Consider the following 102,382-nt stretch of genomic DNA (forward strand, 5'->3'; position numbering starts at 1 on the left):
CTTAAGATAACAATCCCGACGCCGTACTTAACACTGTTACAAAGCAGACACACGCACGGGCGCCGCGTCAATCTACCACGCACCCAACCCAACTAACACGCTTCGCAACCCAGCGAGTAAAAAAAAAACACCTAATCGCAACCCGGCGCACGCGAGATGGGTGAAGTGTGTTTTTAGGGCCGGGTGCATTGTGTCACGACTCGCCTGAGAGGCCGTGAGGAACGGTGGCTGCACTGTGGAACTTGAAGACTCTTGGATGGTGAGCACAGGATGCCACCAAGACGGCCCAAGATCTCCCTCCACAGGCGTTGAGAATGGCGGGAGCGGCGTTTTGGCGGGAACCGCGTCCCGACCGCCCGCCAAGATGGCGGCCGCGCGTGCACCATGCGCGCGCGAATTTCCCGCCCAGGCACCCGCAGCAGCAGCAGCGGCGGCGGCGTCCTCTCTCCTCCAGCTCCGTCGCTCTCTCTCTCGATGGCGGCGAAGCAGCGACGTGATGTGCGTGCTGCTGCCCCGCCTGCAGCGCCATCTCCCTCCTTCACCGAGGCTGCAGAACCCCGGGGCTGCCCCGAAGATGATCGTCTCGCCTCCTCGTCGTGTGAAAGTGAGCAGGTAAGTTGTAGTAATCGTGCACATATTATACTGACTAGGATAACACCTAACGTTATTTATTTTTCCGCAACTTCTGACACCAAATGTAGTGGGTTCGAATTAGGTGCAGAACCCCGGGGCTGCCCCGAAGATGATCGTCTCGCCTCCTCGTCGTGTGAAAGTGAGCAGGTAAGTTGTAGTAATCGTGCACATATTATACTGACTAGGATAACACCTAACGTTATTTATTTTTCCGCAACTTCTGACACCAAATGTAGTGGGTTCGAATTAGGTGCATACACGACTCCTTGGGAGGCAACGCTGATTTATTAGAACGGTAAGTAATATAACACTGCACATAAGGTGGTGACCACCAACCTACTCTAGCTAACACATACTTATCAAATACTCTAGCGTGACCCAGCCAGGTGGCTACTGCCAGGTCCGCTGACTTGAGGCTTGACTCTTCTTGGCGTCTTCACGATGCATCTTCGTTCTTGATACGGGCAGCCTCGAACCTCGTGAGGAGGCTGCTTATATGGGCATCGGTGTGCCCGGGCCCCACCCCGGTCACGCCTCCCTTCGAGAACCCTCTCGAAGCCCCCCTGCTGTCCACGTGCCCTCCGAGGTGCCCCCTAGGCCCCCAGTCACGTGTCCAGCCGGGGTCACAGAGAGTGCCACGGCCTCACACCACCCTCGTGGCCTCCCGGAGCCCAGAACCGGCCCAGACGTCATTCTCGCCTCCAGCCGGGATGACGTCATGCGTGTGTGTAGACCCGCGTGGTCATGACGCTCTCCCGCATAGTGACGTCACGCTTGTGCGTGTGTACACAGTAGTGATTTTACAATCACTACACATCGATAGACACCCCTGTATCTTGTTCAACTTTTCCATACCTTAATTTTGTAACCTAATTACGATCCAAACTTGATTTGAAGCTTTCGTGACTGCAGGAATTACTCTTTGGTTCTTTCGGTAAAGTCACGTAGAAAGAAAATAAATAAACAATAGAATGACATTTCGAGTCCTATTCGGCCGTCTGAAATGCTTTCTTTACGATATTAGGAAACCACTGGTGATATGCACTGTTAAATCTAGATTAAAAACCAACTTGTAAAAAAAATGTGTTTAGTTTGTCCTTCCCCCGCATCTCCGATTAGCACGGTTGAATGCAGACGGTGCGAAAGAAGTTCAACAACAACCTCCATTCGTCACTCCGTGGCGGTGACATCACCACGGTGATTATGCCAGGCGAAGTGCACTTTAAAGTGAGGCGACTGGCCGATGCACCACCTGTGCACCCAACTGTGCCCACCTACTATGTTTAGCCACCTGGTGCTTGCTCGGGTTTGTGAGCGTCGCTCCATAGCCCTCCGTTCATGCTGAAGGGCGACTGCCTCCAACTACCCAGTAGCGTCCTTCACAAGCCTCCTCCACAGAGGCCGATCTTGACACCGCTGGTACCAGTCATCGGAAAGCACACTTAGCTCTACATCCTCTTGTACCACATGATTACATCGCTTCTCGAGCCCCTGCCACGTCCATTTGGCCCCCTCTATCTGGCTGAACAAAAGCTATTTAGGCATGTGGTGGCTGTACATGCAGGCTCTATAACCCAGCCAACGCAGCCTTGCCTGCCGGAGCTCACCGATTAACTTTGTCGAGCTCTTTCAAGGATTTGTGAGGTCCTCACACAATCCAGCCTGGCTAAACCCAGGATGGATCGTAGGCATGCCAGCCTGAATGTGTCTTACTGGCGAAGATGTTCCATTGGGGGGGGGGGGGTCCGCTTTTCCGCAAGAATACAGGAGGGCATGACGGTGGCCGTGAATACCCGAGGCTTCATGTGGAGCAACAGACTAGGAAGCTTCCACACAGCTTTACCCAGCCGATGAACAGATGCCACTCGACTGATTCGGAGTGAGACTTCTGCTATCAAATCGGAGCTGGTCATAAGCACACTGCCCAGGTATGGAAAACTCTTCACTCTCTCGACAACTACCCCATCACCAATCGGGAGTTGAGTGTTTGATGGCACAAAATACCCAGCCAGTTGCTTAGTTTTGGTGGGGCTGATGGTAAGTTTGTAGCATGCTCCAGGTCTAGCAGCAGCGCTTCCAACTTCTTCTAAGTGAACAGCAATCACCAGATCATCAGCATATATAAATGGTTGACCAATAGGGAGCTATCCCTCGACCATATTGATCAGATTTCGATTTAAAGCTTTCGTGACTGCAATGATTCATCTTCTTTGGTTCTTTCGGTAAAGTCACGTAGAATGAGAATAAAATAATAAATTGATAAAATAAAATAACACAATAATATTCTCACGACGTTTCGGCCACAACACAAGCGGCCTTCATCAGGTGAAGGGAGCGAGACTGTCTGGTAGGACAGCGCTGGAGTGAGAGAGCCACGTTCTGATCACGGCTTTTAAGCTGTGTGAGAGGAACAAAGAGCCTTAGAGTCGCGGCATCTCTTCAGAAAGGTGAGAGACTCGATTAGTTGAGCCTTCTTATCCCGAAGTCTGTTGAATGATCTTAAGGATGTGTGGAATCCCTCCCCGTAGAGGTGGTTAAATTTCGATTTAAAGCTTTCGTGACTGCAATGATTCATCTTCTTTGGTTCTTTCGGTAAAGTCACGTAGAATGAGAATAAAATAATAAATTGATAAAATAAAATAACACAATAATATTCTCACGACGTTTCGGCCACAACACAAGCGGCCTTCATCAGGTGAAGGGAGCGAGACTGTCTGGTAGGACAGCGCTGGAGTGAGAGAGCCACGTTCAGATCACGGCTTTTAAGCTGTGTGAGAGGAACAAAGAGCCTTAGAGTCGCGGCATCTCTTCAGAAAGGTGAGAGACTCGATTAGTTGAGCCTTCTTATCCCGAAGTCTGTTGAATGATCTTAAGGATGTGTGGAATCCCTCCCCGTAGAGGTGGTTAAATTTCGATTTAAAGCTTTCGTGACTGCAATGATTCATCTTCTTTGGTTCTTTCGGTAAAGTCACGTAGAATGAGAATAAAATAATAAATTGATAAAATAAAATAACACAATAATATTCTCACGACGTTTCGGCCACAACACAAGCGGCCTTCATCAGGTGAAGGGAGCGAGACTGTCTGGTAGGACAGCGCTGGAGTGAGAGAGCCACGTTCAGATCACGGCTTTTAAGCTGTGTGAGAGGAACAAAGAGCCTTAGAGTCGCGGCATCTCTTCAGAAAGGTGAGAGACTCGATTAGTTGAGCCTTCTTATCCCGAAGTCTGTTGAATGATCTTAAGGATGTGTGGAATCCCTCCCCGTAGAGGTGGTTAAATTTCGATTTAAAGCTTTCGTGACTGCAATGATTCATCTTCTTTGGTTCTTTCGGTAAAGTCACGTAGAATGAGAATAAAATAATAAATTGATAAAATAAAATAACACAATAATATTCTCACGACGTTTCGGCCACAACACAAGCGGCCTTCATCAGGTGAAGGGAGCGAGACTGTCTGGTAGGACAGCGCTGGAGTGAGAGAGCCACGTTCAGATCACGGCTTTTAAGCTGTGTGAGAGGAACAAAGAGCCTTAGAGTCGCGGCATCTCTTCAGAAAGGTGAGAGACTCGATTAGTTGAGCCTTCTTATCCCGAAGTCTGTTGAATGATCTTAAGGATGTGTGGAATCCCTCCCCGTAGAGGTGGTTAAATTTCGATTTAAAGCTTTCGTGACTGCAATGATTCATCTTCTTTGGTTCTTTCGGTAAAGTCACGTAGAATGAGAATAAAATAATAAATTGATAAAATAAAATAACACAATAATATTCTCACGACGTTTCGGCCACAACACAAGCGGCCTTCATCAGGTGAAGGGAGCGAGACTGTCTGGTAGGACAGCGCTGGAGTGAGAGAGCCACGTTCAGATCACGGCTTTTAAGCTGTGTGAGAGGAACAAAGAGCCTTAGAGTCGCGGCATCTCTTCAGAAAGGTGAGAGACTCGATTAGTTGAGCCTTCTTATCCCGAAGTCTGTTGAATGATCTTAAGGATGTGTGGAATCCCTCCCCGTAGAGGTGGTTAAATTTCGATTTAAAGCTTTCGTGACTGCAATGATTCATCTTCTTTGGTTCTTTCGGTAAAGTCACGTAGAATGAGAATAAAATAATAAATTGATAAAATAAAATAACACAATAATATTCTCACGACGTTTCGGCCACAACACAAGCGGCCTTCATCAGGTGAAGGGAGCGAGACTGTCTGGTAGGACAGCGCTGGAGTGAGAGAGCCACGTTCAGATCACGGCTTTTAAGCTGTGTGAGAGGAACAAAGAGCCTTAGAGTCGCGGCATCTCTTCAGAAAGGTGAGAGACTCGATTAGTTGAGCCTTCTTATCCCGAAGTCTGTTGAATGATCTTAAGGATGTGTGGAATCCCTCCCCGTAGAGGTGGTTAAATTTCGATTTAAAGCTTTCGTGACTGCAATGATTCATCTTCTTTGGTTCTTTCGGTAAAGTCACGTAGAATGAGAATAAAATTATAAATTGATAAAATAAAATAACACAATAATATTCTCACGACGTTTCGGCCACAACACAAGCGGCCTTCATCAGGTGAAGGGAGCGAGACTGTCTGGTAGGACAGCGCTGGAGTGAGAGAGCCACGTTCAGATCACGGCTTTTAAGCTGTGTGAGAGGAACAAAGAGCCTTAGAGTCGCGGCATCTCTTCAGAAAGGTGAGAGACTCGATTAGTTGAGCCTTCTTATCCCGAAGTCTGTTGAATGATCTTAAGGATGTGTGGAATCCCTCCCCGTAGAGGTGGTTAAATTTCGATTTAAAGCTTTCGTGACTGCAATGATTCATCTTCTTTGGTTCTTTCGGTAAAGTCACGTAGAATGAGAATAAAATAATAAATTGATAAAAAAAAATAACACAATAATATTCTCACGACGTTTCGGCCACAACACAAGCGGCCTTCATCAGGTGAAGGGAGCGAGACTGTCTGGTAGGACAGCGCTGGAGTGAGAGAGCCACGTTCAGATCACGGCTTTTAAGCTGTGTGAGAGGAACAAAGAGCCTTAAGGCTTAAAAGCCGTGATCTGAACGTGGCTCTCTCACTCCAGCGCTGTCCTACCAGACAGTCTCGCTCCCTTCACCTGATGAAGGCCGCTTGTGTTGTGGCCGAAACGTCGTGAGAATATTATTGTGTTATTTTATTTTATCAATTTATTATTTTATTCTCATTCTACGTGACTTTACCGAAAGAACCAAAGAAGATGAATCATTGCAGTCACGAAAGCTTTAAATCGAAATTTAACCACCTCTACGGGGAGGGATTCCACACATCCTTAAGATCATTCAACAGACTTCGGGATAAGAAGGCTCAACTAATCGAGTCTCTCACCTTTCTGAAGAGATGCCGCGACTCTAAGGCTCTTTGTTCCTCTCACACAGCTTAAAAGCCGTGATCTGAACGTGGCTCTCTCACTCCAGCGCTGTCCTACCAGACAGTCTCGCTCCCTTCACCTGATGAAGGCCGCTTGTGTTGTGGCCGAAACGTCGTGAGAATATTATTGTGTTATTTTATTTTATCAATTTATTATTTTATTCTCATTCTACGTGACTTTACCGAAAGAACCAAAGAAGATGAATCATTGCAGTCACGAAAGCTTTAAATCGAAATTTAACCACCTCTACGGGGAGGGATTCCACACATCCTTAAGATCATTCAACAGACTTCGGGATAAGAAGGCTCAACTAATCGAGTCTCTCACCTTTCTGAAGAGATGCCGCGACTCTAAGGCTCTTTGTTCCTCTCACACAGCTTAAAAGCCGTGATCTGAACGTGGCTCTCTCACTCCAGCGCTGTCCTACCAGACAGTCTCGCTCCCTTCACCTGATGAAGGCCGCTTGTGTTGTGGCCGAAACGTCGTGAGAATATTATTGTGTTATTTTATTTTATCAATTTATTATTTTATTCTCATTCTACGTGACTTTACCGAAAGAACCAAAGAAGATGAATCATTGCAGTCACGAAAGCTTTAAATCGAAATTTAACCACCTCTACGGGGAGGGATTCCACACATCCTTAAGATCATTCAACAGACTTCGGGATAAGAAGGCTCAACTAATCGAGTCTCTCACCTTTCTGAAGAGATGCCGCGACTCTAAGGCTCTTTGTTCCTCTCACACAGCTTAAAAGCCGTGATCTGAACGTGGCTCTCTCACTCCAGCGCTGTCCTACCAGACAGTCTCGCTCCCTTCACCTGATGAAGGCCGCTTGTGTTGTGGCCGAAACGTCGTGAGAATATTATTGTGTTATTTTATTTTATCAATTTATTATTTTATTCTCATTCTACGTGACTTTACCGAAAGAACCAAAGAACATATTGATCAGCTTCCCACTGTATCTGTACCAGATGGAGATTCTGCCAGTACAGCCAAGGAAGGCTTCTCGAACTACGTTGTCGAAAAAGATGTTAAATAATGTTGGAGCCACAGCACATCCCTGTCGCACCCAAAGGTGAACAGGGAATGGCTCTGACTCCCAGCCACGTAGCTTTACTCGGGCCTACCCACCATCATCAAGGTCCTTAATGATTGTGAGCAGTCAGGGACTCCAAAAGCATGAAGAAAAAAGTTCAACATTCATTACCACTCCCCACCTTAAACACCTACACACACAGCGACAAAAGACACGTTTGACAAAGTCCCTCCTGCAGGAGAGAAGGCTTAAAAACGTGAAACCAAATTTATTTTTACATCATTTCTTTGCGGTCTACTTGTCAGCACCACAACATCCATGTGGGAACAAGTCATTAAACTGGTAATGCAGGGGGTGCAGGGTTATCAAAAAAGCTTGCGCTTATGTGTGCACATGTGAGTGCTAACATCTATGTTCATGTGATTCTGTTAGAGTGCATGGGCATTGCACGTGTGAAAACTTATTATTTACACGCGCAGGACATGAGTTTCTCATTATTTGATGGAAAGTATTAAAGCTGGTTTATCACTCATTTTGCTGGTGATGCTCAATGTAGCTGGCTGTAGCTGGTATCAGCTGTTAATGATAATGTGAGATGATGTTGGTGACACTGGGTGTGTTTTGGGGTGTTGCCATTGAGTCTGGGTGTTACTGGCCACACAGGGTACTTATATCCATGTGTTGTTAACGTCGCAGTTACAGGAGACCCTGTGTGACTCGAGCAGTTGGTATAAACTACGCATCTTATTTGTACTCTGGTAGACTTTACGAGTTGCTGTGAACTGTGTTGTTAGAATTTACTGGCCGAACAGATGTCGCTATTAACTCCCATGTATTGTTAGATACTCCGGTTGACTCGGTGTTGCTGTTAACTGCGTGTTGTTCGAATTCGCCAGTTGATCCTGGATGTTGCTGTTAATTGCGTTTGTTGTTGATGTCGCCTCGTATCCATGGGAGACGTTTGTTGTCTGCCCTGCACCAATGCCAGTTCACTCCCCTCCAGGACTCTCACCGCCTCTCTTCACATCTTCATTTTTTCGGCCACGCCTGCCGGGAGCCTCCCCTGCATCACGGAGAAGTGAGCAACCGCGGGTCGCACTGGGATGAAAAGTGGAACACTCCTGACCCACATGCCGGCCGCTCAATATAGGACCACAGAGCTTGACCAATTGTTGGCACTGGTTCTGGTTGTTTTCCCCGCGTGTCTGTGGATTATCATGCATCCACGCGAAAACTGCATGTGTTACAAATTCTACCACGTTTAGAGATGGAATGTTCATGCAAGATGCTAAATACATGCAGAATATTATTTTTAAGATGTGGAGGGACACACACACACGTGGAAATGCAAGCATCAGGATTTGAGGACACAGATAGTGACCAGTGAATAAATTAAGAGAACAGCCGCCATTGAGTGACGTGACCGTAGCAGCTGTGCCAGGCTAGGTGCATTTTGAGATTATGGAACACAAAGTCACCCACATGGAGATATGCAGACATGTGCTTGGCACAGAGGCACATGAAAACGAATGGTTCTTCAGAAATATTATCTGGCGGGCTACAAAAAGTTAGCGATGTAATATCAGGTGCCACGCGTATATGTTACATCACATGACGTATTTACGTCATAACGTCAGCTATGTGACAGCTAACCACCATAGTTTGTCTCCAACTCTCATCCCTATCTCTTGTATATCACTTTTCATCTCACTAACCTGTATCTACAGGTTTCCACAGTTGATTCAGGTTTGGTTTGTGCGATTTCACGTATATGCGGATTACCTATTTCTCACAAAATTCGCTACATGTCTTTTGAACTCACTCTATAAGCCACTTTACGGTCAGATGTGACACAACATTGCATGTGTACGTATATACTACTCGGCAGGACGCTGTCTTGTGCGGTTTCACTTTGTGTGCCATTTTTTTTGGAACGTATCCACCGCATAAAGTGAGGGAAACCTGTATTTATACCTCGGCAGGCCACTACAAAAGCCTTCACGGGCCAGATGTGCCAGTGGGAGAACCCTGTGTGATGACATGTGCTATAACGCATCGGTGACACACCGACACGCACGGTAACAATGCTACAGGGGGGCACGTGAAGACACAAGCAGACACGAAGTACCACTGACACAAAGCAACACTGTTGACACCGTTGACACTGAGACACACAAAGGCAAGCAGATGCATGTGCAGACACAAAGGCATACGTATACACAGGAACACACGTGAAAATGCACGGAACCGTGATCTATGATCTAAAGACGCAGCATGCGTAGTGACACGGAGGGACATGGGGACATGCGGGGAATTAACCGAGAGAAAGTGGGACATTACAGACGTGTGAGTACACATTTAGACATGCGGCGACCCACAGGGACACACAAGGTCACGTGGGGTAAACATTTAGATATGCAAGGTCCGACGCGGACACAAAAGACACGTGAATGCACGTGGGGCGACATAGGTGATGGGAGAGGGATCTCCTACCGGCCACTGTGTCCCTGCATGTACGTCATGCCCCGTGCCGATCCTCTGAAGACTGTACGACCACTTTGCCCCCGCCCGCGCAACTTATGCTGCACAAACACACAACGGATACACGCAAATGTGTACTCAACATCAAACACACACACCACACAATGCGCGTTTATGCGCACAACAGACACCACGCACACGACACAAAAAGCACGCGGAGCACAAAGATTTAACACACTGCGCAATGCACTACACGACGTGTATCGTGGTAATGGTGGTGGGAATGAAGATGATGTTGACAGTGGTACCAATGAATGTGGTTATGATGGTGGTGACGGCATTAATGATGGTGTTAATGACGTTAAAGGTGAAGGCAACACTGGTTACAAAGATGATGATAACGGTGATGGTGATGAATATGGTGGTTATGACAGTGATCATGGTAGCGGTGATGGTGTTAAAAGTAGTAGAGATAATACTTTAGTTGTAGGAGTGATGGTTGTGTTATTGATGGTGATGGTGGTGGTGATGACAATGATAGTGGTGATGATGGTGATGAATATGGGAGTTATGATAGTGATGTTGGTAGCAGTGATGGTCATGATGGTGATGATGGTAACTGTAATGGTGTTGATGGTAGTGGTGATGGTGATAAAACTGTAATATTAGGGGTGGTGATGGTGTGATGACAATGGTAGTGGTGGTTATGATGGCGACGATGATGATAGCGGTGATGTTAAGTACGTACGCACCTTGTCCTGCCGAGTCGTGTGTCTGTTCTGATCTCTTCCTCGAGAGCACCCGGCTGGAACAGAGAACAACTCGCTCACTCGCCCACTAAAACTCGCTCACATTGACCTTCACACACCAACCCTCACACTCACACATTGACCTTACCTGTGAAGATGTGTGTGTGTGTGTGTGCGTATCTGTGAAGATGTGCGTTTTTCCCATGATGATGTACATGTGCGCGTGTCTGTGTACCTGTGAAGATGTGGATGTGCACGTATGTACTTGTGAAGATGTGTGTGTACCTGTGAAGATGTGAGCGTCGGCCTCCGTGTACTCGTGGGGGGTGAAGTCATCTGGCACGAGTGGTGGCGCTGGCGATGAGTCCGAGTCCGCGCGCTGCCTTTTCCCTCCGACCTCCGTGACCTCGGCTGCCCCCGGTGCCTCTCTACGTATGGCACCCTGCCCATGGAAAGGGGTAAGGGAGAGGCCGAACGAGACAGAATGAAGGCAACACAGTGGGACGGGGTGGGGAGCGGAGAGCGGCAGTGGGGAGGTATTCTGGTTTGTGTCGGATTTTTGTCTTTTCCCCCAATGTTATCCCCACGATGCTACCAGCATCAAGTCACGAGTCACAGGATAGGGTACCGATTCGTTAACCCTCGTCGAGTTATCACCAGCGCACCAGGGAAAGAAAAAACAGTTTATTTCATTATTATTTACTTCTTACCTTTCTTATGCGATTCCCTGTGCACTTTATTTTTCATGCGGTTGCAATTTATTTTGCTCAGTCGGTGTAAGCCACCGAGTTCGCGACGGGTTTCTATTTACATTTTTATTGCTCTATGCCCATGTACCATTCCCATTCCGCTGTGATGCGCACCGATGCCTACTTTATTGACGGCAAAAATTTGCATGCCATGACGTAATTCGCTCAAACACATGCAGAATGTTCACAAGAATAACGCATCTGAATTTGTATGCAATTTTGTAAGCAATGTCTTACCCCAACACAGGCTGGTGTTCCGATGGAATGGGAAAGGGCAGCAGTGAGTGGGGAGGGGGTGGGTGGGTGGGGACTTAAGGGCACCAGGAGGGGCTGGGTCCCACGAAGCCCAGTCACAAACGCAAGGCCCGGGGGTGCAGGTCCTGCAACAGGTTCTCAGTTCATACTCTTTGGTTCTATTCGGTAAAGTCACGTAGGTAAAAAATAAAACAAAAATCACGACGTTTCGGCCACAACACAAGCGGCCGAAACGTCGTGATTTTGTTGTTTTATTTTTTACCTACGTGACTTTACCGAATAGAACCAAAGAGTATGGATCCTTGCAGTCACGAAAGCTTTAAATCTAGGTTCCCAGTTCCCCCATTGGCCGTGGAAACAGCGGAGCGCGAGTGAGCGGGGCGCACCTGTTTCTGCTCTCGCACAGTCGGTACGGCGACCGGCTCCTCTTGAGGGCGCTCCACCTTCATCTTCTTCTCCGCTGCAGACACGGGGATCCGTCACTCATGGCGCGTGCGTGCAGTAGTGTGCTGGTTAATGCACTGCAAACCCAGTGACCTGATTTCAATTCCCGCTTGCGATCAACAGCAATGGCAAATATTTGATCAAGTCCTGGGCCTCCCCGAGGTCGACGGAGCCTTAAATGAGTACCGGGCACGATGTGTAATCATCAGTGCTGGGGAAACAAAGGCAGCCGAGCCTGGTGTTGACTACCCACCCCTCGTGTAATCCTGGATCTTCAGAGATGCTTGCTAACAGCACTTGCCCCAAGTCTGTTAAAGGTGATACGATTTTCGTTTTTGTCGTGTGTGTGTGTGTGTGTGAGCAACCCCTCGAGTTTTGTACGTGTCTGCATGTGTGTGTGTGGGCACATGCACGTGCAAGTGTTTGCGACTGCTGCATTAGTGCATGTCTCTGTGTTCATGGTGTGTGTGTGTGTGCCTTCACCGTGTTTGGCTTTTGCAGGCTGTGCAGAGCTCTTCTTTGGTTTCTCTGGCGCTTTCATCAGTTTCCAGCGACTACAGATCTACAGAGACGGGTGAGATAGCACTCAACGGGTTCTCATCACTCACTCAGTTAACTACTTAAACACTCATTCACTTACTCAGCCACTCAGGTACTCGTTCAACGATCCAACCACTCATGCACTCAACTACACTCTCTCACCTACCCAAGCACTCACTCAACCATTCATTCACCCACTCATCTGCTCAAACATGCACTCAAATAACCACATTAATCACCAAACCACTAAAATTCCTCACTCAGCACCCATACGCACGTGTGCACAAGTGGTTTGTGAAATGGAATGATGGAGATAATGATGATGATGGAGATGATGATGTGAGCAAGATGTTAGAAAAGAACAATCACGTGTTACCTCAAACACTTTTGAGTTAGGATCCAATTTCTTTTCTTGAAATGGCAGAGATTTCCCGTCACTGGATGGTAGATACTGCAAGCACAAGCACATGAACAGATGCACAAGCGAACTTTTTATTTTCAATCACTTCCTCAAGTCCCCAAGTCTTCATGTTTCCAGGATTTCTGCCTCAATGAAGACCGTTTATCCAAATCCTAAGTGACCCCGTGTCACGTGTGACCCTGTGCTAATATTGTGTCTCTATGCCTCCTATCTGTCTCTCATTTACCATGCCTCCTGTGTGTTCCCCACGTCCCTAAGTCGCTTGTATCGCTGCATTGTCTTGGTGTCCTTGTAATTCCCGTGTCTCAAAGTCCATGTATCTCCTTGGCACTCAACTACCCCTGTGTCTCCCCATGTCTCACCATGCCAAAGGGGTTGACGAACGTCTGCAGGACACGCGCTGCCTTCATCTGGGACGTGGAGCTCTGAGCAGTGCGAGCCTCGTTCTGCTGCTCTTCGCTGTCCTGCACACCACAGCAGAGCGCAGAGCGCTACAGCACTACAGCAACATGACAGCAATTTCAGCACAGCTCAGAATGCGAGCGCATACAAGAGAACGCACAGAACGCTCCAGCACATGATGGCTAACACAGCAAACACAGCACGGTATAGAAAGCTACAGCACACGAGATCACACACACAGTGCTTTCGCCAGCGGTGTGGGAGATGAGACATGGGTTGGTTGTGGTCGTGTGAGGATGTTGGGCTCACGTCAAACAGGGTGAGGACCGGGCGCGTGGCAGGCACCGCCCTCCGTGCCCCCTCCACTGCACCACACAAAGACAAAAGTCAAAGATCCTCAATATAGCCTTGAAAAGACTTTTAGGGCAAGTGCTGTTAGCGAGCATCTACGAAGGTCAGCACAGAACATGAAGGGGATGGGAGGACCAACACTACACCCAGCCACCTTTGTCTCCCCAGTGCTGATGCTTTACACGCACTGAGTACTCATTTAAGGCTGAATTAATCTAAGGGAGCCCCAGGACCGGTTTAGATATTCGTCACCGGTGTTGGCCATAAGCAGCAATCGAACTTGGGTCACCAGGTTAATAGTGCAGCACGCTAACCAGCTAAACTACTGCTGTTCGTCGTGACCGGGAATGGAACTTAGGCCATCAGGATCGTGCCACTACACACTACCACTGCACAACCGCTCTCTAGTGACATACAGACATACGCTAGCACAGAAGATGCACAGAGATACAGACTGAAGAATACACACGTGAACACAAACACCCACACACACGCAATAATATACATGGCCACACACCTGTTGCAACCGCTGACACACAAGACATACGCATGCAGACAGGCAAATAAAGACACGTTAACAGAGACACAGGAATGAATACACACACATGTGAATGAAAATGCATGCAATTGAACAGACACTAAGATAGCGAAAGAAATAATATGCACATACACGCAGCAGCCAAAAAAGGGTCATTGCTTAAAACATCACCTATTATGTAAGTTTTACTTTTAGGACAATGTTACTGAAAAGTATTTTGTTATTTTTGCTTGTGCCCCACTGTAAATGCAGTCAGGACATTATTTGTTATATATTTCAATAAATTATGTTTAATTTTTACACAGAACATGGCAATTATTTGTATGATTACTACTCAAATTATGAGTGTGATATTAAAAAACAGCACAGTATTTTTTCATGTCAATAAAATGAAATCTACTCGTGACAGGCTAGGTGTACTCATCAACTGTCACGAATAAAAAAATATAATCCATATCATGAGCTTTGCCGATATAACCAGCACAACTAAGTGTGAGCTACCTTCAGTACCGTGCCTTGTGATTGGCTGCCTGTCGTCCAATGATAAGCCATCGTGAGGACAGAAGAGAGGGTTTTCCAATCGCTGTCAAAATACAGAAGAAAATTGATTGAACAATCAGTAACACACTAGGGTGGGCATACAAATGATACCATTAATGTCACCTTTGGGGGATTGAAACATCTAGATTGTACTGTCAGGGTCAGGCCATGAACCAACAAAATCACACAGGGGTGTCAACCTACTCAACAATCGGAACATTATTCACACTGTAAGGACGGACATGAACTGAGCTCCTCATTGTCACGACGGTTTGGGGACGTGGAATTAAAAAAAGAACCACAAATGAGAGTTCTGTGCCGGATGAGAAAATGAGATGTAGAGTTGATAATCGCAAGTAAAGAGGGCATTTGTGTGATGAGTTTTGGTCTCTGGTCACCTCTGTCCGGGTGATGAATGTTCTCGATGGAGCCTTGATGGGCGTTTCGCTCTGCAGGAACAGCAGCAAAGATTATTAAACAAAGGCAACCTTTACTGCAACGAGTCATTATTTTTGCAGTCACTTGTGCCTGGTTGTGACCATCAACTCGCTACATTTGTGAACGTCGTTTAACCACGGGTGGCTGAAACTCCCAAGATCCAAAACCTAGGATCTTAGCCGGGTGGTGTTGGTGGCGAAGTCCTGTAACCCAGCACTATGGAGGCAACAAGGGTGGGTGGATCACACAAATGTTATTAAACTCCCTTCCCGTTGCTTTTCAAGTGTCATAGCATGGCCTGCCAGAAGGGGGTACAGCAAAGGTTGACTTCATCTATTCGTTCTGTATGGGATCGACTGTTGCCTCCTCGCATGCGTGGGTTTTCTCCAGGAACTCCGGTTCCCTCCCATATGTAAACACTCATTAATTGGTTGATAACACCTTCATATATAGACGACCACAACGCTTGGGGGGAAATTTGGCACGGGCTCACCACCTGGTAGCCTTTGCCGCTCGTCTGTGGTTCCTCCTCACGCCTCTGAGTCATTCTCTCGCTTCGAGTGAGCGAATAATGTGCAGTGTGTCACAAGTTAAAAAATTATTATTGAAGCAGTGCCGGATCATTGTGTTTGATCCAGTATTGGCCCCAGGAGCCACCCAGTCACCACCTATATTAAATCCATACTCTTTGGTTCTTTCGGTAAAGTCAGGTAGGTAGAAAAACAATACATCATGACGTTTCGATCGCAACACAAGCAATCGTCATCAGGTGGGACAACCACACCAACTGCTGTCTTCAGCAGTTGGTGTGGTTGTCCCACTGCTGTCTTCAGCAGTTGGTGTGGTTGTCCCACCTGATGACGATTGCTTGTGTTGCGATCGAAACGTCGTGATCTAATATTTTTCTACCTACGTGACTTTACCGAAAGAACCAAAGAGTATGGATTCCTGCAGTCACGAAAGCTTCAAATCAAGATTATATAAAATGTTTTATTATATTTATTTATGAACATTCTGCCTCTGACCACTCGCTATCCCTCTCTCCCTATAACTTTCAGTCTCTGTCTCCCATTCTCTTTTGTCTCTGTTCTCGTTCTCTGACTCTCTTGCCCTATCTATCCTTCATCCGTATCTCAACCCTGGCCGTCCATTATGAACCCCTCGCTGCTCCACCGAGCCGCCTCCACTTCTGCGCTCACCTTGATGAGCGGGACGAGGCGTGCCTGCTTGACGAGCTGCCACAGCTCATTGGCGTTCTGCCTCACGAGGGGCGGCACCGGATTGCAGCACGCGAGCACGCCCTGCAGCTCCCTGCGTCAGCAACGACGATGTCAACATGTTAGAGCAGCGACACGCGTCACAACACAACGCCAGAGCAATGCAACATCACGGCAAAAACCACGTCACAGCAACAACACAATCTCACAGAAACAGCACAACAAGCCAGCACTCCCTCTCTGTCTTGCATCAAACAGCAATGGCGTGGACTAGGGTGCATATAGCCGTTGATACTGGCAAAAGCATATCCGTTCAAGATGGCGTACATATATCCTATTCATGCTGGTGTACATACGTATATTGTTCATTCTGGCGAACGTGCGTATAGGCAGCTCAGGAAAGTCTATGTATGTATAGCCTAATAAAGTATTAAAGCTTTTGTGACTGCATAAAATTACTCATTGGTTTTTTCGGTAAAGTCACGTATGTAGAAATACAATCAAATTATATTATTTATTGTATTTCTACATACGTGACTTTACCGAAAAAAACAATGAGTACGTATAGCCTGTTCATCCTGGCGTACGTATGTATATTGTGTTCAGGCTGGCATACGTACGTAAAGCCTGTCTTGTCTGGCGTACGTATATATAGCCTGGTCATTATCAGGATCATACAAACCAATGCTATTACCACAATGCAACCTTCATCATCACCATCATACTATCACCATATCCATATCATCACCAGCATCCAGATCACCATCCACATCAAAACATTATGAGTGGCACCACCATCAACACTATTGCTACCACTCTCACTACCAGCACAATCATCATCCACCACCACTATTACCAACAACAAGAACAGGCGCCACGGCGGTTGTCACCACGGCGGTTGTCCCAGGCCAGGTGCACTCCGAAGCCACGTGCAGTGTCGAAGGCTCGCTAACAGGAGCTCACGGAACAGAGCCAGGTGCCATGGGTTGACTGACTGCAATGACTGGGGCAGATGCACCAGCTGTGCACGCGACTGTGCCAACTTGCTGCATTTTAGCCGCCCGGCACTCCGCTCTTTATTGTGAGCATCGCTCCTCTGCCCTTTGTTGTTGTTGGAGGGCGAATATTACCACCACTGTCAATACCATCATGGGTATCACTCGCACCACCATCCCAACTGTCCCTGCCACCACCGGCCCCACCACCACCGTGCGCGGCTTACCGAGGCATCTCCTCTGCGATCTTCATGAGCATGTGGTTTGGGAGGACGTATCTGTGACAGCAGGAGCACAACACACACCGGTCAGGCCAGGGCACTATGCACGTCGCAGCAATAACAATAATCACACAGGCCGTACAAGCCCAACAACGCAACAGCGACAGTAATCGTACTACGCAACCATTGACCTACGGCATTGGAATGTGCAGTTTCTACAACTGGTTCAGGATCGCGATCAGGTAAATTAAAAAGTGCTGCGTCGTACACCCCAGTGTTTTACTGTGCTATATTATAAAACACCCGTGTATCGATATTTCCATTTTAATGTGCAATTTTATTGAGGGACTGTGTGTTGTTTTGGTGCGGTCTTGGATCGTTTTGTTGTTGTTTTGCTGCCTTGCCCTAGAGTGCATTGAGTGTTAAAAAATCTACAGTAATTAATGTAATTATGCAATTTGTACTTATGTACTTTATATTCATACATTTTTCGCTACTCTGGACATCTGCGATAAAGAGTTCATAGCTCATCGGATTCCTCCAGTCTAAATAAATATTCTGATAAATCAAGATAAAGATTTTGAACGCTGTGGTGTTGTTCTGTTTGCTGTGTTATTCTACGCTGTCGGAAAGTCCCGTGCTTTGCTGCACTATGCTATGCAGTGCAGTACACGGCTATTTCAGCGCCGCGGGCGCTCTCACCCCGTGCTCTCATCCTCGGCGCGTGCCGTGCGGTCGCGCCAGGCGTACAGGAGCCGGGCAGCGCTGCTCTGCTGCACATCCAGTGGCTGCTTGTGCTTGTGCAGCAGCTCCAGGTAGGAGTCCTCGGTGAACACCGGCTTGTGGTAGCGCTGAGACACACACACAGACACAGGGAGAGAGAGGGAGATGGAACAACGCAAGTAGTGACAGCGGCAGCAATAATTACCAGGGTTGTTAAAACGATCATCGGTTAATTGGTAATTGTTTTCAGCATCAATTACCAGTTCTGAAAGTCGGTAACCAATGTTTCCTGTGGGAATTTTTATCGTGAATGCACTAATTAAGATGCATGAACATTAAAACGGTACGGCAGGCCCGAGTCACCACATTGAACATAAATCGGCATTTTGCGACCCCCTCCACTGCCACTGTGTAGCATATTATTACATTCCAGGGACTCTATGAGATGATAGGACAATAGTCTACACATTACACCATGAACTATATCACTTCGTTGATCTAGTTAAAAAGATAAATATATTCTTTGTTTATTGCTCGAGGCCTTGTAACGGAATAAACAATAATTTTGGAGGGGTGGGAAAACTGTCCCGATCGAGAGTGACAGTGGTAGATTTGCTTACAAAGATAGGCTTGTAACTTGCTGACTGGCGGAGCCAGTGGGGGGTGGCGTGGCACGTGCCCCCCCAATGATCCGATCTAAATCCCTAATTGAGATCGGATCATTGGGGTTTATTGGTAATAAATCGGCATTTTACGACCCAAACTGCCACTGTGTAGCATGTTATTATGTGCCAGGGACTCTATGAGATGATAGGACAATAGTCCGAGTCCATAATTGGCAATAAGTAACGGCAAAGCAGTTCTAAGTGACTTACAGAATTGTGCGCAGTTGCGTATACAGGACACGACTTCCCTGAAGGCATCAACACCTTCAGCGAGTGCGATGCCGATCACACAACGCGGTTCGAATTCGACCCTCGATCGATGGCTGCGCCATCGCCGCACTACGCGTCAAATAAAAACCAAGGGACAAGTCCTTACTTACTGACACTACCTTTGTTCGTTGCTAGAGGGGTTGCCCCCCCCCACCTGAAAATCCTGGCTCAGCCATTGCCCACGCGCCACTCACCTTGAGTGCCACAGTTCGGCTCTGGTCCCACACAAGCTGCAGGAGGTTGGGTCGGCCCAGCGCCTTGGTGAGCAGGTCGGCGCGGACGCGGTCGTACACGTACAGCAGGTAGTGCGTGTCGGCACGCGCATAGTGCAGCATGTCTGGCAGGAGAGGCCTGTGTGTGTGTGCGTGCATACGTGGATGTGTGCAAGTGTTGGTGTGCGTGTGTATGCAATTGTGAGTGTGTGTGTGTGAGTGTGTGCATGCGAGTGTGTATGAGACGCAGATATTAAAGTACCGCAACATTTATCTGTTGACCCATGTTTCATTTCCGGTGAAGGCTAACATCATTTGGGAGTGATATAGTAACCAGTATTGGACCTCCCCCAAGACTGACTGGGCCTTAAATGAGTACCTAGTATAAGATATGAACATCAGCACTGGGGAAGCAAAGGAGGTCAGGCATGATGCTAACCACATTACCCTCTCAAACATTGTGCCAGCCTTAATAGGGGCTCGCTAAGATAACTTGAGTGAGGAGGGGGGGTGAAAGTGCTTCATATGTACTGTTCTATGAACCCAGTGATGGGACTTCAATTCCTCACCCTGGCCAACTAGATTCAGCAGTCTATTCAGGCGACACGGGGGATCTTTGTCCTTGTGTGTGAATGTGTAAGCAGTAGAGTAGCGGCTAGCACCCTGTGCTATGAACCTGATGAAATGAGTTCGATTTATACTCACGGCCAACACCTGTGACAATTATCTGAACCGGTCCCGGCTCTCCACTAGCTCGACTCAGCCTCAAATGAGTACCTGGTGTAGCGGTGTGTAAACATCACCACTGGGGAGACAAAGGCGGCCGTGCATGGTACTGGCCACCCACCCCCTCATTCACAGCACTTTCCCCAACAATTAGTTGAGGCTATACAGGGGATCTTTGCCTTTGTTTTTGTACGTGTGTACAAGTTAGCCCGTGCATGCGCGCGCGTATGCAGAGGTTCGAGCAAGTGCGGCGTGCGTACCGGATGCGCCAGTCAGCCAGCTGGTATTGCTTGTCGGTAGACAGGCTGCAGTAGTGCATGAGGAGGTGGGCGAGCGAGTTTCTGGCGAGGCCGAGGGAGCGCGCCGCTGGGTGCGTGTCGAACAGGCCCACCACGTACAGGCCCAGGTCACGTTGCAGCCACTCAATGTCCGAGTCCGCTCCGTGGAAAACCTGCGCCCCCGCCACACCGCAGCGTCAATCACCACGTCACCGTGGCAATCACTGCGCCACTGCGTCGCCGCGTCAAGCACCACGCCTCTCACGTGGCCGGTGCTCAAGATATGGTTACAACATCCCTAGTAACCATCGTCGCCGCCGCTGTCAACAAGGCATGGCTGCAGCCAGCCCCCCTTAATTGCTTCCTTTCTCTATTTCCCTTGCTCGCTCCGACCTGCTCCCTCCTATTCTTTGGTCCTTTCGGTAAAGTCACCACCACGTAGAAGGGAAGCAATAAAATAATAAAAATATAAAACAATAAAATTCTCACGACGTTTCGACTGCAATACAAGCAATCATCATCAGGTGTGAAAACCACAGCAAGAATTTTATCGTTTTATATTTTTATTATTTTATTGTTGCCCTTCTACGTGGTGACTTTACCGAAAGAACCAAGAATATCAATCCCTGCAGTCACGAAAGCTTTAAATAAATAAAAAATTCTGCTCCCTCCTGTTCTCCCCGTGTAATTCTGCGCCCCGAGATGTTTGTTACGCTTTAGGTGCAATACAAGTGCAATTTATTGTTGTAAACATTCACCCAATGGCATTCATATCAAGTGTGCAGGCAGTGCAATGATACATTGGCAGCAAGCTGGAGGGACCCAGGCGTCGTGCTACAAAGTCGGCGAGGGAGAGGGATGTCTCTCTCCTTGTTTTGCTGTCTCACTCGATAATTTTGTTTATGCATGTCTACGTGCACGCGTGCCTCTCACCTTGACAATTTTGGGGTTAGTGAAGGCCTCGTTGAGGATGTGCAGGTCGTCGCGCAGCATCAGTGTGTCGATAATGAAGTCCTCTTCGCGCGTCGAGATTTGCATGAGGCAGGTGATGCCCAGGAAGGAACGGTATGAGTGATGCTACGGGGCCACGCACAGGAATAGCCACTCAACGGTCGGCGGACAAACAACAGTAGAAGAGGCAGATAGGCGGTCGAGCGGGACGAAAGCACACAGACGGCACAACCCAACAAACCAACCGCACATCACAACTCGATATTATACGACCACACACGTCACACTCACCCAGACAACAAACACAGATCCCCCGTATAGCTTTAACAGACTGTTGGGACAAGTGCTGTTAGAGAGCACCTATGAAGGCCGAAACGGCACACGAGGGGTTGGGTGGCCAGCACCACGCCCGGCCGCCTTTGTCTCCCAAGCAGCAATGTTTTTAAACATCGCACCAGGTACTCAATTGAGGCCGAGTCAAACTAGGGGAGGCCCAGGACCGGTTCAGATAATTGTCACGGGTGTTGCCCATGAGTGGGTATCGAACTTGGGTGGCTGGGTTCATAGTGTAGCATGCTAACCACTACACTACAGCTTCCCACAAACTGACACTCACGCCGACACACACACACTCACACCCCCCTTACCTCAAGGTCCACAGCGAACTCCTTGCACTGGAGCAGCTTTTCGTTGACCTGCGCTAGTTCTTCCAAGGAGGTCACTAAGGTCAGTGGCGTCTCCTCCAGAGGCCGGAACTTCTGCTCAACGGCACCATCAAGACCATCAACATCACAAGCAGAACCAACAACATCAGCGGCACCATCAAGACCATCAACATCACAAGCAGAACCAACAACATCAGCACCATCAACAATAACACCAACAACCACTACCAGCTCCATGTTCATCATCTCCATCAACACTGTTAAAAGTAACATCACCAGCAGTAGCACCAGCACTTTGTTGTGTGTATACGTGTATGTGAGGAGTGGTAGCGAACTACGCTATGAACCCAGCGACCCAAGTTCGATTCCTGCTCAAAGCCAACACCAGTGACGATCATTTGAACCGGTTCTGGACCTCCCCTTGGTCGACTCAGCCTCAACTGAGTAAATGGTGCAGTGCGTAAACATTAGTACTTAAGAGATAAAGGTGGCCAGGTGTGGTATCGACCACCCAGCCCCTCGTTTGCCATGCCGGCCTTCGGAGGTCCTCGCTAACAGCACTTGCCGCAAAAAGTATGTTCATGTTATATGGGGGATCTTTGTCTTTGTATGTATATATACATTCGTGTGTGTGTACTTGTGTGTACGTGTGTGTTCACCTGTGGTTCTGGCTCTTGAAGGAGCTCCTCACTGGGAGTGAAACTCTCCAGCTCAAACTGGTATGGGTGGGCAAAGCTGCACGCACACATGGGCACACAACAGCAGCAACAATTCAGCACTGGCTGGTACCATCAGCACACCATCAGCACCAGGCAAGGTGCATTCCAAAGCCATGACGAGCAGTGAATGCTCACTGATGGGAAGTCACAGGACAGACACACTTGTATGAAACACAAACACACACTGGTGTGTACCAATGTTTATTTGTTTGTGTATCTGATTTGCGTTTGTGTGTCTGCATGTAACCATACCCATATTGTTTGGGTCTTTCGTTAAAGCCACGTAGGTAAAAAAAAGATAAAAAAATAACAATATCACGACGTTTTGATCACAACACAAGCTATCGTCATCAGGTGAGAAATATCGCAGGAGAGCTGCTGAGAATATATGGTGGGAGCGCTGCTAAGGAGTTATAAAGGTTTGGGATGGGTGTAGCGCAAGGGTCAGTGGGCGGGGCTAGAGATTAAATTTGTATGTAAATGTAAGATCGGGTAAATCTTGACAAACGAAGCTGTGGGGGTGGCCATTGTATTGTGAGAGATTAGCATGTCAATGTAAGAGATTAGCATGTCAATGTAAGAGATCTGCATGTCAATGTAAGCTCGGAGAGAGCTCGGCAAGAACATCGCCACATGGAGGTGGAAACGGATGGCAAGCCGCCATTTACTAACACAGCTAACAGTTGTTGTGTTAGTGAATGTAACGCAGAGAGTTGAAAATAACTGCTCACATAGGTAGGTAGAGAGGGAACATCACAGCCAGTTATGACCTAAACTGGTTAATAACGTCCTTCCAACGATTGCTCAGTTTGGACCCATCTTCTCGGTTGAAATCGTGTCTGTGTAATAAGATCAGGTAAATCTTGACAAATGAAGCTGTGGGGGTGGCCATTATATTGTGAGAGATTAGCATGTCAATGTTAGGAATTTGCTTGTAAATGTAAGCTCAACCGAGAAGATGGGTACAAACTGAACAATCATTGGAAGGACGTTATTAACCAGTTTAGGTCAAAACCGGCTGTGATGTTCCCTCCCTCCCTCCCTATGTTAGCAGTTATTTGACTATCTGAGTTACATTCACTAACACAACCACCGTTAGCCGTGTTAGTAAATGGCGGCCTGCCATCCTTTTCCACCTCCATGTGGCGATGCTCTTGCCGAGCTCTATCCGAGCTTACATAGACATGCAAATCTCTTATATTGACATTCTAATATCTTGCATTGACATGCTAATATCTTGCATTGACATGTTAATCTCTCACAATACAATGGCCACCCCCACAGCTTCGTTTGTCAAGATTTACCCGATCTTACATTTACATGCAAATTTCATCTCTAGCCCCTCCAACTGACCCTTGGGCTACACCCATCCCAAACTTTTATAATTCCTTACCTTAGCAGCGCTCCCACCATATATTCTCAGCTCTATCGCAATATTTCTCACCTGATGACGATTGCTTGTGTTGCGATCGAAACGTCGTGATATTGTTATTATTTTTATTATTTTTATCTTTATCATTTTTTGTTATTTGGTCTATCTACGTGGCTTTACCAAAATACCCAAATAATATGAATTCCTGCAGTCACGAAAGCTTTAAGTCAAGATTTAAGCGTACACATCTTTGCGCAACTTTTTACATCAGTGTATGAGTCGATATATTTGCGCCTCATATTACAATTGGAGAATTTCTGAACTGGTCTTGAGCCTTTGCTAGGTTAACTCCGCCTTGAATGAGTACCTAGTGCAGTGTATATACATCCGTAATGGGGAGATAAACAGCACCTGGGCATGGTGTTTCCCACACTACCCCCTTGTGTGCTGTGCCAATCTTCATAAGTGCTCACAAACAGCACAACAATCTATATTATCTCCTGCCAGTGAGCCTTCAACACTTCACGTGGCCTCAGAGTGCACCTAGCCTAGCACTAGTGGTAAATTGTGCTTGTTGTTGTTTTATATGTGCCTGCATTAGTACGTATATACATGCATCTTATTGTGTTGATGCATGCATGAGTACATATCTTTGTGCCTCCGATGGTATTGGTGTGTGCATCTGTGCGTGTGTCTGTATGTTTGTGTGTGTGTACGTACACGTCTTCCTGTGTATGCGTACGCTGCTGGTGCAGGAGGTCAGCGAGGGCGGGAGGTACGTCCAGGTCATCCGGGCGCATGTCCCGGCGTAAACGCAGTGCTGCAGTCACACAAACACACATTCACACCAACCTCATTAGCCGTCGTTAATCACTGCTGGGTAAAGGCCTCCCCATACTTCACTGTCGAGTGATTCAACAAATCATATCATGTCTGTGCATGAGCAAATCTCATCACCCAATCACCACGGTGGTCATATTAAAAGATTCACTCCTTTGGCTGTTATTTCATTACCTTTCTTGTCCATCCCTTTGAGTAAAGCTTCCTGCCAAAGGCAACTTGATTCCCCAAAACAATCAAGATTTTATTTCCATTTGTTTTCCAGTTTGTATTCGTCTTCTTCTTGTCAGTAATTCCCAGCATGCACCTCGATGGAATTATTTGCATACTATACAGCTTTTATGCAATATTCTAGATCTGAAGTTTTCGTGACTGCAATGATCCATACTCTTTGGTTCTTTAGGTAAAGTGATCCATGTCACAGCATGAGAAGATTTGAGATGCATTAGTCATTTATTACATATTAACATATGTGCTTATTTGTACGAGTGTGATGAATATTCAGCGAGAGATGAATATTCTTTGAGTGCCATTTCAAAATGCTCGGCCTCATGTGGTTACGGGATATATAAAGTGCAGTCGCACCTCTGATTAGCACAGGTTGGCTACGTAAGACGGTGTGAAAAAATTTCAACACACATCAAAGTCATGGGTTGTATGAAATGTGGTTGCATGCCATCTGGCCCCATGGGCCGTATTGTGCCCCTGATGTGTTTCCGTACCTGCTGGCAGCGGCTTGAGGGCATTGGGCTTCACACGCAGCTTGGGAAAGAAAGGCGCGTTTGAGTTGTCCACTCTCTGCGTGAAGCTGAGCTGTGGCCGTGCGATGTTCTTGGCCTGCAGCGCGTGGAATGTGCGGCCTCGTGCCGAGGCAGACTCCTGGTTCTGCGTGAGAGCCGAGATGCTGACTCAGCAGAGTACTGAAACGTTGAGTCAGCGGATCACTGTCGACGACAACTAGGCATGCAACGATACAGATTCATTAAAATTGATTTGTAAGTTTAAGACACACGCTTTGAATTGAGCGTGTCACGTTATTTATGTTTTATATTAATTAAAGTCATACAGCAGTGAACTGACAGAAGGTTGAAACGTGTTTTCAATCTTCTGGTGACTAGATGTAGACCATCTCTATACACCTGAAATTTCGGTGGCTGAAACCCAGATTCAAACCCAGGATCACAGTGGTACCAGCTCAAGTATCTCTGATCCAGTATTAATCGTAAGCCACCCAACCACTTCATACATATGTCTTGTATGTGTGGGGGTTCCAAATGCCTTTGTTGTGTGTATGTCACAGTTGGTGCATCTGCCAATCATCTAAGACCGTCTCCTGTGATCTTCAGGCAGCGAGGATCCAACACTTCACGTATAACGCGTGTGAATTTAGTGCATACTCGTCGTGTGTTGCGTCGTGAATGTCGTGTATTTGTGTACCCGACGATTCCACGAGGACACGATGGTCTTGGGGGGCAGGGTTCCCTGGGGGAGCACGGGGGCCTTATTTTTGTTCACCCCTGATACCTCGTCCAACAACGTGCCCTGCACCACACAGGGAAAAATTATTACACAACCACATACACAACAGACGACAATCACTACACGAAGCAAAACAATGACACAACCACATACACAACACAACTATGTAACTACACACAGCGACATAATTACACAATTGTATACACAAGGCATAAAAGCCATGTAAAAAAATTATACAATCACATACAACACTCAACAATCACATCACATCACATGACACCTACTACTCATGTCACAACAACCATACACCCTATTTACAACTCCATTTACAACTCACTCAATCAGCACTTCATCGATGAGGGCCTCCCCATGCAATTTGGGTTGAGGGGGTTAATTGACCATACTTCACATTTGTTCAGTGTGGGTTAGTGTGTTGGTGGGGAGCATCAATGTGGGAACGTAGAGTAGAGAATGAAATGAATTTTACGTGTTGAACTCATTTCACACCGTATGTAGCCAACCATGCTAATCGGAGGTGCAGGGAACATATAATAACGATTAGGAATTGTGATCATTCATGCAAGCAATATCCATGCACAATCCTGCTAATCATTGGAGATCTAGGGTGGTTTGGTCAATACATGCGTTTCCACACATCCGATGACTAATGCAACCATACATCCTACATATTACACATTAACACAACATGTAAACACAACCAGTAACATAGAAATGTACACCACATATTACCACACACATCGCCATACTCCCAACCAGACATGTACTTGAGAGTCAATACAAAGTGCAATAAGCAAGCACAGTCACACGTACAAACTACACACGTGTAAATTACACAACCACATCAGCATAACTAGTCTTCAATCCAAACGCCTTGCATTCCAGACTTCAGTGTCTCTGCTTAGCAACAGTAAGACCATACGGCCAGACAAGGGTTGCTGGGAACCGAGAGCTGGTCAATAAGAGGGGAGCGTGGAAATCACGGTGGAAAACCACTACAGTTCATGGAAATACAGATCAGCCCAGCACTAGCCCAGCTGCACTCGTACTAAAGTAAGATTCACTCACCACACGCTCCAGGATGGTGTCGGTGGCATCCACCAGCCCTTCGAATCGCTCCTCGGGGTCCATCGAGTCCGTCACGTGACCACGGCAGCCATAATAACGCGACAGATTGGAGATGCTGCACGGCATTTTGGGTAATGCAGAATCGCATGCAATCAACTGTTAACAATGGCTATTGTATGGAGAGGCTGCAAGAGGGTCTTGAGGCTGCCCATTACTAATTTTAGCAGTGAGACGCGGACTGAAAAGCCAATAGGCCAATGTGCTAAATAATACTTTTGTTTATACATAGAGACAGAGCAGAGTTCTGATATATTTCCTTTGGGCATGCCATTTTAGGTTTTAGAATGGTGTGCTGTTCAGCGCAAAACGAGAGCAACGTGACGTGCGGTGATGCAGTTTGGAGAAGTATAATTACTGGTGTTGTAGTGGCGTGTTCTTTAATGGTGTGATGTCTAGGAGTGCATTCAGGGCTATGTCGACAGTGTTAAAACATATACCCATTGAGCAGTCTTTGCGCTGAATTCTCGTAGACGTTCCGCACTGCCGGGAAAGTCTGGTAAAAATCCAGCTCCTCCCCGGGGCTCGGCATCCCCATAGATGCCCGTGTCGCCTTCACCACACTTCCCAGCACGTGCTGTACATGCAGAGACAAGAGATTCATTCCGCTTTAGACTTAGGGCCATCCATTTAGTACGTACGCATATAGGGGGGAGAGGGGGTTAACCCAAATGCGTACGCTTGCGTATGGGGTCATTCTATAGGATTCGGGGGGGGGGGGGGGTGGTGCGTCAAGCGTACGTACGTAGGTGAGGGGGTGGGGTGTGTTCAAAGTACGCGTGCGTACATGGAGGGGGGGGTCAAGTTTTCACAGATTTTTGCGAACGTACTAAATGGATGGCGCCCTTACCAAATGTGGGACCCAGTGCGGTTAATTGATGCCTATGAATCCCCGTAGAATACAAAACGGGGCGTGCTATGGCCAACACTGCGCCCAGTCGCCTTTATCTCCCCAGTGCTGATATTGATCACGAACACACTTCACCGGGTACTCATCATTTCAGACCCGAGACGATCTCGGGGAGGGCTCCGGACAAGTTAAGACAATATTTATCACAAATCATTGAAATGTGAACCACACATTGATGATGAATGCCTCCCTACACTGTCAGTAATTGGGGTTATTTGACCATACTACACCACATTGGTCAGTGCGGGCTGGTGAAGAGGAGGACCTTGGACCGATTCAGATAGCACCTAACGCTGATGTTAGCCGTGGCAGGAATTCGAACGCATTCCGCGCGGTTCATATCTCAGCGAGCAAACTGATGCGCCACCGCTCCATCCAGTCACATAACTACCTACGGTAGTCCCTTAACACGGACTAAATACACAAACGATACCTGTACATTACACACACAGATGCACGTGTATCTGTTAGAGAGCACTTCTTAAGGATGGCGACAGGACAAGGGGTGAGCTGTTGCAAACTACCGTAGTTGTGGCTCAGTGGACAGAGAAGACCATATGCAGGTTTGTTTGTTGCGGTTGCACCCGATTCAAGAGCCGAATGGCTCACAGGGCTATACCAAATAAATGAACTATGAGGTGCAGATACCCAAATGGCCTTCGTTGAGAATTCCCGCAAACCTCAACGTCCCTTTCAGACGCCGGCAGTGTAACTCACACATACTTTTACAGGCTCGAGACACGACACAATCGAATTGCCAACACTCACTTGTCTTGTTCTACGCGTTCAAACGATTACAAATGCAGAGCCGAACAACTTTTATTTTTATTTTTAAAAAAATCTACATCAACACGTGGAATTGAGGCCCGGCACGCCCCCGTGAAGCCTACGGCTTTTCCTAGTACCCCTCCCCCGCGTCTCTGGCTTCGTTCGCCCGCCGCAGAGGAAGGCGAGGAAAGGGGGGTCGCGACCTTAACACGCCTCCGCGTGAAATCCCTTTCGGAGGAACGCAGCCACGTTTTCACTTGCGCGTGAAGCGAGACGGGGATCGTCGGTTCGTTACCTGCACGTAGGCGTCAACATCGGCATAGCCCGGGATGGGCTCCCGGCCGAGCGGGTCTGGGTCCGGGCCTCCGACACCCCCATTGCTCACGGCGTCGGCCATGGTTGTTGTAAATGGGAATCCTTCCGGAAGCGGAAGTTGCCGGAGCGAACGAACGGGCGGTGGAGTTATTCCGGAAGATTGCTTCGCGGTAACTCCGAAAATCCGCGGAACACCGCGACGACGACAACAACAACAGAAAATATATAGCGGAAATGGAATTAATTTATTGAGTTTTTTTTTTAAACCACAGAACAATCCTCGAAACTGTATTTCACGTTGTTTTTTTGTAGTCTTGTTTTAGTGCCCTGATGTGAAGCCACTGAGGTGAGGTTGCAGGGTTGTTACAAAAGGTTCTTAATTCAGTTTAACACGTAGGCTTTAGCAAACCACTCGCAGACCAAGTTACTCGCAATCCAAGGTTTTACTATATAAATGTGTCGTTAAACCCGCCGCCACCCGACACAGCCAATTAGTAAGGTTTGTCACGTAAAGAGAACATGCCAATTCGTTACCAGTACAGCACACCGGTGTGTTGGAGAGCAAATCCACAACATTTACAATCTGAGTACGACGTTTCACCAGTAGTTACAACCAGCATCATCAGGCGACAGCCAGATTATGTAGTCATGCACAGCACTTTCTGCAGAAAGGAATCATAAAACCCCGAAGAAAATGGTGCCTAGTTATACTACCTTACAAAATCCGATACCTACTGCCTAAGTCTCGTTCACCCACTCTTGTTCACTCAATTCCAGCGTACATGAGCTCAACAGCGTTTATCCCCTTATCATAGAACTGACTGTCTTTAATCTTTATTTAGGCCGCAGCCCACCATCTCTCTTCAGCTCCCCCGTCCAGACTCGGCGATAGTCTCTCTTGCCCTTGTACTGCTAGGAACCTCCTGGTTACACCATCAGCCCACAGGGGATTATTGTGTCCGTCCGTCCGTCGTGCATCCAAAAATGGGCGGGGTGGGGCTGGGTGGAGAGGGGAGGGTGGGGAGGGGCTGGGTGGGGAGGAGCTGGGTGGGGAGGGTGGGGAGGGGTGGGGCTGGGTAGGGAGGGGCTGGTCACCCCGTGGTGCCCTTATAAAACTCAACGTTTCACCTACTCATGCCGGCTTGTGCCCGCCCTTACTGTCGGGCATATTTGTGGAATACACCACGTGGTACCGTTAACCCTGGCCATTGACCGAGCAACCCAACGTTCCTACCAGATCCCTCCGCACGAATGTGTTTATCCTAGCTCTCTCGCTGTCTGTGTTCCACCCTCGGGCTGTAAAGCTGGCTTTACTATTACTGTGCTGTACTTATATGTTACTGCAGCTACTTCAGCGGCCCACCCAACAGGCGCGGTTCGTCACCTTGCACCCAAATCAAGAGCCGAATGGCTCACAGGGTAAATCCTAATAACACATTCCTGCAGAGGGAGCTTGTAGGAACAATGGGTTGCTCGTCAATGGCCAGGGTCAACGGCGGAGATAGGTGAGCCACTGCTTAACCAATATATACTTCACTTGGAATGGAACTTTCTACAAACAGAGGGCACCCCAGTGGGCTCCCCCCTATCTCCAGTTGTAGCCAACATTTTCATGGAGAAATTTGAGACTGACGCCATCCAGACTGCCACTCTGCACCCAACCTTATGTACGTGGATGACACTTTTGTCATCTGGCCACATGGCCGGCCTGCTCTAGACCAATTCTTCGACCACATCAATTTCATACACCCAGCCATCAGATTTACCATGGAAGTCGAAAAAGATGGCAAGCTACCCGATGGTTCAATGAGCCACTCTGTCTACAGGAAAGCTACCCATACGGATGCTTACCTGAAACCGGATTCCCACCACCATCCATCCCAGAAGAATTCCCTCATCTAGACTCTGCACCATAGAGCCCAATGCATATCCGACCAGGAACACATAGCCAGTGAACTCAAGCACGTACACCAAGCTCTTAAGGCTAATGGTTATTCCGACTACACAATCCGCAAAGCTATCACTCCAACCATGAAGAAGGACCCTCTTGAGGAGCCTTTCAAAACCATCACTTTACCCTACATTGCGGGGATCACAAAAAATATCTCCAAAATCTTGAATAAACACAAGATCCAGGTCCGATTCAACACATTACATAAAATCCGTGATCTAGTTCCGTCTGTAATAGATGTGATTCCGGACATACAGTACCCTGGCGTCTACAAACTAAGTTGCCTCTGTGGTACTAGTTACATTGGAGAAACCAAACGACATGTCTCGGACCACATTCGTGAACACAAAGCAGACCTGAAACACGGTAGGACCAACACCTCGGCCGTGGCAGATCACTGTTATAATTCAGTAGGCTCACATGACATTGACTTCTTTGCAAGCCATCTGGCTACCATGAAAGATTCGTTCATGAGGCTATCCACATATACAAACACAGAGACAATTTCAACCGAGAAGATGGATTCTGGCTTAGCAATCGTTGGAAGGATTTTATAAACCATTTCGGATCTTAATTGATTGATCACGCTTAAGGTGACTTTCAGACAGCTTCCATTATTTTCATCTCCCCCCTCCTCTTTTCCGAACATAGATGGACTCGTCCATCTGAACAAACTGTCAAATCGCTCTCCGTGGTGCTAACGTTAAAATAAAACCCGCCACTTTTTTCAAATTTTCTTGCTGTGGTTTTCACACCTGATGATGATTGCTTGTGTTGCAGTCGAAACGTCGTGAGAATTTTATTGTTTTATATCTGTATTATTTTATTGCTTCCCTTCTACGTGAATTTACCGAAAGAACCAATGGGGTCGATATCTTCCGGCAGACGCAGACATCTTCCGGCAGACGGAGACATCTTCCGGAAGATGGAGAGGGACTTCCGGTCCCGTTGCACGATCGCCATCTTCACACGACGGGTCGGGAGCGTGCGGACGAATCGAGACCTGCGGCTCGCGTTCAGGATAAAGTAGAGACCATCTGACCCCCGGTAACGCAACACTCGCCTGCGAACCCGTTGTTAACTCGGCGTCTCCGCTACGCCTGCAGTGCAGTTACCGCCGCACGCGATTTCAGTTTAGATCGGAATCGCGCGCGCATGCTCCACGTGGGTGCACTGTACGCACTGTACAGCCACGTGTATCGTGCGGGCCGCATAATCGGGCTCGTCTATCGTAATTGTTTGACGATTGAGTGACCCCGTTGCTGGCTGATTGGCCTCCTGACGCCGTGTCGGTCACGGGGATTGGTTTGACCATACTTCACCGCGCTGGTCATTGCGTGTTGGTTGAGAAGGCCTGAGAGCGTTGTAATTTTGTGTTATAATTGTGTGTTGCCTGTTGTCAAGCTTGAGAGTACCTGTGCATTTGTTAACGATGTTTTGTCTCAAGTAACTTACAGTACAACGTCGCACTGTCCCTTTAGTTATCGGAGTCTATAAAGTACCACAGTACTAGTAGAGCGGTGGCGCAGTGGTTAGCGCAAAGCGGCGTGGAACCAGGCGATCTGAGTTGGAATATCGGCCGCGACTAACATCGGTGGCGAGTTATATTTGAACCAGTCCCTGAGCCTCCTTAAAACATTTCCATTGGTTCGATTTTGCGTTCGTAAGGGAGACGTGGATGCGGGGCGGATCGTGCCGATCCACTGCTGGATGCACCAGCGTGGTGCGGTATGGTCACAACCCTAATGGCAAGCAACTGCGTGGGAAAGACTTCATCCAACGGTGGAATGACAGCGGGTTGTTAATTATTTCTGTAATCGCATATCAACAGCTGCGGAACGTGTGACATTTCCACCACTGGTTCAGGGCGGACAACGGAGAAGGAAGAACCAGAGTGGTGTTTTTGGATTGGATCGCGTGAATATCAATGTCGTTAAACCCGCCACCACCACGCCAATTTAGTTACTAGCTTAGCACACCCGCTGTGTTGGGAGAGTAAACCCTCGACATTTACAATTCGAGTACGACGTTTCGTCGGTAATTACAACTAGCATCATCAGGCGACAACCAGCATTTTTTGGTGGCGGGTTGAACAACACATTTATATTTACGCGATCGAGCCAAAAAGAAAACCTCTTTGTGGATAGAATTGGTCGCGAAAGCCTGCGCGTTAAACGGAGATGCAAGATCTCGTGCACGCTCGCTTCTCCGGATATTACTTGGCGAGGCGCGTCTCGGATTTGTGTTCATAAGGGAGGCGTAACGCAGAAGCGAATCGTGTCATTCCACGGCTGGATGAGGTTCCTCTGAACGCCGTGGCACTGCGAATGCGGTTTGAAGGTGGGGAGCATCGATGTGGGTGGGAGCATGTACAAGTACGTTACGATAGATTTCATTACACTGCCCTCTGCTGCCCATAACGTGGCAACGCAGCGGCTTATAGCGCCTGGTGATTGCATAGTAGTCGCCCATTAAGTAAGGCACTGACCAGGTTCTAACCTGCCGAGCCATTGAGGTCTGTCGAAATTGAATACCGCACATTCTTGGTGATTTAGTGTAAATGTAACGCTAAAAAAATCAAATTGGCAGTGGCCCTGCAAAGAGCGGCCATAGCTCCAAACGCCCCCGCAAGAGTCTGAAGCCACCTTTGCAATTAAAGGATTTGTTATGAATACGTCACCTTTGACCTCTCACCTGCTTACCTCTTTCACTCTGCCCCCATTCCCCCCCCCCCAGCTCTTCGCCCCCCATGGCTCCCAAGAGCGGCCGGCGCAAGAGCCGCGCAAAGCCCAACTTGGCCACCCTGAGCGTCGACGAGTTCTTTGCATCAGCAGCTGTTGATGACGATGGCGACGACGATGGAGCCGCCATCGACGAGAAGGAGGCGATCCAGGATGAGCGGGTGGAGCCGGCGGTTCTCCGTGACGACGGTGGCGGTGCTGGCAGGCATGCTAGCCAGCACAAGCAGGACCTAGTGAAGCTGCGCCACAAAGATCCTGAGTTCTACAAGTTCCTCGAGGAGAACGACCGCTCGCTGCTCAACTTCAACGACTCGGACACGGAGTCCGACTCGGATGGCGATCCTCGCGTGCACCGCCCGCCCAAGCGCCTCAAGGAAGCGCCCAGCGGAAGCGACGACGATAGCGATTTGGACGACGACGACGAAGAGGAAGAGCGATCTAAACGCAAGCCTGGTCGCTCGACTTCATCAGCCGTGAAGGTGACAGCCGACATGGTGTCGCAGTGGCGCGAGGCGGTGCGCGGCGGAAACCTCTCCCCGGGGCTGCTGCGCGACGTCACGCTCGCCTTCAGCGCCGCCGTGGCGGCCACGCGGGGCGGCGCCGGCGGCCCCGACTCGGCCACGCCTGCTGCCGCGGCCGCGCGGTTCAAGGTGGAGGGTGGCACCGTGTTCAACGCGCTGGTGAGCTGCGCAGTGCGCGACCTCGCGCCCGCCCTCGACCGCCTGCTCCAACTCCGGCCCTCCGACGACGCCGGCAAGGTCGCGCTGCCGAACACGAGCCGCCTGTGGCGGCGCGTGCGGCGTGACGTGCGCACGTACCTGTGCGACGTGCTGCAGCTGGCGGCCGTGCTGGCGGAGCCCTCGGTGCTGCGCGCCACGCTGCGCCACGCCCACGCGCTCGTGCCGTACTACCTGAGCTTCCCCAAGCTGGCACGTCGCCTGCTGCGCTCCATGGTGCGGCAGTGGAGCGCTGGCAGCGACGACTCGTGCCGCGTGCTCGCCTTCCTGGCGCTGGCGCGCGTGACGCGCCACAACCTGTCGGCATACCATGGCACGGTGGTGCGCGCCATGTACCTGGCGTATGTGCGCAACGCGCGCTTCTCCTCGCCCGACTCCTTGCCCCTCGTCGGCTTCATGCAGCGCTGCCTGTGCGAGGTGCTCGCCATGGACCCCGCCGGCGCGCATGCCCACGCCTTCGCCTACGTGCGCCAGCTCGCTGTGCACCTGCGCGGGGCGCTGGCGACGCGCCGTCGCGACAGCTTCCGCACCGTTTACAACTGGCAGTTTGTGCGTTGCGTGGAGCTGTGGTGCCGCGCGCTGCCCGCTCTCAACGCCGCTGCGCCTGGCTCGGCCGCATCGCTTGTGTACCCCCTGGCACAGGTGGCGTGGGGCTGCGCACGTCTCGTGCCCTCGGAGCGCTTCTACCCGCTGCGCCTGCACGTGGCGCGTGCCCTCACGGAGCTGTCGGCCGGCACGGGCGCCTTCGTGCCGGTGCTGCCGCTGCTGGGCGAGGTGCTGGAGCGCACCGACTTCAACCGGCGGCCAGGCCGCTTGAGCACACGCCCCATCAACTTCGCGACGACGCTGCGGCTGAGCCGCGCCGAGCTCCAGGAGAAGTCGTTCTGCGACGGCCTCGTCGAGCAGCTCTGCGACGCGACACTGGAGCACCTGCGCACGCATGCGCACCGCGTCGCCTTTCCCGAGCTGGTACTGCCCTTCTCTCTGCAGCTGCGCGCCTTCCTCAAGCGCTGCAAAGTGGCCAATTACTGCCGGCAGGCACGCCAGCTGCTGGACAAGCTGACGGAGAACTCGACGTTCGTGTCGGGGCGACGCGGAGTGGCGGGGGCGCCGGCCGTGACTGACGTGGCGGCCGTGGAGGCGTGGGAGGAGCGGCTGCTCGCCGAGGGCACGCCGCTGAGCCGCTACTACGACGCGTGGAAGCGCCTGCGTGAGCACGAGCTGCGACTGGAAGTGAGCGGCAAGGAGAGGATGGAGGACGCGGGGCTCCCGGCCATCGTGAAGCGGAGGCGCGCACAGGCCGAACGGGACGTCGACAAGGACAGCGACCGGAAAGAGCTCACAGAGCTCTTCCCGTCCGACGACGAAGATGACGACGATGGTGAAGTCGACGACGATGGCGCAGGTGACGACGAGGAAGATCGTAGCGGGAGTTTGATCAAGGTTAAGAAGAAGAAGGGTGCGAAGAAAAGTGATGATGACGACGTTGATTTTGACATGGATGACTTTTCAGGGAGCGACCTGGAGGGCTTGTCCGACAGTGAAGACGAAGTCGATGTGAGAGGTAATAAAAAGGGGAATAAGGTCGAGAAGATGATAGAGAAGGAGAAGGAAGCGAAGGGGAAGAAGGGGAAAGAGCGAGCGAAACCCATCCCGGTCGCAGTGCTGAAGGACCTAGCTGAGGGAGGAGATGACGTTGTGGAAGACCTGGCGCTGTCGTCCGACGAGGGGTGATGACAACGACCTCCTCAGGGCACCAAGGTCCCACCCCCTCTCTCCTGCTCTCCATGACTCCTCGCCTGCTGCCCAACTTTCCCATTCTCTCCTCGAGTCTCCTGGACTCCCCCTAAATGTCCGCTCAAGTCCCCAGGACTTTAGACTCTCCCCAACTCTCCAATCCTCCCCATTCCAGACCTCTAGTCACAGTGAAACAATAACGTGAGGATTTCTCAACCAGTCGCGGTTGACCGTTTGTCAGCTGTCTTGTGGTTGTGCAGATGTAATGACGACAAATGTTGGCCAGCAGCAGTCGCGCACTCACAGCGAGAGGCCTGATGCTTCGTGTTGCTAACCAATACAATGGTTAGTCAAAAGGTTCTGAGCTGAACATAAATACACCAGAGTAGGTAAGCAAATTAAGAAACACGTTATTTATCAACCGATTTAACAGTACGTTTCTCGTGTTGCTGAAGCTTTTTCATTCCCTCCACCAATGTCTTTATTCCAGCCCAATAACCTTCAGCTCATCATCCTGATCTTCAAAGTGCTTTTCATTTGGATGATCCTTTAATTTTAGAAAACGGGTGGAAGTCATTGGGTGCCGGGTCTGAAGAAGAGGCGGTGATGTGGGAGTTTCTCCAAGTGGTTGATTGTTGACGTCGGTCTTGGACTGTGCTGGGGTATTGTCAGACAAATAAAAGTGGGTGTGCGATTCTCATTTTTCCACGATGCAGTCCATGGAGCCTGTCTAGTATTGAGCTGTGACCGTTTCCTTGTGTGGCATGAAGTCGAAGTGCGCCACAGCTCTAACATCCTACCACGCTGTGCACATGGACTTGTAGAAAACTCGAGACTTAAATTTATTTGGTCCTGGAGAAGTTGGACCTTTCCACTGCATGAACCGACTGGGCGGGGTCAATTGTGAATCCAAGTGACCTACAATGCTGTGCCCTGCCGGGTTGACGATACTTAACGTGGACTGCATTATCAATGGGCTCTGGTATTTCTTTTTCTGGAACAGAACTTTTTGTACCGCCCACGTAACACCCATTTTGTAACCGTTCGGGGAGGCTCGTTGAAGATGACACCAGTTCAAAGTTGCATTGCTTAAATGCAATCCAACAAGAGTCTCAAAAGGTGGTGGATGAAATGGTCCTTAAGGTGATTTAACAGATTCCTTTACCAACTTTGTACCAAGTTTTTCATTTAACTGCCACATGGACAAATATGTACTTTTCGACTGGATAAGATGTTTCAGTTGTGCTGTACAGTTCTCCGATGCTTTTTTGAGTTGTACCGCGTGTTGCTTGGCACAGTGTCCAACGTTTTACTCCATGTGCTAGGGAGCTCCTTTCTGTGATGTCCGACGTTTCATTCCACATGAGAACCTCCCAGGACATGGTACAACCCAGGAACACGTCGTAAGTTAGAACCTGGCTTTATTTCTTTTCGTATTAACAGAGTTTTTCATGCGTTTCACAGCCGGGGGTATGATTTCAATGTCACTTGACATCTGATCGACTTTGTTTTTGTCATTGTTTTGAGTAGTTATGCCTGTTATTATGGTGCCGTGTTTGTAACAAGACTACAATTCATTTGCAATAAACTCCCTTATCAATTTAAACGTTTCAGCCCTCATGAACAAGATGGAAATGATCCATACTCGCACGCGCAGTTCCCCCGTTTAGTCCCAATAAGAGACGATTAAACAAATTCTATTCTCGAGAGCCTATTAAGGCCAGAAACGAACGTCCACAAGGGTGGTAGGGTCAGCACCACATGCCCAGCCACCTTTGTCTCGCCGCATGCTACAACAGGCATATCCTTACAGGAACCCCCCCCCCCCCCCCCACTGCCCCAGCCGCATAGGAAGTCAGTGAAATTTAAGTACAGTATCACTCACGGGTAGGTTATTTAAATCCATGCTGACGTGCAACGAAACAACCCAGGTTTCCCTCTCCCAGCCCCCCCCCCTCCCCCTGTGTCCACCGTTCGAATACAAATTAATCTCCGTTCAAATACCAAGGAGATTGTTACATGCTGCACGTGTCTGATGATTGCTAAACAAGACCCACGTGATGATGACATAGCACCGATCCAAATTCAGAGCTCTCGCATTGTATTTACTCGTCCTGTCATGATGCTTCGACTTATCTATTAACATCGATTCGTAAGAATGCAATAGTTTCTCATCTTGTTTTGTACATGACTGGACGGTGACATGGCCCAGCAGTAGGATGGTTGCTCCTTTGTCGCAGAGGTTTGCAGTTTGAATCCGACAGGCCATCTTGGTTATTACTGTGGGTGTATTAACCACACAGATTCCGTCCGCTTGACAGTGGACGTTAAAGAGCCCTTGAGATTTGAAATGAGTAGGCCACCGTCCCAGTGTCATGGTCCAAATTTGCCAAATTCAAAATAATACCGAAAAATTACTCGATTGGGAAAGCAATCATCACCTCCTGACAGACTAATGCCCGCTTGCATTCCAGGTGCCGAGTCCCCCTGTACCACACAGAGAAAGCTGTCACTGGGGGTCCCCTTTATATGTTTGTAATGAGGTGCGGCTGAAGGGTAGCACAGTGGTAACACTTTAGGCCTCTTCTTTGGTTCTTTCGGTAAAGTCATGTAGAATGAGAATAAAATAATAAATTGATAAAATAAAAACAATAAAATTCTCACGACGTTTCGGCCACAACACAAGCAGCCTTCATCACCTGATGATTCAAAATAATATTTTATTCTCATTCTACGTGACTTTACCGAAAGAACCAAAGAAGATGAATCCTTGCAGTCACGAAAGCTTTAAATCGAAACTTTAGGCCTCATCAACTGGCCTGGGTTAAATTGCCAACTCGGGCACTTATCTCTGTGAGGCACTCCTATGTTCTCCCCCCCGATCTGCATGTATGTATGTTGAACTTTTCGCACCGTACGTAGCCAACTGTGCTCATCGGAGGTCCATGGGTTTTCCTCCAGGTTGTCCAGTTTCCTCCCATAGCGGGGGAATAAGTGTACAATTTGACCAAACATACCAGTGCTGAAACATTTTAAAATTGCTCAATTGGGATAACATGGCAACATCGCCCCCCCCCTCCCCAACTGCAAAAACTTGGCACCACTCCTGAAAAGAGTGTCTTGAGACCCGTTGAGGCTTTCTTGGGTAAACCAGCGTTATTTTACCAGTGAGTTGTGATGTAAGTCGCTCATCGTGTGTTAAGTGCCCTCGACGCCCCAGTGTAAAGAGTGCACGATCAAAATAGAATAATTATTAAACTACACTTACAAGAATTTTGATTTAAAGCTTTCGTGACTGCAGTAATTAATATTCTTAGCTCTTTCGGTAAAGTCACGTTGAAGGGAAACAATAAAATAATATTAATTTTATTATTTCCATTCAACGTGACTACCGAAAGAGCTAGGAATACATTTACAAGGGCAAAAATATATAGGGGATTCTTGGATCGCAACCGCCAAATGGTGACGATTCATCGCAAGCCAAGGAGGGTCAAGTCAAATGCCTCGTGCTTACCAATAATCGGGTGCGTGGAGCGTGTAAACACGTTGCATTCGATCGCAGTAAACACAGGTTTATTGTGGTGGGTCGCAAGGCCTGGAGTTGGACAACCGTGCCACCGCGTGTAGTTCATGCATACTGCGTGTGGTTTGTGGTGGTTTGGTTTGCGGTTGTTTGGTCTATGTGTGGTAGTTCACTGTGTAAGTGGGGTTTGTTGTTCACTGTGTGGTAGTTCACTGTATGAGTGGGGTTTGTAGTTCACTGTGGGGTTTGTAGTTCACTGAGTGGGGTTTGTAGTTCACTGTGTGGTAGTTCACTGTGTATGAGTGGGGTTTGTAGTTCACTGTGTGGTAGTTCACTGTGGTTGAGTGGGGTTTGTAGTTTACTGTGAGTGGGGTTTAGTTTACTGTGTGTGAGTGCGGTTTTTAGTTATTCTGTGGTAGTTTACTGTGTGTGAGTGGGGTTTGTAGTTTACTGCGTGTGAGTGGGGTTTGTAGTTAACTGTGTGGTAGTTCAGCCGGCATGTGGGTTGCGGTAGTTCCTCCCAGCGTATTTTGCCTCTGAGCCGAGCTCCTCTTCAATTCTGTTGAACAGATGCAGCTTTAGACACAGGCGCGTATACACTCGGGTTCATACAGGTGTGTGTGTACAAGAGCACAGGTACATACCAGGCGTGTGTGTAAACGTGTCTATGTGTCAGTGACTAATGTCTGAACCGATCTTCGGCCTCCCCCTAGGTCAACTGAACTTTAAATGAGAACCTCTGTGGTGTGTAAACATCAGCACTGGGGAGACAAAGGCGGTCGGGCGTGGTGCTGAGCACCCACCCCCTCGTGTGCCGTTGCCTCCCTTAATAAGTGCTCGCTAACAGCACTTGTCCCAGGAGCCTGTTAAAGACTTTATGGGGCATCTTTGTCATTGCTTTTGTGTGTGTGTGCGCGCGCCAGAAGAAGCGTGGTACCGGATGAGCTGGTTGTATTTTGCCAGCCTCTCTGAGCGACACGCAGCACCCGTCTTGATCTGGAACCGCACACAGGAGAGGGGGGTTGCGCACCAGTAGACAAAGTGTACACGTCCATAGACGTGTGTGTGTGTTATTGTGTGTGTATGCATGTGTAGTGAGTCTAACTGAGTCTCGGACGTTATCCTGGGAGCAACACTATTTATTACGCAACTTAAACACAACATCACACAATCTACGCTCGGGTCTCAAATGCCCATCTAACCACGCTATGGCAGAACTAGACACGGTTCGCTATCCCGGTCCGGACCACAAGCTGGGTCCCAGACCACGTGGTTCGAGGCTTCTTCTCCCCGACGTGGAACTTCTTCACACCAGCACACGAAGAACCCCGAGCTCCTCACGGGGCCCCCGTTTTTTCCCCTGGGCTGGGGCTGGCTCCGCCCTTCGCCCCGCCCACCTTCCAGATCTCTCGAGCTCTTTCTCGAAGGCTCCCGAGAGCTCCTTTAGACCACGTGACCGCCCCACGGCCCCCGTCCACCGGTGGCCCCCCTCCAATATCATCCGGTCACGTGTCAGCAGGTCAACCAGCGTATCATGCCCCAACGTAACCCTGGCTGGCTGACGCTCCCTCACCGGGAGCCCGCACTGCATACTGCTCGCGGTGCCTCCGCGCTGACCAGCGCTCACCCAAACCCCGCTAGGGCTGGTACTACGCCCCGTAAGCTGGCTACACATAATATCAGCACATCCGCCGTGGCTTTGTAAGCCCGGCACCACACAGTGACAATCACAGGCACTATACGTGTGTGTATGTGTGTCGACTAAACCTCAAATGAGTACCTGGTTGAGTGTGTAAAATCATTGCCACTGGGGAGACAAAGTCGGCCGGGAGTGGTGCTGGCCACCCACCCCCTCGTTTGCTATTCCGACCTTCATAGGTGCTCGCTAACAGCACTTGCCCAAACAGTCTGTTAGAGGCTATACGGGAGGGGGAGTGGTCTTTGTCTTCTTTAATATATGTGGTGTGGGACGCGGTAGCGCACTACGTTTTAAACCCGTCGACCCGTGCTCGAATTTTGTCTATGTTTACCTGTCCGGCTCCGAGGCCTACGGCAAGGTCTGCGATGAAGGGATCCTCAGTCTCCCCGGAGCGGTGACTCACCACCACTCCCCACCCGTGCCGGCGAGCAGCCCTCCACCTGCAGCACAACGCGGCACACGACTCAGTACGGCCTATGCTGGACTACTGACCACAGCATACACTATACAACACAGGTCACATAGCATACACCATACACTAAACATTACTCATACAATACACTATACACTACTCATAGCATACACGATACACTTCATAGTGTACACTATACACTACTAGCATACACGACGCTACACAGCATTCATAACTGCAGCATGCACAAAATGTATGTTCGTGAATATCTGTATGCGAGTATGTGCATATGCGGTGTATAAACATCGCCACAAGGGGGACAAAGACGGCCGGGCGTGGTGCTGGCCACCAACTAGGCCTCGGCAAGGTAAGGTAAAGGGTAAAAACAACGAGCCTACCTTTACCCTACCCTTTACCCTTACCCCATACAAATTACCCGAGTACAGGGAAATTACTGGGGTACTGCACATGAAAAAGGTTTATAACAGGTAAATGCGAGGTAGAGTGCTTTATTCATCTATATATATAAAAGGGAAATTTGTGAATGTGTGTCTGTTCGAAATGTTTAGCATACTTTCTGACATGCAACAAACTTGAAATTTGGCATGTGGGTAGCTTCCAGACTGTACACAATGCAAAAAGTATAAAAATAGACTTTTGTATTTTTTTTGGGGGGGGGCGGGGCGCAATAATGGATATATATTGCACGGCAAGTGAGCCGGTGACGTCACATCTGTGATGTCACCCGCATGCGGCAGCGTCACGCAGTGTGCATGCTGACATCACGCCCCCCCCCCCCCAACCCTCCGCGTAGGCCGTGTATTAATTCAAGACAAGAATCCAAGTCCCGGGCGAAGCCGGGGAGTAAAGCTAGTATAGAAGACTCGATTTCAATTTTAAATGGAGGTCACAGACTGCGCCACGGAGCTTTTGGCGAGCTGTAAACAAGGTATTTACCGGGTAATACTTCTGCGCTACCTTTACCATACCGGGTAATTCTTCCGCGCTACCTTTACCATACCCTTTACCTTACCCCTTGGCATGTCGACACCTTTACCCTTTTACCCGGTAAAAAGGGTAAATTACCTTACCTTGCCGAGGCCTACCACCAACCCCCTCATTTGCCGTGCCTGTTTTCATAGGTGCTACTCGATAAAAGTAATGACCCCAACAGTCTGCTAAAGCTATATAGGGGATATTTCTGTGTGAGTTACGTACCTGCGGATGGTCTGCATGAGTACGTATGTGATTGTGTGTTGTTTTGCGTGTGAGTGACGTACGCACGAATGCCCAGCGTGAGTATTTGTGTGTGGTTGTGTGTGTGTGAGTGACCTACGCGCGGATGGTCTGCGTGAGCGTCCCCGTGTGAGTAAGTGACAGCGTGAGGCTGTTGCATGCTTGCTGTCCAGCCGCCAGCTCCACGCGCGACTCACTGCTCACGGTCAGAGAGTCTCCCACCTACACACCCACACAATCGGCGTGTATACAAACAGGTATAATATACAGGTACAGATACACACTTATATACAACTGCCGTTTGCTACTCGGTGGCAGTGACGTCACCATGGCATCTGTGCCAGGCTAGGTGTACCTTGAGGCATACCTGTAAACTCCTTATCAGTGCCTACCTTATTACAGACCAATTCAGACCTTATTGGTCACTCCGTGCCCTTATAAATCTCAACGTTCATCCTTTGAAGTCCCATCACATGGGAGAAACACAAACAAATAGATAATTTTTTGCCCGTATTGAAACGGCTGCACGCCGTATGGACCTGAAAACTCAATTTGCCTGTACAAGAATACGGGTAAACCGTGTGGGTTGACACGGTATGTTGAGGCCACGTGAAGTGTTAAGGTGCAAGTAAACACAAAAACAAAGATTCCCCATATGACCATAACAGACTGTTGAAGGCCGGCACGGCACGAGGGGGTGGGTGGCCAGCACCACGCCCGGCCGCCTTTGTCTCCCCAGCGGCGATGTTTACTACACCGCACCAGGTACTCATTTGAGGCCGAGTCCATCTTGAGGAGGCCCAAAACTGGTTCAGATATTCATCACCATTATTAGCTGCGAGTGGGAATTGGACCCCATCGCCGGGTTCAAAGCGTGATGTGCTAACGTGTACACAGGTTCATAGTAAAGGTTTTTTGGGTTGGATCCCGTAAGTATAAATGTGTCGAAACCCTCCACAACCCGACACAGCCAATTAGTAAGGGATTTGTCACGTAAACAAAACGTGCCAATCAGTAGTTACTACTTCAGCACACCGGTGTGTTGGAGAGTAAATCCACAACATTTACAATTTGAGTACGACGTTTCGCTGGTAATTACATCCAGCATCATCGGGCGATTTGCCAGAATGGTGAAGCAATCCACCTGCTTCCGGTCGTAAATAGAGTAAGATGACGTCATCACTGAACCCATCAGGTGCACACAAATTTACATATACACGGGTATGCACACACGTTCACTAGCACATACAGCGACACATACAGGTAAACTATAGGTAAAGATGGTTCATGAATTTAATCGGGTATAGCAATGGTTAATTGCAGTGAATGTGTTAAATCTGACGTAATGCTGGTTACTGGCAGGAATGACGTTGAATCTTGCTTAATGGTGATGACAGCTAGTTAATGAGTTAATTTTGGTTCAGGAATGGTTACTGGCTGGTTTATGCATTACATCTCACCACTTGAAACGATCCAGACTCTGTGAATTTAGACCAGGCGGTCCAGTCATCTTGGTCGAACGGATCTTCAAACGACACCACTGCAACAACATTGTCATCGTGGAATCATGAGTACATTTGGTATGTGCGCCATTCTTATAGCGCCATGCTATCGCGAAAGGCACTGTGTTTCACAGTCTGCAGTAGTTTCGCACGAGGGGGGGGGGGGCGATGTTGCGACATGTTTCCCAACGAAGCAAGTTGCTGATGTATTTTCAAATTTGGACCATGACACTGGCGCACTGCCAGAAGGCCATGTGGCTGATGGGATGAGTAAAATGAATACAATTTTCATGCAGAGAGAGCTATTAGAGTACGAAACGTCGTACTCAAAATATAATGTGGGTTTACGCTCCAACACACCGGTGTGCTCAAGTCGTAACTGATTGGCACGTTTAGTTCACGTGACAATCCTTACTAATTGGCTGTGTCAGGTGGTGGTGGGTTTACGACGCATTTGTATTGACGCGATCTAACCCAAAAACCTCTGAATTATTATGAGGAGACATTGTCTGCTTATTTGTTTTGTTACATTGGTACAAATTATAAGTTTGCATTACTTTTTTCGTATGATGTCAAGGGATATTTAACATCCACTGCGATGATTTAGACACTGTATATTTCATGGTTAACACACCCGCAGTAGCGATATAAATCACCAGCGCCACCATCACCACGAACATCACCAACACCACCGTCGTCACAGCGAAACACGACCGATACCACCATAATTATCATCGTCATCATCACACCGATATTAAGTACCTTGGAAATCCTTGGCGAGGTCTCGGTAGCTCTGAGCCAAAGTGTCTGCTGAGATTAGGGAATCCTCCTGCCCTTCCTCCTGCCGAGTGGTAATGTCCGGGTCAATGTCAAGTTTCATCACAGTGTACAGTCATGCAAAGTCAACGTTGGTTACAAAGTTTATTTTTTATGCAGCCACTAGGCTACTAATTACAGTGCCTGGAAGATATAACGGTGTGTGAGCATACCCGCGTGTGTGTGTCTGTGTCTGTGCGTGGGCATCGGTAGTCTAGCAATTAGCGATTATCTGAAGTGATCCTGGGCCTCGCCTAGTTCGACTCAGCCTCAAATGAGTACCTGGTGCAGTGTGTAAACTGGGGAGACAAAGGCAGTTGGGCATGGTCCTGGCAACCTACCCCCTCGTGTGCCGTTGTTTGGCCTTCATAGGTGCTCGCTAACAGAACTCGCCCCAACAGTCTGTTAAGGCTATACGGTGGATCTTTTCGTGGTAAATCTCGTACTTACCTGTATCTGTATTTACATGTGTGGTACATCCCGTGCATACCCGTGTGTATGCATGCACCTGTGTATGTGGTACATCCCGTGTGTGTACCTGTGTGTGTACCTGTGTGTGTACCTGTGTGTGTGCGGTACATGTCGCCTGTGTACCTGTGTGCGTGTGTACCTGTGTGCGTGTGTACCTGTGTGTGTGTGGTACATGTCGCCTGTGTACCTGTGTGCGTTTGCGGTACATCCCATGCACGTGCAGGTCCGATGCTGCCGCGTCAATACCTAGCACCACCGCGTCCTGGTTTCCCGAGCGCTGCACAGCCTCACGCACCAGCTGTAGCGCTGCACACACACACATTACGCACGCATTAAACACATTACACACACACATATTACACACATATTACACACACATTACGCACGCATTAAACACATTACACACACACATTACACACACATTACGCACGCATTAAACACATTACACACACACATATTACATTCACATTACGCACGCATTAAACACATTACACACACATTACGCATGCATTAAACACATTACACACACACACATTACACACACATTACACACACACATTACACACACATTACGCATGCATTAAACACATTACACACACACACATTACACACACATTACGCACGCATTAAACACATTACACACACACATTACACACACATTACGCACGCAATAAACACATTACACACACACACATATTACATTCACATTACGCGTGCAATAAACACATTACACACACATTACACACACATTACGCACGCATTAAACACATTACACACACACACATTACACACACATTACACACATTGAATACAGACACAGACCCCGATACCCGTTGTCACTTCTGCAGCAGGTATACAACGTGGTGCATCCTGGGTTCACAGTGCAGAAGAGGTGTTTGCGTGTTTTGTCGCCACGAAAATTTTCACACTTCTCCTGCCCGCCAATCACGCCGCTGCCTGGTTGAGAACCGCCGCTCTAAGAGCTAAATGAATAGATCAATTAAGTAAAGACCACATTTTCTATCATATCTGCTTTGTGTGCAGGCATAGGCGGAGGTCATAGTGACTATACCTGAGAACCATGTTCAAAATCATGGGCGACTGAAACCTGAATTTAAACTTAGGACCTCAGTGGTGCCAGCTCAGTGCTCTGATACGGTATTAGCCCCTAGAAAGTAGGTAGGCGACGAGCCATCTGTGGAATGGGGGCCCCAGAGGCCTGTCCCGCTCAGCCATCTGGGCCACCGCTGTTCGGTGTCATTCTCCTCTACCCCCCGTAACGCGAAGTCGTCAGCTGCAAAGGTGGGTTCACACTGGACTGCTTAATGCAGTGATGTAATGGCCACTTTAAACCCCATTATTATTTTCATCAGCAGCATGAGCATCATAATTATATGAAGTATAACTGTCAGGTTTAACATTTTGAGGTTTGTAAGGACCATTGCGGATCATTTTTGGCTCTTCGGGTCATTTACATTATTGAATAACGTAACGTCTTCATGCTAAAAAAAGTAATGTCAGTCTATGCATGGGGACGCCACTTTTAGGAGCAAAGGCACAGAACTGATGTCATGTGTGACATTATTTAACATATAAATCGGAAAAAAAATGTTTGGCTCATCCCCAACCTTTAAACCTAGCATTGATATGTTAGTTTTTGAGAAGGATCTGAAAATTGGGAACACATCTCTACATCATATTATTATCATAAGCATCACTTAAGCGATTTTACAGGAGTGGTGGAGAGTTAGGGGCGCGGAGGAGTTTCCTTCGGACCGCACTATCGCACGGGAAGGGAGGGCTGGATTTGAACTTATTTCCTTTTTTTATTTAAGGGGCACCACGGTAGTGAGATATTATCTTCCTCGTCCAGTATGCAGGAGGTATATTTGGAGTTTGCAAGTTCTCACCGTGGTCGCGTGAATCTTTTGTCCATGCATTTAGGTTATTTTGCTGCTATACATTTCCACATGATAAGCCACTTTGTTGAGCTACCATTTGTGGCCAGGTTGCTTATGAACAATAAGCTAATAGAGTGGGCTTTACCTGGTAGGGATAAAAAAATAAGTTTAGTTTTATTCGCATATATTTTTATGTCAATTGTTTACCTTTTCTATACTTTGCACTCCTGTCGTGGTTTTGTAATTGTTTGTTGTTGCAACTTTCTGACCCACCCCTCCTGGACATCTGTGAAATGGAGCTTTAGAGCCCATCAGATTCTTCCAGTATAAATAAAGGTTCTGATCCCGATTCGGGGCTGGATTCGTGCGCCACCCATCAGACCGTACCATCGCGTGCGGAGGGCAGGCTGAGCGAGAACGCGCCCTGGTCGCCCACGTTGGTGGCGCCCACCCCTTGGCGCTCGCGAAGCAGCGCGTGCAGCGCGTGGTGCACCTCAGCGCCACGCCGCACCGCGTCGTGCAGCGAGCTCGCGCCCACGGGCAGCACCAGCACCTCCTGCAGGCCCTGCACGCCCCCGCCATCCGCGTGCACGCCCCCTGCCAGCACGTTCAGCACCTGCAACAGGGACGATGGGGGAGGGAGGGAAAGAGATGGGTCGCGCGGAAGGATGGAGACAGCGGTAGACGCAGTAGTAGCAGCAGTAGTAGCCATCGTTTACATCAGCTACAGCTGCACTTGTGTGTTTTTGTGGTATGTGTGGGGAGTGGTAGTTGTTGCAGGTTGTTGCACTACACTACGAACCTGGCAACCTGAGTTCGATTCCTGCTCACGACCAATATCAGTGACGAACATCCTGGGCCTCCCCTAAGTCGACTCAGCCTCAAATGAGTACCTGGTGCGGTGTGTAGTAAACATCGCCACTGGGTAGACAAATGCAGCTGGGTGTCGTGTTGGCCACCCACGCTCTCGTGTGCCATGCCGGTCTTCATAGGTGCTCGCTAACAGCACTTGTCACAACAGTCTGTTAAAGGCTACACGGGGGATATTTGTGTTTGTCTTCGTGTGTGCGTGGGGAACGGTAGTGCAGCAAATAGCACGCTTCGATATGAACGCGGTGGCCCAAGTTCGATTCCCGTTCACGGCCAACACCAGTGACAATGATCTGAACCAGTCTGGGCCTCCCCTAGCCTGGCTCAGCCTCAATTAAGTACCTGTAGGGTGCAGTTCATGAACATCGCCATTCAGGAGACAAAAGCGGCCAGGAAATAGTGCTGAACACCCACCTCCTCGTGTGCCGTGCCGGCTTTCATCGGCGCTCACAAACATCGCTTTCCCAAAAGGTCTGTTAAGGCTATACGGGGGATCTTTGTTGTTGTTATGTGTGTGTTACCGGTACTGGGAGCACTAAGTTGGTGTTCCCCGCCAGATGGGCAATGTGTTTGTAGAGCGGCACGTCGCTCTCCACCGCGCCAGCCTTGCACACGGCCACGCTGACCCCCAGCAGCCCGTTGCACCCAAACCGAGCTGCACACACCCACAACAACACCACCACCAACAATAACAACTACATAGTTAGCAACACCATCAATAACACCGCTAACACCATCAGCAACAGCGTTAACAACATCAATTTCCCAGACTTAACTGGTCAGGAGGCATTCATGATTGCACATGCCATTCTCTTCTGCATAGAAGTGCATCATGAAGATCTCCTGAGCAGTAAACCCCCGGAAACTGGTGCGTGGAGCAGCGGGATGTAATGGTCTCAGCATCATTGGATATCGAATCGTTCGGAGATGAAATCACTACGGTTGGAGAAGCATTTTTCTGGTAAGATCGTTCTTTATCCATAAATTGTTTAGATATTCAGTCTCAACCCCCAACCACCATAATGGATGTTACCAATAGCAACAACATCACCAGCAACTACCCCCAATAGCAATAAGGAAGTAACAACAACTTGAACAACACCATATTCTTTGGTTCTTTTGGTAAAGTTATGTAGATAGAAAAATAATAAAAATAAAGTGAATAAAAATAAAAAATAAACATTAATGTAGACTGTAGCCTGGTTATTAAGTTTGGTGAGTGTACTGGCAGTCTATAGCATAGACTGTAGTAATGTTTTTTAAGCTTAGTTTCCCCAATGTAACTGCTGCCGCAGATACAGCTTAGTTTGTAGACGCCGGCGGAATATTACATGTCAGGAATCTTGTCCTTCACAGATGGGATCAGATCACGCATTTTATGTACTGTTAAATCGGACCTGGATCATGTGTTTGTTCATGATTTTGGAAATCTTTTTGGTTACCCCTGCTATGTATGGCAGGGTGATGGTTTTGATTGGATCCTCAGATGGCTCCTTCCTCACGGTTGGGGTGATGGCTTTGCGGATTGTGTAGTCAGAATATCCATTTGCCTTGAGAGCTTGGTGTACGTGTTTGAGTTCACTGGTTAGGTGTTCATGGTCGGAGATACATTGAGCTCTATGGTGTAGTGTTTTGATGAGGGATTTCTTCTGGGATGGATGGTGGTGGGAATCAGGTTTTAGGTAGTCGTCAGTATGGGTTGCTTTCCTGTAGACAAAATGGCTCATTGAGCCATCTGGTCTCTTTTTGATTAGGACATCCAAGAAAGGTAGCATGCCATACTCTTCTACCTCCATGGTGAATTTGATCGCTGGTGTATGGAATTGATGTGGTTGAGGAATTGGTTCAGAGCTGGTCGGCCATGTGGCAAGATGACAAATGTGCCATCCACGTACCTCTTCCACAAGGACGGGCGTAGAGTGGATGCCTGGATTGCGTCCGTCTCGAAATTTTCCATGAAAATATTGGCTACAACCGGAGATAAGGGAGAACCCATTGGGGTGCCTTCAGCTTGTAGAATGTTCTATTCGAGATGAAATATGTATTGGTGAGGCAGTGTCTCACCAGGGCCGGTACATCAGCATTCAGTCCTTGTTGGACCAAATCTTTAATGATTGCAATGGTATCGGGCACAGGAACTTAGGTGAACAAAGAAACTACATCGAAACTAACGAGCAAATCACCTGGGGAAAGTGGGATGTCCTTAATTGATTATACTAGGTGAGATGAGTTAAGTACAGAAGAGGTGGTCTTACCAGTGAATGGCTGCAAGGTCTCAGACAGATATCGGGCCAGTTTGTAGGGGGGTGAGACAATGGTGGAGACGATGAGACAAAGGGGTGTACCTCCTTTATAGATTTTTGGAAAGCCATATAATCTGGCTGGTCTAGCAGCAGAAGGTTTTAAGGAAAACCGTTTGGTCTGTTCAATTAATGAAGCTGAATCAGTGATGATACTGTTCGTTTTTGTAACAAGGCTGCTGGTGGGATCTCTTTTGATTTTTGTGTAGCTACCATCATTAAGTAGGTCCTGAATTTTGTTATTGTACACGGTTTTGTCCATGATGACCGTGGCATTGCCCTTGTCGGCTGAGAGGATGACGATATCATCCCTCTGTTTCAATTGAGATAGCTCAAAACTCTCATCCTTACTGATGTTGCTGAACAACACCAGTCACAACAACGACATTAACAAAGACAAAGACCCCCCCATTTTGACTTTTATACACTGCTCAATCTAGTGCTGTTAGTGAGCACCTATTCAGGCTGGCACAGAGTGCTGATACTTTAGACACTTCGCCAGGTACTCATTTAAGGCTGAGTCGAAGTTGGGGGAGGGTCGGGACTGGTTGAGATATCACTCGCCACTGATGTTAGCAATGGTCGAACTTGGGACGGCCAGGTTCTTCTTCCAGTGCACAAACTACTGCGCCACCACGCCCCATAATAACAGGAAGAACATAGGGAATACCAGCTGACAGCCTCAGAATAATAATATCCTTTATCCGTGAAAGCCTTGCCGAGTCTTAAGACCCTTTTTTTCATGAGGCTGCTGCACTGGGATGTTTGGCCAATTCCATGAATGAGTGTTTCACTTTGCGTGTGTAGTGGTATAGTAGTGGCTGCTGGCAGAAAAGGGGAACTGCGGTGTATGGCAGTACTCGCATCAGCAGGCCACGATATATACGAGAGGGGGGTATCTAGGGGGAAAGGTCAGAGAAGGGGCCCATAGAGAACCCGCTAGTAGGTTCCAGAAAGGGGGCATGGCCGAGGTGGAGCAAGGCCACGCTGGGAGTATAAGAGGGGGCCCTGAGCGGGAGCTCAGGGCTGTTGCTGGAAATGGAATCTCCGTCGTGCTGTTCAAGACCATCGTCGTCACCATCTCGTCGTCGTCACCATTTCCTCATCGTCATCTCCGTCTTCACCATCCCGGGGTGCTATTAGTCAGACCGCCTACCAACTGTTCTAAGTAGTGCCGCTAGACGGTCTTAACTATAATAGTGTGCACCCACGTATGGTGTTGTGTATTATCCCGATGGTGCTTGTTAAAGAAGTGCCTCCAAGCATGACTGTCTCCGATCTGCGTCACTACACGTGGAAGGATAATAGTCGAGTACCCAGAGAAACCGACCACACATAAGAGGGGAAACTCAAAGCTCCACCACACAGATTTACTCAAGAATCTATTTTACTCGACAGTACTGCCATTTACTGGCCATCTCAGGACCTATGAGTATTCCGAATCTCTGCATGATCCACCTACCCTTGCTTCCAAAACGCTGGTTTACAGACATGCTCCACCGCACCGCAATGGTGGATATCACCACAGCACCTGTGCCAGGCTAGGTGCACTTTGAGGCCAGTTTTGAAGGTTACCAGTGTTATAGGCTCACTGAAATGACCGGAAGATGCACCACCTGTGCTCACGACTGTGTTTTATTTGCCCAGCGCTCCGCTCGTTGGTGTGAGCATCGCCCCAACATCTCTGTTGCTCAAGGGCGGCCGCCATCAGTCACCCTCCAGGAAATTTCAAGCGCGGCGAGGGGGAGGTGAGGTGAGAGCTCACACAGGTTAGCGGTTCCATCCATGGCCACGAGGAGGTCATCGATCTTCTCCTGATCCTTGACATTAACGTCCTGAAAACAAGAGGCATCAAGCACCACTCAACCACACGATGATGATGTTGGCAATGATGATGTTGGCGATGATGATGATGATGACGACGTCATGCATCATCGCAGTAAACATGCAACGCTGGCCTAACGTTGCATATCTACTCAGACACTTTACTGATAACCCAATTATCACACGATGTTGGCGATGATGATGATGATGATAACGTCATGCATCATCGCAGTAAACATGCAACGCTGGCCTAACGTTGCATATCTGCTCAGGCACTTTACTGATAACCCAATTATCACACAGCCGATAGCTTACAGGCCATTTGTAAGACAACGTGCAGTGATTGACACAATGGCTTTTCCTGTATTTTCAAAAGCTGCCATTCAGCTTTTCTTTCACAATGTATGTAGCCAACCGTGCTAATATATAGCACTGTACATACACAGAGTAATATACATACACATGTATACAGGATATAAACGTACACACTGTGTATATTGTTTATGTATGCTTATTTACCTCGGAGAGCTTCACTGAGTCTCAACTCCTTTTTATCACAGTAGGGGGCGATGTTGCTGCTCTGTGTGTGATCCCAACTGCATTGGGATGTTTGCAGCAATGGGATCACGCACAGTAGCAACATCGCACCGGTGTGCTGTACTAGTGACGAATTGGCATGTTCTATTTTCGTGACAACCCTTACTAGTTGGCCGTGTCGGGTGGTGGCGGGTTTAACGAGACATTTATACAGTAAAACCTTAGATTGCGGGTAACTTGGTCTGCGAGTGTTTTGCAAGACGAGCAATTTTTTTAAATAAATATTAATTTGATAAACGAGCGAGGTCTTGCAATACGAACAGTACGTATACGCTTTGTCTGCCGAGCGTCACGTGATCACAACTGATATACGAGTGCTTTGGATTACAAACACGTTTCCAGAACGAATTATGCTCGCAATCCAAGGTTTTACTGTATATTTACGTGATCTAACCCAAAAAACCGGTATTATTGGGATGTTTGGCCAAAATTGTATGGGTTTATTTTCGGCTTTGGGATGAAACCGGAGAAGCCAGAGGAAACCCATGCAGAACAAGGGGAGAGAATACAAACCCAGGCCCTTCTTGCTGCGAGGCACACTGTGCCACCCTGCCGCCCTCCCGTTCACACACGTGGTCAATACATGCACAGCAAAGACACATCCACGAGAGACACACATACTTGCCTGACTGCAGAGTGCAGGACCAATGTACTGATTGATGTACTTCACCACACGGGACACGCCTATACACACACAAACCAAGTTAATACTGGTAGGAACCTCCTGGTTACTACACCACCAGCCCACAGGGGATTATTGTGTCCGTCCGTCCGTCGTGCATCCAAAAATGGGAGGGGTGGGGCTGGGTGGAGAGGGGAGGGTGGGGAGGGGCTGGGTGGGGAGTGAGGGGCTGGGTGGGGAGAGTGGGGAGTGGCTGGGTGGGGAGGGTGGGGCTGGGTGGGGGGTGGGAGGGGTGGGGCTGGGTGGGGAGGGACTGGTCACCCCGTGGTGCCCTTATAAAACTCAACATTTAACCTACTCACGCCGGCTTGTGCCCGCCCTCACAGTCGGGCATATTTGCGGAATACACCACGTGGTGGTGCCGCCGTGTGACCCTGGCCATTGACCGAGCAACCCAACGTTCCTACCAGCTCCCTCCGCAGGAGAATGTGTTCCTTGCAGACTACTGAGGCGATTACTTTTAGTGAGCACCTATTAAGACCGGCACAACACATTAGGCAGAGACAGTAGGGTTGCCACCTATCCCGGGTTTGGTGGTATAGTGTTGAACTTTATGATGGTACACTGTGCATACTGCCCAGTTCTGATAAACCTAGACTGGCTGAGATATATGTCCAGGCTTGATGTATGGGAAAAGCTGGCAACCCTACCAACCCAATCGCCGACGAACTCACTCATCGACTCAATCATTCATTCACTCATTCATTTTCCAAGTCACCCACTCACTCACCCACTCGCTCTCTCACCCACTAGGGCTGCCACCGGTCCGGATATGATGCGGCCAGTCCAGAGTTGGCATCTGTGTTCGGGTGGCAAGGTTTGATTTGTACTGATATTTGGTACTGGTATTGTGTTGAACTTCATTCCAGTCGACTGCACAGTTTTGATAGACCTAGGCTGACTGAGAAATGTCTGGGTTTTGTCAATGTGAGAAGTGGCGCCCTAGGATGTGGTCATGCCAGTATCATGGACACAGCTGAGAACGTGATGACGAACTTTCTTTCTAAATTTGTAGATGCTCTGTCACCTTTGTCTCCCGACTGCTGATGGTTCATGACCACACCACGGCATCGGGTTCCTATTTAGACTGGGTGTACTGTGAGGGACCCTCATAGTTCATAGTTAATTTATTTGGTATAGCCCTGTGAGCCATTCGGCTCTTGAATTGGGTGCAACCGCAACAAACAAAAAACATGAACAAGAAAACATCATCTAGCAGCGCAGTGACAAAGGGCTGTACGTGTATCGTGGAACGTGTTACAGGGTATCTCCATATCCTCCCGTCTCTACTTGTCTCCATATGTCTCCCAATGACATCACCTGTCTCCCCGTATGTTCCCAATCCTTAACTAATTAGTATAGTTAGTTTTGTTTGTGTCTCCCTGTGGGTTTCTCTCCGTGCCCCCCCCCCCCCCCCCATGTCTGCTCAACCCTTCCCATGCCTTCCCAGTATATCCTCGTGTCACCTTGTCCGAGGAATCGCGTCTTGTCTCCGTCTCTCAGCTCCGTGGGCTCGTGAGCTCCGCGGGAGACGCCACTCGGCACAGACGCCCGGAAGAGCCCTGAGTGGAGACCAACGACACTCTGTTCACCTCACTCACCTGGCAGTTGTAGGGATAAGTATGGGAACGATTCATTGAATGTGTGGATGAATTTACAAAGCATTGGTTGGGTTGCTGTGAATGCTAATGGGAGGCCATTAAATAAACGTGATTCGCGATTGATGTGCACCTTCAATCAAATACCTGCATGTAGGTATCTGCTTAAGCACTCATTAATTGGTTTAAAATACCTTAACATATAGAGGACCATAAAGTTCGGGTAACTCTTGTTAGTGTCAGCTCTGTCTCGCTGCCTCCCTGTTGTGGTTCCTTGTGACTCTTCCATGTGTTACAAATTGTAAAGCATATTTTAGATGCAAGCTGCATGAATGACACTGTATAAAACTAAACCATCATTCATAGTGGTCCCCATATTACAGATTAATTGTTAAGTGCATTTCACTTATCTTGGAACCCTCAGAGGACAACAACTAATCGTAGCTTACTGCTCTGCTACTTACCGGTTGTGCAAGGGCACCACCATCTTTGATCACTGATGCATCTGAAATATGTTGACTAAATATAACTAAATATTGCACATGAATACCAGGGTTATGAATAATTCATCACACGATTAAAACTCTCTCACCGACACAAAGGGGCAGGGTGTCGCAGTGATAACACTTGTGCCTCACAGCAAAAAGATCCTGATTTTGATTCCCAACTCGATTTGACGACTTTCTGTGTGGAGTTTGCATGTTCTCTTCCCCTGTTCTGCATGGGTTCCCTCGGTATTCTCCAGTTTCCTCCCATAGCCATAATGTAAGTGGAATTGGCCAAACATCCCAATGCAGACAAAATAACCTAAAAATTACTCAATTGGGATCACACATAGCGACGTATGTGAACACTTAATAGGACCCTCCTTAAAGAGAGTCGTGAGGCTCGCGAGGAAGCTTTAATGGGTAAATAAGCAGAATAATAAATAGGCTACAGTGTGAGAAGTGTGTTATTGAAACACCTTTGTATATGTATGTGTGTGTCTATGATCCTCACCTTTGTGTGTGTAAAGATCCACCTCCACTGTGGGATTCCCTCTTGAGTCGAAAATTTGCCGAGCGTGAATCTTGAGCACAGACATGTCTGAGCACACAGACACACAAAGATACAGATACAAAGACAAAGATGCCCCACATAGCCTTAACAGGTTGTGGGGGCAAGTGCTGTTCGTGAGCACCTATGAAGACCGGCACAGCGTACAGTGAGGGAAACAAGTATTTGATCCCCTGCTGATTTTGTACGTTTGCCCACTGACAAAGAAATGATCAGTCTATAATTTTAATGGTAGGTTTAATTGAACAGTGAGAGACAGAATAACAACAACAAAATCCAGAAAAACGCATGTCAAAAATGTTATGAATTGATTTGCATTTTAATGAGGGAAACAAGTATTTGACCCCTCTGCAAAACATGACTTAGTACTTGGTGGCAAAACCCTTGTTGGCAATCACAGAGGTCAGACGTTTCTTGTATTTGGCCACCAGGTTTGCACACATCTCAGGAGGGATTTTGTCCCACTCCTCAGATCTTCTCCAAGTCATTAAGGTTTCGAGGCTGACGTTTGGCAACTCGAACCTTCAGCTCCCTCCACAGATTTCCTATGGGATTAAGGTCTGGAGACTGGCTAGGCCACTCCAGGACCTTAATGTGCTTCTTCTTGAGCCACTCCTTTGTTGCCTTGGCCGTGTGTTTTGGGTCATTGTCATGCTGGAATACCCATCCACGACCCATTTTCAATGCCCTGGCTGAGGGAAGGAGATTCTCACCCAAGATTTGATGGTACATGGCCCCGTCCATCGTCCCTTTGCGGTGAAGTTGTCCCGTCCTCTTAGCAGAAAAACACCCCCAAAGCATGTTTCCACCTCCATGTTTGATGGTGGGGATGGTGTTCTTGGGGTCATAGGCAGCATTCCTCCTCCTCCAAACACGGCGAGTTGCGTTGATGCCAAAGAGCTCCATTTTGGTCTCATCTGACCACAACACTTTCACCCAGTTGTCCTCTGAATCATTCAGATGTTCATTGGCAAACTTCAGACGGGCATGTATATGTGCTTTCTTAAGCAGGGGGACCTTGCGGGCGCTGCAGGATTTCAGTCCTTCACGGCGTAGTGTGTTACCAATTGTATTCTTGGTGACTATGATCCCAGCTGCCTTGAGATCATTGACAAGATCCTCCCGTGTAGTTCTGGGCTGATTCCTCACCGTTCTCATGATCATTGCAACTCCACGAGGTGAGATCTTGCATGGAGCCCCAGGCCGAGGGAGATTGACAGTTCTTTTGTGTTTCTTCCATTTGCGAACAATCGCACCAACTGTTGTCACCTTCTCACCAAGCTGCTTGGCAATGGTCTTGTAGCCCATGCCAGCCTTGTGTAGGTCTACAATCTTGTCGCTGACATCCTTGGAGAGCTCTTTCGTCTTGGCCATGGTGGATAGTTTGGAATCTGATTGATTGTTTGCTTCTGTGGACAGGTGTCTTTTATACAGGTATCAAGCTGAGAATAGGAGCACTCCCTTTAAGAGTGTGCTGCTAATCTCAGCTCGTTACCTGTATAAAAAACACCTGGGAGCCAGAAATCTTTCTGATTGAGAGGGGGTCAAATACTTATTTCCCTAATTAAAATTGAAATCAATTTATAACATTTTTGACATGTGTTTTTCTGGATTTTGTTGTTGTTATTCTGTATCTCACTGTACAAATTAACCTACCATTAAAATTAAAGACTGATCATTTCTCTGTCAGTGGACAAACCTACAAAATCAGCAGGGGATCAAATATTTTTTTCCCTCACTGTATGAGGGTGTGGGTAGCCCAGCCGAATTTGTCTCCTAAATGGCAATATTCCAACATCGTACCAGTTACTATTTTGAGACTAAGTCGACCTAGCTGAGGCCCAGGACATTATCGGGAATTGAACTCGGATCACCGGATTCGAAAACATAAGTAATAAAATACATTATCAGACAATACGCCTCCTTCACATATTCCTGAGAGTTGTTAAATTCGGGTTTTTTGCATTACCTTAACCATGCCGCACACAGATACAAGCTTACACACTCACGCATACAGCGACACAACAATGAGACGTACAAACACATTTATGAGATCTCACACAGATACAATAACGTGGACTCCGCCATTGAACAGAATATCTGGGGGGGGGGGGGGGTGGGGGTCATGTGTCATTAAATTACAGCAAATTTCAACGCGGTGATACGAGCAGAATCACGAAACTTAAAACGATGAAACATAGCAAAATCCACCTACAGTGAAATGTGACTTGGTCCGCAAAGGTATCGCAGCAATGACAAGTCCACACGTCCGGAGATGAAATCACGAAGCCTAGAAAAAGCACTTTCTCCGTAAGATATTTCCTTACCCACAATGGTTTAGAAAGCCAGTCAAAATCCCTAAATCCCAACCGCCGCAATGGATGTTTCTGGAAAGGGTGAGCGTGATGAATTCATTTCTGAAGCATATTTGAAGGTAACAAAACTTTTGGACTCACTGTTGTGCGTTCTAAAGTTTTAAGATTCGCCTTCAACTTCTCCACCAATGCATGGGCTTCTTGGCATGCACACGCAAGGTTATGGGGGTCACGTGGGCGGTTCCCACCCCCACCCACCCTTACAAGGCTGAAAATTGGACCTTAATCTTTATTGATATGTACCAGGAAAGATACATTAAATTTTTTGTTTGCATTAATGTAGGGCTCTATTTAAGAAGCTTGACATTTTAGGACTTCCCCCCCCCACCCTCCCCTTCCTTTATTAAACCAGGACATTCATTTAATAATTTGAGATGAATGAGACATTGCCTCTCTTGCAAGGGCGACCTGGGTTACATGAAGTACAAGCTTTGCCTGTAACTAATAAAAACATTTAAAATCTGTTCGAAAATATACCGACAACCAGTGTATTTTTTTATATTGGTACCACCTTTATATTTTCTCCATTTGGGAAATTACTCTTGGAGCTGCATCTTAAATGGATTGAAACCATTTCACTTGAGAAGCTGATTGGCCGAGAGAAGAGCTTTGCAATCTTTTGATTTAAAGCTTTCGTGACTGCAGGGATTCATATTTTTGGTGGTTCTTTCGGTAAAGTCACCACCACGTAGAAGGGAAACAATAAAATAATACAAATATAAAACAATAAAATTCTCACGACGTTTCGAACACAAGTAATCATCATCAGGTGTGAAAACCGCAGCGAGAACATTTTCTTCCAGGGAATGCTGTAATTTTCAAATTGTTCTTGCTGTGGTTTTCACACCTGATGATGATTGCTTGTGTTGCAGTCGAAACGTCGTGAGAATTTATTGTTTTATATATTTTTTATTTGATTGTTGCCCTTCTGCGTGACTTTACCGAAAGAACCAAGAATATAGCTTTGCAATCGTTCAGTCTGAAGAAGATAAATGTATAATCTGATTTTTTTTTAAGGGAAAACTCGACCCTGCTGGTAAAGAATTGAGACTCGGTGATGCTTTCCGACTACGTTCTACTCGTCATGATAAGAGCAGATGAGTGTGATGATATAGAAGAGCAATGCAAGTTTCCAGTCTAAGAAACATGAGCATTTCCACGTGCAAATGTGTGCACACAGATCGTGGAGCTACACAACTATTGTCACGCTTTTGGTTAAATGACTTGCAGCTAAATTTTGATTTAAAGCTTTCGTGAAACACGGTAGGACCAACACCTCGGCCGTGGCAGATCACTTATAATTCAGTAGGTTCACATGACATTGACTTCTCCAAGACAGAGGTTCTTTGCAAGCCATCTGGCTACCATGAGAGATTCGTTCATGAGGCTATCCACATATACATATACAAACACAGAGACAATTTCAACCGAGAAAATGGATTCTGGCTTAGCAATCAATGGAAGGATTCGATCAATCATTTCGGGTCTCAATTGATTGATCACGCTTATGGTGGCTTTCAGACCGCATCCATTATTTTTCGTCCTCCCCCTCCTCTTTTCCGAACATAGATGGCCTCAGATATAGGAATAGGTTTTACCCTTTTAACTGGCCAGTTAAAAGGGTAAAACCTATTCCTATATCTTGTTACTGGCAAAGGAGGTCTCATAATGTAAATGCTCACCCCGAGCCCTCAATACTCTGATAGTGTGCTGTTTTTGAGTTGTACGCCTTTTGGCGTCTTCTGGTTCAACACCAATGGAGACTAGGCTCTAAGAAAAGCCGTCTCGGGTGTGGACCAATCAAATTCAAGGACAGTGCATATTATCAGAGTTGTCTTTTTTGTTTGCATTTTGACTGCTTGTGTTGTGGTTATTGCAAACATGATGCCTTGAATAAAGGTGTCAGTTTTTGTGCCAGTTAAAAGGGTAAAACCTATTCCTATATCTTGTTACTGGCAAAGGAGGTCTCATAATGTAAATGCTCGCCCGGGCCCTCAATACTCTGATAGTGCGCTGTTTTTGAGTTGTACGCCTTTTGGCGTCTTCTGGTTCAACACCAATGGAGACTAGGCTCTAAGAAAAGCCGTCTCGGGTGTGGACCAATCAAATTCAAGGACAGTTCATATTATCAGAGTTGTCTTTTTTGTTTGCATTTTGACTGCTTGTGTTGTGGTTATTGCAAACATGATGCCTTGAATAAAGGTGTCAGTTTTTGTGCCAGTTAAAAGGGTAAAACCTATTCCTATATCTTGTTACTGGCAAAGGAGGTCTCATAATGTAAATGCTCACCCCGAGCCCTCAATACTCTGATAGTGCGCTGTTTTTGAGTTGTACGCCTTTTGGCGTCTTCTGGTTCAACATCAATGGAGACTAGGCTCTAAGAAAAGCCGTCTCGGGTGTGGACCAATCAAATTCAAGGACAGTGCATATTATCAGAGTTGTCTTTTTTGTTTGCATTTTGACTGCTTGTGTTGTGGTTATTGTAAAGGTGTCAGTTTTTGTGCCAGTTAAAAGGGTAAAACCTATTCCTATATCTTGTTACTGGCAAAGGAGGTCTCATAATATAGATGGCCTCGTCCATCTGAACAAACTGCCAAATCGCTCTCCGTGGTGCTAACGTTAAAATAACCGCCACTTTTTTCTAATTTTTTTGTTGTGGTTTTCACACCTGATGATGATTGCTTGTGTTGCAATTGAAACGTCGTGATAATTTTATTGTTTTATATTTTTATTATTTTATCGTTTCCTTTCTACGTGACTTTACCGAAAGAACCAAGAATGTGAATCCCTGCAGCTGTATAAATCACCACATGTCACACTACTGAAAGATGAACTAAAAATGTGAAACTAAACAATTTTTATTTTCCCAGGTAAGGCCCACTGAAGCTATATAGCTATCTTTCAGAAGCAACGTGGCCACAAATGATAGCTCAACAAAGTGGCTTATCACGTGGACATTTATAGCAGCAAAATACTCTAAACGCGTGACGTTGATTCTAAATTTGGAGGGAAAAACCGGAGGACCCGGAGAAAATTCCACGTGACCACGGAGAAGAAAATAAACAGCAGCAGGCATCAGGATCGGGATCGAACACACGACCTCCTGTATACCAGGCAAGTTAGTTAACATCTCGCCACGTCAACGACCACGGTGCGCCACCGTCGTTGAGACATCTTCTTCGCTGGAATCCAGGAAAGTAATGACGTAATTAAAGTCTCCGAGTGGAAGATAACGTTTTGGAAGTGTCTCATCTGGTAAGCAACCAGGTCACTCCTGACCACCTGATCTGGGCCTCTAGGAGTCCAGGCGCCCAACGCTTGACGCGTCTCCTCCACGCGGTCAGCGCCTCGGCGTCCTTCCTCGATGCCGTCCTGCCATTTGATCCGCGTCGGGCAACGCAGGGGGAATGTGCTTGGGTTGCCTAATGTGGCTATCGTGGTTCGTCCACGTTTCACGTGCGTTGCAGTCGACGTTATACCACAGTCGAAGATTCCCCTCTTTCCCCCCCACCATAGCTTTGAAACAGACTGTTGGCGGAAGATCTGTTAGCGAGCACCCATGACGGCCGGCACGACACACGAGAGAGTGGGTGGTCGCACACCACGGCCGGCCACCTTTGTCTTCAAAATGCTGATTTTACACACTGCACCAGGGTACTCATTTAAAGGCCGAGTTGACCTTGGGGAGGTCACGGACCAGTTCAGATATTCATCACCAATTTTTGGCTGAGGATGGTAATCCAACCTGCATCGCCAGGTTCATTGTGCAATGCGCTAACCACTGCGCCGCCAAGTACAAAGATCCCTCCCCCGCCACCACATGTGCTTAAACCATACACCCACACACCACATACATGACACACACGCAACCAGGTGTCTCAGCGGCAGAGTTGAGTGGCTCGCACTCCTGTTAGAGGATTAGCTCAGCTCATCATCCCTGCAGGGTCAATAAAATAACTGCCGCTGTGTGGGGAAGTCAACACTGGTTGTCTTATGGATAGACTCGCCGCCCCCCTCCCCCGCCATAAGGATGTGGAATTTTCATCATTATGGCTCAGGGCTATAAATAGGAGATGAACACTGCCTCGATGTTTGACACACGCACTCACTGTACGTGATGCGCATTGTGACAACACCAAGGCATCGTCACCCCAGCGAGCGGTGGAAATTCCACATTCCATCGACAGGGGCAACAAAATACAAACAAAAGTAAAACCACTGTTGAATTCCCACAAAGTCAGTGGCGTAGCTGCAACTGCACCGGGACCCATGTGCCAGAGGGCCCCACGAAGAGGAAGGGGGGTGGGGGGGTAAATTCAAAACCTTGCACCAGGGCCCATGCTAATCACGCTAAGCTACCTTCACAAAGTGGTAGTCCGTTTAACAACCCCCAGAGGGAAGATGATGATGATGAGCTGAGTGGACCCCGCTCCGGAATATGAATTCGCAACCTTTAAAAGTGCGAGTCGAATCCTCGGGTCATTGCAGCATCCTGCCTGACAGCCCTGGACACCGTAGAAAAGAAGCTGCCTCAATATAGTTCGGCTCGGCTTTTTTTCTTCTACAAAATGACCGAGCTGAAGTCTTATTAAACGTCGTTTTTACAATCTTCTGTAGACTAATTTTTGTTTTAAGACGAGAGAGAATGCGGCAGGGTTAGCGTACCCGCGAGGCTAAAAATACGTTAATAAATAAATAAGACCCCGTTTCCCAATAGACAAATTTGGCCTGGGAATATATTTAGCCCTCAGAGACACCGTTGGGGTCGTGGAATAAAAACACAGACTCTGGACTGTGCTTGCTGCGTGGTGGCAACATCCTCAAGCCATGGTCCTCGTGCAGCAGATCCAGTCAGCGTCCTTTATTTAAACAGACTTAGAGCCCACATCCTTTATTCTAACCACATCAGCATCCTTCAATTAACCAAGCGAGGACCCCAATAAACCACTTTTCTCTTTTTCACGACAGCCCAACCTGTTTCACGTGATACAGATGCACACTCTTATTGTGCTTTAAGAGTATGACTGCGGCTACATGTTTTTTTTTCCAAATTCTGTATGTCATAGGAGTGTAACATTTTTCACCTCTGCTGTGGGGCAGTGAAGTATCAAAGCAAGCATTGCCCCGTGCTCGTTTGAGCAGGAAGCGAATCTAATGTTTGACTAAAATAAACGGCGCCTCTGACCAAACCACCGAGAATGCGCCCCTGCGTAATCAGATCAGATCCTGCAAGCTAAGCAGATTTATAACCTGCAAGTGTTTGCATGGGCTGCCGACACGCATTAACTGGGCATGTCTTATAGGCTGCAGTGCAGTAAATCCACAATTGTACTCTACTAGACTCCAACATCTATGCTCCACGCCTTCCCCAACCGGCGTCGATCGGCACTGGTGAAGTATGGTCATATGACCCCCAAGATACGCATGATCTCGTCCAGCCGCAGATTGACTGTATTAATGTACATAAGTAACAATTATTATAGTGAGTAGTAATTGTTATATTACAGGCCTACGGGTACCTACGCGACTTTACCGAAAGAACCGGAGAGTATTGGGATTGCTGCAGTCACGAAAGCTTCAAATCTAAATTATTATAACGATACAAGGGGGTTGGGCTGGTGGAATAATTTCCACCCTTTATTAAAAACATGCAGGCATCAGCCCATTGAGAAGGGCATCTCTTACCCAAGGGCCACCTGGTTAATACAAATGCATAAATACAGGCCCATGGCGTAACAACACTGGGTACGGAAAATGTTACACAAATTATACCAAATTTCAATTTAAAGCTTTCGTGACTGCATGGATTCATCTTCTTGGTTCTTTCGGTAAAGTCACCACCACGTGGAAAGAACCAAGAAGGCAAATGATACCGTTAATATTTCTGGAAAGATACAAAAACAACACACTCGCATGCAAAGCTTAATTAGACGTGGCCAAAGCTTTCTGTTCGACAAAGGACTTTGTCTGCAGCATCCACGTGTTGCAGTCAGTCGGTCTTTACCACGCACATTGACGCGGGTGGACTATCCCTATACCACTAAAGCTCAGTAATTCAAGTCTGTAAATGACGAGAAGCCCCATGTCCACGCAACGTACAGATTCGCGTGTTGTTAAATCTACCACCGTTCGTCCCAACGCTGGCTTCTACATCTCTCGCTCTCTCGTACAAAGACAAAGATCCCGCGCGCAGCCTTCACAGACTGGCGGGGCGAGTGCTGTTAGCGAGCACCTATGAAAGACGGCACACGAGGGGGTGGTGTGTGGCCAGCATCGAGCCCGACCGCCTTTGTCTCCCTATAGTGACGATGTTTACACACCGCGCACCAAGGTACTCATTTGAGGCTGAGTCGACCTAGGAGGGGTTTGTGCCCAGGACCGGTTTCAGCTAAACGGGACACGAACTCTGGTCGCCCGGGTTCATAGCGCAGCACCCGCACCAAGCTACAGAGGCCGCAGTGAGACGATGAGAGCCTTGTAAACGTTACCTGCCCGGAGCCGTGTTCCCGTTGCGGAGAGGAGTTGGATCCAACAGGCGTGTGGTCGAGGAGAAGCGGCTGGGAGTGCGGAGAGCGGCGGGGGGGGGGGGGATCTGTGGAGGGAGAGACTGGCGGTGTGAGAGTGGTCACTGTGGAGGGAGAGGATGGCAATGAGTGGAGTCTGTGGAGGGGCACGCTGGCGGTGTGAGAGTGGGGTCACTGTGGAGGGGGAGGATGGCAATGAGTGGAGTCTGTGGAGGGGCACGCTGGCGGTGTGAGAGTGGGATCACTGTGGAGGGAGAGACTGGCGGTGTGAGAGTGGTCACTGTGGAGGGAGAGGATGGCAATGAGTGGTCTGTGGAGGGGCACGCTGGCGGTGTGAGAGTGGGGTCACTGTGGAGGGGGAGGCTGGTGGTGTGAGAGTGGGATCACTGTGGAGGGGGAGACTGGCGGTGTGAGAGTGGTCACTGTGGAGGGAGAGGATGGCAATGAGTGGTCTGTGGAGGGGCACGCTGGCGGTGTGAGAGTGGGGTCACTGTGGAGGGGGAGGTTGGTGGTGTGAGAGTGGTCACTGTGGAGGAGAGACTGGCGGTGTGAGAGTGGGGTCACTGTGGAGGGGGAGGCTGGCGGTGTGAGAGTGGGATCACTGTGGAGGGGGAGACTGGCGGTGTGAGAGTGGGATCACTGTGGAGGGGGAGGCTGGGGGTGTGAGAGTGGGATCACTGTGGAGGGGGAGACTGGCGGTGTGAGAGTGGGATCACTGTGGAGGGAGAGACTGGTGGTGTGAGAGTGGGATCACTGTGGAGGGGGAGACTGGCGGTGTGAGAGTGGGGTCACTGTGGAGGGGGAGGCTGGGGGTGTGAGAGTGGGATCACTGTGGAGGGGGAGGCTGGGGGTGTGAGAGTGGGATCACTGTGGAGGGGGAGGCTGGGGGTGTGAGAGTGGGATCACTGTGGAGGGGGAGGCTGGCGGTGTGAGAGTGATCACTGTGGAGGGGGAGACTGGTGGTGTGAGAGTGGGACCACTGTGGAGGGGGAGGCTGGGGGTGTGAGAGTGGGATCACTGTGGAGGGAGGCTGGGGGGGGGTATGCGAGGCATGTCTGTGTGGAGGGAGGCTCCTCTCCGGGTAGCGATGGGGGGGGGGGGAGGGGGGGAATGCTATAGATATTCTCGTCGCATCTTATGAGTGCTAAATATATTCTTGGTTCTTTCGGTAAAGTCACGTAGAAGGGAAACAATAAAATAATACAATTATTGTTTTATATTTTTATTATTTTATTGTTTCCCTTCTACGTGGTGACTTTACCGAAAGAACCAAGAATATGAATCCCTGCGGTCACGAAAGCTTTAAATCAAAAGTGCTAAATATGTTGTGCTTGTAGTAGCTGGTCGCTCATAATGTCTGTTTCTGTACAGCCACTGGGCCACTCTCACCGAGATTCTAGGTTTGAAGCCAGCTGGTTCAGTCACCTGTGATTAGACGCAGTTCTCAATTGTATCGAGTTGATGTTGTCAGTGTATCAGTATGCACTGTATGTTGGATTTCTTTCGCACCGTACCTAGCCATCCGTGCTAATCGGAGGTGCGGGGGAAGGACAACAAACAAAACACAAAAATCTGTTCTCAAGAAATGCGTTTTAAATCTTGATGACTTAAAAGTCCATTGCTCCAGTGGCTTCCTAATATCGTAAGGAAGAGCGTTCCAGACGGCCGCAGAAGCGCATCTGAGCGCGCGCGACGCAGTGCCCACCGTCTTTGTCCGATGGCTCAGCCTAGGATGACCACCGGAGTTCGCGTGGTGGTTTCTGCTCCTCGTCGAGGTCAGCAAGGTATTGTGGTTCATCTGTGGCAAGCACTTTGTGTGTAATAAGTGTGACCTTACAACAATGACACTTAATGAATGCGACTCTTAACATCAACACAGCATCATGGAACAACTCGCACAGCACTGACAACCCACAGTGCGCAAGACTGCACACGCACAGGCACAAAACTATTGCTTTATGTAAAATGTGTCTCCTTAACTTTGTTAACCACCAGCTCTTAGTAACAGGGCAAGTGAGAAAGTGTACCCCGATTGTATAAATATAAAATAGAATCACTGGATTCAGTGAATTCGGTGATATTTTTTCCACGGATCATTCTCTAAAATGGAGTATGCCCCAGTGAACATGGAACGTTGTTGAGTCAACAACATCCCAAAGTGGGCCCAACCGTGCATATTTACTGGGGCACTGCTTTTCAAAGTTTCCGAATGAACACATCGAAATTGGGAAAAACAAAATAAGTTATAACCGACCACGTAGGTAAGTACAGTTATATGATTCGTTATTTATATTTCGTTTGGGCATCAACATTATGTCACGTTCCCGAAAATAAATTTTGAATCAAAACTAAGTCTGTCACCTGCTAGTCTTGCTTGAACTCTGTTGGTGGCTGATTTGCATGAAACTTAACGCTATGGGTCCCCACTAAACAATTGTGATTGTATGTATGTGTAGAGACAGTGTGTGTGTGGAGACAGTGCAGGTGCAGGAACAGTACTTGGCCTAGTGGTCACGAGGGGGTAATTACAGGGTTGGACCTCAACAGAGAGCGAGTTGTGAGAAGGGGGGAACCAGATGGGAAGTTCGGGAACATGCGAGAGAGTTCTAGAAAGGGGGCGTGGCTGGGGGCGGAGCGAGGGCCATGCCGGGAATAAAAGGAGGCGAGAGGCAAGGTTCGAGGCTGCCGTGGGATCGGGGTTGACTGTCGTCGCTGTCTTCGCGTCGTTGCCACTTGCATGCCATCCCTGGCCCAAGTTATCTGCGTAAAAGCGCCCTTAATAAGAAATAAAGACACCACTAAAGTTGGTGTTGTCCGAGAGTCATTACATACGTACAACTACTTCGCGTCGTTGCCACTTGCATGCCATCCCTGGCCCAAGTTATCTGCGTAAAAGCGCCCTTAATAAGAAATAAAGACACCACTAAAGTTGGTGTTGTCCGAGAGTCATTACATACGTACTACTTTCGCAACGTTCGGAGCCAACCGTGCTAATCGCATCTTACGAGAGCCGTCTAATACCCGTCCACCGATCTGAATCAAATAAGGCGGCAATATGGACTGGCTTTGGATCTTTCTCCCACTTCTTTTGAGGATATTTGATAACTTGCTTTAGTTTGGCTGTTCAAGCCTTTGGCGTTTACATTGAAATGTCAAAACCCTGAACATCGTCTGACGTGTCTTGGGCAAATAACTGATTGCAGAGAACCCGTTGTTAAATAGGCTGGTTGCGAATAAGGGGGCCGTCCATAATGATGTCACCTAGGGGAGGGGGGGACAGTCAGACATTTGTGACGATGTGTGACGCGGGGAGGGGGGTGAGAAACGTGACGTCACATCAAAATGCGTAACTTTAAATAAATATAGACAACACGTTCTACTTAATTAAATATACTTTTTAATAAATGTTTTCTCCTACAACATCAGAGTGCAGCGCCACATTAAATACGCACTACACTGACAATAGGTTAAAGCGATTTGAAGCATGTTTTATTTGGGGGGGGGGGGGCAGAGCTTTCTGACGTCATATTTGAGGGGGGTCTGACTTTTTGTGACGTCTGTGACGAGGGGGGGGGGGTCAAAAATCGTCCAAAATCGCGCGACGTCATTTATGGACGGCCCCTTAGTTTATTTTTAAAATGTATATTCAGAGCAATAATGTAACCCTTGTAAATTGAACAAAGCCGTACAATCTCGACAGAATCAAATACAAGACAAGAGTGCAAAACGAGAAAAAAAAGATTTGACTAGAGTCGTGACTCTCAAACATGACAGATCAATACATTTGCTGGTGGGGTGGAATCATTGCAGGTCTCATTTATAATAAAGGTTTTTGGGTTCGATCGCGTAAATGTGTCGTGAAACCCAACCACCACCCGACATTGGGTCAAACTTAACATCTCTTAATGTTCGACGGCTTGTGCACCAGATCTTATTTATTCACGATGTACTTACAAAAAATTCCGCAGACTACCTACTGGATCTCCTCTGCTTCAAAGAACCAATTTGACCTCAGGTCTTCGCTCATTTACCAGCTTCACATTCCCTATTGCCGTACAAAAACTGGAGGAAGGGCCTTTGCTATTGATGCCCCCAGGGTCTGGAATGCTATTGCCAATAAACTGCAACTTGAATCACTACCTATGAGATCTTCACTCAAAACTGCTCTAGAGGAGTTGTACAACCCTAGCTGCCACTGCTATTCAGTGGCCTAAAATATGGCTCCAGATTTTGGTGTTATAATTTATTTATGTAGTTTATTGTTAAAAATTCGGTCACAGTCCCTATGATCACTGTTACATTGGATTTATGGCTTTTATTTTGGTGATTTCGAAAAGTTTTTTTTTGTTTTGGCCATGTTTTTGTTTATTGTAGTACGGAGTTAGACTGATGGCTATAATCTTAGTTGTCTTGTGGTTGTTGTTGTTGTTATTTGACTTGCATCCCACTGGGATTTTTGCACACAGCGTTGGTGTACGGTGCTATTTCAGGAATATTTTGATATTTTTTTCCTGTATTTTCTGTTTGCACAGTCACATAATCACTTTAAGATGTTTTCTTGTTCATGTTTTTTGTTTGTTGCGGTTGCACCCGATTCAAGAGCCGAATGGCTCACAGGGCTATACCAAACAAATGAACTATGAACTAAACTAACTAACTATGACACATCCCATCCGTTAGATTTATCACGTGAACAAAACGTGCCAAATTAGCTATTACGTTAGCACATCGATGCGATGGCGAGCAAATACACATTTACGAAAAGCCAACGTGTTAAATTCATTGCATGTTCTTGCTGTGAATAGCTTGCTGTTAACAAAGGGCTAGTGGGGTGATTGTTGGCCGACAGGCGCGAGGTTGGCGGCAGGGAGGTTGTGATGTGGCCAGCCATCCACAGGGTGTCACTGTGGCGCTCCATGAACAGACTTTCTCTTGACAGCACCCACAATTATTTTGCTTTTATTGAGTTTGGAAAATTCATTTCTGGATGTCATAACTAGACGTTAGAAGCTCCTATTTGACATAAGCCATATTTTTTAGATGACGTGTAGATTGAGACAAGTGATACCATCTGCCGAGGAAGTGCGCACGGATGCCATGGTGGCGAGATGTTAACTACCTCGCCTGGTGTACCGGAGGGTTGTGGGTTCGATCCCGATCCCGATCCCGATCCAGACCCTGACCTCTGTGTTTTTGGAGTTTGAATGTTCACCCTGTGCTCGCGTGGATTTTTCTCCGGGTCCTCCCGTTTTCCCCTCCACATTTAGAATCAACACCACGCGTTTAGAGTATCCGGCTGCTATAAATGTCCACAGAAGCCACTTCGTTGAGCCATCATTTGTGGCCAGATCGCTTCTGAAAAAGAGCGAATAGTTAAGTGGGCCTTATCTGCTAAAGTAAATTCGTAAATTTGAGTGATCCGAGAGCCTGAGACCAGATCATGTTGGGCAGAGAACCTCCCAAGTGAGTTGCTAATGGTGGCGATTGTGTGCAGGCTGCTTTACATTACATTGGGCCACTGGATGGGTTCCGCGGGACTCGATGGATGCCCTGGTTGCCCCCTTCATAATTGTGTTGGTAAGGATCCTTCCACATCAGGGGGAGGTCCTGCATGGTTGTTGTTGTTCTCTTTCCATTTGCTACAGCGGGTGTTGGGAATTTCAAAAGGTACTACACCATTGCTCTATTGACCTGGTCAAGGCCTAAAATTTGGGTGTTCATTCGCGCTTCCAGCATCCCCTAACATTCTATCCATTCACGATCATTACGGACCTTCGTGATGGTGAGCAAGGCCCCTGTAGAGCTGCGTTCCAGGCAGTCAAAAGCCATTTCCAATTCACCATTTGGTGTGATGGGGATGTCCTCTGCCCCCCCCCCCCCCCAAGCACTTATTTGACAGATGTTTTGCCATGGGCATCAGAAAGGTCAACTTAGCCGGAAACACGCTCCCAATTGAGCAATAAGCTCAATAACATCCGAAGCGCGCGAGACAAACGTGGGTACGTGTGGTACTTACCACACTACCCCACGGCATGTGTGCTCGGGAACAGCACTGCCATCTTTCATATGGCTAAATGGGTGGTCAGTGCCAATTGTACTCGAACACCCATTATGTACTAAAATAGCACCGATCATCTACTATAATGCTAAGATAATTCACTACTTTACAATAACTAATGTACAATGGTAATACTGTACGATAATGGTGACAATAATTATACACACTGAATGATGGCAATCCACTATAGTGCTGATACTGCAATACTGTCGTGACATCGCGGATGTCACTGTGTAGTGCCGGCTCTAGAGGCACGGCCAGGGATGTATTAACGTCGCGGGCACCACTCACACGTGGGTGCAGTACCGGCCCTAGAGGGGCTCGGTGAGCACTGACTGGCAGTGCTGGAGGACACCACGCTCTGCGTGCAGTGCCGACCCCTACAGGATAGGGTGTGAGAGTGCCGGCCATGGGAATGGGGTTACTAAGGGCCATGGCACTCTGGTTGACCCCGAAGGACGCGTGACCGGTACATTCTACACAGGGGCCCCAGGTGGGGGCTAGGGGTGGTCACGTGTCAGGGTCGAGAACCTGCTACCAACCCTCGGGCCGCAGAGCTATACCGGTCCGTGGCCTGTTAGGAACCGGGCCGCACAGCAGCAGGAGGTGAGGGCGGTGAGTCCGCACGTGAGTCCGCACGTGGCCCGCCCCCATTATTTTATTATTTACCACTTCCATCCGCGCCTCTTTCCCGCACTGCGCACTTGTCTCAGTCTCAGTGTTGGTAAGCCCACGAGCTCTAACCCCTAGTAGCCACAATGAGTAACAAACAAACGTCGCTGGAGAGCTTCTTTGAAAAGGGGGAAATACCCAATGATGAACCCTCCCCACCCCCCCGGTCCGTGAAAAAATTGTCTTCCACGAAACCGGTCCCTGGTGCCAAAAAGGTTGGGGACCGCTGTGTGTAGATGATTCTCGGTGGTCGTGGCTAAGGGCGGAGCCAGCCCCGCCACAGAGGATAAAAGCCGGGTCCCCGAGAGGGACCGGCTGCTGTTGTTCATCCTGAAGAATCTCCGTTCTACATCCGACAAGTCACCAACACGTGGACCGGGACCCAGGGTCCGGTCCGTCGTAGCTTACTCCAGTGTAATTAGAGTAGTTAGCCTGGTGGTCCACCACCATAGGTTGTTAATGTGTTAAGGGGTAGTACCCCTACTCTTTGGTTCTTTCGGTAAAGTCACGTAGGTATCAAATAATTCGCAACGTTTCGGGCGCAACAACAAGCGTCCGTCATCAACATTTGTGGCCTGATGACGAACGCTTGTGTTGTGCCCGAAACGTCGTGATTTATTTTATTTTATACCTGCGTGACTTTACCGAAAGAACCAAAGAGTATGGGATTCCTGCAGCCACGAACGCTTCAAGTCAAGGGTGGTACCCGGTGTGTTGGTTTTAATGCGTTGCCTCCCAAGAAGTGCGTCTGCGACTCAGTTTAACTCACGACACAATACAATGAACTACTGCGCAATAATAATAAACATGAACTACAATGGTCACAATGACCACTAGAATGATAATGAACTACTGAACAATAAGTGATGATGAACTACGATACACAATGATATACAAAAGCAACTGCGATGGTGAATATGATGGGCACCGCGATGGGGAGTTATCTGCCTCGCCTGGTATACAGGTCATATGGTCAATCCCGACCCGAATGCCTGTAAATTTGGAGTTTGCGTTTCTTTCCCCGTGGTTGTGGATTTTTCTCTGGGTCTTCCGGTTTTCCCCTCCACAATTATTAACACGCGTTTAGATTATTTGGCTGCTCTCAATTTCCACATAAGCCACATTATCATATTCTTGGTTCTTTCAGTAAAGTCACGTAGAAGGGAAATAATACAATAAAAATAAAACAAAATTATCACGACTTTGTTATCATTTGTGGCCTCTGAAAAAGAGCTGATAGATCAGTGGGCTTCACCTGGTAAAATAAAAATAGTTATGTTAGTTCGTACTTCAGTAGTGTACTGCATTTGTAACGACATTTATGTATTACATTGAGAAAGCTGTAGTAGAGCGGTAACAATGATGAACAAGCGAATGATTTTCTACATTGGTAGCGTTTATGACGAGCTACAATTATACATTTCGTTTTAGTGATGTGCCTGACACTGTACGCTGTCTGTAACGCTGGGTAGGCTGTGGATTTTCATGCAATTTTAAATATATTTTTTGTATTCATGAAAGACTTATTAAAATTGTAACTAATTATTAGTTTGTTTAAAAGAATAATTAATTCTCCAAAAACATACCAGCGTCGCTTTTGATAAAAGCCAAGTCCGCCCCTGTTTTTGTCTTTTCGTTTTACACACCATTATAACTATAGTTTTGGTGATCTGTGCCTAACGCCCGACAGTCAGTACACCGTGTGTAACTACAGTGATAATTCCGAGACCAGTCGCCCGAGAAAAACCGGATTCCGAACTCCACCCCACCTGGCCAGGCCCATGGGCCCTACCCTTCCCATAACCGGATTCCGAACTCCACCCCACCTGGCCAGGCCCATGGGCCCTACCCTTCCCATAGCCCGTGGGCCTACCAGGTGACGCCGCGGTCCAAGCCCAAAACCAGGCCTCACTCCCTGGGATCGATAACTGTTAAGAGATGCATGAGAAAACCAGCGCCACCGCCCCCCCCCCCACGCCCCAAAGAACAGAGCAGGTGCGATATTCACCAGAGAATGACTCCATGATGCTGACATGGTATATACTTTATTCACCCAAGACAGTGAAAGCGCTGAGTTACCTACATCTCAGCGAGCCAACATGAGATCCAATCGCCACAACAGCCAAGTACATCCCAACATCGTCAAGGGCATTGTTCCGCACGCACATAAGCAGCATCCAGGCAGGCAATACGCACAAAACTCCCCCGTATAGCCTTTAACATACTTTTGGGGCAAGTGCTGTTAGCGAGCATCTATGAAGGCCGGCACGGCATACGACGTGATGTGGCCAGTACCAAGCCTGACCGCCTTTGTCTCCCCAATGGCGATATTTATACACTGCACCAGGTACTCATTTGAGGCCGAGTCGACCTAGGGGAAAAATCCCAGGTTCAGCTAATCTGCCACTGGTGTTGGTGGCCATGAGCAGGAATCGAACTCGGGTCGATGGGTTCGTAAGTGCAGCGCACTAACCACTACGCCACCACTCCCCACATATATATACCACCACACACACCCAGAGCTTACGCCTTTCACTACTGAGACAACTTCTGTTTAAGGGCACCTATTCAGGCCGAGTGCCGCTTAGATGCTCGCTAACACATGGACACGCCCTCAAATAGATGTATGTGAACACATACACGCAGGTACACGTGCGCACACGCTTGCAGGCACACACGTTATAACAAGCTCACATTGATGCACGCACACGTTTACACACCACACAGGCGCTCACCAATACCATTAACGTCTTGTAAAAACAGATGCTCAGGTTTGAAATGTCTTCTCATTCAGTTTATCTCATTATATCCTTGTTCTACGAGTTTCTTTTTTTAACAGCGTACGAGTAATAGTTTATTTTTTAAAAAATATCACGTGACATTTTTCATGCACGGTAATCGCCATGCGATTAGCAATGGGTTTTAAAAACTCCAGCGTCATTCGAGCTCTAGAAGGGCCAAGTATTCCCACTCTCCCCGTTGCTTCTCATATCACCACAACTGCACAGATTTCGGCGTCGAGATCCAATTCTTTCGCTACCATAATTCACCGAACCGTTCATGATTCAGGTTAAGATTCAGTTCAAGAGCCAATTTTGTCTCATTCGTTTCATTAGCCTGGAGGTAACATGAGATAATTTACGCAAATGAGAAAAAAATTATTAGTGTGCCCGTGACCCTACGTCATATCAACAAATCATTACATGCCTAAGAGATAGATGTTTGTTTAGAGTTTGCAATGTAACAAAACTTTATTGAGAATTTAAGTTTTAAATAAAGGTATTTTTTTTGTTCTAATTTGATGTTTTATTCTGTAGAATTTTTCTTTCCATTAATTTGAATAATCCTGGTACCTAGACCACACACTCAAGACACACGCACATGCCTTTTAACAAGCACATGATGTTTGTGAACACAGTACATGCATTACACAGCCCTTGGCAAACGTAAAGTTTGAAAATGCACAGTACACACACACCATGTTAACGCACACACAGATGCGCACACACACAGATAGACGTGCCTTGTAAACAAACATCTTGCACACAATGTAAACACACACACACCTTAACAAATGCAATGTAAAAAACACGCACCTTGTACATGAACGGATTAAATACACACCTTGACAAATACGTAACACTCGGACGTAGTAGACGACATGCACAATCCTTGTACCCAGAAACAACAGACACAGATGCGCGCGCGCGCACACACACCTTGTACACATGATGTACACCCCTCACACGGTTCATAGACACCAGGTGCACACACTGAAACCAAGAGCAGCACAACCCAGCTCACCAGCGTCCTCGTAGGTCACTACAACCGGTTTAAAAAAATACTTAAAACATCATCGTGGTCATCATTGTCATCATCATCATGGTCATCATCATAGTCGCTACATCTTCAGTCCATTAACCCCAGTTCCTGGAAAACAAAATGAAAAAGGGAGAGGAACAGTGAATTTGTAAACAAGCATCACGCTGCTCAACATAGCCTCTTGTGAAACATTCATGCATCCGTGTCAGCTCTAGGTTCAGAGTTCAACGGCCAGATGTCACTCGTGTTGAAAATGTTGATTTTGTATGACGGAGATGAACAGTAATTAAAGCAACTAAAGACGTAGGTTTTTTGCTGCCAATTCTACAATTCATATTTGATTTTCAGTTAAGGCCACGTAATGATTTGGCCAAATTTCTGTCATAAGATCTTCTGACATTGTCAAACAAATAAAATTGTCACAGGTACAAGCACTTCACTTGAAAAGTTGTGGTTTCAGCTCATTGTAAATTTGGAAAAATAATTTTCAAGAACAAATTCAGCAATTATATACGACGTTTCACTTGAAACCGCACAAATCATTTTCAGGACAAGATCCAGGGAGTCAAAACAGTCTCCCACAGAAACACAAGCCAAACATCCTTCCTATAGCCTGAACAGACTGTTAGGGTAAGTGCTGTTAGCGAGCACCTATGAATGCTGGTATGGCACACGAGGGGGTGGGTGGCCAACACCATTCCCGGCCGCCTTTTTCTTCCTAGTGGCGACATTTACACATCGCACCAGGTACTAATTTCAGGGCGAGTTGACCAAGGGGAGGGTCCAGGACCTGTTCAGTTAATCATCAGATGTTGACCATAAGCGGGAATCAAACTCGGGTCGCCGGATTCGTAGCGCAGTGTGCTCACTGCTACACTACCGATCCCTAAACAAACAAAAAAACACCGCTGCATGCGCTCTGCCGTAAATACACACAAATACGCGCTTCTATATAGCATCTGTCAGGCACCTGTGCGCTGAACTGTGGTAGGACGAATGCAGCACGGTGCATCGTGGAGTTGTAGTAGCGTAGCTTCATAGCCACCACCTCCTCGTTCGTGAACTCCCGCAGTGGATTCCGGAAACATGTATCCTAGCAACCGCGCACCCATAGCGACAACATTACGCTTAGTGATGGGGGCAGTTATGGAGACAGGGCACAGGGTTAGAGGTAAGGGACAGTGTTAGAGATTTAAATAGCGTTAGAGAAAGGCGTCATTGTTAAGAGATAGCAGAAAGTGTTGGAGATAAGGACAGATGTAGTATTATTGCTATAAATAGCCAGTGTTTGGACAAGATTAGAGTTAGAGTCATAGGCAGCATTAGAGGTAAGGGACATTGTTGTAGATTGCAACAGCGTCAGTCTGGGGCTGTTATGAGATAGCATGAAGCTTGAAGAGATAAGGGACAGTCACAGATGATGAGCATTGTAAAAAATTGGGTCACAATGTTAGGACAACACCAGTGTTATAAATATGGGCAGTGTTGGAGACTGAGGTAATGAGAGGCAGTACTAGGGTCAAAGATACCACTATGATTATGGTAAAAAAACAGGGCTCGTATCAGTGCCCAATAATGATAATAAGCATTACGAGCGATTGTGCTAACATCAAAGATAAGGATAGCACAGTAACTGGCAGTAGTCAGAGCCATTTCAGAACTAGTGTATTGGGGTCACAAATAGGAGTAGCATTAAAGCCAGACAAATGTTATGGTAACATTCTCATGGTAATACATGTACAGCCCTATTTCTCAATCCACTGCTGGATGAAGGCTTTCTTACGCCACGTGGATCATGGGGGTTATGTGACCATACTTCACCAACGCTGGTCAGTGCAGGATAGCGAGGGTGATGGGGCATAATCATAGGTGCATAGCACATAACCGATTTTGGCGTACCACCCTCTGCTACCCACAAATTAACCTAGATGATTGACCAGCGGTGGGCTCATTGCAAAAGCAGTAGCTCCTAGTTGCACGGTTCCACGCAATGTGACAATAATAATAATGATGACGGTTCTCTCGTGTTTTAGATTGTGTACTGTGTATTTTTTGGCTTGATGTCCGATGTTTTGCTGTACATGTTGGGAGCTTCTTGAAGAAAGTAATGGAGCAACTCAAATTCTCCCTCGATTATGCAAAGTTCCTGGCTGCTGCCAATGTCCGATGTAAACCAGGCAATGTTATTTATGATGAACAGAAGCCGGTAATTTTATATAACTGAGAGAGAATACGAGCTGCCCCAAATCGTTTCCTGAAAAAGCTCGCAGCACGTGTAGTGAAGCGTCAGACACCGTGCAGCACAAAACGTAGTACAATCCATAAATACGTGAGGGAGCTATGTAGCACAACCGCGAAAAACCTACGCCGTGATAATAACAATAGTAATAACAGCCAGCGGATCGTGCACGTGTAAAAACTGACGAACCTTGTTCTTGGAGCAGAGCGTGAAACCGATCTGGCCGCACGGGTATGTAGGGATGGTGCAGTAGGCGTAGGCAACGGTGGGGAAGAGGGAGCGGCAGAACCCGGTCACTTTCTTGATCAGGGGCAGATGGATCCACTGGCACTCGCCTGCACACGAGCACACGCGCCCCCACCATGGTTAGCCTGCATAAACTAGGGTTGCTAAAAAAGCAACCTCTTGCTTAACTGATTACCGGTTTCCTAAATACAGGGACCGGTAATCGTTTTCAATAGAACGTTAATGTGGATGGCACCGAATGGCATTGCGGTTAGCGGCTATGCAAAATAAAGATGTTAACGACCCTCTCGCAAGTGGCAGGGGCACATGCCATTCGAGAGCAACTATCACTGCCGGGCCTGTATGCGTGTGCGTGGTGGGGTGGCGATGTGGCCTGCTCCACGCACGCACGCACCTCCGCTGTCCTTGTCTCCACTTTGCTTCTAGTGGCCCGTGATAAGGTCGCTCATCTGCATGCATGTATGTTAAACTTCTTTCGCACCGTGCATAGCCAGCCGTGCTAATCGGAGGTGCGGCGGCTGGAGCGGTTGTGAGTGGTATATGGGAAGGGGCCGCAGGAACACGTCGCCATGTGCCCTGCAGTCTCTGACCCTCGACCCTCAGCCCATGGCGTCTGCATTGGTTTGGGATTGACCGATAGGGTCAGCCAGTTGGGGACAGCTGCGATGGCTGGCAGGGAGCGCAGCGCGATGTGTTTGCATTGATTTAACAGACGCGTGCATTTGGCGTATATGTCAAACCATATGCATTTGGTGTGTCAAAGCATATGCTAAAAGCCAGCTGAAGGACATCACTCACAGTGTACCTGTACATATTGAGAATAACCCCCAACTGTCATTGTGAAAAGTAATGCGGATTACATGGGGAATTGTGTACGAAGGATAACATACGCGAGGGTTTTTCGGAGGGATCGTGCTGTACTGAATTTCTGCACGTGCCAGCTAAAATGAAGAACAGTTGATCAGGCAGGTACTGGACGTGTTAACCCAAATCAGTGCAACACTGTTGGGTGAAGTGTTCAAGCATGTGGCACACATCGTAGGATTGCAGCGAAAGGACCCCTAACATATCTAAAGCCAGAGGGGTGAGCCAGCAGTCAGGGGGGGCTTCAACTAAAGCTTAAACGGAAGCGGAGATGAAGGCTGCAGAGACACTGAACAAACCGGGGGGGGGGGGGGGAAATTGTCAACCACTGCCAACTTCAGCAGCAGCAATTCATCAAGCCTCACCTGAAGCGGTCACGCGCCTTTAAAACTTGGATACATTTTTTTTTACGTTGCTATACACAAAGCTATACGTAAGAAGAGTATCTGGCCAAGTAAGCAGTGTCTGGCTAGGATTGGAGTGATGGGCCAGTGGAAAGCTCAGAACTCAGGGGCAGGGCCAAGAAGCTCATGGTGGATAAATCTATATTCCGCTTTGCAGTTGGTTACAAAAAATTTGACGATGGCCCAACGAATATGCACCTTTGGGGATTGTAGCCTTGGACAGAAAAAGCGAGCCTAAGGCAAGCCTCAGGGGGATGCAGTTATGGAGTTTAGGACAATTTACAACTTGCCAATTGAGCTGCTGTTCTTTGTGGTAGCAAGTGTGAAGCCCTATTGTGATGTCGTTATGCATGAATAAACTTCAGTGGTGATCGGAAAACCCAGGACAATAGATCATGAATGTCTTATTTTCTTACAACTTGAATTTTGTCTACCGCAATATTTAAAATAGTGCATGTGTTTTTTGTGACAAGACCATGGGGTTGAGGGAAAGCCCCAGAACTCTGTACACACAAGACTGTATAAACTGTTCTGTTCCAGAACTCAACACTTATCCCCTAGTTAGCACATGCCGACCGTCTTGACCATGCACGCAGGGTGCGTAGGTCACAAGGGGGATCTTTGCCTTTGTGCGTTGCATGTGTATGAACGCGTGCACATGCGTGTGTGCGTGCGTATGCACCCTGTGTGCACAAGATGCCGCCCTCCTTTAGCGCCGTCTTCATCAGCTGGAAGTAGCTCTCCTGAAACAGTGACTCAGCTGGGCCTGAGTCAAAAGTGGGAAGGTGCACACAAAGAAACATTAAGATACACACACAAAGATCCCCCATATAGCCGTTAATAGACTGTTGGGGCACATGCTGTTAGTGAGCGCCTATGAAGGCTGGCAACAGCACACAAGGGGGTCCCCGGCTGCCTGTTTCCCCGATGCTGATGTTTACACTCTGTGTGACGTACTCATTTGAAGAGGAATCGACTTAGGAGAGGCCCAGGACCGGTTCTGATACTAGTTGCTACTGTTAGCTATGGCCGGGAATCACACTCAGGCCGCTGTGTTAATAGTAGATTGCATGAATCACTGTATTACACTCCCCATAGGTACGCACAAACTGACACACACACACTGTAAATGCGGAGACACATACAAAACAAACATGCACACACACATTTGCACCTCCTTCATATCCAATATCTTATCTATAACTGCACTTCTAACTCCAATCATTATCCCTCACCCGTTGCATACATTTCCTACTTTCTATCTGCCTGTGTCAGTGATGGGTCTGGTCATGTCAGTTGATGCGTCAATAACAGAGTTACTCCGTCGATAACTGCAAGTTACTGTGTCGGCGCTTACAGTGCCACAAGTGACCATACATTTTTTTTTATCGATGCATCTGCTGTCAGCGACTATCAGTGTTGGCAGGGGCATCAACGACCTTATCGATGACTGTCAGTGACTGACTGCGCCAGCGCTGTGGGTGGTGATGGTGTGTGCGTGCATAGGCACCGATGGGGTCACTGGAGTCGGTGATAATGACGTCAAATGAGTCCTTGTTCTCCTTCATGAACTTGAAGCCATCGCCCACGTGTAGCGATAGCTTGGGGCTCGCAAAGCCCAAGCTCATGCCCGGAAGGAAGCGCTTGCTCACTTCAATCACCTCCTGCACAAGCACAGGCATGCACATGCAACCACACACACACAAGTACATGAATAAAGATCTGCTTATGCACATGGATGTGCAATTCACACACACACACATGCGTCTGTGTGCTACTTGTGTCTACCTGGGTGAAGTGATAACGTCCCTAGATGGACTCATTTTGAAACGAATACCTGGTGCGATGTGTAATTACCACCACTGGGGAGATAAAGGCAGCTGGGCATGGTGGTGACCACCCATCCCCTCATGTGCCATGTTGGCCTTCATATGTGGTCACTAACAGCAATTGCCGCAACAGTCTGTGTAGGTTACACGAGGGATCCAAGTCTTTGATTATACGCGTGTTTATTGTGTGCGTGCATTACCTCGTCAATCTCGCACTGCACCACAGACTCAACAGCTGGGTGTTTGATGACCTCACGCAGAACTCCGCCATCGCCTCCTCCGATGATCAGCACCTGTCACGTCGTGCAAGAGGCTGTGTCAGAGAGGCTGCATGTTATAATAAGGGGGCACCACGGTGGCTAGAAGATGTTAACTACCTCGCCTGGTATACAGGAGGTCGTGGGTTCGATCTCGACCCTGACACCTGTATATTTGGAGTTTACATGTTCTCCCAGTGGTCGCGTGGATTTTTCTCCACGTCCTCCGGTTTTTCCCTCCACATTTAAAAACATGCGTATAGAGTGTTTGGCTGCTATACATTTTCACATAAGCCACTTCGTTGAGCTATAGTTTGTGGCCAGGTTACTTTAAAAAAATGGCTATATAGCTCAGTGTGCCTTACCTGGTAAAATAAAAACATTATTGAGTTTAGTTTTAGTTTAGAACACTCATAATGGCCATGTGAGAGAAATTAGATAGCACAGTTGAGATCCAGAGTTCCAGTCTCTTGGTATGACTGAGACTAGGCTAGTAACTCAAAGGTGTGTATGTACACGTATTGCGGGTAGCGGTGGCATAGTGGTTATCGTACTGCACTACGAACCCGGCGACCCGAGTTTGATTCCTAGCCTCAGATGATGTCAGTGGAAACAGATATAAATACAGGTTCTTAGGAAACCCACAATCGAATCAACCTTAAAATTGTACCTGGTGCAGTGTGAAAACAGCTCTGGGGAGACAGGCTGCCAGGCATGGTAGTGGCCACATTATCCTCTTGTACTTGGCAAGAGACTTAATTAGGTGTGCAATTAAGGCTGTACAGGTAATATTTGTCTTTGTGAATGCATGTGCATCATGTGCCGGTATGTGAATGAGTATGACTGGAAGCATGACGCTAGCCACACAACCCGTACATGGTGTTAGCTTTTATAGGTGCTCACTAACAGCACTTGCCAGAGCAACTGAAAGGCTCTTTGGCGGATCTGTGTTTGGCTGTGCACGCGCGTACATGTGTGTGCGAGGGGAGCGGTGGTGTAGCGGTTAACATGCTACGAACCCAGCGACCAGAGTTCGAATCCCGCTCACGGCCAACACCACTGACAATTATCTGAACCGGTCCTGGGCCTCCCCTACGTCGACTCAGCCTCAAATAAATACCTGGTGCGGTGTGTAAACAATGCTACGGAGGAGGCAAAGGCGGCTGGGCATGGTGTAGGCCACCCACTCCCTCGCGTACCGTGCCGGCCTTCGTAGGTGCTCGTGAACAGCACTCACTCTTGCAGTCTGTAAAGGCATCACGGGGGATGTGTCTCTGTGTGTAAACGTACCCGCTTGGGGTCAGGGTGCGAGTTGAGGGGCAGAAGAGCGATCATCTCCTGGTAGGCGAACTCATCGCGCTCCGTGCACTGGATGCAGCCGTCGAGAACCAGCACCGTCCCATACGACTTACTGAGGGCAACAACGCAAGATTGTTCCAGTCAACCGTCGCTACACGAAGTCAACCGTCACTACATTTTGTCGCCATAGGCAGTCACCCTCTTAATATCGGAGCACAGACAACCATCACTACCCAATTATCCACCACTCCACAAGCTCCACTATCAACACGACAATTAACTATAATTGTGTTGCTTATCGCTGTCAGGTCAAACATAATCACTGTTCCGCCAGAAAAGCCACACTCGCCTACGTCAACCAAAACATCTATTGTTTCTATATTAATCGTTTTAATTATACTGTATATATTTCATAAGTAAAAATGTAACACGACCATCCTTAACACAAGTTGACTATATGTTTTCTCTTTAGTCTGCAGGATAAGTTTGTTTTGAATGTTTTTGTCTGCTTCTTTTAAATAGTAAAGGAGGCACACACTCAATATTATGCATACTGTTCTGGACAAATGTATAGCCTGGTATCTGCCACAAGTACGTGGAATTTCCAAGACTGGCTTTAGGGCACCGAACATAAATTGGCACCTTCCACCCAGCACCCCACCCTAATTTGTTGACTCCTATTATTGTCAGCAATATACATTTTGAATGCACACACTTGGCATCGAGTCGTGTGCTTTTTTTAAAATGTAATGAACAGCAGGCAAGCCTGGCAGTTGCGTAATGCGGTGCATTTTAAGCACGCCATGTGCATAGCTGACAGTCCCACAGAACCGGTTGCTCACATTACTTATTAATAACACGACTGTGATTCAGATTAATTCCAGCAGTGAGTGAAAACTCGTATTGTGGCATTGACAACGCAGAGGAACCAGCCCCACCACCACTTAAGATTAATTATGCGTATTCCGTCCATAGACTCCAGTTAGACACTGTCCAAAGTCTCAAGTATCTACAGATTATATTGTTAGAGAGATTACAGTATATCCAGACTAGTATTAGACACCGTCTTAACACTCCAGTGTCTGCGGACTAAGTGTTAGCATTTGCCTGTCAGAGGAATATGGGATTTTAACTGTGCCATTGTGGCTACTTGGTGGGCAGCAGAGATCATTGATTGCAGCAATATCCAAAGTCTCTTATCTACAGACAATACTGTCAGACACCGTCTGCAGACTCTTTCTCTATACTCATGGTAGGGCAGCCTGTGATCCAGCACAGGCTAGGATTGGTCCCAAGAGTAGATTCGTTAAACTCTCAAACACGTTGGGCTGACATGGTCAGCAAGCACTGCAACTGGGTTCATAAACCTACTGGTGCAGACCTTCGAGCGTAATTCCCTCGTGTTCGTGGTTTTTTTTTCCCGGAATCTACGGTTCCTCCAGATGCTAAGCACTCATTAGCATACTTGATCCAAAAATTACTTTAATTATCCGGGCTTTCGTGGGTAATTTACAGCCAATTATCACTGATTATAGCAATACGATATACTGCGTTATCTCTGATATTCTTCAAGACAGTTCACATACCTGTTCTTTTTTCAACTCAAGTCTCTACTCACTGTAACGTCATACTAAATTTAGTTCAGTCTACAGATTAAATTCCACCAAACGCAGCGTATAGGATGCAACTATAAAACATTCTTAGTTGTGCAATATTCCTTAAGGCCCCGTACTCGTCCTTCTCTGCAGCAGAAACGCTTTTACTTTGCTTGCGGTGCTTTACGCAGCACGGACTCTCCCCCCCCCCCCCCCCTTGTAAAATAAGCCGGGCAACTGGTTAAACGGGATCACCCGCGTAGCAAACCAAAAGAATTCGGAGAGAAACAAAAACTTCTCTACAGCCAGTCCACACAGTGAGATATAAAAAAAAACAGGTTAAAGGAAGGCCGTAATTATAATATATATTGAGGGGGGACACCCCCCCCCCCCCCAATATTTAAATATGCTCAAAATGCCCCCCCCCCCAATATATTGCTATAAAATAGATTTCTGTTGATATGATTGTGGTTATGGTTGTACTTTATTAATCCCTAATCTCTACACATTACATACGATGAAACAATAAAAGGTAAAAAAACAGAGCAATGTAATACAATAACACTATTAGACATTACGGTAAAAATAAAAAACCCATCCCGTGTATTAGTGAATTCTCTAAATATTTTAGGCATGAAATGAGTTTTCAAATTTAGATTTATTTATTTTTCTGGGAGGGGGGGGGGTCCCCCAGACCCCCTGGAAGATTTGCCCCCCCACCCCACCCCAATGTTGACTCCATGGCTACGGCCTTGGGTTAAAGACAACTACAGTAGTTATACTAGTGTCCACGCTCTGGCTCCCAGCCCGGCTTGGCACGAGGCTTGGTGGCGAGAGGGGAGTGGGGACATGATGAAGACGCCACTGACAAACACGTGGCGACATGATGCTGAATGGGGCCAGGGCGGGGAGGGGGTGCCTAGATGGGTCTAGAATTAGTTATATGCGTAACATCGCCGAAATGTTTGATACTGCACCTTATATATACGTGGAAACAAGACGAGAGGAACTCCTACAGTCGCGTGTACGTTTGAAACGCAAATGGGTAACGAGGTTTTTTTTAATTAAATTGTACCGTTCAACACTTGTTACAAATCGGTAGCGTGTCTACTCTCACTGTGAGACTTCTACAGTATAAAAAACAACGGCATGTCGAGCTCTCAACCCAGCCTCCTCTTCTCCTCTCTCCCCCACGTTTAACTGAACTTTAATTTCCCTTCCACCTTTTTTAAAAAAAATTTCACGACCTTCACTGCCTTCACGGACAAGCCTCGCGCGTCCGTCCGCCGATCACAACTCCACATCGCACGACCGCGAGCAGACAAACATGATGCCTTGAATAAAGGCGTCAGTTTTTGTGCCACTTAAAAGGGGTAAAACCTATTTCCTATATCAATTGGTGCTGTTGGCATTCACATTCATCGCCACGTTTCGGGAGCCTCATCCCTGTGGCTCGCTGCTGCTGTAGCAGTGCCACGCATCCTTTGCCACGTAACCCCTCAAACCCCCTCTCCATTAGGTCGTAACTTTATTTTATTTTTTAAAAGGGGAGGGGGGAGTACGTTTCACTCCGTATGTACACGCACGTACTTGCTGGTCGTGGGGGTTATTTGACCATACTTCACCGAGCCGGTCGTGCGCGGGCTAAAGGCACAGGCATGGTATATAATAGGGCAGCATAGCGGGCACTTGACAACAATAGATTATCTTGTTTTGTTTTTTACTGCTGCTGCTGCTTCTGCACTGCCCTTTGCCGTCCACAACGGCCGCGCCTGACAGCCGCGCCTGGCGTGCGGGGCGTGCCGCTCACTCGTCAAAGTGCTAACCCGGGATAAAAACAAAACAACCCCGCTGAGCTTGCGAGATCGGGAGCATTGCGGGGTGATTTTACGATGGGGTCGAGTTAGTTTGGCAGGGCGGAGAGGAGAAAGTAACAACAGAGTTTTGTGGGGGGGGGGGGGGTGGGGGGGGCCGGTATCGCGCTCCGGCACGGCCGGCGTGGGAGGCCCCCTCGGCCGGCGGGAAATCTATCCGAGCACCGGCGAACCGCTAGGCCGCGCCGCGTTAAACCGGGGACACTCGCCACCACCCCCCTCTCCCGAGCCGGTCACGCATCCACGCACGCAACCCAGGGGCACGCACCTCCTGAAGACGAGGATGTCCTGGTACTTGGAGCGGGCGCTGTGCAGGACCTCCTCGACCTGTAGCGAGAGCGCCTGGCCCGGCCACAGGCTGCTCGTCTCCGTGAACCATCCGTCCCTGATCGCGTCCATCGCCGCCGCGGAGCCGCGAGGGGGCAGCAGCTCGCAACGCGATCGATTTTATCGGTCGAGCTTTTCGTTCTCTTAACACGCCTGCCTCTTCCTGAAGAGGAAGTGAGCGAGATGGAGAGATGGAGAGGGAGATGGAGAGAGATGAAGTCTCTCTTTACTTCGGTTCGCGTGCCTCCTCATCTTCCAGAGGACGTCTTTGTGTTTTTTAAGTTACCTCTACCTCTTCCGGAAGAAGAGCTCTGCTCTCTTTGGTGACCGTGCTTCTTTATCTTCCAGAAGACGTCTTTGGGTTTTTTTTTAAAGTTACCTCTTCCGGAAGAAGCGCTCTGCTCTCTTTGGTGACCGTGCTTCTTCATCTTCCAGAAGACGTCTTTGGGTTTTTTTTAAGTTACCTCTACCTCTTCCGGAAGAAGCACTCTGCTCTCTTTGGTGACCGTGCTTCTTCATCTTCCAGAAGACGTCTTTGTGTTTTTTTTAAGTTACCTCTACCACTTCTGGAAGAAGCGCTCTGCTCTTTGGTTACCTCTAGATTTGAAGTTTTCCTGACTGCAATGATCCACATACTCTTTGGTCCTTTCGGTAAAAATAATGTTAATCAAATCACGACGTTTCGGAGGCAACACAAGCTTCCGTCATCAGGTGTAACTAGCACAGCAAAATTACCGATGACGGAAGCTTGTGTTGCCTCCGAAACGTCGTGATTTGATTAACTTTATTGTTATTTGTACCTACGTGACTTTACCGAAAGAACCAAAGAGTATGTCTTTGGTTACCGGCCATCTTCATCTTCCAGAAGTCTTACATCTTGACTTAAAGCTTCCGTGACTGCAGGAATTCATATTATTTTGGTCTTTCGGTAAAGTCACGTAGATAGGTTCGAAATAATAAAATAAACAAAAAACTTTGACGTTTCGATCACAACACAAGCGATCGTCATCAGGAGGAAAAAGGGGGGAAGCTACTGATGACAAATTTCTTACATTGACATGCTAATCTCTCACAATACAATGGCCACCCCCACAGCTTCGTTTGTCAAGATTTACCCGATCTTACATTTACATACAAATTTAATCTCTAGCCCCGCCCACTGACCCTTGGGCTACGCCCATCTAAAATCTGTATAACTCCCGGCCTTTGCAGCACTCCCGACATATTCTTTCCTGCCTCAGCAGCTCTCCCTGCTATATTTTTCACCTGATGACGATTGCTTGTGTTGCAATCGAAATGTGATATGTTTTTTTAAAGGTTTAAAATGGGAATAGCCGAAGTGTCAGAATGAAGTGGGCGGGGTATTAAAAGGAGATGGTTATGTTAACGTGAGAAATTAACATGTTCATGCAAATTCGGAGAGCAGCAGCCACGGCGAGGCTGGTGAGCGGAGGTGGTTATGTTAATGTGATAAATTAACATGTTAATGTAAAGTCCTGGAGGACTTTTTGGTACGCCCAATGCAGGGGAGACACCGCAAGAATCGTATTGCATGTCCCATCATTAGTAAAAATATAACTAACATCGGCAGGTGACAAGATCGAAACCTCACAGCCAGTTATGACTTAAACTGGATGATGACATCCTTCCAATGATTGCTGAGTTTGTACCCATCCTCTCGGTTGAAATTGTGTCTGTATATATGGATGGCTTCATGAACGAATCTGTGTTGATAGCCAGTGGGCTTACAAAGTGTCTTCGTCTATGAGAAATCCATTTCGTGTAAGCCAACCGCATTACAACAATGATCAGCCATGGCTGAAGTGTTGGTCCTCCCGTATTTCAAATCTGCCTTATGCTCATGAACACGGTCCGAGACATGTCGCTTAGTTTCCCCAATTTAACTACTGCCGCAGACACAGCTTCATTTGTAAACGCAAGGATATTGCATGTCAGGGATCCTATCCTTCACAGATGGGATCAGATCACAAATGTTATGTACTGTGTTAAATCGAACCTGGATCTTGTGTTTGCTAATGATATTGGAAATCTTTTTGGTGACTCTTGCTATGTATGGCAAGGTGATGATCTTGATTGGGTCCTGTTGTATATGTAGGTTATAAAAATTTGATGTAAATAATGGAAATTTAATTAAATTTAAAATGTGCATAATTTATTCTAAATTAAGTTAATTAGTGTAATTATGCACATACATTATGCTAATTCGAGAGATAATCTTATTTAGTCTGTGCGAGTGGGTGTGGTTATGATAATGCAGGTCGTTATGATCATTAGGTCCAGCCTCGGTGACGAAGGTTGGTTATTAATTGGAATAACGCAATTAATCGTATGCAGTTCTGTAGGTGCTGTGAGCATGAACGAGAGAGAGTTAACTCGGCTCCGTTGTTTAACGTTTATTGATTATGTGTGTTAGTGTACTTATGATAGGTCCCCCAGAGTTCAGATCTCAATCGCAGAACAATTATTATGCAGAATCACGGAAAGAATAACACACAACCTTTCTGCTGTAATCAATTTATTTTCAAGCTAAACTTTAATTTTTGGATAATATGAGAACTCTCAATCTCAGAATTTCAACACAGCATTAACACGGTAACCATCACGATTGCGTTGTTTCACTTCGATAACGGCACCTGTGGTTAATTCCCGACGCGTAACGCAATTAATCGGTTGTTGAGAGAGATATTAAAACATGCATACTATTCTACCAAACCCTTAACTCTACCATATGCTAATTCGTATGGTTGAATTGTTACACAACACAGCACTCGGTCATTGATCATACGCGACCCTTAATGCACATTCTTGTCACGTTGTTAACCAGTAGGACGATTGATTATTATGCAACTCAATGACATATGAAAAGACACTCAAACCATTATTATTCCGAAAGGCACAAATATGCGTTCATATTTTCGTCATGTTCGTTCATGGATACCAGCAAGATTATGCAATAAAAAAACGAACGACTCAAATACTCCCAAGTGACCATATCCACGCAATGTTTTCCTTTGAGATTCTTATCTTTGACCAATCTTTTTATTAATTGTGTCCGGATCCCTGACAGGGAAACCGGTTGAACACGCTATTCACCCCCCCCCCCCCCCCCCCCCCCCGTGAGCGGCGCTCCGTGGTGAAGGTGCCAAGAATTAGTCCGTATTGATGGATCAGTTGGTAACTTATGCGATTAGAAATATAGCCCCAACAAAATATTAACGAGGAAAATTACGAACACTCTTATAAACGACGGATTGTTCACTCGGTCGTTGCGATGCTCTCACAGTCACGGATGGTTTACTGACTTGAGGTTCTAGGCTTTTGTTAATGACCCGTGTGTGTGTTGAGTGGTATGAATGATGAAAGAGTAGGGCAATGTTCGGAATCGATTCTTTGCGTCAAGCAGACGTCTGGTTTGTCGTGTAGTGCGGGGCAGTGTGCATCATAGGTATTAGTTAATTCTCCTTTCAATTGTTGGTTCGGACTCGGCTGACGTCGGTTGACGAGTTGACAGGTTGATACGTTGTTGTAGTTGCGATGACCCGTCCGGTAGATGGCGCTAGGAGCTCGTAGCTCGCAGCGGCGCGGTTATTGATGAAGTTGCTTGCCGTGGGCGCCCCCTCCGTCGGTAGATCATGCTCGCAGTACGTCTGCGACCAGCTGGCACGCTGGTGCGCCGTCGTCGGCGCGGTTGTAGATTGCAGGCTCACGATTCGCTCGCGGTGGCGCTGGCCGCCAACAGCGGGCAGCGTGTCGCCAATTTGGCGAGTTTGTAGAGGCGTCTCCGGCGTCGGTGGTGGCTGGTCTTCTGCTGAGATGAGTTGAGTTGGTCTTCTGCTGAGATGAGTTGAGCTGGTCTTATGCTGAGATGAGTTGAGCTGGTCTTCTGCTGAGATGAGTTGAGCTGGTCTTCTGCTGAGATGAGTTGAGCTGGTCTTCTGCTGAGATGAGTTGAGCTGGTCTTCTGCTGAGATGAGTTGAGCTGGTCTTCTGCTGAGATGAGTTGAGCTGGTCTTCTGCTGAGATGAGTTGAGCTGGTCTTCTGCTGAGATGAGTTGAGCTGGTCTTCTGCTGAGATGAGTTGAGTTGGCCTTCTGCTGAGATGAGTTGAGCTGGTCTTCTGCTGAGATGAGTTGAGCTGGTCTTCTGCTGAGATGAGTTGAGCTGGTCTTCTGCTGAGATGAGTTGAGCTGGTCTTCTGCTGAGATGAGTTGAGCTGGTCTTCTGCTGAGATGAGTTGAGTTGGTCTTCTGCTGAGATGAGTTGAGCTGGTCTTCTGCTCAGATGAGTTGAGCTGGTCTTCTGCTGAGATGAGTCTTCTGTTGAGCTGGCCCCGCGGGCTGATGAGTTGAATTCAATGATGGAGCGCTCTATTTTTATGCCAAAATCTCTCCTCTTAGCTCCTCCTCACGAGGCGGAGCTACCTTTGATCTGGTTGTGTGTCGGTGGTGGGGGTTCGTGTGTCAGTGTGTATGTTTGCGTGTGTCAGTTATGACATGGTTCTGTTCGGGTCTTCCTCAAGCCATAAAACATCAAGGGAAACAGACGCTTCGATTCATCTCGAAGGCGTCTGTATGTCTACGCTGTCTATCCGGAGGGAGGGGCGGGTTCCCCCCCTTGTGCAAGTTTCCGACGTACAAAGAAATGGTTAGTTTTTAAAGTTTAACATTCCTCATCACAGTTGGTATCGTACCATACACAGTTATGATCCTGCCTGTGATTCAGGGTATTTGATTTTATTTTCAAGTGAAGATGCCCTCTCGAGCGTATGCATATTTTATCACGTGTTGTGGGGAGAGACAAAGGTGGCTGGGATCTTTCTATCTCTCTATAACTTGAGTTAACATCGCTCAAATATCATTTCGATTTTATATTCAACCAGTTTTATCCACCCCGTTATCTTGGCTCTTATTCAGTTTTATTAATTTTCGTCATTCTGTGTGTCTTATCATCATATAAATGTATTGCGATTTCTTTAACTTAAAGTTTGCTCGCCTGGCTTTGCAGCCAGTGACTTGTCTGCTCGTGGTTGCGTTGTGGGGTGGGGCCATTATTAAGTCCCGTGTGTGTGTGTGCAGATGGCCCTTGTGATAATAATCCCTTTGTTCTGGCGTGAAATTCCTTTCTCGCGCTCTGCGGGAGAGACAAAGGCGGTCGGGAGTACCTCTCTCTGGCTGCTTTCGGTTTAATGTTTCTCAAATACCATTTGGTCTTATGTTCACCAAGGCTCGTGATTTGTAACTCCGTCCTCCCGACGCACCTCTCGGGTTATACCCAGGTTTGCGTTGTTACGATGAAGTTATTATTTATTTTATAATAAAGATGTTTATCCTGAGTTTAAGAGGTCCGTTTCTTGATTGTTGGAATCCATATCCCTTGGTTCTGTAAGGTTATGTAACGCCTAGATATACTGTAATTTAAGATAAATCACGTTAGCATTAAGGTTTGTGTGACACCATGTACAGTAAATTTATTTAATTAAACTCCGTTCGCAGATGGCAGCAGTGCAGCTTCTCAGGGATTCTTACCGCCTGCGTAGCGGGGTGGGTGCTTGTGTGTTTCTCCTTAAGCCCAGCGAATACGCAGCAGATGGCCAGCACTGATAATACATTCTCTCGCTATGGTGTTAAATTCTTGCTCTCCCGCGTTGCGGGAGAGACAAAGGCAGTCGGGGTTGCTTGGGATATTGTTTAAACTCGTTTCGTAAGTTTGCCCGTTTGCCTCATTCCTTCACGATAACCTTTGACGTGACTCGGTACTTCTGTCCCCAAGCTTGTGTTTTAACCTTAGTATTAAAGGTGAAAATCATTTGATATCGAATTAATAATTGGGTGATGATTCACTGATGTATCTGGTGGCCTGGTCTTAATTGGAGTGAGCGTGAGGATCGCTCATTTTAGCTTATTCCGGTTATTGCATTTAAAATTTTAACGTTGTTTTAATGGCAAATAAGGGAGAAAAATGGTTGAAATCGTTAGCGTCCATGTGTCTACCCTCCTGGTGGCTTCCCTCTGCGTGACCCTTTCTTAGGGCACATCAAACACTTATTCAGCTGGAGATCTTCGCAGATAGCTGTTGACATCCTCCTTCGAGAGTGTATTATTTCATTATTTATGTATGGCTTTCTTTATGATCGACATCTGGTTTTCCTGCTGCGACTGGCTTACGTGTTTTATTAATTATTTTTTGTCCCCAAAAAAATATATATGACGGCAAATATTCTTGTTAATATAAATTTTGGAAAAGCCTTATATATCCAACAGTCCTCAGATGGATCTTTCCCGACGGTTGGAGTGATAGCTGTACGGATTGTGTGGTCCGAATATCCATTCATCTTGAGAGCTTGGTGCACATGTTTCAGTTCACTGGCTCGGTGATGATGGTTGGAGATACATCGAGCTCTATGGTGTAGAGTTGTGATGAGGGAATTATTCTGGGATGGATTGTGGTGGGAGTCAGGTTTTAGGTAGGCATCAGTATGGATTGCTTTCCTATAGACAGAGTCCCATTGAGCCATCTGGTCTCTTTTCGATGGTAGCTTTTGATCCTTTTCCACCTCCATGGTGAATTTTATGGCTGGGTGTATGGAATTAATGTGGTTGAGGAACTGATTCAGAGCTGGTCGGCCATGTGGCCAGATGACGAACATGTCATCTACGTACCTCTTCAACAAGGACGTACATAAAGTGGATGCCTGGATAGCATTTGTCTCAGATTTTTCCATGAAAACATTGGCTACAACCGGAGATAAGGGAGAACCCATTGGGTGCCTTCAACTTGTTTATAAAATGTTCCATTCCAGGTGAAGTATGTGTTGGTGAGGCAGTGTTTCACCAGGGCCGCTACATCAGCATTTAATCCTTGTTGAACCAAATGTTCAATGATTGCAATGGTGTAGAGCATAGGAACTTTGGTGAACAAATAAAGTACATTGAAACTAACGAGTGAGATGTCCTGAATTAAGGATACCAAGTGGGCTGAGTTAAGTACAGCTGTGGTGGTCTTACCAGTGAATGGTTCTGAGGTCTCAGACAGAAACCGGGCCAGTTTCTAGGTGGGTGAGTCAATGGTGGAGACAATGGTAAGCCATACAATTTGGGTGGTCTAGCAGCAGAGGGTTTTAAGGAAACCCGTTTGGTTTGTTCAATTAATGAAGCCGAATCGGTGATGATGCTGTTAGTATCATCACCGATTCGGTGATGATACTAACTGTTAGGCTGTTGGTGGGATTTCTTTACATTTTTGTGTAGCTACCATCATTAAATAGGTCCTGAATGTTGTTACTGTATGTGGTTTTGTCCATGATAACCGTGGCATTGCCCTTGTCAGCTGGCCACACAGATTTTATGGCTTACCTACATGTTAATTTCTCACGTGAACATAACCACCTCCGCTCACTAGCCCCGCCCACTTCGTTCTGACACTTGGGCTATACCCATTTTAAACCTTTAAAAGCAGCTTGTCTTCAGTAGCTTTCCCCTTTTTCCTGCTGATGATGATCGCTCGTGTTGCGATCGAAACATCAAAGTTTTTTGTTCATTTTATTATTTTGAACCCATCTACGTGACTTTACCGTCAAGATTTACCCAAAAGACCCAAAGAATATGAATTCCAGAAGTCTTATTTGCTGTTTTTTTAATTGCTCTACCTCTTCCGGAAGACGCACTCCGCTCTTTGGTTAGTGTGCCCTTTAATCTTCCAGAAGACGTTTTTTGTTTTTTTACGTTGCTCGACCTCTTGCGTAAGACGCGCCATTTTCTTTGGTTCGCGTACCTCAATCTTCCAGAATAAGTATTTTTTTTTTACATTGCCCTATATCTTACAGAAGTGGCGCTCTGCACTTCAGATCGCCGGCCTCTACCGCTTCCAGAAGACGTATTTGGGGTTTTTTCATAATAAAAGGTATTTTTTTTGGTGAGATCACGTAAATATAAATGTGTCGTTAAACCTGCCGCCACCCGACACCGGCAATTAAATTAAGTTTTGCCACTTAAACAAAAAGAATGGCAATTCGTTACTCGTTCAACAACACCAGTGTGCGACGTTTTGCTGATAATTACAACCAACATCATCAGGTGGGGTTTTTTTTTTTTTACAATGGTCTCGCGCCTCCGGAAGATGCGCACTTCAGGATGTTCCACAAGGTTGGCGTCCCGAAAGAGACTTTGATTTCAGGACGTCCTGCACGCGCAATTGCACGCCGATCGCCAGCATTCTTGTTGCATCTGGGTGAGAATCTAGGATGGTGACAGCGGCGCGATCAATCCCACGCAGCGGATCGGGACTCGTGCATGAATGGCGTCATTTATATGTGCCGGGCTTGCGAGGCCACAGCGGATAATATGTTGTCATTATGTGCAGCCTGGTTACAGGGCGTAGCACCAGCCCTAGCGGGGCTTGGGTGAGCGCTGGTTAGCACAGCGGCACCACGTACAGTGTGCGGTGTGGGCTTCCGGTGAGGGAGCGAGAGGGAGCGTCAGCAAACCAGGGTTACGTTGGGGCATGATACGCTGGTTGACCTGCCGACACGTGACCGGATGATATTGGAGCAGGGCCACCGGTGGACAGGGGCCACTTGGTGGTCACGTGGTATAGAAGAGCTCTCGGGAGCCTTCGGGAAAGGGCCACTGAGATCGAGAAGGTGGGCGGGGCGAGAGGCGGAGCCAGCTCCAGCCCGGGCCGATATAACGGGGGCCCCGTGTGGGGCTCGGGGTTCTTGACTGTTGGTGAGTGAAGATCCACGTCAGGTTGAAGGAGACAATTATTAAAGGTGAAAATGACATTTAGTATCTTATTAATAAATGGGCAATGATTCACTGATGTGGATGGTGGCCTGGTTTTTAATTGGAGTGAGTGTGAGGATCGATAATGTTAGCTTATTCTTGTTGTTGAATTTTGAACTTTAACCGTTGTTTAGTAGCAAATAAGAGGAAAACTGTTTAACTCGCTTGTATGCGTCGGTTTGTCTGCGCTGACGGAAGGGGGGGGGGGGCGAACTCACAAGCTTGGAATTCCCCCTCCCCTCTTGGTGACCCCGGAGTTGCTGCGTAACATCAATTTTAATGCCCACCCTTTGGCGATCTGGAGATGTGGGAGATAGTCGCTAACCTCTTTTTGCCCCGGAGTTTATTCTTTATTATTTTTTTATGGCCTTTTTACGATCTCCATCTGCTCTTTGCTGGGTCCTTGGTTTGTGTGTTTTTATTTATTATTTCGGTTACATAAAATTATAGGCAAATATTATTATTGATATTAATTGTGGAAAAAGGGCCGTATACAACAGTATGCACCCGCAAACAGATGACAAGGTCGAACGCCTACACCGGAACTCTGACCTCCATGTTGAGTCACTTGGTCAGCGAGTCACAGGTCGATTGGGACTTGCATATTACTGCGGTTCTCGCCGCTTATAGGATGACCCCTCATACGTTCACCAGTTTCTCTCCCTTCTTTTTGATGTATGAGAGGGAGTATTATCCTCCCATCGATGTGCAGTTACAAGCCGCGCCCGTCGCGAAAGTGTAAAAAATGTCTGATTCGTTTCGTTTCACTCTTGCCAAACTTTCCGAGGCGCGGGAAGCTGCCAGTGTTAACTCCCGGGCCAGACAGTTGGGCAACAAGCGGCTCAAGGGAACCCGTGTTTACCTGTGCGATTGGTCGCCAGGGGACAGGGCCTGGTTGCATTATCCGCAGGTGCCGGTGGCACATCTCCCAAATTGCTGCAACCATGGAGAGGGCCGGTTGATGTGGTTCGGGTCATGCGCCCGCAATGTGTCCAGATTCAGTTTGGTAAGCAGAGTTGGTTTGTGCACCCCTCTAGTCTTAAGCCGTTTATCGCGCCGTGTGAGTTTATTTCATCTCCATATTGCAGGAGCCGAGTGTCGGGTGTGCCCGACGAGCTGGAGTGTGCGTGTGCCGATGCTGGTCCTCAGGAGAGTGTTTCTGTTCCGCTCCCAGGCGCTGCGCGATTGATGCCTCGCGCGCAGCCGCTTGTGTCGGCCTCGCGTGCTCTGGACGTGAAGGACCCGACGACCTGGCCTAGTGCTCTTCGTGAGGAGCCGGCTTTGTCAGGTCGTTTTCTTGTTCCCCCCAGGCCTCCATACAGCCCAACCTGCCTGGAGGCCCGGCGTCACGGACTCGCTCAAAGACTTGATTCGCGTGATCCCCGCACATTGCACACTCCCACGCCACATGGGTTGTCGCGCTCGCATGAGTCGTGGCGAGTATTTGGCTGATCCTGCTCGCCATCGAGCTCACGGGCATTGTGGGTGGGAGATCTTGACTGTTGGGACCTTGTGCGATGCGCTTGTTGGGTTGTTATTTGTTCACTGTTGAATTTTTTTTCCCTCTTCCCCTTTTATCTCGGTGTAAATTTGTACAGTTGGGTTTGGGTAATTGATTGCGCTGTTATGTTATTGTTGGAGCACACTTGCTTGTTGTTTTTTATATATGTACATTGGTTGGTTGCTTGCGGGGGAGTTGGCAGCCAGGACGGCTGGATGCTACGGAGGGGGGGGGGGGGTGTGATGCAGTGACTGTGAATGTCACTGTGTGGTGCCGGGCTTGCGAGGCCATGGCGTATAATGTGTTGTCATTATGTGCAGCCCGGTTACTGGGCGTAGTACCAGCCCTAGCGGGGCTTGGGTGAGCGCTGGTTAGCATAGAAGCACCACGTAGAGTGTGCGGTGCGGACTTCCGGTGAGGGAGCGAGAGTGTCAGCCAGCCAGGGTTACGTTGGGGCATGATACGCTAGTTCACCTGCCGACACGTGACCGGATGATATTTGAGGGAGGTCACCGGTGGACGGGGGCCGCTGGATGGTCACGTAGTATAGAAGAGCTCTCGGGAGCCTTCATGAAAGGGCCAGAGAGATCGAGAAGGTGGGCGAGGCGAGAGGCGGAGCCAGCCCCAGCACGGGCCGATATAACGGGGGCCCCGTGTGGGGCTCGGGGTTCTTGACTGTTGGTGAGTGAAGATCCACGTCGGGTTGAAGAAGCCTCTAGCCACGCGGTCCGGGACCCAGCTCGTGGTCCAGACTGGGATAGCGGGAACGTGTCTAGTTCTGCCGTTGCGTGGTTAGATGGGCGTTCAACACCCGAGTGTAGGTTACGTTGTGTTGTGTTGAGTTGATAACTAGTGTTGCTCCCAAGACAACGTCTGCGACTCAGTTGGACTCACTCCATATGTACAGGGCAAATAAAACATGATCCCGTGCTTTTGAGAGTCGTGGTTGTTGTATTGACCGCGGTATGCTGACTGCCCATTCAAGATATAAAGGTTGTCTGCAGTGGTTGGCTTGAGGCAGCCAGTAATGCTTCTGCAGGATTTGTTTAACATCGGATCAATGCAGGGCACGCATACTCCACTGCTGAGAAGCAGAGAGCCAGTGCGGTTGGTCTGAGTGTGGTAGATGCATTCACTCCCATATTAGTGTTGGCCAGTTTCCAGACGATGTTACATCATGAGCTGACCTTTGCCTTAGTCTTCTCGACATGTGCAATGTATGTCGGAGACTGTTACACTGATACAGGAATTGAGCAGTGGGCCAGTTTTATACCATTTCATGTGATGTTAAATTCTGTTTGACGCTCCTGTTCCCGAAGTAAGGTGCATCACATTGGTCTTCAGATCGCCTCAGAGTTGGCTTTTCTCATTGTGGAGTCGGTTTTGGAAAGTTGCCATCAGGGTAATTTCGACGTAGTGAAAGTCCTTTCCTCTGGCAGCCACACAGAGGCTCTCTGTGTAAATACAACTTTTGGTGCCCAGGTGGGTTGGCTGATTGTTGGTGTCGATGCTAAACAGTGCAGTAATGTTCTTTGGTTCTTTCGGTAAAGTCACGTAGAAAAAAAAATAAAGTGAATAAAAATAAAAATCACGACGTTTTGATCACAACACACGTGATCGTCTTCAGGAGGAAAAGGGGGGAAGGTCATCGAAGACAACCATTTTTAAAGGTTTCAACAAATGGGCGTGGCACAAGCGCTCTGGTGGCGGAACGAAGTGGCCGGGCATATGTGCCCTGGGGTCAGAGAGCACCAAGTTGAAGAATGGAACATGCAGTGCCACAAAACGTCCTGGTGTCAGAACAAGGTGGGCGGGGCATATGTGCCCTGGGATAAGGTAACAAGAAAACACAAATCAAGTCATGATTTGACCTGTGCTCCCTTGACAAGAAAACACAACTCAAGTCATGACCTAAAGTGGTTGATGACATCTTTCCAATGATTGCTGAGTTTGTTTCTATCTTCTCGGTGGAAATTGTGTCTGTATATATGGATGGCTTCATGAACGAATCTTTGTTGATAGCCAGTAAGTTTGCAAAGTACCATCATCTTAGAGAAATCTATTTCCTGTGAGCCAGCCACATTAAAATCTGCCTTATGCTCACAAACACGGTCCGAGACATGTCGCTTAGTTTCCCCAATGTAACTGTTGCTGAAGATACAGCTTAGTTTGTAGATGCCGGGATATTGCATGTCAAGGATATTCTCCTTCACAGATGGGATCAGATCACGAATTTTATGTACTGTGTTAAATCGGACTTGGATCTTGTGTTCATGATCAGAAATCTTTTTGGTTACCCCTGCTATGTATGGCAAGGCGATGGTTTTGATTGGATCTTCAGATGGCTCTTTCCTCACGGTTGGGGTGATGGCTTTGCAGATTGTGTGGTCAGAATATTAATTCGCCTTGAGAGCTTGGTGTGCGTGTTTGAGTTCACTGATTAGGTGTTCATGGTCGGAGATACATTGAGCTCTATGGTGTAGAGTTTTGACGAGGGAATTATTCTGGGATGGATGGTGGTGGGAGTCAGGTTTTATTTTTCGATTTAAAGCTTTCGTGACTGCAATGATTCATCTTCTTCGGTTCTTTCGGTAAAGTCACGTAGAATGATAATAAAATAATAAATTGATAAAATAAAATAACACAATAATATTCTCACGACGTTTCGGCCACAACACAAGCGGCCTTCATCAGGTGAAGGGGGCGAGACTGTCTGGTAGGACAGCGCTGGAGTGAAAGAGCCACGTTCAGATACGGCCTTTAAGCTGTGTGAGAGGAACAAAGCGCCTTGACAAAGGAATTAGCATATAATTTAGCATTGAAATGGCTGAATGATTAGCTTGTGACTGGTCACAGAAATAGCTATGTTAAAAGTTAAAGCATACACACCCGCAGAGGCACCCATTGTTAAAGGAATTAGCATAGAATTTAGCATTGAAATAGCTAAGTTAAGGCATACACATCTTGACAATGGAATTAGCATAGAATTTAGCATTGAGATAGCTGAGTGATTAGCTTGTACCTGCTGCAGAAATAGAGCTTGTACCTGCTGTAGAAATAGCTACGTTAAAGTCAGAGCATACACATTCACCGAGGCCCTTAGTACAAATCAAACAGGAGAATTTAGCATTGAAATAACTAGGCGAATCCAGCATTGAAACAACTGAGTGATTAGCTAGTGACTGGTCACAGAAATGACTACACATCTGAGCTATTCACAGTACTATATAGTGAACCAATAAAAACTAAAATATAAATTTCCTTCATGTTATCAATAAACTCTATATTCTCCAATCAGCTAAGCTACCAACAATAAGTCGTTATATATCACAATGCTATATGGCGAAAAAATGGGTGGATTCTTACCCTCAAATTTCAGCACCACGGATAGCTACGGGCCCCGTTCAGACGGACGAGTTCGTCCATGGTCGGAACAGAGGAGGGGGAGAGAGACAGCTGCGAGGCCCTAGTATGCTCCATGTTGTAAAACTATACCATTAACCGTGGTGTGAGAGGTATTAAGAGGCAATGCTGGCGAAAGAGCTGCGGTCTGAAGGTCATCGTAAAAATGCAATTAATTAAGAACAGAAATTATTTAAAACATCTTTCCAGTGGTTACTAAGCCTGAATCCATCTTCTCGGTTGAAATTGTCTCTGTGCTTGTATATGTGAATGGCCTCATGAACGAATCTCTCATGGTAGCCGGTTGGTTTGCAAAGAACCTCCGTCTTGGAGAAGTCAATGTCATGTGAGCCCACTGAATTATAACAGTGATCTGCCACGGCAGAGGAGTTCATCCTACCGTGTTTCAAGTCTGCTTTGTGTTCGCGGATGCGGTCCGAGATATGTCTTTTGGTTTCTCCAATGTAGCTACTACCACAGAGGCACTTTAGTTTGTAAACGCCCGGGTACTGTATGTCTGGAACAGCATCTTTTACAGATGGAACTAAATCACGGATTTTATGTACTGTGTTGAATCGGACCTGGATCTTGTGTTTGTTCAGGATTTTGGAGATCTTTTTAGTTACCCCTGCAATGTAGGGTAAGGTGATGGTTTTGAGTGGCTCCACAAGAGGATCCTTCTTCATGACTGGAGTGATGGCTTTGCGGATTGTGTAGTCGGAGTAGCCATTAGCCCTGAGAGCCTGGTGTACGTGCTTGAGTTCACTGGTAATGTGTTCCTGGTCGGAAATGCATTGGGCTCTATGGTATAGAGTCTTGATGAGGGAGTTCTTCTGGGATGGATGGTGGTGGGAATCCGGTTTCAAGTAAGCATCTGTATGGGTAGCTTTCCTGTAGACAGAGTGGCTCATTGAACCATCATGTCTTCTTTTAATTAAGACATCCAAAAAGGGTAGTTTGCCATCTTTTTCGACCTCCATGGTAAATCTGATGGCTGGGTGTATGGAATTGATGTGGTCGCGGAATTGGTCTAGAGCAGGCTGGCCATGTGGCCAGATGACAAAGGTGTCATCAACGTACCTCTTCCATAAGGTCGGGCGTAGAGTGGCAGTCTGGATGGCGTCAGTTTCAAATTTTTCCATGAATACGTTGGCTACAACCGGAGATAGGGGGGAGCCCATTGGAGTGCCCTCAGTTTGTTTGTAGAAAGTTCC

General features: G+C 47.6%; 4 protein-coding genes across 6 annotated transcripts; 1 reads left to right on the plus strand and 3 right to left on the minus strand.

Moving 5' to 3' along the window:
• Window positions 1-7,297: 7,297 nt before the first annotated feature.
• On the minus strand, window positions 7,298-29,560 carry LOC142915307 (exosome complex component 10-like). Of its 3 annotated transcripts, none has more exons than XM_076061164.1 (25): window positions 29,407-29,560; window positions 27,874-28,010; window positions 27,377-27,491; window positions 26,249-26,353; window positions 25,534-25,690; window positions 24,692-24,791; window positions 22,540-22,615; window positions 21,863-21,973; window positions 21,198-21,341; window positions 20,247-20,437; window positions 19,243-19,399; window positions 18,093-18,241; window positions 17,397-17,447; window positions 16,157-16,268; window positions 14,918-14,968; window positions 14,481-14,562; window positions 13,400-13,455; window positions 13,051-13,152; window positions 12,644-12,718; window positions 12,211-12,289; window positions 11,670-11,743; window positions 10,565-10,721; window positions 10,283-10,335; window positions 9,543-9,631; window positions 7,298-8,112 (listed from the first exon to the last, which is right to left on the minus strand). In XM_076061164.1, the coding sequence occupies exons 1-25, from the start codon at window positions 29,506-29,508 to the stop codon at window positions 8,079-8,081; spliced, it is 2,559 nt and encodes an 852-aa protein (XP_075917279.1). In that variant the 5' UTR covers window positions 29,509-29,560; the 3' UTR covers window positions 7,298-8,078. The 3 variants fall into 3 exon arrangements, with proteins under 3 accessions (XP_075917279.1, XP_075917283.1, XP_075917278.1); XM_076061168.1 differs by having other exon boundaries at window positions 14,490-14,562; window positions 25,534-25,696; XM_076061163.1 differs by having other exon boundaries at window positions 25,534-25,696; window positions 29,407-29,559.
• A 2,706-nt stretch (window positions 29,561-32,266) lies between these two features.
• NOC2L (NOC2 like nucleolar associated transcriptional repressor) lies at window positions 32,267-38,198 on the plus strand. Its single transcript, XM_032946868.2, has 2 exons — window positions 32,267-32,424; window positions 34,114-38,198. Exon 2 carries the CDS (start codon window positions 34,127-34,129, stop codon window positions 36,587-36,589), a length of 2,463 nt encoding a protein of 820 aa, XP_032802759.1. The 5' UTR covers window positions 32,267-32,424; window positions 34,114-34,126; the 3' UTR covers window positions 36,590-38,198.
• On the minus strand, window positions 37,997-66,996 carry LOC116939020 (alpha-enolase-like). The gene is made up of 14 exons (XM_032946885.2): window positions 65,943-66,996; window positions 57,023-57,109; window positions 55,892-55,987; window positions 54,369-54,427; window positions 53,088-53,157; window positions 49,544-49,677; window positions 48,540-48,768; window positions 46,439-46,557; window positions 45,727-45,805; window positions 44,923-45,002; window positions 43,563-43,684; window positions 42,146-42,254; window positions 41,053-41,111; window positions 37,997-40,674 (listed from the first exon to the last, which is right to left on the minus strand). Exons 2-14 carry the CDS (start codon window positions 57,105-57,107, stop codon window positions 40,605-40,607), a joined length of 1,311 nt encoding a protein of 436 aa, XP_032802776.1. The 5' UTR covers window positions 57,108-57,109; window positions 65,943-66,996; the 3' UTR covers window positions 37,997-40,604.
• Window positions 66,997-74,734: 7,738 nt separating this feature from the next.
• Window positions 74,735-87,759, minus strand: SRM (spermidine synthase). The gene is made up of 8 exons (XM_032946893.2): window positions 87,406-87,759; window positions 83,660-83,780; window positions 82,313-82,405; window positions 81,794-81,947; window positions 80,966-81,049; window positions 78,959-79,104; window positions 77,501-77,623; window positions 74,735-76,638 (listed from the first exon to the last, which is right to left on the minus strand). The coding sequence occupies exons 1-8, from the start codon at window positions 87,534-87,536 to the stop codon at window positions 76,618-76,620; spliced, it is 873 nt and encodes a 290-aa protein (XP_032802784.1). The 5' UTR covers window positions 87,537-87,759; the 3' UTR covers window positions 74,735-76,617.
• Window positions 87,760-102,382: the final 14,623 nt, after the last annotated feature.

This window comes from Petromyzon marinus, chromosome 5 (assembly GCF_048934315.1).
Source record: "Petromyzon marinus isolate PM22_M1 ecotype Great Lakes invasive population chromosome 5, UKy_Petmar_22M1.pri1.0, whole genome shotgun sequence".
NCBI classification, from domain to species: Eukaryota; Metazoa; Chordata; class Hyperoartia; order Petromyzontiformes; family Petromyzontidae; genus Petromyzon; species Petromyzon marinus.

Excerpts from the sequence above, each read along its gene's own strand:
- SRM (XM_032946893.2), bottom strand. The coding sequence starts at position 87,536 with ATGGACGCGATCAGGGACGGATGGTTCACGGAGACGAGCAGCCTGTGG. Across the intron at positions 77,624-78,958 it reads CGCTCTGCTCCAAGAACAAG|GATACATGTTTCCGGAATCC; the intron begins GTTCGTCAGTTT and ends CGCGGTTGCTAG. Across the intron at positions 76,639-77,500 it reads TACCACAGTTCAGCGCACAG|GAACTGGGGTTAATGGACTG; the intron begins GTGCCTGACAGA and ends TTTGTTTTCCAG.
- LOC116939020 (XM_032946885.2), bottom strand. The coding sequence starts at position 57,107 with ATGTCTGTGCTCAAGATTCACGCTCGGCAAATTTTCGACTCAAGAGGG. Across the intron at positions 46,558-48,539 it reads CCTGCCCTCCGCACGCGATG|CGCTACAGCTGGTGCGTGAG; the intron begins GTACGGTCTGAT and ends GTGTGTGTGCAG. Across the intron at positions 45,806-46,438 it reads TGTACCGCAAACGCACACAG|GAGGAAGGGCAGGAGGATTC; the intron begins GTACACAGGCGA and ends ACCACTCGGCAG.
- LOC142915307 (XM_076061163.1), bottom strand. The coding sequence starts at position 29,508 with ATGGCCGACGCCGTGAGCAATGGGGGTGTCGGAGGCCCGGACCCAGAC. Across the intron at positions 22,616-24,691 it reads ACGCATACACAGGAAGACGT|CTTTGCCCACCCATACCAGT; the intron begins GTACGTACACAC and ends GTGTGCGTGCAG. Across the intron at positions 16,269-17,396 it reads ATCGCAGAGGAGATGCCTCG|GGAGCTGCAGGGCGTGCTCG; the intron begins GTAAGCCGCGCA and ends TTGCTGACGCAG.
- NOC2L (XM_032946868.2), top strand. The coding sequence starts at position 34,127 with ATGGCTCCCAAGAGCGGCCGGCGCAAGAGCCGCGCAAAGCCCAACTTG.